The following is a 144,179-nucleotide window of genomic DNA, read 5'->3' on the forward strand; positions in this document are numbered from 1 at the left end:
TTGACACGATAAGTATTGATTAATTTACCTATGAATAATTATTACATAATGTATAGTGTATCATAATATCAAACATAAATATAATAATGATAATTAAAAAAAAAAAAACATTTCTTCGTAATGTTGAACAAAATGAACAGATGTGTACTTAATTATAATCAGTTTGAATTAATAACTACATAGTATTTGTCAATTTTTAACATTTCAATTGATTTTAATAGAAGAAAAAAATATACATAATGAAATGGATAGAAATAGTTATACTGCGGGATGAGAGGAATTTTCAAACGAACAGTATTTATCATTTTTCCACCGTACCGACGGTCTACGGTCTACAAAGAGCTAAATACAATACTATTTAACAAACAGCATTAGAAATAATAATCAAACGAACGTGTCTTTGAAAATTACAAGGATATAGAAAAGGAGAATAATGATTATAATATTTGGTCGACCTTTGCCTCACATCGGTCCTAAGTAACACGCTAATACGTAGTCCATGTACGTTTTTACTAACTGTCGGAACGCATTTTTATTCTCATAACTGCGATAACATGTGCCCGCGCGCTCAATCACGACGAGCTTCAGGACGGCCCTCGTCCTTGTCATCGTTGCTAGTGCTGCGCTGTTCCCGAGCATCGGCATCGTCGCCGCCGGTTGACGACGGGACGGTCATCTCTACGATCTGCTCTCCGGTGCGTACCACGTCCTGATCCTGCTCCTGCTCTTGCTGTTGCCCATCGCCCAGTTCCTCTTCGACCGTACATAGACGGGCGCCCTCCTCGTCGCTCTGTCCGTCCGCGTCCATACGCCGGTCCCGTAAGATGCTACTCAATATTGTCACAATCACCGTGATGGGCTGCAGCAGAGCGTCGGCCAAGTTCAATGGTCGATGGTCGATCGGTCTGAACTCTGGTTCATGGTCGAACGCGTTCTCCGGATCATAAAACTCATCCGACATCAAACTGTGGCGCTCCATCAGGTAGCTTAACATCACATCGACCATCCCATCGTTCGGCTGATTCGGCCGCGCGCTGAATGGGTGCGGCGATAAGCTTCTGGTCCGGTTTTCATTCCTCAAAGCTATGCTTGCGTAGCCCGTCTCGGCGTGCTGTTGCATCGACGGCGACGGCTCCGATCGAGACTCTGGTCTGTTGTCGTCGCAGCTGTCGCTGTCGTCCATTTCGCTGCCGTCTCCCGAGTACCGATTGGTCTCAGTCCACGGTCCTTCCTCGTCCGAGCTGTCCGACGATTGGTCCGCTTCGCGAGTCGGTACGTCCATGCAATTGTATTTCATTCTGAAACAAACATCATTGATACCGTCGTAAGTAGTGTGATCATTTACGATTTTAAGATTTCGGCCTAAAAGTACAACTAGAGTAACCGAGTTGCAAGTTTTGGACTGTTATATATATCTGTAACAGTTATTACGTTCGAAAAACGTATAAACTGTGCACCGGTGGTCGCGTCGATTAAATTACGGAAATGAAAAAAAAAAACAATAAAATTGAAACACATATACAGTAGAAGTTATTAAAACATTTATCCGTGTAATGTGATCACCTCAAGACAAACGAAAGTTATTAAAAATCCCAACTATATAAATTAACAATTACCGAGAAATGTGATTAGAATTTTTTTTTTTTTTTGAATAGTTGTTCAAAATTATGACCATTATTATTTTGTTGAACTGAAGAAGGCGGACGGACCGGACTGGGCTGATTTTTTTTGTTTTAGACAAGGGAACCGTACCGGACCACATTAAATTGAAAAACACGTTGTCCCGCTCAGCCACTACGCACCCTTGAAATGTTGATTTACTTAATATTACTTAGTACTAGGGTTAGCAATAAGCGTACAAACTGACTACTGTGTCACTAAATTTTTTTCAAATTACGTTAAATCGATTGAACTACGTATTATTGTTGCGATATAGTTAAGTGATGAGCGGAGCGTATACTGAGGGCCGATGCCGTGAACGGGATAAGAAATAATGTATTTAATCGCGCCGTAACTTCGTATGCACCACGTAAACCAGGCATGTCAAACACGTGGCTACCAATATCAATTGACAAAATAAAAAATGAAAAGTAAAAAAATTGTATAAAATGTTAATGTCACGTCGCAACTATCATAAACCCTTAGACACTTTTACATTTGGTATACGTTATTATGTCTTATATTCTGAAAAACTGTAGTACTGAGTAAGTTTTATTGATGGTTTTATATGTATACATATATAATGTACATACATAATATAAACATTTTTATTCGTTCAATTTTTATGTACGGGCCCGCGTAGTAAACTATTCAATATATTTGACACAATTGATACTTTAAGTTTGACGTGTTTGACGTAAACGTACGTAGAAACGGATTAGCATAGTGGCCACCATCACCTATCGGTACCGTGCGGTCGCCGGGATGATGGAGAACTGCTGCGTGACAGCGGCCGCGGTCACTGGCGGAACGTGAACGGAACCCGGACGCTTTCAAGCAAACCGTCGCACTAGTCGCGGAAGATCAGACCACCGGGACGAAATTAGGGAGCAACCGAATTGGTTCCCGTTTGTGTACAGGTAAAATAGTGACAATTTTAATTTTTAACCCAATTTACTTACACTATTAAAAATTAAAATCCAGCAGGCCAGTGCATAGAGAACAAAAAACAAAATTTTAAAACTATATGAATGACATATAAACATAATTATTATATCGATAAGATAGATTATAGAAATATAATAAACCATAAATTACTAGAGACAAGCAAATTACTAGCAAACAGGAAAGAAATAACAAATACTTAGACAATTTTATGACTAAGTACGGTAATGAGGAGATTACGAGAATTGAATATTTAAAGAAAGTTAGCTTCAAATTTTCAAATCAGTGGTTTTAAATTGTATTTATTATATTTTATTATTTGTATTTCAAGTATGTTATTTCTTACACCCAGGGACATAATTTGGAATAAAACCATAGGGTAGCAACATTGGCAACCCAGAGGAAGGAGGGCAAATGAACTTTAGCCCACTCCCACCCCTTCCTACATTAACTGTGTAAATTCTAAAAAAAATAAAACTAGTCAACATTTAACACTTTGAACGTTAAATACATAATACACAATAACATATTATGAAATATTGAACATAATTTACACAACTGACCTCTAGAAAACGTGTCCTTAGAAGGATAAGGCCTAGTGAATTATTCACAAAAGTTGATAAAAATACAACAATCAACGATCATTGACCAAGTGGTATTTTGATTTTATATGTATGGATAGATTAAGATTATATTTGATTTATTTCTGAAAAAACAATAAAATATTACATAAATTTCTCAAGGGGTGTCATAGCTATTAATTTGCTACCCCAATAAAAATAGTTGGGTAGCAATGACTATCCCTCGCTACCCCGTAATGACACCTATGCATACATCTATGTGATGACTAATTGACTTCCAAATCAACGATTTAAAATTGTAAACATTTTATCATTTTTTTTTACACACATTGTTAACTAAACCAATTATAAATTTGACAGACCTAAGCCTGTAAAATTTAGAAGGGAAATGTGCGTAATTAAACGGAACTAATTCATTTAACCTAATAAAATAACTTTTTCAGACGGGAACCATTTCGGCACGTGAGGTTGGATCTCGGGAACCAATTCGGTACCAGCCCGAAATTAGGCCATCCCAGATGAACTAACGTTAACGTGCGCGCCGACGGTGTTCGGCAAGTCTTGGAGTAGCGAATAATTCGTCAACTTCACGACACGTTCACGTTCACGCACGGAGCTTACCGGTAATTCACTGACATGACCCGGTCGTGTTCGGCGGTGTGACATGGTACAACGGGCCGTATCATCTAGCGATGGCGGTGCAACCGTGTGGGAGTTAAAAGAAATTTATGAACCTATCGCAATTCGGATTTTATGCGGACAGTTCGGTGACGGAAACTGTCGATCTCCGCGTCCGTCGAAATCGCAATAAATGTCGCTATGGAAAGCAAACAATGCGTTTTAAATGCCGATCGAAATCGTCGAACACGGATCGAACATCGACTTACACGCAAACATAAAACTTTATTATAAAGCGTTTATGATTAACCGCGTCCACCTGGTAGGCCCAGTTTACATTGCAGTGTTGATTAATAACAATGACCCACTGGGGTTCGTATAGAGTTTCAGGTAAGCCAACGATGTTCGTCCGGACCACATGCCACCAGTAAAGCAACTGGTCTGTGCACTATTTTAGCAGAATAGTTTAATCACGACGTGAAACATTTACCAAGGCGATTTCCGTTCACGTTGGAATCGCAACAAGTGTATCTACGGGAAATAAACAACACGACTTAAATGCTAAAAAAAATTCTTAGTTACCTGTGCGTCCGAGATGGCTCGCTCGGGCGCCGCATAATATAGAAGACGTGTCGAATATATAAACTTGGCCTGAAGAGTCCATAGGTAAGGTTTAAACGGACAACAGCGACGTGGCTGAGTTAGAATAAGAGACGCGTCTTCTTTTTCACCCTTGGTTTACACTTGTATAATAGCGGTGTTAGTATTTTACTACGATTATTGTATAATAAATATATAATATAAATACAATTCCGGAATACACGGTTCGATTCTTAATTAATTATAACAAATTTTTGACATTTTTTTATTTTGTGTAGTCTTCGACTAAAACGATTTGGTAATCGTTTAAAGTGTTTTGACCACGGCGATTTATAAAACACTAATACGATTTTTTTTCGAACTTCTAACATATTGAAATGTAGACGATACACATTGTAAGTTTACGTATATAGTACTCGGCCCGAGATAATTTGAAAAGTATGAAAGGTAATGCTAAGGGTGGTTTACCTCTACCATTATTCCTGAATCATATTACTCATGCTTACAGATCGTTTACAGTCCAACACTCCAACGATTATACCCTTCTAATCCGAAACAAATCATAAAAGGGATAACGCAAAACCATAATATGAAATTAATCTCTTGCGTACGCAAAATCACTGACCCGTCGCAATAATCATAAATGCTTAGTAAAAATAAAAATGTTAAGCAAAAAGCAGCTGGGTAGACGACTAATCATACAAGGTAAACATTATAATTTAATTTTTTTTTTTGTTCCGAATAAACTTAGCGTAAAAAATACTACACAATTATTACAAAAGCAAATCTATATAAAACGAACACGCCTACCCCGTAACACATACAAAAGCGATAAACAATAACATGCGTGCAACATATGCGAACGGAACGAGACGGTACTCGATCTGATTGGCGAAATTGTTATTTTGCAAAAGAGTTCGCACGTATTCACGAGCCGTGCATGCGTACCGGATGGGAAGGAGAATAGGTTCGCCGGCACGACCGATCCTTGTGGACGCATGTGCTACGGGTTTACGCGTCCCGAGTGGCCGCTATCACTTGTCGTATAATCGCGGCCACACGGCGGAGTTGCGGCGGACCAGTGCCATAGCAACCAAACATTGCGCCCGGGACGAAACTTCAAAATGCGCCCTTACGTATTTTTAATTTAAAAATATTACGCTTATTAGATGTTATTTTCAATAATTGCTTTAATTATAACACGAAGAATGTTAAAGATTTTGTAAACAAAGTATACGATATTGACCGTCGTAATTTTTAACATTGAACGTAAGATTTTCAATTTTGTGCTCTTCCAGGAATCGCGCCCCTCGTCACCCCCTTATTACGGCTCTGGTACGGACTACCGAATTTCGATTTTCAATGACATCGTGACGTCTTACACCGTTGTCACCTCGCGGCCACGTCACACTGACGCAACGATTGTCGAATGGTCCTCGCTCGGTCACGCTCGAACAGGGGTGCTCGGTGTCGTGATCGGACGGCCCGGCCACGGGACGCAGATGGTTGAGTCGTAGATCGCGCAACGATCAGCCAACACGTGGTCGACCGTTCTGATGTGTCGTTAGTCGCGACACGACATGTTTACGCACGTAACAAGTTGGTCGCGACACGATCGACGGACGTGTCTAATGATATTGTTAATGAATACATCCGTACGGTGGATGCAACAAACGAAATTAATTCTCGTATAGCTTCTAAACGAAGTTTGGTAACCATGAAATCATATCACTACACGTACATTTAATCCGGCGATTTTCTGGTTTCGATTACCTCTGGAATGCATTGCTTATGCGTGATCTGTGCACAAAATTATCCGAATTATCGGTGTGATTTAAGCATCGTATTGAAGAACGACGAAAAATGTTTAAAACTCCTAGGTATGCAATTGACAGTGTGCCGATAAACGTAATTTTTAATGTTCGCTATTAATGAGCCGTACATTTTCAAACAATTTATCAGTCGACATGATAACATTCTTTTCGGATAATGTTTTAATGCACAGTGTTTGCAACGATTCATTAAAAACAATTTCTTGGTTTGGGCGTCAATCATATTGCCATAAATTGTGTACCGAGTAAATCATTTAAGACTCAAGAAAATTTCAACGTTTCCCGATATTATAATAATATAGTCTTATTAATGATACCGGTAGAAATTATTAAAACTGATTCATAAACATTACAAAATAATCATTATAATAATATTTGCAACAATTTTTTTTTTCATATAATAATATTAAATTTAGATTAATAAAAATACATATATAATTATAGAAATTAATATCACCAGAAGTATTACCTCTGTCGCATAAAGCACCGTAAAAATTCCATGTTTCTTGTAAAGTACCATTCTCTGTGAATCTTTATTCCTGTGCGTTGATGCTCTCGTTCTCTTCGCAACTCTCTTGAAAATGTGTTCCTGAGATTTGACCAACGTCTTTTGCAAGAGCCCGCTGATGTGTAAATTTAATTTTATTGATTGATTCATCACATATTACAATACTGTTTATTGTATAGTATATTATAATTTAATTTGTATATGTAATTATATGGAAATTGAGCAGTTTGAGATAAGATATAAAATATAAAATATCAAGTGTGAAATAATTCCCCAAAGCTGAGGGTGACTAATTTAATAGTATATTAATTAAAAATATATATAAAACAATAATAATCAAACTTTATATTGGTAGAGTTATCTTGACACTTATTTTTATTCGAAACAAGGATAATTTATAACACAATTCTTATTACTGTATGATATTATACTGTATAATTTTTTAAGAGCTTGTTATTTATTTGTTTGTGTACATAAAAAATTTAAAACATACTATCGTAACAACACTTATAAAAATGTATTTATGTTTTATAATAAATGGAAGTACAAATAGTACAAATATTCAAATTTTAATACTAAAAATATAATGAGTTGATAAATTAGGTGAAATATTAAACTCCGAAAAACTAATACTTGTTTCACTATCCAAATCTAAAATTTTAATTTTATATATATGATTAAAATAGTTAAATATAATTAGTTCAAATATCTAATTTTACTTTTAAACAACATATTCTTTCAATTATTTTTCAGCTTCAACGAATTTTTGGTAAATCATTTTACAAGGGCTTGTATAGAACAGATAAAATCTCAAACCGTTTTGTATAAAATTTATGATCAAAGAACTAACCAATTCTGTCAAAGTATTGAACTTTTTTTTATGTAAACTTAACTTTAAATATTCAACAAAGCTGATCATAAACATATTATAATTTCTAATAAATTATGTGTACTCAACCCACAATACGCTTTATAAACGCTGTGTGATGCAACATGTTATAATAAGAATTAAAATATATTTTAACAGATATTATCTTGGTAAAAAAGAAATGTGTAATATAATAAGATGCACCTTTAGTATAAAAGTGTTAGAAAGATGTTTCAATTATGTTTTTTTTATGAATAAATAATTGTTTTCTCGGTAATATTATACTTAATCTATTCCCATTATGAGCCACCGTCATCACCTACAATATCATCAACACTACGTTTTATTTCCTTATATGCGATGATTTTTGTTCGACGCGTATTCATTTGTAATAAACATTCATAATAATAATAATAATAATAGTAATATTAATAGTTAAATTAAATTGAATAAACGGACAAAAATATATTTTTATGTTGATTAATATTATTCATGCGAAGATGCGCATAATGTTTTCAGACATTGTGAAATAATTAATTAACAAACATTATTTTAAATTTGTATAATATTATGCAATTAAATAGTACATGTTACATTGAAATCGGAAGTGTCGCAGTAGAAAATTAAATATCTCGTCTGAGGTTCAACTACAGAGCACGATGGTTAAATTGTAAATACTATAAATATGTTTATAAATACAATATCCGAACGTGATCGACTTACATTTCATTAATACCCAACTGTATAGCAATATACGCGGTCCGCTAAGCTTACAACACTGCGCGCTTGGATGAAGTTATTACACCGTAAATTTGTGTACATTACTATATATGTACATGCGTTCCCGCAAACAAGATCAATTCCAGGCCAATACAATGGGGCAGGGAACATTTTTTTAAAACTCAAAGGGCACGTTACCTAGCTTAAAAAATATATTAAAACGTGGCTGGTTGCCTAAAACATCTAAAACACCATGAATTCTAAGAGGTTTTTTTTTTTTACTTTTTCGGAGAACGAAGGGAGTGATTTCTCCCCTCTAGATCCATCCCTGCCAACAGATAACATTTACATCGTTCTTAGTACAGTACAAAAATATATCAGCTATAGCACGCAATCAGTAAAACGTAAAACAAATAATACATAAAAAACTATATTATAATTGTTTTTCAATCGAACACTATTGTATTGCGAATTGCCGATGAATATAGAAAACAGATTTTGGTCTTTTTTCGTCTCCATGCAATATAATACAAATATGATACGTATTTCATTCAATGTTAATAAATCCTTTTTATTTACAATACACTCGTGTACATCTTTTAAGTTATAATAATAATTAATAATAAATAATGAAAAACATTTATTATACGACTCATTAAGCGTAATGCAAATTCATATACATACAATATGAATACAATTAAGTAATTTTCTGTTTTATTTTCATATTATTAATCATATTATTATCGTTTATACGTTGATAGTAACAATACGATTATAGAGTACCTACTCAATTTTAACTGCGTTTATTGCCACCCCTACGAATATTGACGTTAGGATCCTGAAAGGCGTAATTACCTAGCTCATTGATATAATAATAATATATTTTTTGATTACATTTTAAATTTCTAGCCGTATATGGTGTGAAAAATTCGATACCCGTGGAAACATGTGGTCGAATATGAAATTATACGACAAAAATAATTTCCGTATAACTAACTATTTTAGCGGCCTGCGTAGTAATGTAAAATTGATATGGCCTCGATTTTACACGTTTTCATATTATATTCTTACCGGTGAAAACGAATATATACACTTTTATATGGCATTCTCATCACCAGAACGAAATAAATAGAATATAGTAACTTTAAAAATGAAAAACGTATTCATATTGCATATTTACAATACATTGTATTTTATCGAACAATGTTTGTATCGTAAATACAGGCGGATATATATTATATTTATTAATATTATGTTTATTAGTTATTCTGTAGGAGAAAATAGTATTGTTTACGAATCTGAACTTTAGGATATCACTATTGATAGTATATATTATTATTTGTACAATGCTTACGGATAATGTATTCTTTATTTACGGAAGACGTGAAGAGATCTGCAGTAAATTTATGCAACAAACATGAAAATGATCTAAACAAATTTGAATTCATTTCAGAATCACAAAGACCATATTTACGACTTAGATGAAAATTCAAAAAAAAAGCATGATTTTTTTCTAATGTTTAATTTTATTTATAAAAATAAACATCAATATGCATATCCAAATACACTAGTTGTCTAATAAATATATCATACAATGCCAGTTACTTCAGCTTCATGTCAACAAAGCTACAGCAAACTCAATTTAATAAAAACATATCTATAATCTACAACAGAGCAAACAAGAATTAACTAATAGACACTTATCTAGTATATCCATAGAAAATACAGTTGCAAAACAAATAAGAGATGAAGATATAATTAATGATTTTGCTACAGAAAGACTAGAATAATACATTTTTAAATTTACAATTTTTCAAGAATTAAAGTATAAAATATGCTTATGTATAACTATATAAAAATATTTTATTTTTAGGTTAAAGTAAGTATAGTAAAAATATGTAATATTATATATTTCATGTACTTTAAAACTAATATGTTATTTATTGTACATGTAACTTTAAATTTTAATAAGTACTAACCTAACTCATCACAAAAATTGGGTTAAAATCAAACCGTATTCAAAATATCAAATTATTAAATATTATTATTTATTATTAAAAGTAACAGACGAGAGCAAAATTGAACTAAAAAAAAATAACGTTTTAAAATTCATTTGTTAAAATTATTAAAAATAAGCCTTACACATTTTTTTAAATTTTATTTAAAACTAAAAACTTAATTCCGACTAAATATTTTCATATTTCAAATTAAATCATGATTTTAATTTACCTATTTATTTATTTAGTGGACATTATTCTGTGACATAATATCAAATTACATATTATTATTATTATTATATTAAACAACTATAGTAAAAGTTTATTAAATGAACTTTGATATCACCGGCTAGCAAAAAAAACTACACGGCTGTAATGGTTAAAGAGAGAATGAATTAAAGGAAGGGAGAGCAAAAGTGAAAATAAAAATGTTTAATGTCCATCAAATTTCCCTCATCGTACATTACATTGTTAAGTCTTTGCTATAACACGTAATGACATTATTTTTCTGATTAATTTTCGAGGATTAAATTTTATAAAATGCCAAGTGCAGAAGTTTAATCAACTTGAATTATTATTTAGAACAATCAAATATAGACTGAGTTGTGATTATTGAATATAATCAAATCAAATTATGAACATCAAATAAGAAAACGGATTTTAAGAGGAAAATATTGACAAATTATTATATTATATTACAGATAACAAAAACGAAAAGTTTTTTTTTTTTTTTTAACTAAGCTTTGGTTTAATTAAAAATAGTATTCTGATTTATTGTGCGTCTGAACTCATTTTTCAAATACCAATTTATTGATCTCAACATGTATATTTAACATTTAATAACGTAACAACATTCAATGAGGTTTATGGTTATTATGTTAACATTAATAATAAACACAATTTGTTAATTTAAATTTAAAAAACCAGCATTTTTCATAAAACAGAAATATAATATTTTTTATTACGTAAACAAATTTTTTTTGCATTATTGGTCGCCTAAAATATTAACGTAAATTTTCATGTAATTACGTGCATTTATAATTGTATTTACTCGTATTAATTACAAAAATTATAACCATATGGTAAAATTGAATAAGTAATATAATTTCAACATTAATATTAACAATACCATAAATTACATCAATTTATAATTATAGCGTTTAGTATTATGTCAGTATTTTAAATTATTTAACTTGTAGTAGTTAATGCTTATTATATTTTTTTCTTAAAACTATTAAAAAATTTTTAAAATCAGGAATTATTACATTAACCGGAACATTTAATTATATGCATTATGTATGTAATTTTTAATTTTTAGAATATATTTGAAAAATTATGGCTTGTTAAATATGTAAAAAGCGTGAATTATTAATACGCACCCTATTCAAATTTCTTATATATATTTTAACACTGTTGTTTATAAAGCAATTGTTTTCACATTAAATTAAATAAGTAATGATTATGTAGAATAAACATACAATTCAGATATGAAAATATAATGTATACAGTAACATTTTATTTATTTCAAACGAAATCAAAATGGAAAATATGAATGTATATAAAATAAATTCAATATCAATCCAAATAATAGGAATAATAGGGATAAAATATTTTTATTAAATTATAAACATATGAAAACTGTTAACGAGAAAATGTATTTTTTATAGCTAGTGTAAGAACTAGATATTTTTAGCAGAGCAGAATTAATAGTATGACGTAAATACAAAATGTAATCTCAATCCAAATAACTAATATATATTTATTAAATTGATAATATGAAATCTTCTACCTATATAGTAAACAGTGATCAGTTAACCGTTTGAAAAATTAATAAAATAATATTTAATTAAAATAACCTTTTGTCTTTTTAACATATCACTGTCATATTAAAAAAAAACATCCATAACCCAAGAAATAAACAGCAAGAAGTTTTTTGTGATCTGCAAGTCAATAAAAAAAAAAAAAAAAATGATAAAGAAAAAATAATTGCTTTCATGAAACCCATCTGGAAATACTTAACAGTCTAATCTTTTTTCAACTTATATATTAATTGTATTTTAAAACATTAATTAGAATTTAGAGAAATTGTTTCTTGTTATCTTAGATCTTTTTTTCCAAAAAAATCTTTTCGGTTGTTTTTTTTTAACGATTCTCTTTTACTTTACATCATATCTATAACAATAAATTAATAAATTTAAATACTTTTTTATTTTATTGCTTTATTAATAAAATAAAATATACAAGTTTCAGCTACTGCTAGTTTATAGAACACCGAATTTTATTATATATTGAAATGCGGATATCACTACTGCTGATAAGTATTTAATATTATAATATACTCCCATATTTATATTCATATTTTAGAAATACTTTTCATATTGTATTTTATTTAAAAAAATATTTGTGGTCTGTTCACTAATGAACACAGCCTTTACAAAATAATATGAGCGAACCGGGGGTGGATTCAGAAATTTTTCTCGGAGATGGGCGCATTCTATGTAAATACAAATAGGATATATGTATTGTAAGTTGTAAATTTTAGAACAAATTATTAAGTATTTTACATATACCTATTGAAAAAAAATAAATAAATTCTAAAACAAATAAAGGAATAAAATAAAATAATATTATGTTATTAAAAATCAATAGTGTACTTTATTTTTTATACAAGTCAAGTTTTCGTTCTTTTTCTTTAGAATAACTGTTAATTATATTTCACAGGTTATTTTCACTGTCAATATTTATATCCTTATGGATATATATTAGATCCAACCCTGTCAATCTTTCTTCTTTCATTCTTGTCTTCAACCAAGTTTTAAGTAGCCTAAAGAGGAAAAACTTTTTTTCCGCTGTTGCAACAGAAATTGACAACCCAATTTAAATTTTTCAGAAATTATGTATGTATAGCATAGATATTCTGATCAAAAAGATTTAATGTCTCACGAGCAAGCTTTTTATTAATAAACTCAGGATTTACTCAAAAATAACTATTGTTTTTTTTTTTTACGGAAATGACTAAGATGACATAAATGACGCGCGATGGTCAACAATTTCCTGGAATAATTGAGATAACGTTTCAATTATTTTTATTACAGTACAGTACAATATACAGTGTATATTATCGGCTGTCATAACATAATAAGAAAGATTTAACACAATTATTGGTGTACAGTTTGTTTGTACAGGAAATTATGACCCATTCTATACAATGTAAATTGTTTATATTATTATATTGGTAGATGGAAAGTTTATGGTTCTTAAATTATCAATATAGAGTAATAAAATAATTAATTTTTGCCATGTAGGAAAAAACTTTTTTGGAAGATTTGGAAAGGGGTGCCTTACATTCGTGCCTGAACGGGGACCCTACTATGTTGAACAAATGTCATTATAGTTTATTATAGAATGCTAAATATGTCAATATTGACTAAGACAGATACGTATTTGTATATATTAAAATAAGAACTTAACTATAGAGTTCAGTAAATTATATTTATTTTAAACTTATTATACATAAAATACATCTTTAAGAATGATTTATATAGTGAGTGGTCGATTTGATGCAATATTCATTTAAAACCTTCTGTTTTGGGAAATCATCATAAATGTTCGGTGGAGGGGGCTAGGGGGTATGAGGTATGTGTTATGTCATAGGCGTAAATAGTGAAAAAAATGAATATATGTTTTCGGAGGATGTACATTTTTCCTCGGTAGGGGATAATACCACCCCTTGGTCACCCATGAATTAAACTTTGAAATGATAATTTATGTTTATTTCAAGTTTGAATAAAATTTCAAATCAGCATATACGTCGCGTTATGCGACTGTCGCAGTCGTTGTGTAGTTGTAATATTCTTAAAAGAACGCTACACATACATGAATTACAAATTAAAAATATAGCAAATTAGCCTTTAGAAGAATCAATGTCATGTTCTTAAATCAAACATTAAAATAAGCTGTCATATTATCAAAATAAAAGAGAAGAACAATATCTGTAATTTTACTGTAACTATTTTACGATATTTTAAATTTTAAGCGAGTTATATACATTTTTTTAAATTGTATGTTGCTAAATACTTATATTTTTTTAAATAAATATATGGGCTGAAACTCTTATTACAATGTATAGCATTATAATTCGGTTAAGAATTAAAAAATCGTAACAAAACCAACGTCACTGATGGATGTCCTAACTGATGTTGTTGCCTATGTAAGACCCTCAAGATGTTATAATAATAAAAATAATATGATAATCTGCCGCACATAAATGTGAATAATACCTGAGTGTGTGTGTGTGTGTGTGTGTGTGTGTGTGTGTATGTGTGTATACGTGTACGCGTGTGTGCTTGTGTATATGCGTTAGCGCAACAAGTGAAAAAAAAAACAAAATATTAAGTATTTTCGTGGGATGCCGGTTGGGGTGTAGGGGTATCGCGCGTTGATGCCTGTTGACTGTAGCAATAGCACTGTACGTCTGATAACCAATTGAACGAATCGTCGCAGATACCTTTGGCCGGGAGGGGGGGGGAATGTAAACAAAATATGCGTACGTGCAACAATATGTGATCAATAATAATAAAAACGGCGACGATGCGAAAAACTACACCCATTACGGTGAAATTACCACGAACGGGCGGACGCGGATAGAATCTTAGACGATTATTTTTTCCCTAAATCAAACAAAACAGTGCACGTGGTCGCGGAGGAGTCTGCGTGCAGAGTGAAAAACGCGAAACACATCTTCTTACATATAATTCTTTACCTGAACGTGTCCGGGTTGCGTGCCGTCGTGGACCGTACGAGTGACGTTGCCGAGGTGGAAAAATGTTGTCGGACGCGGCGTTGGTGTCTGTCGCTCGAGCGATGCGTTCTGCGCGTCGCGCCGGGAAAACTGCGTTGGGGCGCGCGCGTCCGCCGTTCGTGCCTGGCCGGTGGTGCGGTGCGGGGACGGGGCGGACCGAGTTGACGCCGTAGCCGCGCGTTATCCGTACCGAGCGTCGTTCCCGTGTTTTCGTGCTCGACCGGCAGCGTCCCGTGATTGCATGTGCAAGCGTCAGCTATAGCGGTGAGGTCCTCGGGGGTGTGGAGGAGGGTCAGCTGCGGCCACGAAATGGCGGGTTCACGCGTGCGCACCGGGTCCTGATAAGCGATGCGCCCTCCGTGCGTTGGACACGACAGTCGGCGGTACGACCGAAAGAAACCGATTTTTTCGTCTTTTTGTTTTACGCGTAAATGCTTTGCGAAACAACAATTTGGTGGTCTGAAATCTTTCGAAGGACTATCGGGGACTCTTTTGACTATTTGACTACAAGTCATGTTTTACGCGTGACGTCATGAAATCATATCGTCCGACGGGCCGCGGCCAAAATGCACGCGTGTGATATTTTCTTCGAACGATTTAAATAATTGTTGGGGAAAATCGATTTGATGTAGTTTTTGTACATTTATATTAACGTTGTGTATTATTTCTTCGGATGACAGTATTTTTTTCTATAGTAATGGCCAACTATGTGTTAGTATAATTTGTATAATTGGTTAGTTAGTATGTACAGTTTGATGTATTGTATAGTTTGTATTACTTTATTTGCACAAAACGTGTTGAGAATCTAATAAACTTACTATATATTTTATACTGACTTACTATATACTGACATTTATTCCGGGATAGTTAGGCAGGAACGACAAAAAAAATACATAATACAGTATTGAAATTGAACAAGTTATTTTTATTTGAAAAAAATTGCTTTATAACACATGATCTACCTAAACCTGTTTTATAGATATTTTAATCAACATTCTGTTTAATCCGGATTTTCGGTAATCCGGATAGTGTCCGGTATCATCAATTCCGTATCATCTAGACTACCGTACAATATTATTATTAATTATATTTATCATTACTATTGTTATTATTATATGTATAATATTGTTTGCTCTTTTACGTGTATTTTATTTTTTGTCATTCCTATAAACTACCCTGAAACAAATTTTAATACTGTAGAAAAAAAAAACAGTAATCTGAAGAAATACATAACCTTTATAAAAATGTACTTTAATATCACTTTTATAACAAATACCTTAAATCAATTTTTCTATAGTTATTTTATTCGTGCTAAATACATATCACGCTTATATCTTAGATAGGTGCAGCTTATCTGACGGTATGATTTTACGAAGTTATGCTTAAAACACGACTAATATTTAAACACTGTAGTTATTGTCCGATAACAATTTTTAGACATTATATTTTTATAAAATATGGTAAAACAAAAATGCTTTTTTTTTTTTTTGGTTATGTAGTCCCTTAACACTCCGTTGTATACAAGGATTATAACCATGGTTGTTCTTTATAATTATACGTCACCCCCTACCCCATAAATCTGCCACTGACTACGTATCCTGTATCATCGTAAGTAATTTTTAATCACCCGTTCCATAATCTGCCACTGATTGTTGTTCCTATTATACTACTAATTTCATTATTACTCTTATTACTGTTATTATATATTTATCTATTTACTTTTGTTGATTTTATTGAGAGCTACCTATTATGTATTTACAACCAATGTGTATTACCCCTAAGTATAACACGTGTTTATATAGAACTACCAGGGGTGTATACGATGTGAAAAAACGTATCTTTGATCGGTAATAACTATAATAATTATTGTTACAATTAAAAATGTTTCCGTCATTATCATAATTTATCATTAATTTTTACTGTTAATATTATAATATATAACCACTTTTATATTATGCGAAACCCCGTAGACGGTTGCGATAGATTATGGTGCATCTTATTTCAACACAGCATTACCGGTCGGATTGAGTTTCCATGTTGGGGCTTCAACCCTCTGGTTATATGCATGGTAGCTAAATACGATTATACATAGCAAGATACTATATAAGAGTCCAAATATCAAGTAAACGTTTTCTTGTGATATTTTTGGTTTTTTTTATTTTATTATTTTTACTGTAATATTAGCTATTGATTCCTAAACTTTATATGTATAAAGGTATAATTAAGTAGAACGCTGCAAAATGTACGGCCAAAGTTCCTACAAGCATTAATTGAAACTTTTTTCATCTTTATAAACATAAATAATTTAAATTATAAAAACGTGATATAGAAATTAGAAAAAAAGTTGCAGGATATTTGATTTAAAAACCAACTTGATTATCACTAATAAATAACTTTTTAAAATACCTTAAGACCTTTTTACCACTTAATTTTTGTGATTGCAAAGGAAATTATATTAAGTATACCAACGAGAAAAAGGCATTTTCTTAAATATAATATTATACAGTAGGTGTTCGTAATGTTTCCAATCCGTCAATCTATACCCACAAATTGGAAAAATATAAAACAAACACACTTACCACTTTTGTTTAACTCTTTTGCTATTTTGATCCACAATGTTTTTTTTAACTCGCAAGTTTTTATATAACCAGTGATTATGGTTATAAAGACAATAGTATCTGCTGACCAATCTTATCAGCAATTTGTCTTCTGTGAGAGAAAACTTGAAAATAGGTGCCATTTTCACATTACCAATTGTGTGTGAATATAGTCCCGCGGCTTTGGCGTTTTGACTACTGGCCGATCGGCCGCGGATACCGAGCTAAAGCCTTACACCCATGAGTGCGACCGCCACGCGCCAGTGAAATTGTGTTGAATATTAGGCGGATACTTCAAAAAGTAATCAAACCAATTCTTGTGATTGTAATGAGGATTTCAGATCACAGAAAAAAATAAATAAATAAGAACACTACATTTTTTGAAGACTTTTGGGATTCTTCGAAAATTTTCGTAATATATATTTTGAGTGGTGCATAAAATTACTTCAGTGAGATTTGAAAGTGAACATACTAACATACTAACACTACATATATACCAATCCCTTAAATTTTTTTAAGCTTGAAATATTTTTATTTTATTTTAGCTAAAATACCAATGTCATATTATGAGAATTTATGGCCCAATAAAAAATAATAATAGTTAACTGAAAAATGATTTAATTTTATACTTATAAATAACCACACAAGCATTACTGTTGCGTATTGTAATACCTGCTGACAATATGTCGTAGTATAGCATATTAATAAGTATATAGTAAGTTTATACGATTTTTAACACGTTTTGTGCAAATAAAGTAATACAAACTATACAATACATCAAACTGTATATACTAACTAACCATTTATACAAATTATACTAAAACATAGTTGGCCATTTTGTTATGTTCGCTTAATAGTAATAATTATTTTGTGCTTAGTCACGGATCGCGTACAAATGTTTGATATAGTTTATCTAATGTATACATTCCGAGCACCTCATCATAGAAATTATATTTGTATACTACACGTGACGTCTAACAATGTAAATGGCGTTTTTACGGTTACTTTAAGTCTATCACTTGTTTGTTTTTAGATGAATTGACTTAAATATTGAATAAAATATTGTACACTATGGGGTGGAACATCTTAAGATGATAAAGATCAATCACGTGCACATTGCCAATTAATATAATATTATGATCTCAACATGAATACTTTAACATTTAAACAATATCGAGTCCAATCGTGTGTTATATTCTTTTGATAATGAACATCATTTTATGCTCCTTTGATAATTATATACTTTATAAGATTGACGTAATAATCATGGAGTCTCACATTAGGACAATAAAGATTAGCGTAGGTAAGGGGAGTTTTTGGGGTTCAACTCCCCCCCTTTTGTCAAGATCCTTGCAATAAATTGTTGCAATAAATCGGTTATAATAGTTATAATTATTATGACCTAAATAAATCAAATCCCCCCCACAGTAAATAATTTTTATCTACGACCTTGACTATACTTATTAATCAGGGAACTTTAGAATATCTAGTGCAGAAAGAGTCTAGAGAGTCCCTATATTATGGATCCCATTAAATAACTCTATTAATGGTCATTCATCGCCATTATACGAACAATTAATTGTCACATTACAATGTAATACTAAAACAAATCAAAAAAATGCTTTAATTTTACACCGTTAACTCACAACCACAGACACGTCAATAACACGTCACTAATGACGAGCAATGTTAAAATGAATAACTAAATATTCAGAGTCTATATTTATTCTCTAATCCTATATTAATAAATAAAACGCATAGATGTGCCATATTATGTCGTTGTACTAGACTTGGCATAAAATAACTTTAAATCGGAATTTATAAAAATTTAACAATGGAAAACAATTAAATTTGAATTATAGTAAGTAGTAAAAAAAATACAGAACTATTTAGAAAATAATAACACTAATATTTGTATTTTTGTAACAGTTGTTGAGAAAGGAATTATTATTATAATTATTCATGAATTTTTTTCAGTGATGAAATTATATCGATTGTCTTTTTCATATATAATCTATATTATTTTTAACTTTTACAATATACCTACATTCCGTGAATCCATAAAAGTAATTTCTTAAAGTGTCGTATAATATGTGTGTAGAGTGACTTTTAAAAGCGTTTAAACTATTAACTCGTAGGTATATAATTAAATAGTGCAAACAATTTTGATTAGTTTTTGAAAATTGTTCGTTAGTAATTAGTAATTTTAAATTACATTAGTATAACTATATATTTTACATGTCAAATTGTCATAATGTGACACAAATGTCAAAAAACACTGTTAATCTTAAAATGTTCAACATTTTTTATTGTATATTGTGTCTATATTGTAATAGAACCTATGAAAAGATGAAATACGTGTTTGAGTTTTACGATCGGAGAAAATGGACGAAAACGATTAGACATCAACACATGTACAAATATAAAATTTCATTAAAATATTTTTATGATTAATCCCGTTCATCTGCTAGGACGTGTACGAGTATATCTTGCAATGTCAATTAATGATAATAATATAATGGCACACTGAGGTTTTTATAGAGTTTCGGTAAGGCGAATGATATTCGTCCGGGCCACATGCTACCGATAAAGCAACTGAGCACTATTTTAGCCGAATAGTTTAATCACGTGAAACATTTACCAAGGCGATTTCCGTCCACGTTGGAATCGCAACAAGTGTATCTACGGGAAATAAACAACACGACTTAAATGCTAAAAAAAATTCTTAGTTACCTGTGCGTCCGAGATGGCTCGCTCGGGCGCCGCATAATATAGAAGACGTGTCGAATATATAAACTTGGCCTGAAGAGTCCATAGGTAAGGTTTAAACGGACAACAGCGACGTGGCTGAGTTAGAATAAGAGACGCGTCTTCTTTTTCACCCTTGGTTTACACTTATATAATAGCGGTGTTAGTATTTTACTACGATTATTGTATAATAAATATATAATATAAATACAATTCCGGAATACACGGTTCGATTCTTAATTAATTATAACAAATTTTTGACATTTTTTTATTTTGTTCAGTCTTCGATTAAAGCGATTTGGTCATCGTTTAAAGTGTTACGACCACGGCGATTTTATAAAACGCTAATTCGATTTTTTTTCGAACTTCTGACATATTATAATGCAGTCGATAAAAATTGCAAATGTACATACATATTACCCAGTTCGAGATAATTTTAATAGTATGAAAGCTAAAGATAAGTGTGGTTTACCTTTACCATTATTCCCGAATCATATTACTCGTGCTTACAAGTTGTTTACAGTTCAACACTCCAACGATTATGCCCTTCTATTCCGAAACAAATTGAAAAGGGATAACGATATACTGGTATTAATCTCTTGTGTACGTCTTGAGAACATAAGCCTTACTGCAGGATGTAGTGAATTTTCAAAAAAATCATTGGCCAATCGCAGAAATCATAAATACTTTATAAAAATAAAAATGTTGGACAAAAAGCAGATTGGTAAAAGCTAATGTAGCTAATCATACATGGTAAATATTATTTTATTTGTTATGATTAAACTTAGCATAAAATACTACATTAGGTCGCATGTATTAGTATGGCCTGCAATCATTACGAACACGAAAAAGTAACTATAATTTATATAAAACGAACACGCCTAACATAGAACACTGTCATTTCAATAAATCATAACATGCATGTAACATATGTAAGCGGAATAAGACGATTCAAGGCGTTTCATTATGCAGTTGGTTTTTAGCTAGTTTTTTTGTGGAATATAATTTATCTTATGAACTTATGCATTCGTTAAAGCGAATTTCGCTCAACAGTACAAGTCGAGTTTTATCAAAATTAGATATTTTGAACTAAATAATATACAAATATTATTATTATTCTATAATAATAATATATAAGAGAAAGCTATCCCAACTAAAAACCATCCTGTTCGAAAATTACTAATTTATGAAATTATATAGCTGCACGTATTTTAATTTCGTAAAATAAAAATAGATTTAAAAACGTATTTGCCCTATATAAAATAAGTTATAAGAACAAATATTCACTTCTTACAGTAGTTATAATTTTGACCGTTAATGAACTAAGTGTATTAGCTTAATACTATGATACAATGAATCCACCAAGTAATCTTTAATGAATATCACACAATATAAATTAAAATTATGCACAATATATGTAAAATAAATTATGCAGAATTGCTTACATTTATGCAGTTCTTTATAGTACATTGTAAACAATCCATTAAAAACAATTTAAAACAATTTTTTTTTTTCGCAGTCTTTAGTGAGTTTTGGTGTCTATAACCAAGCGGATTTTGATAAAACAATTGATTTGTGTATTATTGTTGTTACCATTGTACTGAGTTCACGCTGATCACCAATGCCGACATATGGGGTGTTAAATGAGTAAAATAATATTTAATCGTCCTGCGAACCTGCGTGACCCTGCAGACAAAAAACCGTTTTCTGCGATGCTACGGTACACATAGCTACACCTACGGGATGTATTGAACTACCCCAAAATTATGCAGTATTGTACTCGAACTTTAATATGAAACTTAAAGTGTAAATCGATTACATCGGGTGATCGACTATTATTGTACAGTACATTATACGAAAAATATAATCGAATTCAGATTCATAAGTGTAAAATACTAAAATGGGAATGAGGACAGTGGAGTGTCGACACGAATGACGAACGCGTTTGGCATTGACGAGCCGTACCGCAGCCGAGTGCTATACATCGTGGCTCGAGTGGCCGCCAACGATCAACCGCCGTTGTCGCCATCGGCGACCGCGGTCACATGGCTACAATTGTATGGAAACTAGGACGATCGAACGGCGCGCTACACTTACCCCATGGGGTCGTTGTGCCACACGACAATCGGATAGGTACCGTATTCGGTATCACACAGGTTGGAATATATATATTGTTACAATATACGTTTTATCGAGTCGCATCGGAAGAGTCCGAATCGAAAATATTATAACATCGGTTTGAACACCAAAAAGGACGATGTTCAAAATGTAACCGCGTGTGGATATTTATTATTAATTGCAATTGTCCCTTGCCGAATCGCTGTCCCTGTGTGACTTATTCTTTTCGAGTAATCATAAAAAAAACTATTTTTTATGCAAACATGGATGTTTATAGTTCACTTTCTTCGTCATTATTATACACATTGTTCTATAATTGTACAGATTGTACTCTTAATCGGTAAAATAAAAATTACATCGGAAATAAAATAAATGAATATTATCATTAATACATAAATATTAATTTATAAAACTAATTCAAACGCACAAACTATATTAAATTTAATTATTTTTTTTTTTTTTAATTTATTTGAATAGTTTTGTTATTTTATAATTAATTTCAATACAAGCTTAATAAAATATAATGCACAAAGTTAGGTACAGTAAGAAGTTCAAATTACTTCGTGCTATAGATTACACGAAGACAAATTACTTACAACAAAGACCGCGATTATAATACTCAAGATCTGTAAAATATGTTTACCTTTACCATAATCATAATTCCTTAATTATCCTAAGAATAACTAATACATTTTAGTACAGTATTATTTTTACGGAATAATATAATTTAATCTGCAAAGTTTTTTTCTTATACTAATTTCGATAATTCAATATGACTAGAAGGAATTATTACAAAATATCATTACGAACAAATAATGGCCTATATTATAAGATTATTTATTTGACACGTGATGTACTAGTAAATGTTACTTACTATATTTTATGGTACGATTGTTTAATTTTTATTTTATCAACTATTTACTTTAAATCTGGTTTCTGATAACCTATCGCGTTCAATATTAAATATTTCCAGAGGTCACTCACAAACCAGTATGTAGATTAGCTTTCGAAAATATTCATGTGGCCGTTCCATTAATATTTATTGTATTTTTTATAATTTTTACTAGAGACATTATCATAAATAATCATAAGAAAAAAAGCGTTTCCCTTAAGCCTATGTTGAATATATCAAAATAGTTTATTTTTTAAAATATTAACTTACTAACAATCCGTATTCATTTTTATAATTTTGTTTATTCTTTAACAACCTTCATATTTTATAGTTTATACATACATCTATATATATATTCAAATTCATAATATTTTATAACTTCGTTATACAAATTAAATATGTTAACATTTTTCGTGTCTTATTCTGATTAATCTTTCAGTAATTGTGACCATTTTTAAACATAAAATTAATAATATTGATGTATTCATTAGTTTCCATATTTCATACCACGTGTTAGTAAGCTATAATTTTTATGGAATATAATTTAATAATCATATTGAATTAATTTGTAAAATAATCAAAACCTTTGTAAATAAAACATTTACAATTTATTTAGAGCAATAAAAATGTATTTGGAATTTAAATTAGAACTGTGTTTTTTTAAAAAATATAATAAATTTGATTTATTACTTTATAGCTATACATGTGTACATATAACTAAAAGCTTATAATATTATAATTTTTAAATAAACAAAGTGGAGTTATACTTTATTAAGTATAACTCCTATATACTATTGTATTTACCATTAATTTATTTGATGAAATATGTTAATGTTGCTTATGAATAATCAACTATGTGTTTTTTATTCGATTTTTTACAAAACAATACTTGCAGTTGAGTATTTTCCTTCAAAACATCAAATGGAAGAATAATCTATAGTTTTCGAATAATAAAAAGTGTACAGTTTTGTGTAAAAATATGTGTGTTTGAAAATATATCCTTATAAGGTACATAATAAAACACTCCGAGTTGTTCAAAAGCAATTTTTTTAAATCCCTGTTAGTTGATAAAGGAAATGATGGAATTTAGATAACCACCATATAGGTTGTAAAGGTTTTAGTTACGCTAGATAATAATATGTCAGTATGTATAAATATGTGCTTTATGATAACATAACATGTTAACATTTACGGAGCGATTTATTTACGATGATAGAAATTCATGACTTCGTTTTTAAATAAATATATTTATGAGACTACATCATTCATTACTAATTTTTGTCTGACGTTTGGTATTATTTTAGAATAAAATTGAATTACACATACCATAGAGGTTACATTTATTGAAATGTAGCGATGCACGCACATATTGCAACTTAGGAAAAAAATAACCAAATACTAACTATTTGAGTTTATATTGTTCTTAATAAATACTAGAAAATTAAAATGTTTATAAAATAAATGCTTATTATAAAATTTGTCTAAAAAAATAATATATGCTTTTTTTAATCATTTTTATAATCATACAATTCTTGTAATTCGAATTCTATACTCAATAGGGACTAAATAAATCTTATTTCCAAAATTTAATTCCTATATATATATATATATATATAATTCAATATAAATATAATGACATAGTTATTTAATATTAATATTCACGTTCATAAAAAGGATGATAACAGTTAAATGTATCACTTACGTCACTAATTTAACGTTAGAAAACTAATAGATGGAGGTAAAACTTGTTTTAAAAGGAATAACATTTATTATGCATTAGTATATAGTGGCAGGCGTAGATTGTTCGTGAAGCAGGCAACCTTGATAGGCCTGGAAAGTCATAAACCCGAATTTAAATGCAGCGTTCAACGATTTCTCTTCGGTGACCAGTATTCCGTTCTTACGTTCACAACCGGCTTAATAAACAACTTTTTATGCCTACTACTAATCTTGTATAGTAATCAGTTATATTTTTTTTAATTTTTTTATATGAATTCTTTTAAAGAAAAATATGCATGTAAAATGTTAATATACTTTCATCGTTTTCAATATTATTTTACATAAATGTTTTCCCACAATCTAAATTTAAAACTAAATAATACAAACGAATAATATTATGTTAATAACATGAAATTCCAAGTTAAAACGAACACCAATTTCGTCAATTAACAATGCCTCGTCAAGAAAAAATACTGATGACATATAATGTTAGTAGTGTAGAGACCAAAACGATAACTTAACTTATGCACGACATATTTGTTGTGTGAAATACGTCACCGTTTCTCTTTCCGTAGAAGGTGTAAGGTCGTAGGGCATACATCAGTATACATATTAATCGTATTATGAATCTATAATGTTGGTCACGAAGAAAAAAATGCCATTAGTCGTATTTCTGTTTATACATTTAAAAGTAAAGATGAATTGTCATATACGAAATATAATTAGAACGATTAATTTGTATTATTATTACATGCTCCACAATATGTCTATAGTTCCATCTTGAGTGTTATCCGATAATTATTAAAAAATGGACCTAATACATCTTATATTATTTTATTATAATAAACAAACACGTTTACATAAAACTTTAAAATATAAACAATTCGATTACAAGCACTTCTGATCAATGAACTATAAACTATAATAACTCTGTTTCAGTTATTTTTATAATCATATGAAATCATTTGTTTTGAAATTGTAATCAACAACAATACAATTTCTTTTAACTGGAAACTCAATTATATAATTAAAATTCATAATTAACTATTCAGACGTCTGTAGTACATTATTTTTTTTATCTATGCATATTCAATGAAATGCTATACTGTAAAATTTAATTATACCATAATATTGGAGTGTTAATATTTTCTAGAAATAATTGAAAATGTTAAAGAAAATTAAAATTAATATTCTACATATAAATGACAACAATTTGGGGATATATCTTGAAAGGCATTAGTTACCAGAACTTTTATGAAATGTGTAAAAAGATAAAAGTGTAGGTATTGATTAAAAGTTTTTTTTACTGTCACGTATACATAATTTAATTTCATCGTTTCTGTGATTTCTTGATTTTTACACTGCAAATAATTTCATAAAAAAAAAATAAATAAAATAAAATAAAATTATAATTTAATTTATGACTGAATTTTAAAAATCCTTTATAATATTATTATTTTAATCAAAGTTTCAATTGGTTTACTTTCATTTTGATCATAGCAAAAACTGCACTCGATTTGATTATAACTGTGTACGTTTTAAAAGTTTTTTGATGTAAAATCAAATAAAAAATAATTGTATATTTATTATTATGTAAAATATAATTATAATAGGAAATTGAATGAAGTCAGTGAAAATTGTTATAATATTATTTTAAATGCTTTCTATTATATTCTATTATATCAGCTCAAAGAGTCAGAAAATTGCTCAGTCTGTAGACTAATTAGAACCAATCTGATTTCATTAAGTTGCAGTATTGTATACCTAAATTCAAAAAAAAAAACAAAAAACAAAAAAAAAACTACCCATAAGTTCTAATCATCTTTGTTCATAAAAATAATTGCTCTTCTTTTGTACTAGTAACACTGTATATGTACTATATAATTATTTATAGTTACAACTAAATATCATAGAAACTTTAATATTGATGTACCTGTACATAAATGTATAAAATAAAAAATGATTATTTCTAATTGATGTTTCATGTTACTGCACGAAAAATGATCACCCGTCAAAATTGTCCAATATTATCTAAACTAAATGAGTACCTAAATATAATATATGTACGTTAACAGTAATTATTCGAAATCCTTTCAAATGACTCAGCCAGAGGGTCACAAAATTACAAAATGTAAAGTTTAATATTGATGTTATGTACAGTTCAAGAGTTTCAAATTAAGCCGTCCACCACGAATACTACTTTCAAACTGTTTTGGTTTTCCATTTTCTATGTTGATTTAACCTTTAACGTCTCTCTAACGGTAGTACATATTGATCGTCGAACAAATCCACTTTTTTACTGCATGACAATTTTGCGCTGTGTTGCTATACGCTATCACAGTGTTAGAAGGGGTGGTGAATAGTGCTTATGATGGTGGTGGATATTTTCGACGGGTTTTGTTTTTTTGTTTTTTCGATTTCCAATACAGGCTTATATTTGAGGGGTCATTTTATTTTTGTTATTTTCGACGCAATTTGATGCAACCGAAAAGAGAACATTTATCGACACTGTCAGTTATTTCCACTTCAACGAAAATAGTTTTCGGTCTATGTTACCTTACGAACGCTTGCATTAGGAATCGTAAAATATATATATATACATACACAAAATATATTTCACTTTTCGGAATTTCATCGGGTTCACAAAGTCTTATTAACGTTATCCGAGTGTTCGTATATATTTTTATTCTTTCGATAAAAAAAAAATATATAAATGTTTTTTTCTGATTTTCAGTTTCTAGTTCCCGTTGTTTTTCTCTGTATAAGTCGGTATAATATTTGTTGCTCTTCATATTTTCATACTTATTTACTATTGTACAAACAATATATTAGACATTATAATGCATTCTAGGTTGATTTTAAAAATTTAAAATTTAATTGTATTAATTACTTCTCTACTTATTTCTGGATGTACCGTGTACCTATTATGAGCGTAAACTAGTTTTGGAATAAGATTATGAACACAAATAAATTATTGTGTACCAGTGTTAATCAAATATAAAAAACTAAGAATCATTAATAGATAATGGATAGATAATGGAATTCTCTAAAAGTTATTTGTATCACATTTCAAAATTATTAAAACTGCTGACAAAATAATTAATAATAATTTATATATTGAGATTAACAGAGAAAATTTAAATCGTTGTAATTGAATAACTATATAAATACAATTAAACAGTAAATCAAACCGATTTATACATATTTTTTATATGATTTTATATATTTCCTTACAAATGTAATATATAGAATTATAATAGGCAATACTTTTGATATTTTAAATTTGCATTAATTAAAATTCGTTTTATAGCATAAGAACTTTCTGATAATACTCTTATATACTCGTATATACATATTTATATAGTTGATGATATAGAAAATATTTCAATAATGTAAATACCAATACACATAGATTTAAAATAATTATAGAATACTTTTTCTGCTAAAAATAACTATAAACTATACTAATATAGTTCAATAGATTTAAAGTATTTCTATAGGAATATTATTATTATAATATATTAGTATAGATAATATAATTGTAAATAAATAATAATATATATAAAATATATTGAGTATCCATTTATAAATACGAGATTTTATATGAACACTGGTCCAATATATTCTAAAATTTTTTACTATACGAATATATATATTTATATGTAGCACCATTTTACAACTTCATATTATAAACTATGAATAATCTAGTTTTCAATAATCAAGTATAAATTATTAAAAATTAAAAGTATCATGAACCTCTTACAAAAAAGAAAGTTACAGATTTTCAGGATTTTTGGTGAATTAAAATTGTTTTACGTAAAAAAACCAGTAACATTTTAAATATTTATGAATATGACAAAAAAAAAAAAGTAAAATTCTTTTGAAAATAATATCACGTAAATATCAGAGAACGTTGATATAAGAATTCGGTAAAAACTTTAAATATTTTTGATATTTATTTTTTGAGGAACAACAAATTTTAATTTTCGAAAACCAAAATCCCGTACACTGAATGTTGACGTGTTTTTTTCTCGTCAGTCTTAAATATTAGGAAAGCTGTTAAGAAATTTAAAAACTGACATCCTAAAAGTTCCAATTAGACCAAATTTAAATAATAATAAAAAAAAATTCACCGCCGTAAAAACGATATAATTCTCGCTTCACTCAGAATCTAAAATAAAACTACATAGTTATACCAAGAAACTCAACTGAGAATCATGTCAAATATAACAAAATTGAAAATCTATGACTTTGAAAAAAGTGTTGCTAAAAAAATTGTGATATAATACATCGTGTTGAATACGAATATTGCAGCAAGAATTTATTTTATCCCGTAAAGAAATACTTTTACTATTTTTAAAAGGATTTCTAAAAGATCAACATAATATATTATTTTTTTCTTGATTCAGTCAGTGAAGTCTAGACCTTCATGATGAAGTGTAAATATTGGTACAAAAGGATATTGGCCCCGTTGACCCTAAATAATTTTATTGAACGCGACACTCGATCAATTGATCGATTACCGTTTGTGACATCAATACAACTTTATATAAAACCGAAATGGAAATTTAAAAAAAAAATGTATCCAAAATTATGTTACCGTCCGAGAATATTCAATTCATGAAGGTCATTATGAAACTTAAGTTATTATAGTGTCCATTAAACCTAAAAAACTCGAATTGTTTAGTTAGAAAGTAACAAATGTATTGACGAAGTTTTGAATACTACTGTAAGATTAAATTTGAATGACCTTGACCATATCTGTCTAAACCGCACCTAAAATATCGAACATATGGTATGTTAATTTAACAGGTAATTAATAGGATTTTAATATCGAATATTTTGGTCTTTTAAATAAATGTAAAATAAATTATTCTTTATCTTATTTGATGAATTCCTAAACTCAATGTTATAGTTGAACAATTATTAACTAATGACAAGATAACCTTTTGATATTGAAAATATGTTTGTGTATAATTATATATGTACATTAAATAAATAATGATTTGATTTTATCTCTAGATAAATGAATAATAGTTTTCGGTACAATGACTAGTTTTATAGACTTTTAATGTATTTTTACATATACAATATAAAATTTACTATATATAATTAATTGGTCTTATTTTAAGAGTTTTGGGTGCAGTCATTGAAATGGAATGCGTATTCGAGATATTATAATATAACTATACAATAAATATGGCGTGTGATTGAATTTTGTTATAGTTTATAAGCTACTAAAAATGTAAAACGTAAGCTACCATCTGACACTGTAAACAAGTTATTTGCATGTTGATATTATTTGATTTCAAGATCAATTATTTCCTGTATTGGCTGTATCATAATCGTTTTAAACGTCCTAAACCATCATAATTGAAAATGACAAATAATTTATACGCATACCGTGTTGTACTGTACGTGATAGTTACCTTGTTCGCCAAAAAAAATAATAATTCATAAAATTAGTCGGATTACTATATAAACCATAATATAACCGATCATTTAAGATGTTATTCATTTTTCGCGTATAATACGTGTCCTTTCTTTTTTTTAAAAAAAAAAAAAAAAATCGTATACTAATTGTTTAAATATGACGTGTACGTCGAAAGCATCGAGACGCGCGGCGTAGGAAAACTATAATAATTGTACGAAGATACTCGTATTCGAATAGCACATAAATGAAAAACTAAATCCGGAGCGTATTTTAATGAAAATGGAATCGTAACGGGCAAATCAAATAAGGGGGAAAAAATAAACTTCCATGGAAGCTGGAAAACGTCGTGGGTACCCGTTCCGAACCGTCGAGAAGCTTTTGAATATTGTTTGCACTCGGTGCTAATAATAACAATAATAACGGCCCACGCAGGACGACCTGTTTACCGAGGGAAACTCAACCGGTCGCCAACGTGTATCCAACAGCGTTTCTAACGGTACGTGTTTTCAAACGTTATATTTGCACGCGTTGGCGGACTGCAAACGTAATGTTTTCTTTTTTCCGCTAAACGGAAAAAGCTTCGACCGGGCGGCGTAGGGTCGGAGAAGAGGGTAGAAGGAAAACAATCATTGCGCAATCATCGCGTTAGATCCCGCGCGCGTCCGGCCCGGAACACGGATGATAGAAATACGATCCGCATCCGCTCGTGTTCCGAACGGCACGTTATTGCGCGCGGCTGCGGGTCCCGTGGTGCATACCACGTTCGGACGTTATTGGCTCACCGAAAACGGTAAGACGAGCACATGACGACGCGACCAGCGTAGAAACGATGAAGTAACCGAAACGCTAACGTTCGGAACGATGCGCACCGCGTGACCCCTTCGCAGCCGGATACCGTGAACACGTGTGCTCCGCGCGCGCAACTCTCCCCGTCGGGCCGTCGTCCTTGGCCCGAGACCGAACCATCGCGTTCCCCTTTCCACCTGTCATCCGATCCGCCAGCACCACCGACGGCCGTCCGTCCGGCGCCGCTCGAAAATTCTCTCCCCCGGCCATCCGCCACACACCCCACGACGTGGTAACCGGTTTTCGACGGGTCGTCGGCCGCAGTCGGACCGCAGCGAACGATGCGCAGCTGCTCTCTCTCGTCGCGCACATACCGTCGTCAATCGTTTCGTTTGAACGTCGCGTGATATTCGTTTCTCGTCACCATCTGTGTCCTTTTAAAACGAAAACACGACAGCATTTCGATGATGACGTTAAAAAAATACTTTACATCAACCGATTGGTCGATCAACAACGTTCACGACGCCCCTGCTTTCTAATAATTCCTTGTTCCGCGTTCTAATGGTACGCGCGACGTGTAATCCTGCGAAAGTCCGTCCCACGGTAGTGGATTATTTTCAACAAACCGGTCGAATACGAATCTGTTGAATATTTTTAATCCGTTCAGGAATCGCATTTTTTTTAAATTTTTTTTTTTTTTACCTTTTTTTCACGTTTTAAAACGCTTTTTTCGTCGACCGCGTTGTCTTCGGATCCGAATCCCACTGATATGGTTACGTTTCGCGTCGCATATCCGGCGAAATGCGGTGTCCCCCGAAACCGGTGATCTTCGAAACGCGTCGAATCCCTGCTACGTAAAATGTTGTCATCTGAACCGTGACAGATTAACGATTAATTAGTGTGCACGTACGAGTACACCGTTATTACGCATCATATGGATGTTCCTCGAGAACCGCACGTCCTTAAAATAATCTTCGGTAAATTAAAAAAAAAAGAAACGCTGCCGGTGCACGCGTTTTTCCTAACTACCGCGTCATCTGGTGCCCGCGGGCGGTGGCGACCGACCGCGACTGACGCTGACACGCGTACCGTCATCAACAGGTCGCGCTAGCCATTCCGCGCGGCGTTCGATCGCGCACGTATTATTGCGATGCTCTGATTTCTCGGACCAACCCTTTGCCGGGTAGAATACGATTGCGTACGCTGCTTATCGGCAATACCTTTTTCAACCATTTTCATAACACGATTACATACGTTATTTCTATGCAACGTTGTCACTTGTCACGCCAGGAAATTTCCCGATAAACCTGGAAACGATATCAAATGATCATCATGAAATGAAAGTTTACACTACTTATAACCGCTGTAGATGTTATTAGTTGACCGACCACCGTTCACATCGAGTGTAGTAAAATAATAGAAAAAATATGGAAAATTTGGAAAATCAAGAAATTAAAATAATTACGTTAGAACGCGGAAAAGACTTGGCATTAACTGGCTCAAACAAATATCGTTTTATACGCCAACGAAAAAACGGGCTAATTAAATGGTTGTGCACACAAAGTACATGTTACGCCAGTATATTAACGGACAGTGGACGTTCAAAAATTAAATCAATGTTGGGTGAGCACAACCACATTTTAAATACAAAGGAGAAAATTGAACACCAAATTTTACGAGAAAATTGTAAACGTAAAGCAGATGATTCGATTTCAATTTGGCCATCAAAAATAATCAGATCTGAGCTCATGGCAACTAATTTTGAAGTGCCACACTCAGCTAATGAAAATATTACAATGTATTTATCTAAAATTGGTTCTATTTATCAAGGAGAAAAAGTATTTTAATTTTATTTTAATAACGTTTATGTGATTTATTATACATAATAATATGTTTGTTTATGTTTTATGACAAGATGTCGCTCGAACGACTGTCACAGTGTAATGTACTTACTTTTGACATATAGTTCTGCGTGAAAAGCTATTAGCTATTATTGTTTTTTTTTTAAGAATAAACACAACTTTATACTATGTAGTTAGAATTTTTAAAAATTTTCAAAACGAATGAACTTTTGAAAACAAAATAAATGTATAATTATAAATTTGGCAACGTGGCATACGCAATCGTGTCGTTTTACGGGATTTTACGGGGTTCCCTTTATTATACAGGAAACATACGCAATCGGGTTCTACCCAACTTTGCCAACCGTCATAGAAAACACTGATAAAAATAACAGAGCGAACCGTACGATGGTTTCTTGTAACAAGAATTTCGAATATACCGATTGCGTACGAGCATTTTTAAATTTTTTTTTAGTTTTGCAGCGCTAATTATTTGTTTTCGATGCTAGTTTTTGCTTTTACTCGTTGAACGCGATTTGTTTCGTGCCGTCCGTTAATTTTGTAAAGTCGATTACAATGACGGAGAAAAAATGTTCAACGGAAAACCACCGTGTTTTAAAAATTAACGTTAATTCAAAAATGATTATTTGATAAACATTAATCGTTGTATACAGTCCAATGTTAACTGAAGAAAAAAGTTTAATACAAAAATAGATTTAATTTATTCTTTTTAGTTTTTTCTTATATTTTTTAGGTATATTTTAACACTTTTTTACGTATTTTAAGCCTTAAAATAACGGATATTTCAGTACTTTTTAATGATCAGTCAAAAATCTTTACATCAGAATTTTCCAATCTTTCCAATTCATTAGTTTTCGTCTCATCTGTAATGCACCACAATACATAAGTAACCGTCCGCTACATTACAATCTATAAATACCAACAATAACTACCCTAGCCTATATATAAAACACATATATAAAAATTATCACAGTTACCCTTAGTCACACAAACTACTAATATCCAAACTCTCATCCATTACTCTCCCGAGAGTAGATCTTTGTCGTCTTATTATCCAGTCTAGTAGAAATCAGTATTTTTGCTCAATGTTTATTCTATTACAGATCATAAATATTTCATATAATATTTCATAAAATATAATAAAAATTTTTTAAAAAAATTGCATTTAAAAAAAATAAAACATATTTTACCTAAATCAGAATATTTATATTTATATTTTGATAATGTGCTGACTTTGTAAAGACTAAACCATAAACTGTGGAAAATTCATGAATTGCTCCTCCCCCCCCCCCCAATGATTTACTAAATGGTAATCTTAAAAATCAATGAACTAATTAAATACTTTGTGAACAGGTATATAAGGAATTGTTCTATAATAAGTTATAGTCGAAGATGTTATATTAGTGAGAGCATTATATTTTTCGGGAATGGACCAATTATGACTAAAAAATAATTTTTTTTTAAGGTTAATGTAACAATGGCGCTCCATATATTTTACGGTTAATATTCTAATTGCGCTATTCAAATTTACCTACCTTCATATATGAAAATATTGTTAATAAAATTGATTTATTAGCGTAAAATGTTTAAATGCGAGTGATAATGTAACTGGTATAACTTTAAAATTGAATTTATTTATTTATATTATATTATATATTAACAGTCGCAAAAAAAAATCGATCAAAAAATAGCTTGTTAAATGTGAAGAAAAAAAATTATTCATTTATTTATACTATATCAATTATTTTTAACCGAACAAAAATCGGTTAGTGTATTAATTTATTATAACTAACTAATAAGTTTTCCTTGGGTATTGTAAAATATTTTGAGCACAATTGGTATATGAAAAGGTAATTTTAAGCACAATTGGTAAACTCCCCATTTTTTTTTTTTTAAATATTAAAACTTAATGTTTTAAAAGAAATTTGAAAAAGAAAATCGACTATCACTGAATAACGAATTGATGAACAATACTGCGAAAATATGACCATTGAGTACAAAGTTATATTTATATGAAACATATTATATAATAGTTATTGCCCAATATTATAGATTAAGTCGATCACGAAATTATAAATATAATTGTACTGTAATAATAAAATTTGTACTAATTTATAGAACTTACCACCCTAAATTTCGAATAAATATAATAGTTCAACAATAACATATTGTTGAGTAGGTAAATATTTTTATAGAAATTAAATTGACAATGTGCATAATATTATTATAATATGAGCGAGAATTCAAGGACCTATTAGAGCACGTTGCTTTCTTGAAATTATGAGAATATAGCGGGAAATATATTCACAAACAACTTTCAAGTGTGAAAAACTCTCTAAAACAAACACTTTGGAATGTATGTCCCATCAAAATAACATTTATTGCTTTTGGCGGCGCATTTTATTTCCACGTTGGACTTCCATGTATTATTTCTAGTTAACTGTCCGTTTATAAGTGATAAAGGTTCGAGTGGTTCGACTATAGTAGTGACATTTTATAACACGACGTACTATTTATTTAAACCACGAGAACATTTCACACATTCGTCATTTTATATTATTATTACAATTTAAATACAGTTAGGCTAAATAAGAGTGAACTATATTTGCGGACTGAACATTTTTCATTTTATAACGTATAATAATTACAAAATTACTGATGGTACTAGTAATTTAGTATTAATTATATATTAAAATTATACTAGTAGTACATATAATCTTTAAACATAGTAGTACTTATGACGTGTTTTCAACCATGAAACTAATTTATTAAGTCGGTAATAAAAATAATTTAAAATATTTGAAAATTATTTTTTATAATTAACATCGTAATTAAGCAACAAATTATAAACACGTTTTGAGACACAGAACATTAACCATCAATATACGTTCCAAGGAGCTTATGTAATCTTGTACATAATTATTATTTTATTTTTATTATTATTATATCTAATTGTTGTTTCGATTTTTTTTAAAAATAAATTCTTCATATATTCCGAAAATATGTTAAAATATCAATAAAAGTGTAAACGAGAGTTTTAGTATAAAATTGTGATATATCAATTTTTTACCATATCATTTTTGAGTTAAATAATATTCATCCAATGAGAGTTTATAATAATGAAAAACATATTTTTCTATATGATTTTTCTACAAATGTCTATAATTTAATAATTAATAATTTGTAAGTAATAATATAATATTTTAACTGTAGGTTTATTCCAAAATTTTTAAAAACTAAACGGGATAGTTTTTTAAATCAATTCAATTATAGAAATTTAATAAAATTGTTCATTAATGGTTATATCTTTTATTCCTGTCATTAATTTTAAATAATAAGCGTTAGACGAGTACTGGCAGTAAAAATAATTAATAATTCTAAATATTGTAATAAAAACATTTTTTTAAGCGTTTAAACTTTGAATTACATAATCATCAAATCTGAGATAATTGTATTGAAGAACGATAACGATATTTCGATAAAGTAAAACATTAAGTGACATACGATTATGATAATACAATGAAAATACAATAACAGTACAATTTATTTACAATTCAGCAAAAGATTTATCGAATTTTGGTGACAATTAAAAATATAGACTTTTATCGCGTGATTCGTTCGAAAAAACGAATCAGAATTCTACGTTGTATATTATATACATATATGTATACAGTTTGAATTCATCGAAGCGAATGTGTGTGTGTGTGTGTGTGTGTGTGTGTGTGTGTGTGTGCGTGTTCGTTTCACTATTTCTTCTATAAATAATTTTGTAAAAGAAAAAATAAATACGTCCAAGAAGAAATGCTTAATGAAGAGCGTGAATTGTAATCCCAAACACTGCAGCGAATGATACAATCACATGAGCAGCTGTTTGGATTTTTTCGTCGATTCGTATGTACACTGAAAACATGAAGTGACAATCGAATCAAAACCGCTTGTGGGTATACTGCGCGAGACGCACCCAAATGCATGTGTACTTGAGCGTTGAGACTATTGTGTACAAGTAGAGACTACATAATATTAAATTTAGTGACAATGAAGCTCAAACATATTTCTGTAGTATGTGTGACTCGAGGAGTATCAAATGTCACTAAACCGTACATGACGGGTGAAATTAAAAAAATTACACTTATCATACAATTATAACACTCGACAATGACAACAATACCAACAATAACTAACAATACCAACGGCGACAACAATACTATAGTGGATTAGTAATAATAATAATAATTTTCATAATAAAAAATAAAAAATTAGGTACATCACGTATTTAATATTACTTGGCGATATTGTTAGTATGATTATATCAACAATAATCATTCGTTAATATATTTCAAAGGGTTGAATTGAAAATGAGCGGGTCATCTTCACGATCTGTGAACGCTACTGAGCACTAAGAGCCGTTAACAACGATAAAATAACAAATGTTTCTGTCCGTGTATAATAGGCTCGTAAAAATTAAAGTACTGAGTTTAATTTGAAATGGTTTTCACTAATGAGTAGACTATTACCATTTTGTTATTATCATAATTTCCGTAAAGCAAATTATGTTATATAATGTATTTACATATGCTAATTTTATATAATCTTATAACATGCAATATATATTTTTAATGAAACATATTATTACTTATAAAACTTTATAGGTACGTATGATGCCATTATGTTTTTTCTTATTGATGAATGCAAATTAATTTTTATTATAATTAAACTTTATCACATATAATATTGTGAGTAATTCAGTATAGATAGAAACGTCAAACGTATTTTATCATAAAAAAATGTATACAAAATAGTGTACCTGTAAAAATAATAAACGTTTTTTTGAAAAAAGATACTATAGGTAAATTTTTCTAAATATGACACGAAAAGCTAAAACTAAATTTAACTACTTACGAGTGTCTCGTAAGGCATTTCAATGAACTACTTGAATGTTTTCGGTTGTAAAATTGACTGGTTTTTGGAATATCATAGTGTATTTTACAGCTTGAAATACTTTAAATTATGCTAAATATTAAATTTATTTAAAGATGATTATTCTTTACTCGTTTAATTTAACAACCTCAAAATATTATTATAAAACTGTAATAATAGAACACAAACGTTTTAAAAAAAATTAAGTTTTTTAAATTTGGTATTTTTCGTTACAGAATATCAAGCGGGTTATAATTTATTTATTTAATTCAGTTTTAAAATTCAGTTTTACTGTTGATACATATACATATACCAATATACTTGTTTACACAAAAAAATAATATTTTCTGTTAAATAATAGTTGGCACAATAAAATGTAATATTCAGTTTGTATTTATAAATACATTATGGGGATTAAAAATTAACATCGTTTTTATTATATTAACAACTTTCCAAGATGATTGTTAATAACTTTGCTTATTAATTTTAGTCGATTTTTTTGCTGTTAGTATTTTTGCTATATTGGTGTACATCGATGAAATATGTCATACCTATGATCCGAGCTCCAAACGTTTCTTTTTCTGTTTTCTTCCCCTTGTCTGACGAGTAACATTTTTGACGACATTACTGTGATTTACTTGTTGTCAATTGATAGAAACAACAATTGTTCGTTATACAGACAAGTCGGTCGGGAAAAAAAGTCTAGCATTATAATTTTGGAAAATGTGATTACCAAAATTTGCGAAATTTATGTTTGTTCTGAGCATTATAAATATATAACATTAAATCTAAATCGATCGAATAACATTTTTTTTTTTTTTACTGTCATTTTCTTATCCGCATTCAATAACCCCTCACTTATTCTGGCGTAAAACCACACAAAAATATTAAATACGTCTAATTACTATCGAAAACAGTCTGAAAACGAAAGTTATGCAGTGTGTATACAGTCATGTTTATAGTATAAACGCGAAAATGGCTTCTATATACATGAGAATTAATATTTTTCCTCAATTCTGTTTATATATATATCATTCAATAGAGTCGTAAAGTGGATCTGGGCTCGGCGTACGCCCCGGACTTGTATCATTAAAACGACTACGCCCTCGCACCGACCCGAATACTGTCAACTTAAGTTCAGTACTCAGTAAATTTAAAATAATTGGAACCCTCGACGAAGAAAAAATAAATAAATAAACACATCGTGTTGGCAGTATATTTCGTAAAATTAGCTCTATGTATACCGCAGCGTCGTCTGCGTTACAATACATGTGCGTGATTTTATTCAATTAAATATCGTTCGAACTGCCTAATTTACACAGGGATGGGGGGAAGGGGAATTAAATAATACACTTTGTATTATTATTAACCTAACCAAAATAATAGGCAATCGGTTGATCTGTAGAAATGTTCTTTTTGCAGTAGTTATCGTCTTAAAAACGGAACAAAAAAACTATCGGATTTACCTACATTTTAAGTATTATTTTTTGCTCGAAGATACTTCATGCGATGTATCATTATGTACAATTATTTCGTTACAGCTCGTTGAATCGCCTTGAGTTATACATTAAACGTATGCAAAAAATTTTTTTCACTCGTCTATTATTTGGATTCATCACTAATGGCTGTTAGTATATGAAATAATAAAATAAAAAATTATAACAACCCGTAACTCTTTACTTGTCTTGCACGTTGTTCACGGCACTACACGGTACATTTATATCAACTTACAGCTGCTGCTGAATAAATTAGACTATCACTCGGCCACCCTTTCAGTTGTAGGGATATAATGTAGTCAGCTTTGTCGTTTTATATTATAGAATTGTATAATACATATTATAAATAGAATCGCCAACGGCAGTGTACATTACTCTTACGTTTATAATTTATAGAAATATTTTATTACCGCACACATCCTCCTCCCCCGTTATCGCTACCGTCGCCACCATTGCCATCACCCGATACAAACGAATGCGCAATCTTGCAAATAGATTCGCCAATTCTGAAACAAACAAACTAACCCCTCCAGCAGAGATAGGTACGTAATATTCTAATCCGTGGCAAGTACAAATACTCGAAGGAACGCAGAAAATGTTTCAAAAGTTTCGGTTGGGAAAAAGTTGTTGCACGCCTATAAGACAAATGACTGGAAGTTTTGTTAAACAAGGCAAATTTATCCCGGGGGAAACCAAAAAAATGTTTAGCGTATAAAGAAAGATGAGCTTATTAAAAATTTACCGTGGTGTACAACCGATGGGGGAAATTGTTCAAACAAAAGCGAATGCTCATCGCGGATTTTCTAAGCGATAATAATTATACAAGTTAAAAAGAAACGATAGATATAATGTACAAGACATGTTTTTCATATTAAATCAAAAATTTTCATGTATTGCCCTATAAAATCGTAGGTAAATGATACACACTACATATGTAATACATCACATTATGAGCAATGTTCTGTACCTTAACCCTTTGTAGACCAACATTAAATGGTGATAGAAATTTGATTTTTTTTTTGCACCTTTATAAATTATTATTTTTTTGATGAATTTAGAAATTAAGAAATTTGAAATTGGAGGTTTTTTAATATTTTTTTAAGGAGTGGGACAAATAAGTCCCATTGGTCATTTAAGGACTATACTTAAAAGTCCCTATGGTCCGTTACGACACTACTATTTTCTTATTCCCTATGATAAATAAGTAATAATTAGTTAAAATTTAATTAATTAATTAATTAAAAATATAATGACCATTTAAATATGTATATAATTCATGTTTCAAATTAACAACAATATAAACTTAAAGAAAATAGTTATAGTATCAAAAACTAAATGGTCAATTTTTTTATATAGCAGACTAATATTAAGAACATTGAGTGGTTACTATGTTTAATATTATAAATGTTCAATTCATAATTTATCATATAATAAGACTTTTATTAAAAACGTATAAACATAATAGTAATGTACAAAAAAAATAAAAAAAATAATATCATAATTATAATATTAAAAATGAACACATTATTTTGAATGATATTCATTAAAACATGGTTTCTTTTCATTTAAACATAAAAAAATATTACAAGTAGAAAATTTAGTATATGGTTTAGATTCTATATTATTTTTGCTGCACACTTCACATCTACCTCTCGTTTTACTAAATTGTAACCAGTGGGCCCCTAAGTTCCATAACCTCACATCTGAAGTTGTTGAAAACAACTGTTTGCCCCTTCTTGGTTGTAGACATGGTCTACCTATTGAAGTCCCTGGAGATATATCCGTTGTTCTTTTTAGGCCACATTTACCTTGTGTTATTAGTCCTTGGGCAACTGCTCTTCGAAACTGAAGAACAGTTAATTTTGATTCACTAAGCTTGTTATTAATAACAAATGAATTGACAAATATAATATCAATAACACCCCAAAACAATCTATGCCACCATTTTTTTGATTTATATCTTCGATCTCACGATCGTTTAATTTTGTAAATTTATTCATTTCACCAATTAAATAAATTAAAAAAATTAACGAGTAAATAATAATTAATAAATGAACAAACAACACTCAAGAGCGAAAAAAATAGCATGCGTAAAAACAATATACTTGGCGCGCGAGTGCTTGACTAAGAATATTCGTCAAAACTATAAAAATGTCGCAACAGACCATAGGGACTTCAAAGTCCGTTGTGATTATTGTCAATAAACACATATTTATACACAATAATAATGATATTCAATGGTACGTTCTGTTTCTCGGGATTATAACGAAAAGAATAATAATAAAACCCATTGCTTATCTATACTGGTTCGCGCTGTGGCTATTTATATAAATATCGATATTTATTTTATGGGCTAAACTATATTTATTTTATTATGTGATATATTTTACGCCATCTATTGATTTCACAGAAAATTTTCGGGAACATTATTGATTAAAAATGGAGTGACTTATAAGTCACTATGGTCAGATAGTACTTAATTTATTTTACCTATGTTTAAATGGATAAAATACACAGCGGACTCAAAAGTCCCGTTGGTCGGCAAAGGGTTAAATTGTATGCGAAATATTTTTATAATGTAACAATACCAATTTAAATTCATTACATTGTGATAGTAAACAACTTGATACTATAAGAGATTAAATCTTTTTTAAGATTATTTTCAATAAAATATTATTAGCCAATGACATGTAATTTTAATTAATTATCGCAAGTAAACAGATTTATACATTATAATTATAATAGAAATTCAACATTTGGTACTTGCAAAAGGAGTGTTGTCTGCATTGAGCAAATCTTCCAGTTCAAGTCTTCAATGTCAAGAATAGTTTATTTATCCTTTCCGCATATTGTACTTACTTTTTATAGATTGTTTGACTCATATGAAGAATGGAAAAAATGAAACATTGTTTGCTTAAATAAACTCTAATCTTTCCAAAGATGTGTTTTTGTAATCAAGCTTTCTCTTTTCAAATTAAATCCATACCGTAAAGAAGCGACTTCAAAGTACAGTTTGATAAAATATATCAAAAACTATTCTTATGTATTTATGAATTCAATATTTCAATTTTGTATAAAATCTTCGAATACTGTTGTACAAGTACATATACATTATTTTATTTGCTGAGGTTTATATACTAAGGTTCAGTCGTAAAAGGTGTGTCAAAAATTGAATTTATCAATGTTTTACAATGCGTTTATGTAACGTTTTATTTTCCCTTCTTCGCTTATCTGACAGCACGACAAGACCTAATCAAATATTCCGAAAAAGAATAGACTTCTTGGTATTTTTTTTTTTTGTTTTTTTATTTTTGCTGTTTTTTCATTTTAATAAAAATAAAAAGTTTTTCTAGAAACGGTCGAGAAAGAACCAACTGCCTTTCTTAAAAAATGCATAGAAATTTGGACGTACAGCTGACAGTCGATTCACTTATTTATAGTACTTAGTAAATTATTTTTGACGGAAAAATGAAACTACATGAATTAAAAATTTAAGTCTCACAGCAGTGGATTTTATGGATTTTATTTTCTACCGACCACCAATTCTACGTGGCTGTCAATAACTTATGAATATATATTATATAGGGATTTGGTAAAGAATAATACATTTCTTACCACTTTTTTTTTTATCAGAAACGTTGTGTGTCCTCATAATTAATTTAACAGTGTTTGACTAGAATACATTTTAACTATCCTCATTATAATTATAGTTAGGACATTATGATTTCAATGTACGCTAATTTCCAAAATGTATTAAACATCAAAATCAGTGATTTACTAAAGTGCGGTCATTAAAACTAATATAATGTCGTAATTAATATTTTTAATAATTTCTGTACGTAAATTTGCACACTTACGTAGCATAAATTATACCCTTTTGGATGTTAACAAATTAATAAATAAATATATTAGTGCATAATTATATATTTTACAACATTTCATTTAAAGATATATTGGGAAAGTATTTACCTGTGGTTTATTTAATGAGTTAGTTTACTTATAGTTAATATATCCGCAAATTATGTTTTGCAGGTAAATATGAATCTATGAAAATAATGTTGGATCAAATTGTGCTCGCTTTTTTTTAAAAAAATATATAGTTTATTTTGTGTAATTGAAGTCTAAACAACTTATAATTATAATTATGACACTGTTATATAAATATAAAACGAAGTTGTGCCTGTAGTGTGCCATAATTTAATGCGGACGAGACACAAAATAAATCATATGGATCAGTTTTAAGATTATTTCAATTAAAAATGAACAATAGTCTCGAATATAGATGTGATTAACAACCAAGTGAAAAAAATATTATAACCGTACAACGTAGTGTAGTTTTGCAGGATCGCAGTAAAATATAAATCCAAGTTTATTGTAGACAGTAAAAATGATCATTAAAAAAAAAAAAAAAAAAAAACGTATTTTCGTTTTAACGTAGTCAAAATATACTACTTATATACGTTTAATAAAACACTATATGAAATGTGATACTTTACCAAAAAAAAAAAAAAGTTCGTGTTGTGCTGTATACATATCAAACAGGTGCTCAGCAGGAGGCTGGAAATTCAACACTAGTAATAAGGGTTAAGATTATTGTTGTTGTGGACAAAATATCCCATACCGGTACCCTCATCTAAGTCTTTTATTACTGCAATATGTTTTTACAAAACCAATCTCATCATCGCCGCATATGTAGTGTGTATTATGTGGAATTCGTTTTGTCTTCCATTCAAAACGTGGTTGTAAATTGCCATGTGACGTAATATGTTTTGCCGTGTACACAATGCTTACTATTTTTAGCCTTTAAGTGCAAAAAAAAAAAAATAAGAAAAAGTGACACTGAGCCATACAAATTGACCTTTAAGTCCATAACTGGATCATATAATACCTAGAGGAGTTGAGCAATATTATTTGTCCGTTTCTTCGCGTACAAGATTAAATAGGTCTTTGAATATTATTTGCATGCGACGTAGATTATAATATTATTTAGATTTCTTATAGATTGCATGGGATTTTTCGATTTTATAAAGTTAAATTTACAGTTCGGTGTTTATTACCAATAAATACGTTTTTAGTGCTATAAATTAAAAGTACAACACTGTGATATTAATAATTGATAGAAATAATTGTAAATGTATATGTACGTACACTATTTATATTATATGTACTACTTCTTGACTGAACGGAAGTCGAAACTATATAATATGGATATTATTGTAAAAGTATTTACTAACAAGTATATAAATAAAGTATAATTATAAATTACTACATGCATAATGACTTTTTTAATATAATTTAAAATACTTGAGTGTTTGACACGGCGAATGAATTATTATGAGACTATATTTAAATCACAATTAAATACTGCCTATATAAAACGCATATTATTATTATTGTTATTATAATTATTTCTTAGTGGTATACATTCGTTTGAAATTAATAATAAATAATTAATTTAAAAATAAATAGCTTGTTGTAAGTTTATTCCATTAATTGTTGAGACAAAAAATATTTAAAATAATTGTTTTTTCAATTAATTTAACGCATATATGTGATAAATATTAAATACGAAAAAAAAGTCTACTACTATATACTCTTTAATAATAGCTAACCTAAATACTTGATTCTTATTTGAATTTGAAAAATAAAAATATTTTATCTTTTCGTTTAAACGTAACGTAATCATATATGAGTGGCATAATTTACCAACATTTTTAGGTCAATAGAAATATAGAATTGAATCTTGTTTAAAAAAAAAAATTATGTAAAATAATAATAACATAATTCGATACATTTAGAGACTAAGTATCTATAGAAATGGTAGTCTTGCAAATCCAACATATGTCATTTTAATTAATTTAAATTTAAATTAATCTTATTTACGAATAAAGTTTATTTTTTATTATTAAAAAATATCATTAATATTATAGCCGGTTTTTTTCCTTTTGAATGTTAAATTGTGTTTTATTTTATGAACTGATGTACGTATAAAAACTGGTTCAAAATACATATATGTATATATCGATTTGACTTGCACTGTAAACACGAAACATAACCATTTGGCAGTCTTACATTATAATTTTTCTTATTAGAGACAGTTTTGAGTAAATTATTCGAATCGGTTTACAATTATAAATTTAAAAGTTGTTGTGTTTAATGCTAAATATTACCAATTCAAAAAAAAAAAAATTAAAAAATATTAAATATAATATAATTATTATATTATAATCCTATTTCATTAAATTACATTGTATTTTTGATGTATTTACTTGTTAAATGTTGAATTTACTCATTATACTTACTTATTACTTTACTCATTCATCATCAGCTTATAATACACATATGCAGTGGCGTAAACTGGGTGATGCAAAGATATGTTTTTGCACCACCAAAAATCAGCATATTAAAAACAAAATTTGATTGTTTTTTTTTTATCAATATTATAATAATAAAGGTTTTAATGCTAAAATAATTCAAAATGTATTTGTTATTTAAAGAAATATATGGGAAAATACTTAGTTTATTAGTTTATATTTAGCTTATGTAAGATAACAATTTATATCTGTACATTTTTCCAGTAAATATAATAATTTATTTATACAGGTGATTGCTCAATTACAATATATATTATTATTAGTACACAATTATTTCATATGATTATAGTTGCTAACAGTTTTTTATTAAGTAAGAATTTTAATAAGTATTGAACATTAATAGTTAACTACACATTTATTACATCATTTACGTTATTTTGACACAATAGTCGCTTGGAATTTTTAGGCCAGAAGGGTAATGCTATTGCTGTAAAATATGCAATATGTGTAGTGGAGACTATTCTGAATTTCATAATAACTAACACAACTTACCAAACTCATCGGAACATTTTTTATTCAGTTTCATTACAATGTATACTTTTCTACGACGTTTCCGCGGAGTGTAAAATATATGTTTAATAATCTCCGATATCCAATTTCTTTGTACATAATGATAATTTATTGACAGCAATAAGAATCTAGTTACAAAATAATTATGACCGTATAAGATAACATTTAATACAGCTTAAATATTAATAATATACTTATTAAGTACGAATAATTGTTTTTAATGGTATTAAGAAAACACAAAATACTACAACGGGTACGCAATTAGTGGTGTTTAAAATACTTTGATAACTTAGATTACGTTAGTATTGAAGAGACCATTCTGAGTATCCACTACCAATCGAATAGCCTGTAATTAAGGGTTGGCAGGAGAAATCATCGTAAAACGAGTACTATCACGAGGGAATATGAAAAATATCTTTGAACCTGTGGGTCACCCAGCTCCTGCCCGGTATTCGGTTATCCCTTCAGTTTTACACGTTGCACAAACTGGCGTGCGTCTTTGCGATACAATTAGTAGTCGTCCATACACGAACCACCATTGTATCATATGCACACGTGTTCCAAAGGTCGTCAGTATTACTAGAAAAATCATTGCGTATAGCCTCTACTCGATGAACGTGCCGGGTGAAGTCTCTGCAGCTCGCGTACCGCACAACAACGACAACGACGGTAATAATATTCGTACGGTTGCGATGAGTTGCGGAAATCGAGGGATTGCACTGCACAGTAGCGCAGCGGTTCCCAACCCGTGGGCCGAGAGCAGGGTGGTACAGGGTCGTGAACTGGCATATTACATTAACATTACTTACATATATTTTTAAAATATTAAATATCAGCAAGCGAAGAAGATTCGTTGATTGAACTTTTATGTGAGATCAGACTCTAAAATCGTTTTTTAAAACTACATCATTATTACCATCCCAGTTAAATGTTCAACAAGACTTTCCGGCAATCTCTAAGATTACACTTAGAAACTTGATGGGCTATATTTCGTGGCAATCTGTGTGTCTGTGTGAACGAGCTTTTTCTACTTTAACGTTTTTAAAAATATATATACAGGAATAAACTGAATTTCGAAAATGATTTAAGGTTAAAACCTTTCAGTTTTAATCCAGATATTGATTCTCTCGTGGGAGATGATCAAAAACCACATTAAATTGTTTAACTCTTGAATATTCTAGTTCAATGAAGTTTTTTTTTTTTTGATAAAAAATTATTTTTTAATAAATAAATTGTAATAATTGACGTATGTGCACATTATACATACATAACTATTGGTGGGCGTTAAAGATTTTCTACGAAATTTGTGTGATCCGCACTACTAAAAAGGTTGGAAATCACTGCCATAGCGTAGTGAATAAGACGGATATGACGCAGGGCACACTAGAGGATAGAGAGTGGGAAAAATGAGATATAGGAGTATGCAGCATTTTGCGCACCCTTCAGCTATATTGTAATGTGTGCATGTCCGATTTCGGATAAGAGTTTTTCCGACCGCTAGGTTTCCGCCGTCCGATGGGAATTCACGCGCCTCGAATGCATTTTTATATTTATAAATAAGACGCGCGTACCACGTACGAGAGGGATTATTCACTTTTTATTCTCGTTCAGCCGGCGGTTCTCGACATGCGCGGATCCGACACGGGTCAACCTCGTCGACGAAATGAATTATTATGCGTCCGTACGATTTCCACAATCTTATGCCCCACGTTAACGACGGTTCGTGCAAGATTTTTACACGCGGCAGGTGGAAAATTGGCTCGGAAAATCAAAACGAATGGTATTTTTCCCTCTCAAAATTAAGTAGAGCGATTTCTCGCGTCATCGTACCGAGAGAGGAAAACAGATCTAAAAAGTCGCGGCGGGAAGTATATCTATTTGCATTGCACGTGTCTCACGAATACTTTACTGCGGTCGGAACATTTCATGTGAACATGTTTCGTATTATTGTAATTTTACAAGTGTTTACTAGTATATGTTGTGTAATACGTATCGCGGAATGCTGTTCGTTTGAAAAATTACAACGAAAAACCCGGTCGTGTCGGCACGCAGTCATACGGACAAGAAATCTATGTGGAATAGGAAAAAATTATTTCGTTTATGCGTATTTGTATAGTAATAATAATAATAGTAAATAATTAAGAGTTGCAGTACTAATAGTTATGTCCGTATAATGCAATAATGTATGCAGTTGATACATTATTTTTAACTGCTTCTGAATTAGTGTTTAATGGATATATAGATCATCAAACACGAATAATGATTTAGAGATTAAAAAAGTATCTAAAACTATTAATTCGACCTTGGAATATTTGATGGACGATTAATTTCATTAATATCAAAATTATGTTCGTGTGCAGGAAACGGCTATCGAATGATTGAGAACGTTATACCTTTTTGGCCGAACGACTGAGAATACTTAAAATTAACAAATAACTTACCGCTGACCCAAAAAAACCCATAAAACAATACGATTGAGAACAAATTTATGTACAACGTTACCATAGTTAGCTATCATTTATAATATCATTTATTTGGCTTTTGAAAAATTCAGTATACCTACATACAATAAATATTCTTGAAAATGTAATATGTAATATTAGTATTTTAAATAATTAAAATATCAAGCATTAAGATAACCCTAAAAATTGTTTGTGATAATCTTGAACAACCTGAAAAAGTTTAATATGTTTTAATAATCATTAATCATACGAGTAGATATCATGCAATTATTTCATACTTGTAGTGAAAATTGTTTTTGATCTTCATTTTTAGTTAATTTATCATTGTATTCTTTCATTAGTCTAACCCTACGTCCTGCACTATCGTTAACGATTTTTAAAGAAGCTAAGGTTTCTTTAGCTTGGTTAAATTCGTCTAAAGAATGCCCTGTGTTTGGGTCTTTCCGTAAAAATTAAAATGATATGTTAAACCCATGATTTATTAGTAAATAGATCAAACGGGAAGGTATTTATTTAGAAAATGTAGTAAATTGTTATGTTGAAGGTATAACTTTTTCATTGAACTTATTTCTTGTTCTTCTTCATTAGTATTTTCTTCATAATGTTTTAAATTTTTTTTGCCATTCGAAACTTCGTATTGTTGTCAACTCGATCATCAAACAAAGATTACACAACACATTTCTATATTTCATTTATATATATATATATGCTTGTATATATGCATGTGTATGTAAATATTTTTATCGCGACGACCAGCAGTCGGTTTCAAGTAATGTGTTAAATATTTAATGCGATTTATATGACTTGCGGCTACGACGACGAAGACGCGGATTTGTATAAGGTCATTTCAAAAAGTCATCATCGTTAGCTTTCTGTCAGCTTTCACGCGATAGTGGTAGGCAGACTGTACAGTCTATTACGCTTTCCGCGCTTTATGAATTATTTATACGGTTTATACCACTGTCGCGGTGGCCATCCGCTCTCTCCCGATCGCGCCCGCTCGCACCCCGGACCTCGATTATTATTTGTTTTCGATCGATAAAAACGTGGGGGAAAAAGGAAAACACCTTTTCTTGCCATGTACTACGCGGTCTCGGGAATTCGGGGGAGGGCAGGAATTGTGCCGAGCCCGCGTGTAACGGTCGCACACACCGTTGAACGTGTTATTGCACGTGGTTCCGTTCGAACACGTATTGTTTTCTCGCGGCACTAACCGCACGCGTGCGTTGGCGCGAGAGGATAAGGCGGTGCGAGAAACACTTAAATATTCAGAAAACGTACCATCCCGATACCCGTAGACGGAAATGTAACTCGTCGTCGAACTGGGAAACGGCTTGTTTGTATTTGTACGTTCCGAGCTGTATCGCGTCGTGCGCCCGTACGCATCTATTTCTAAAATACATAATATTATGTATGCGTATCGAGTGTATCTGGTGCGCGGTAATCACGAAATTACACGCTATTGTTTTCACGATTTCGAGAAGCGATTGGTTAGCATGAACGTGAACTCGTACGCGTGTAATACGCATATTTGTATACGTATTTAAAAATGTATATTTATTCGTGTACAATAAAACCGAAGCCCGCGTTTATCCGTTTCCGTCCGTTCCGTTTACTGTTAGCCATTCGGTACGGCTTTGGAAAACTGTTGGTTCGTGTGCACCATGTTGTGCGGATGTTAAACGCACCGTTCCGCGCAAGATGAGTTACGTATAATAAATTATATCGAACACGGAAAATGTTAACCTAGCCGATGAATACTTAATGATATCGTTTCGTGTTGTGTGTTTTTCGTAGTAACCGCAGATATAATCTCGGATTTATTCTCAATACCTAACGAGGCTTACGTAATTATTCTGCTTTAAACGTTCGACTGAAGAAAAAAAAAAAAAAACAAATTTTTAGTATTGCTCAAACAGTTTCGTACGAGATTCGCTTACGATTCAATTTCCGAACATGTAATGCGTGCACAACTATACTAGTATGCGTGCATCGCGATAATCGTTCAACTTCTGTAATAATCACGGTTATTGAATTAAATCATAAAAAAATGTAATCAAAATCGCAGACCTAACGAATCGTTAAAAGATTCTCTACATTTTGTTTCGCGTATTATATTCTCTCAAATTATTGAACTACATGAAATATATCATGTTTTACATTTGTATTCAGATAGACGCAAATCATACGTGTCAATGACATTTAATAGAATCATATATAATGAACGCCTTCATGTATTTTTCGAAAAACAGTTGGACTTGACTATTAACTATTTTCGATATCAAAGATACTACTTAAGTGTAGCGTTTAAATTCCATGATACTATCTGCAGCGGTACAAAATAATAATTTATTACATTCTAATGGAATAATGGATCGGTGTAATAACAGTGGGTATACGAATGTCGAATAATACATTTCGTATCGTGTTGGTCACAGTTTAAACACAACAACTTGTATAGTAATTCCACACGTTTTTGTCATGCCCTTATTGATATGCGTGAGTCGTGATTATGATAAGATGCCCTCGTGATCGCCCGATTTACGTTCAAAGTTAAACAATATATTTTTTTTCTCTTTAATTTACATTTTAAAAACTAAATACACATATTTTAAACCTACTTTATTGTAGTTAGCTATTTATGTAACAAGGGTACTAGACCATATATATGTATATGTGTGTTTAACGATGTGTGCGTGTGTGTGCGTGTACACGAACTCGGTTATTTGAATTAATTTCTATCGAAATACGCATGTCGTCATAACGTAGGTACATGCAGCGGTGTCAAGGTTGTGATATGCATGGGTGTGCGTGCGTGGAGTAATGCAATTCAGACGGGGAAAATCACAGCCGAGGGGTTCTAGAGGCCTTTCCGAGTGTACTTTTATGCATTTATGTTACACTGTACGCGCACGTTCGCTGTACAATGAACAGCGCGGTTAGGTGTGCAAACAATAAATTCAAAACATATCTACCGTTTACGAAACCCCTGCAGCCCTGCACATTTTGTGCACGCGCGTGTGCGCATATTCTTTGAGACCGCAACTGCAATATATAGCGTCTCTCCGTTGTTGCACCGTATGCAGGGTCCTTTCGTGGCTGTTTAATTACAATATGCAGCTTCACGTAACCTATTGTTATTATTATTGTTATGCGTGCACGAACGGGATGGTCGGACGTTTGTTTTTCGTCCAATCGTGTTTAATTGTAGTAGGCGAACTCGTGGTACAATAATAAGGGTCCGTACATAATGGGGCGGATTAAGAAAGCGCATCGAACGGGTCGGGTTATTAGAAATTCTAATAAATCGCGTACGTATTTATATATTTTCTACCGAAACGAGTCGGTGTCGTACAATTTCAATATTTACACAACTCTTCGATGTGAAATATGTGACCCGAACGCGTTCCGACGAACTGTTTTTATTGATATTGTCATGCTGATTATTTTTACGATTTCAGATTTTAATGATGCCATAACGTGTGAAATATCTTTCAGTACAATCGAAACAAATGATAAATATGGTTATAAATTGACTATACATTGACAACTAATAAAATGGGTAGTAAAATCACAGTGTGCTCGGTTGGTGCTTCAATATTTTTATCGTCGAATAGAAAGAATAGTTGGTAAGATTTTTAAACTATATCATGTGTTTATGATATTCCGTATTATCATAAACATCTATTGAAAAAAAAAATTGTTAGATTCTCGTCATTATCGAGTTATTATAATTTTTAACTGAATATCAACCATGGCACATAATTATGACGCAAAACAATAATAAATCGTTGGGTGGAATTTTTATTCATTATTTTTTATTTTATTTAAACAAGTATAACATTATTGATATCTCAAATTCTTTATATTTCGCATTTTAAAAGTTTCTACTCCCATCGATCATAAAATAAATAATTTCAAAAGTAAGTTATATCATATAAGCTGTTTATTGCTATTAATAATACTATTGAAATACACAAGTAACTATTTTGTTCAACGACTATAGTTAATAATTAATAAATATAAATCGTACGAATATTTTTTTCTTCTTTTTTTAGGAAACAGATGTGATGAATATTTAAAATACCAATAAGACTTCGATAATTTATCAATTTAAATCAATAAGCGTATGCGTGTATAATATAATAAATAATTCATTTTTAGAAACTATATCGTAGTATAATTAACAAAAATGTACGAATTAATATTTCTGGTTTCTGTACAAAATTATTCACACGTTAACTAGTATAATAATTAATATAATACATGCACCATATGTTTTTTCATCTTGATCAATAAAATGGTAGACATATTTCAATAATACCTATATTTTTATTAGGAAATTTTGTTTTATCCTAATACAAGTCGCATAAGCTACAGGCATTGCCTTGAATATCATGGTTATAATGATGACTTATATGTTTTGGTCTAGGTGTATACATGTTATAATCAGGTAAAACCATTACCATGCTTATTTCATCTCAGTCAACGGCAGACAAACAGCTATATTATTAAATTACTAATATTAATAGGTACACGCCTGCGTGGGAGCCAAAAACCGTTTAAATAATTAAATGTTCTTAAAATTATTTTATGTGTATATATTTTTTTTTTTTTTTGTATAATTTATTATGATAAAATTCGAGACTTAATAATAACTTTAAAGTTGTAATAATCTTCCTTGTGGCTATTAAAATAATTGTAATATTCAATTATACCAAATGTAATATTCAATAAGGATTACAAACATTTTATTTTATTATTTAATGACAAAATGCAACATATCGCCACGAGTTATATTGTAATTATTATTGTACACAAATACACGTGTATTGTAAATATTATGTTTCTTGAAAGAAAATGGTTTACATTTTGCTCCATAGAAATGTATAGTGCATATATTGCTTATTTTGAATTTGATTTCCATTCTAACAAAAGCAATAACTTAAGTATTTTCAACCCGCAAGCATTATGGATAATGCTACATCTTATAAGCTAAAGATCACCGACCGTTAGAGGAATATTGATCGATCATATAAAAAATAAATTATGCTATTCATATTACTATACATCTGATGCTATTTTCATTATAATAAAAATGTAATATTACTATCCAATTTTATATGTATTTTTTTCATAAATAAGGTCTAACCAAAAATATAAATAAATAAATCTTGATTGCCATAAACTTGGAATTTTGAAAATAGTTTGCTTGTGAGAGAATGTTGACGACTTCACGCAATATAAAATTACGAAAAACAAAATACGAATTGCAATCGAAAATATGAAAATTCGATTAAACGTTTAAAATATGTTTAGAAAAAATTGAAGTTTGTACGCAAGTCTATGTATTTATACTTCATGGTGAAAGACGAATATACAATAGTTGATACTTATTAAGATAGATGGTCAAATTTAAAGAACTATCAGTCGTCATCCAATGCGTTTAATATCCATATTGATTTATCGATACGAAATATTATTTATATGTTTTTGCGTATCGAATAATAGGCGAACGTGTTTGGTGTTTGGCGATCCAAATTTTTAAATCATTCCCTTGGGTGTCGTTTACCCGGTAAATGTTCAATGCCAAACTTTACGACGACTTATTATTGCATATTGGACTATGGACTTTTTCAAACCTATAGTACAGGATGATGCAGACGGTCATGTAGACATATATATATATATATATATAGCGTGTCGTTATTGCACCATATATTAGTTCGATGGTACCCGACATCGCGTTCTACAGATTGTGTTATATCTACGTGCGTCCCTACGGAAACCGTCGGAACGACTTACGAAATGGATATTTTAAAAATGTTATCGGGCCATTTTGAAAATATTTTTAACACATTTATATTTTTCCGGATAAATTAAAGTTATGGCGTACGTACACACATAGCAAGTTCTACAACATATAGTTCTAAATGTTTCGTATTTTATACCCACGTATCACTAAAATAGTTCACATTCATACGTGAATGACTATTATAATATATTTGATACATCTATCTTATAATGTTAGTATAATCTTATTGGTTATTAATGGTTTCGATTATTTTTTAAATATAATTAATCAAGCGTTGGTAAAGTGGCATCTCCATCGCCTAATACCCTTCATTGGGTACTGAAATAATCATCCTTCTAGTGGGAAGGATCTGGTCCTCCAGGTTGAGAGTTATTGCGATTGGTCAACTTCCCGTCCGATGTAAAAAAAAAACTTATGGTTAAGAAACTATCACAAAACATGCCTCGGAATTGGATGAAAAATATATATAACGACTGAAACTCGGAAATGTAATCAAACTAGGATCATAGAATATCAGAACTTTTAACAAATCAGAAGCATTATAGTGTGTTCTGAAAGTGGTTAAATCATACAAAATACATATAGTAGTACTTCAAGAAATTGGGTGGCTAAATAGGAAGACTCTAAAAAAGGAAAACATGACCTTTTTTTTTTTTTATAGTGGCTCAGAAAATGAAAAACATAAAAACAATAACAGGTTTATGATACATGATAGTAAACAACCGCATGTAAAAAACTTTAAAGCAATTAATTAAATACTACGTTATATTATTTTAAAAGGAAGAATATTCTACATGGGAATTATATACTGCTTTGGACCAACTGAAAACAAACAGGATGAAAAGAAAGAAGAATTTTTAGATGAACTTGATAGAGTATACGAAAATATCCCAAGACACTGCATAAAGATATTATTAGGTAACTTTAATGCCAAAATAGGAAGAGAAGACACACACAAGTATAAACCTACAATAGGCTCTAAAAGTTTCCTCTAAATCAGTAATGACAATAAAATTAGGTTAATAAATATGGAGAATATCAATGTGGTTTCAGAATAGGTAAACCGACCATGGACCATATACACAATTCGACAAGTAGCAGAAAAACATTATATACTATTGACATATGCTGATGGCATAGTCATAATGGGAAACTTTTGAGATGATGTTATACAAAGCACTCGAAAATTGCTGAAGTCGAGCGAGACGATGCATCGTGATGGGACTAGAGAGGAATCAACAGAAAACCAAATATTTTTGTATATCACAAACAGAGCCAAAACTCAGATCTAAAAGTAGTTAATCTTAATTTCGATAAAGTTAATAAATTCAAGTACCTCGGAATAAACATAAATAGTGAAAATATCATGCATGATAAAATAAAAAACAGATTAACAAGTGCTAACAAATACTATTTCAGCTTATGAAATTTATTTAAATCAAAAAATCTATCTTACGAGTCAAAGAAAAGGCAATAAACTCCTACATGAATGTCCTTTTTTCCTGAATTTAAAACATAGTATAATCTCCTACACAGACCCTTTTTACTTGCTAATAAAATGTGGTGTAAAGTCCTAAACAGACCTTTTTTAAATAGGGTTTAAAGCTACATGACATAAACACCAAATACTTAAAAATAGTCTGTCACATAATATTATTATACTATATTATATTATTATATTATTATACTGTCGATAACGACAGTCTATCGTTATCGAGCTGGTGTAATGTGTATTGTACTCATATCTCATAATATTAATTTTATCTTTTAACGATCGTTTCATGGTCATTAGTCTATACATATAATATGCATATTGCTGAGTAGACAATACGTTCTAACTAGGGTATATATCATATATCACTATTGTAAATACCACGGCTATTGCCGAATATGTAAGACGCTACAGTTCGGCCACAACGACCATCCGGTGTAGATGTGCTGAACTCCAAGTTCCTTTGATGTAGAAATCCATCCCCGTAAGTTATATTATATATTAAACCTTAATAATTATCTGAACCAATCTGTATTTGTTTGTAATATTAAGATCATTTCCTTTTATGCACCCGAGCTGCGGTAGAATATATTCAAAAGGACTGGAAAACCTTCCCTGAATATCTTATATTTAATTGATCACCCCCGACCACGTTATTATCTGTTTCATTGTTCATTATATACATTATACTGTGTATTCACAATAAACATTTAATCCACTGCAGTACACATTTATACTTGTACTAATACCTGAGATTTTGATGTGTTATATATGTTTCTGAGATCATGTCAATTATTCTTGAACATACGATATATACGTTATAACGTACAAAAATACGCCATATAAACAATGTGTTTTCTGCGTCCATCGTTCGAGTTATTAGTATTCTTGTAAAATAATAAAACAATAATCATAATGAATTTTATGTACAATCAAAATGGTAAAACGTTTTTAGTATTAAATAACTTTAAATTTTTTTTGTATAAAAAAAAATGTTCTTGTATTATAACATGATTTATTTATACTAATTGAGCTTTTTCCTATTTTTGTAATAATAAGACTATCTTTTTTCTTATTTAGATCATAAAAAAATGTGTTATAACCAAATTTATTTATTATTATTTTAGTAATTAGATTTTTTTTTAGCCTTAGTGTAGGAGTAAACACTATCTTGTGTATATTCGCACTATATTGTGTAGAAGTTAACATTATGTCCATATAGGAAATTACCTAGTTTTGTAGTACTTTACTTTTTCCCAAAGAAAATCCTATTCACCAATAACCTTAGATCGAATATAACATATGGGTGTGAAAGCAAATTACTTGAATGGTTAAGGCATGTATGGAGGGCAGATGGCCAAATTATTAAACAAACATTAGTGGCGGAAATTATAGGCAAAAGACCTCTAGGCAGACCCAGATCAAGATGGAAGGACTATGTCTTGAAAGATCTAAAAATACAAGAAATAAAATACGAAATACTCGGACTTTAAGAAAGGGCTCAGATAGACATGGCATACAATAAAGAAGAGTGGAGGTGAATAAGTTTGTGATAGCAGCGTTGGATCTCAATGGTCCCTTAAGCTATGATGATAATTCATATTTTTTTAAACCTTATCATGACGTTAAAATGTTAAAACAAATATAAAACTGTGGAAATACCTTAATCATAAATATATATAGATATTTTTTTAAAATTGTATTTTTTACAATCATACAATTTGTAATTATTTTTATAACAATAACCATATAAGAAGACAAATACACCGATGCAGTCTCACGCATGATAAAGTTAGCCACCAAATTATATTTTTTTTTTTTGCAAAATTTGTTTTTGATTTTTTTTTAAGGAGGATACAATTTCAAATTTGACATTTTATACGTTCTACGAATAACATATAATTCGTACATGAATAATTTCATCTAAATGCTTAAGACGTATATAATAAGCTCTTTTTGTCGTTATGTATTAAAAACTTATGATGTACCTACAAATATAATAATGCTATTAAGTTATATTACTTAGTTCACAAATTGCACAAAAATATAATAATAATAAGGGGAGTGTATCTTAATGGACGATTTATACCAGGTCATTGGTAGCATCGCTTTTCGGACAGGACAATCGCCCAGAGAGACGAAACCACGAACGGCGTCCTCTTCCCCATCTTATATGTATTATATAAAAAAAAATATAATACATTAAAAAAAAAATTATTATAAACTATATAAAAACCACGATTGAAAAAACATACCTAACAAAAAAACTCACATGAGGAGCTAACGGCCTCAATTTTCAGGATCTCCTTATAAAAATAGATCAATGATAAGAAAAGAAAAAAAGTAAAAACATTGGGCAGTAAAATTATGTTATCACTTTTGTTAAACAACATTTTAACCGTAACATGCATTCTGTTAAAATAATACTTTTCGAAACGTTTTTTGAATTTTAAACGAGCACGCATTTCGTCTTCGGTATGTATTCTAAGAATTATATTGTGTGCAACAGAATTAATAGCTTGAGGTACTATTTTAACTGGTCCGGATATTTACGTGGCCTATAATTTATCAACACGGTTGCATGTGTTATCTATTCACCGCAAAGATCATACGATGCGGACCATAACGAGCTTATTTAAGATGTTGTCAGCGATTATAATAAACATAAATGTATATGTGTATTTATTTTTTCTGAAAGAGGATGCCATATATATATACATATAGTATATATTATGTAGTCCATTAAAAATGAACGTAAAAAAATCCATTTGAGGGAAGTAATAATACTTGTACAACCCTCATACTTAAAAAGATCTGAAAAGGGAACATCGTTGATTAGCAAACGTTTTCGAGCTCGACGAGTTGAATACGCGTATATACTTGTTTCATGGGGGAAGAACATAGGAAAAAAATTAAAAAAGGGGTAACTATTACGTGTGTAGATATAATATATATACGGTGGTTCGGTTTTGTTTGTGTGTATACCAATCCATATATACAAAGAACTGGTGCTTGTTTCGAACATTTTACGTTTCTAAAACGATACCGTTCTTTAAGGATTTAAGTTTTTAATAAGAACTAGAAAAAAATAAAAAACAAAACGGAGAGTTTTGCATTTATGTCTTTGACTCATTACCGAACCACGATGTATGAGTAATGTGTAGGTATATTAAAACTCATTTATACACTTGTACTTATTATATATACATAATTAAATCGGTTTCGTATGACTGTTTAGTGAATAATAAATGGACCTTGAACGGTAAAGATCGATATTCATATCATTTTTACACACAGTTTCCAAGACACAATACACATGTGTAATACCTATGCGGACACATGAGTTTGTTTTTATTGTACACACACACACACACACACACACACATATATATATATATATATACAAATCATGCATTATTGATTTATTTTATTACTACAATGTCTTACGAACTAACAATTTATCAATTAGACACTGCACGTGTATGCACTACTTTTAATGTACACCATTGTTGCACCGACCGTATAGTAAACTCCCTTAATGATATCCATTTGAGTATGTAACAGACTTATACATACTTTCACCGAGCAGTAAAAAACTGGATGGGTACTTAACATTTTCGTTATATACTTAACTGCAAGAAAATTGGCTCAACTGTGTGCAGTGTACCTGATACCTAATCGACGACCGATTTTATGCTTTCTGTTATAGCTACTGCAGCTTACTTTTCAGTGAAGAAAGTAATCAAATAATCGAAATTTATCACGAATCATATAAGTCGGTATTTTTGTATTCTCAACAAATGCAAAAACAGTTCTTTTTATTATACACACAAATATATCATATATCATAATACATCATTATTGAAAAGTCCATTGTTTTCGTGTACATATAATATTGTATTTTGTCATACACATTCTGCGAATGCCAATCGTGCCGTGAAAATATGATAACCGAGACAAAAAGAATCAATTCAAAAGATTTTTTTTTCTTTTTGTCAAAAGAGACCGGGAGCAGAGTATAATATATAGTTCGTCTATACATTTGGGCTTTATAATCTATTACGTCGTATAGCAATGAATGGTCAAAAAAGAAACGATCCGTCTGCAGGAGACTCCCCGTTTTAACAGCTGAGTGATTCTTTTAAAGCACATTTATAAGGTATTACGATGAAAACAAACCGCTCTTTCTTCGAAATTTTTTAATATTGTAGTTGGATGAAATTTTATCATTAAGTCAAAGAATATACTTTTTTCATGTTATATAATACTAAATTAAAGAATATAAATATATATATATATATATATTTTCTAAAACGAAAATGTTGGTACCAAATATTTTGAATTGATTAATAAGTAGTAGTTTTGTTTTTATTCTTTTTTTAACTACAGAGTTTGAATACAATGGACTGGAAATTGAATGCATTACAACAATGATTAATAATGCTTTCAAGAAGTTCTACAAAGCGTACTTTTTTAAAACTTATTTAAACTACTTGCTATTAGAAGTTAATTTTAAAATAATTTTGAACTTAAAGAGTGCAATTTCTCGTACTCGTAAAAATGACTTTGTTTTTGTATGATATACTGGTATTTAATAGGCTAATTTAAAAGTTAGACCCTGTTTATCCATCTTACCTTCTTTAAAATATTTTCCAGATAAAAATCGTCGAACTTTTATAAATTTTGTTGTAAAATGTTTTTATAACATCAAAATATTGTTATTATCCATTAGAAGAATTTTCACAATAAATCAAAGATAACTTTTCTACTCGGAAACGTTCTAAAATAATTCGTTTTGGGTATCTAAATGTTTCTGATTAATGGTTAAGACTTCAAACCAAGGTTTACTTACTTCCTTTTATTGTGTACGAAAACTGAAATTGTTCACTCGCCAAAAACAATTGAAACGAGAATAAGCAGTTGCTTCGCATACATAAATACATACAATACAATACGCATAGAATTTTGTGTATTTTGCCGTTTCGTACGTCTGCAATGACGTGTTGTTCCAACGAATCCAATACCTAACGTTTTATGTAATAATATTACATTTGTGACGCATGCATAGATCTTTAGATATTATGTGCGATTGTTAAACATTATACACGTAGTACATATTTTGTAAAATATAATTTAATTTTACTGGTAACAACCGTTTTTATTGTCAATAGGTACACTTACTCGTCGATGCGTCAAATCATCGGAGAAAGGAATGCCGAACGAGACCAGACCGTACACTATAATACATATATATTATTAGCTTTTGTAGATTTCCTCTTGACGTTCTACTCGAAACGCAGCACTGCGGATCATACAATTATGTACATACACATATATATAAACTTCCGTGGAATAGCGATCCAGATAGTTTTGCTTCAACATCGCGAGTACATGCTCCGATGCACTTTTGTTTAAACCGTTTTTCTTTAACGAAATTAAAACGCACACACCCTCGTCGTCGCGTTAGCTGTAAACACATCCACTCGTATTATACATATATTATAATATGTGCGGGAGGGTCGTTCTTTTGCGAACTTTTCACTAACACTCCCGGCTCCATGTATCGCGTACATCTCATTTTTTCCTCCCGTACACATTGTAACCCTTATCTCACCCTCTCCGACAATCTGGCCTCTTTCTCTCCCCTCTCCCTTTCCCTCTCGCCCATTCTTTAGACACTCGCGCACCAAGGGACCGCGGTAATGGCCCCGTTTCGAGTGCCCGCGTTTTTACGATTATCCGCCGCACGCGTGTATTATATTTTAAACTTTTGATTAAAAATGAAACTCTCATTCTCACAAACGCGGAAGACCGCATTCAAATTGAAAGTTTTCACACGTCACCCTGAATATTTTAGCAAATAAATATGCGCTTATATTTTACTCTACATTATTACATTATACCATAATATCGTATATGAGTTGTAATTACTCATGGCTTTGGCCCGAGAACAATTATTATTATCATACGAAACTTTGTATTACTCACGAATATTATTGTATTTCACGTACTCATAATAATTATGAGTATTATTATATCGCGCTAACTTAACCGCGTACATATCATATTATAAAGCACTTCACTCTGTTCGAGCTCAACATTATTGCTAACACTTGGCAGAATCTATTCTCGACAATAATAATCACAACGTAATGTCTATATAGATATTATATCAAGTATGCATACACAAATTGATAGTGTTTGCCGATTCCGATCTGAAGTACTTAGAACCAAATTTACATTTAAAGTTTCTCAATGCGCGTATTTATTACAAATAGATAGATCTCAGTAATACATGTATTCTGTCTATCTCCCTTCGCACACAATCATTAGTTATGTGCAAATCTCTTTGAATAATACTATATTTAAATGATTTTAATGAAACTTAATACCTATGTACTATGTACAATACTGCGTGCATTGAATGATATATTCCTGATCACATTGATTATTATGAATAATCTAAATATATTTTTATAAACATTATTTTCTGATTCAATAATCGAATAATGTTATTCGTAGTTTCTTAAGTTTAGTTCAATCAGAATCTTCAACGGTTATCACAGTATTCTTTCGACTGATTGCGGTTAGTCGTAGTATGGAAACCAAATCTGTAAGATATTGAATTTCAAACAAAAGCATTCAAACATTGTATAAATGCAATTTATTCAGGTATTATAAGCTTCTGAGTTACGTCTCGTTCACTTGAATAATGCCGCCGTAACGGTTATTTGGTAGTGTGGGGTTCGAGGAAGAATTGTTATCCAACCTGTGTATGTTAAATACACAATTAAATACTATTTCGTTTATTGAGTCGGTTTATTAATTAATGACAATGAATAACTTAACACTATTTAACTTAATAATTTTACACTGTTTTGTAGCTAGATCGAAACACGACTGACTGCGCATTACTCCGGTCGGTCGTACGATGACTGTCATGAATGCGTAGTCAGCATTTAACTGTACAGGAGTTCATAACACAGTATTCGCTTCACAGGAAAAATTATTGAGTGTATAATGATGAAAGTACTGCAAGTTTTTTAAAGTTATTGAAAGAAGTTTTTATCCACATTTTTAAACTATTTAGACTGACTGTTTAGACGAATGTTTAGAAAATGAGATGATTTTCTCGATAAAACTAGATTTTATGAGTAGAAATGTTATTTCTTATTATTTACCTCTTATTTGACTTGTAATATTATCAGTTAACTGTTTCGTATTCTACAACCAGCCTGCAATGCATTACGAAATAGTTTTTATATTTTAATTCCTTAAAACTAATTATTTTTAGTGGAAACACAAGTCAATATGACAAATAATGTACGCTGTAACATTTAAAAGAATAATATATATTTAGTAAATAATTTAAATAATAATTATATTTTTAATTAAAAATTGTGAGCAACTTGTTTAAATATAGATAGCCTTGTGTTAAATTATCATTTGCCATCAATTAGTTGCGATGAGCCATCACTGGCCATAATATATATAAATGCTCGCTATTAATTATTGTCACGAGATCAAGTATCCATTATCATCTATCAAACTATTACTATATGGTGGTTATAAATAAGAACTGAAATCTAAAATTTGAACGATATATTGTACAGTTACATTAGTTTTGTTAAGTTTTGATATTCATAATATTAATGTTAAAATAAAACTTAGTATTTTAATAATTTGTTTACAAACTTTTGTAGACTTATTAAATAAATCAAGTTATTAGTGTTTAAAATCAGAAATATTAAAAATTAAAAATAAATAAACAAATTTATTCTCTTCGGATGATAAAAGTCTTATTGTATTATGTATTTTTAAAATTCTACATTAAAAAAAAAAAAAAAAAAAAATTGTAAAATTAAATAAAATCAAATCAGTAATTAATTAATGCAACATTAATATTTTCTTTTAAAGAAAAAATCGATGATAACTTATTTTGAATCGTTATTTAAAAAATAAATTGAATTTATTATTTATTATTTTTATTAATTTATTAATTTAAATCACATTTAGTTTAGACCTTGGGTGGTTTTCATTTTTAAAAGATTGGAAATAAAAAAAGGCTTATAATTTTTGATAACTTTTTATATAATGAGCAAAAAAAAAACCAACCGCTCGGTAAACGAATGCGTTTCAAAATTTAAAAGTAAAATAATGGAATCTTGTTTCCTTCAAAAATTTGAAATATTATAATATCTATGAAAAAATTTATTTCTAAATGTGAGAAAAAAATTAAAAGGTTTTTAAAGTTCTGGATGATAACTAAAATTATAGCGTTTTTTGTGTTCGGTTAAAAGTTATTTACCTACATATAAAGATAATTTCACTCCAATGATAATTTAATCAGAAAACGTTTGACTTTTTTGTTATAATTGTATTCTTTCGTTTTTCGCAGTGGGAAAAATCAATCATCTTTTCGAGTTTCTGTAGGTACACATTTAAATAATAATAATAATAATAATAATAATACAAAATATTTTAGAATGTCATTAAAAGCTTTTAAGATCTGTCATACTATAAAACTATATTTTCTTATTTCTTGATAATTTTGTCTAACACTCAATTTTAGTATCTGTGTATTGTATTTGAAAATATTTATATATTTAACCAAATGAACAATAATAGTTAAAAATAATATATTTATCATCTTTATACAGTTTAAGTCTATTATTTGTTTCACATTTTTATTATAATTTGAACACGGTTATATTTACTTTTTCAATAGTTTATATTCTGTAGTTTGAATCAACCAATTATTGTTATAGATTTCTTAATTTTTTATTTACTAAAGGCATGTATTGATTAATTATGAACAATAATAATTAATAATTCAATACACACCTTTAGTAAATAAAACATTAAGAAATCTATAATAGTAATTTTTTGATTTAAAGTGCAGAATAAAAAATTATTGAAAAAATAAATATAAACTTGTTCAAATTATAAAAAAAATGTGAAACAAATAATAGACTGAAACTGTAAAAATATGATAAATATATTATTTATAACGCCTTATTTATGTCTCATGACTTCAAATAAATAACACAGACAATGTAATTTATTTGTGTAAAATACCATAATAATGGTGTATGAATTGATTGATGTTATTTTTGAATTATTTCTACTAAAATGTATTTGCCTCTCCAGCTATCGCTTAAATCGAATAAAATTCTATCATAATTCATAGTCAAGCCAAATTTAAATAAATTTGGCCAGTTTTGGATTTATAATCAATTTCAGACTACAGAAAAGTTTGATGGAGATATCGAAAATAAAAATGTTAAGCATTCATTGATGATTTAACTATTCAAAACACAAACCATATTGGTTACATTAAACGTTATTTTACTTTTGTAATTTATAATTTAAATTGATATTTTAAGTTAGAAAACAAATACAATCGAAACTTCCACAATGTTTCATCCAAGTGTTATGAAACTATAACTATAAGAATGATGAGTAAAACGTGCGAACTGTATAAAATAGACCACATTATTCTAAACGAGAAATTTTTTATTTAAATGCACGTAGGTTTATAATTAACAGTTAATGGTTTTGTCATCGAAATTGAAAATCATTTAATATTTTATTCAATATTTTGATTAATTTTAGATCCTAAAGATTTTATGTGTCTTAATAATCTTCCTCGCGCTGTTGAGTAAAAAAACTAATACTGCCGATAATATCGCGAGTGTTCTTTTCCCCCGAGGAAAACAAGGTTTGTACGAGTATCCGTATAGAACGGTTATTATAATATTTAAAAGGGTTTATTTTTTTTTTAATTACTTTTTTTATGGTTAATTTAAAAACGTTTTTGAGAAACAATGATACGAAAAACGAAAGTTGTTGAATTTAAAAAATAAAAAAAAAATTAAAAACCATTTCGTCGGTAGGGATGTCTGGAGGGACCTACTAGATGTTATATTATTATAGGGTACGCGCGCGTAGAGAAATATCGTTGACTCCAAGCAGCCGCACCACCGCGCCGAGGAAAGTAACGGGTTGGGTCGGAAACCGATTTAGTCGAAATAATAATTTACAACAGCAGTCGAGACGCGCACGCACACGCGCGTTGTACATCGTACCGCAGTATTATTTACAAGCTATCGTCCGAATGTTTGATAACTTATCGTGGGATGGAGAACACGTTGTACGGAGCCGTGGCCCGAGTCGTTAGCATAATTGAGCTACAACATGGGTCGCGGTGCGCGTTCACAAACGCACCAGAAGGGAAAAATTATATTATCCTTTCCTCCCGTCGCCACCCCCTCCCCCCCACAAAAAAAAAAAAAAATAAATAAATAAAATATAATACCGTCATCGTCGTAGAACTCTGTATACGAACTCCGTACGTATGTTGTATTATTATAAGCTGTACACACTACGTGTCCGGCGGATGTACCGAGTTTTTGACTGTTCATGCGTGTAAATGTATAATAGACGTGAACGGCATTCATTCGGGTAATGTCCAACAACAACAACAACGCGCTGATACGTATCTGTTGAGAAGAAACCTGTGGGAGTTTTGTACGTACACCGCGACGGGTTAATGTCTTTTCTTCTTCTTCTTCTTCGTTTTTTTTTTTTTTTTTTTTACGACTCCAATGACTCGAGTAAATATATTATACATATATGCGTGTACATGTTAACGTGCGTCGTGTCGTCCGACCCGGCGTTTGATATAACGCGTACGACATCAAGATTATTCCACGACGTCTCGCAGCGTCTCTACTTTTAACAACCTACCATTATTACGGTTTTTTTTTTTTTTTTTTTTTTTTTTTATCGTTTCGCGATGAAAATATGTTGGAAATTAGTGGGCCGTATCGCTCGCGCGGACCAATTGGTTCGTTAAAGTTCCGACTCGTCGTTCGTCGTGTTATTATTGTTATAATTCAGTGTTGATAACGGAAACGTGCTCCGAAAACGAAATGCTCAGTGTTCTGCTAGTACGTTATAATAACATTTGAATATTAGATTAAAAACAAAAAAAAAAAAAAATTAAACCACCGAAAACAGTGAAACCGTGTTCTGAAACGTAGATAAAAGTTCGGGAGAATACATCAAGTCCTTATCGTGTGACCACCATCCAATGGCCCGCCGCGCGGACGATGGTCACGTAAATATATTTTCTCGTCGTTTGTGTCCGTATCCGCCGCTACGGAGATGCGAACGAAATCGTTCGGAGATTGTTTTCTTTCGTCTCGCGGTTGCTTTTCGTTTGTACAAAAACAACTCAAATAACACTTTCGGTTCACCAAAATTTTACCAGTTCGATGCGGTCCACGACACTGACTAAATCTTATTAGATACGTACCGCGGTATTGCGCGTAAATACTGCTCAACGCGTTCATCATCTAAACGTCGTCACATATTAAATGCTGCAGTTTGCTTTTCGATTCGCACGTTGATCGTCGTCTGTTGGTACGAAAATATTTACCATCGTGTTATTATTAGGTCGTACAAAAGCGTTATTGTTTGCAACTTTGCACATATTAAGTTCAATGTTAAGTTGTAAATATTATTTTATTATAAACCCGTATATAAAACGTATTATATTATTCGACACGTTATGGAATGGAATGATTTCGTCCTCGCGTTAAATTTTACAGCACGTAAAACATAAATAAATAATAACAATATGTTTGTTTTTGTTTTATTATATTTTTCGAGTGAATATGATAGTATCATTTTATTGACGTAACAGCGGACATTGACAATAGTAATGATAATATAATAATACTGTCTTGCATGTTATTAGTTAAAGTTTTGCTGGCTAATAATACTCGCGCACATTATTTGAACGTAATAATTGTATTTAAAAAGTTCATCGGAAACCGTTTCCCAATGACAATAATGGGTGTCTAGTTAAACCGATAGACAAATACTGACTATACAAGTATGAGTCAGCAAACTTTTAGATAAATTACTTGTTATCAGAATAGTGCGAGTTGAACAGTAATTAGGTCATCGTACGTATAATACCACATACTATTATTTTTATTATTATTATTATTATTATTAATAATGCTATACGACTTTGGATTTCATCGCACACCGTTTTTAACGGTAAGAGAGTTGGGCGTAAATTATTTAACAACCTTATTCGTCGTCGTGTGTTCGTAAATATTGTATATATGTATATGTGTGTATGTGTGTGTGTGTGTGTGTATTATGTACTATACATTTTACAATAACATGTTATACAAACTATACTCGAGGAACGAGTTCACGATTTTTTTTTACACTATCGTAAAACCAATGCGGATTGAAAACGTTCACCTCGTATTCGATCGAACGAATCTCCGATCGGATATTATTATTTTTAACACATCTATATCGTACGTTTAGCTTCGATTGTACGAAGTTTGTGTACGCGTAGCGCTCGTCGTGTAGGTTTCACAGTACGCATAACGTCGATGGTGTAATTACGGGAGTACACGATGGTCGCACAACAACTTTGGGATAGAAACTTGTTATTTAAAATTATAACGACGACCGATAACATGCGATAGGCATTCTCGAACCTTCTCGAATGATTAAACTCATCGAGAACATTCGAGCATCAATACCAAAGTAATCACCTACATTTCGTTTCAGAGCATATTTTAACACACAAAGTACGTAGAACTAGTGTCCCCTCCCCCAGTGATAATTGAATGCTAACACCAGTGGTGGGCGATCGTGCCACTAACCGACACATTCTCATAATGACCGTAGTGACAGGAGTTAGTATCCCTGTATGTTCCTCTGTAGAAGAACACCACATCTATGTGAACGTTATGTATCACCGTATGTACCGGTGACCAGTTGTTGTCCTCACTCAGTCAGTCGCGTATCTATGCCGTTGCCGTGTTATCGTTTTGTACCCTTAATCTAGTGTGTGTTGGGTACCTTATATCTTTGTTACACATTATTATTCTCATAATTCATTTGTATTTAATATCAGAATATAAAAATAAGTTTCTTAAGATAATTATCGTGTGTTGATCAATACTCCTCTAACAACCCATAAAGTTAATGCAAAGCATATTATTGCGATCGGTACGTTATCAGATTTAAAGAGACGAATCCCATGCGACCAAAGTCAGCGGATTTGATTACGTCTCGATTGATCTTCATAATACTGTACCCGTTGAAATTGCATAGAAACCGTATATTAAGGGTTCCGACAATATCATCTGTTTCAAATATTGTCGACGTCCGTACTAAAGTCTATGTAATCAATTATCTTCGTACGGAAATTGGATGTTCCAAAACGTTACTTTAAACCGTTGATGCTCGATGTGTACACCACAACACCGTACATATTTAGCAGCCCAAATAATATTCATACGAGCAGTTGCGAACGCGAAATATTATCGTTATGATCAAATCATCATTATATTACTATGATTGTTCGTATGCGAATGGCGATAATAAAATCGTATTAAGTGCATTCTGATGATGTAACATCAGTATGATTATTAATAATTATCTCGTTTTTTACATTATTATAATCATCGAAAAACATCATAGGTCTCTTTTTCGGTGGTATTGAAAGTCGAATATGTAATCGAAATATAATGCCTAATTAAACGGCAAGTATACGGAATTATTATCTGCATAGAAATTACTTATAGTATCGATACAATATCGTCATTTGTTTAAATTTAAAGACATGAATTTAATTTGATGTTTTACCTTTACAACAAACTCATGACACGTTAAGGTTTTATGCTCCCTTATTACGTTTATATTATACTGAGTTTTGAACTTGATACCTGAAATCGGTGCAATTTTTCATCACATACAAAACTATTTTAAAAATACAATAAGTTCGGTAAATATGTATATTGGTCTTTTAAAAATGTTCATTTTCACAGCCATTTTCTAATTAAAATTCGAATGTGCCGTAATGTCCAGAATAAATAATCGTTGAATATCGAAATTTAATCATTCATTAATTCCCAAGTACACATCTTGCCGGATTAATTGCATTCAATTCGTTCTATCGAATATTAAAATTTAATTTATAATTCTATAGTGCGTAAGTGTATACGATTATGTATATTATTTATTCAATCAATACATTTTGAAATGCAAAACTTTTTTTTAAGTGCTCGATGACAAAATTACATATATTTGTTTTTTAAAACGAATAAAAATTATAGTAATGAACGTTGAAATTAAAAAATCCTAAAATAATGAAAATATTTTCACTTTTATGATTTCTACACTGTATGATTAATTGCGCTATCCTTAAAATTTCAGAGTGTTATTAATACAATTTATTGCAGTTGAAATAGTTAATGTATTATTTACTTATTAAAAATATGCATTTAACTCTTGTCCGAAATAAGCTCGTATACAGTCGCAGGACGATAAATTGTATTTATAATACATAAAATTTATGTTGTAAATCTATAAATATATAAATATACTCATAGCACGAAAACACGGTAAATACAATATTTTACTAAGATGTAGAGCAATACCGTACTTCAAATACTAATTTCATTCATTTTATCCGCAATATTCTATGCGATATAAGTGAGACATTTTATGCATTCACGTATTAATAATTGTTATTGCTTATCGCGTTGTTATTAGCTACTTATATAGTTATTGTTTTTCGTGTTTAAAATACATTTAATAAATGTAAATCAAGTAGTTAGAGCTGTACATTCATAAATATCAAATATCTATATCTCTCACGCGAAGAACATCTTGTTGTAAATAAAAAATAAAAACACAATTGTAGCGTATATAACTCGCGTGGCGTGTAAATATTAACAATCGAATTAATTATATTAAAACGTTACGTCGGCTTATGGTTAAGCTGTGATAAATAACAGGTTTTAATGTGCTTATTAAGTGTTTTAGCCGAGTACATTAATATGTATATACCGATAAATTATGATTTCGCGTGTCCCGCTCTTCGATGTAAACACATGGCAGTTAAAAATAGAAAGGGAAAAAATCGCGCGCACACCGCTAGGATTTAAACTTTACATCGCCGTATCAAAAACTTTGTGATATTTTTATTTAACATTTTCAATTACAAATACGGTTACGTGTGCATAATAAATCCGTAGAAAAGACGCGAAAGTCTGCACGTGTGACTATGATATACGAAGCGCGTAATTATAAATTGTAATTTAGTATTTGCGACGGGAAGGTCGCACCGAGCCCGTCTCACGGGTAATTACATTTTTTTATTTTGTGACAAAAGTCGTCGTATCAACGACGGAATTATACAACAATTCACCGACCTTCGATCTCCGATCACGCGCTCTACGAAATTATGCGGTAGAAAAAATTAAAATAAAAAAAACAGTGGGTACTCGAACGAATAAAATATATACGGGCGCCGTTCCCTTATCCGGCCGCATTCAACATGTCTACCGTGTACAATTTGTGTTATGATAAATTTCATACGTTGAGGATAATATGTATACGTGATTATATACAACACACCATGTATAATAATATTTATGATATTATAGCTGCGCGATAACCGTTCATGTGCTCGTTAATCGGTCAATACAAACTTAAATTGACAGATTTAATAAAACACATCACCTATACTGCGATGGTAAAAATGTTATTATTATTATTATTATTAACAATGAGCCAAAAATGCTATCGTTAACTGTCGAATAAGTTACTCGCATTTTCCCATCTCAATTTACACGATATTTACTACTCGAATGAAATCTAAAATCTTACTGCCTCATGACAGTATTACGCACGTAATTATATAGTTATCTGAATTTAAAATGTTATGGAACTCTGAATCTTATCACCATACAAGATGATTATTTTCAAAATGAATTAATACCACGGTAACGTTCATTCGAGTTGAACATATTCGTTTTCCCCGTGTTCGAAGATTTCGCCTCTGCTCCACGTATGACAGTGAACGGACTATTGTACTCTCGGATCGTCCCTTGCATACGGCTCTGTGTAGGGGATGCATTCCGAGAACGTGAAAGTGCGCCTCGTCCGGTCTTCAGGAAATCGTGTTTATTGCCATGACTTTGACGACGACAAATTTTTGAAATCCATTCGCCCGCCAATATAATATAATGTTTTACATTTTTTTTTTCTTTTTTATATACATATTTAATGCCCTCGCGCTTTAAACGGTCTGCAAGAAATCTAATATGGGCGAAAAATACCGCCTCCCGTTTACGTGCCGATGCGTGCAAACAATCCTGCTTGTATACGCGCGACTATTGTCGTTTTAATAATACGTATACACGAGTCCGTCATCCGACCGGTTACGACGATATTGTTGTGTATAACAGTGCCGCGCGTTTTATTTAAAAAACATGTTTTACGGCGTAGGGAAATCGTTGGTACAACCAGCTCGGACTCAGCCGGTGAATAAAATAATATCTGAAACGATTTCTGAGTAAGAGGAATATACCTTATGAGTTGTGGTAATAAACTTTTAGATATTTACATAGTTCAAAAGAACGAAAATCAATAAGAATCACTGTCGCGTTAAATCGCCGCAACAATACGTGCGCTACGGGCATGGGCGCAACTAGAGCCCAAATATTGGGGGTGCTGAAATTGTTATTACTATAGGTTATATAGATCTGAAAAAAAAATAAAACAGGAGCACTAAATTTGAACTCAGAAGTACTAAAACTCCTATTGCGCCCCCCTAGTTGCGCCTATGACTACGGGACAGTAATGCTTAACAGTTTTTCGCGCGTTAACTGTGCGCCTACCGCGTGCGCATTATAATTTTACGCTAACGAGAACAACGCGTTCGCGCTAAGCACACGCGTGCACGTATAAATTACCCAATCGTGTTATACATCTGTCGGATAAATCAGGGCCGCGTCTAGAGGGAGCAATGAGATCATTTTGCCCGGGCCCCCACCTAGGGAAATGTAAATGGGGTCCCTTTAAATTCCAGATTTATTAGAAATGCTCAGCATTGCCCATAAGAGATTATTGTTGAGATGTTCTTAAAAATGTAATTCATTCCATCGATACGCCCGTGCACATCAACGCGTTGACAACGCAATGCGTTGAGTCAGGGCTTCTTTTAACGTGCGTTTGAACACATTTTGCGTAACTCTAAATGAAAAATGCGCACTTAATGCGTAAAACAGCGTAATGTGTAATGCGAAAGTGTAAACTTAATGCGCACTTTTAAAAAAAACCTTAAAATAAGCCCCGTGTTAAGTAGTTTTTCGTCCGTTGACCGCACACCGACGTTTTACGTCATTTATGCTGTAGAGACAGTTTCCTCCGTTGCGTTGCTCGTACCATGCACTGTTATTATTATTGTTTTGTACCCGCATAATATGCGTCGATAACTCGTCAAATACCAGATATTATTAATATATGTTATACGGATGATTGTATGTAACGCACCTGTCCAAGACGGAACCCAAAAAAAACAAAAAACACGCGTTTCAGACGGAATATTTTCGTTCGGTCCTGTTTACAATACTCTACTTGCAGCGATTCTCAAACTGGGAGGCGTGAGGCAAATATTTATATTATAAATTGTACTGCCATATATTTATTATTCGATTGAAAATATACTACAATTAAAATATTAGAAAATGTTTTATTGGGAGGCACGATTAATTTTTTTTTTTTTAGAGGTTGCATGTCCAAAAATGAGAATCACTTCTTATTGATATTGTAGGTACCAGATTAGCGGAAAACTCGTCTAGAACGTAGTCTTTTTATTTTTATTCTCTCCGAAGTGATGTTAAGTCTCGAAAAGTATTCTAACCTCAACTGATCACATGATGTTTTTTGATTACGCCGTTGATATAAAAGCGTTTTTCCCACGCGATTAACTCAATAAAATAAATAAACTGTTATGGACGAATTGTTCGATATTTCGTAAAACGAACGGAAAACCATTAAAAGTGACGATCGGCGAGCGATTTATGAATAAAGTTGTTTATCGATTTTTCTTGTGCTCGATAACGATAATATAGTATGAACAGTGTTGTATGTGTACATTGTACACATACAACACGAGTCCGTTAATAATTAGTTTAATGGCTAATTCACGCGCGCCAAATGTTATATTTACATTAATCGCATCACGACTTCCCGATCACATATAATGTAATGTCCATCGCGCGTTACCGTAATAATTAAATAATACAATTTTATCGTGATGGATTGTGTGATATTAAGACAATTATTTCGGTTTGCTTATGCGAAGAATATTAATACCTATATAATAATATATTATAATAATATGTATTGTTCTACGCGTATGAGCATAACAACAATCTAAGAATGAAGGTCATTAATCATTCATAATACCCCAATCCTCTCGGAAGACGGTAAAAAAAAAAAAATAAATATAATCCTATTAAATTATGGATATGATGACGTTGTAATTATCTAACATGCAATATGCATGTATACGGATAGTTGCCGTTCGATTATAAATATTGTATCACGATTGTCGTTTGCCAAAAGCCAGTTTGTGCAATCGAAACAACGGTGGAAATCCATTAAAAATATGCATTTTTACTACTAAAGATTTAAACGTGCACTTAGTGAATTATCTTTTGCGTATTTTGTAAGTTATTGAGGTATAAAACATTTATCGTTCAGACAAATTTTTTCAATCATTAGTTATTGTACGAGTGCGCATGCGTTCGTTAATCTGCATAAAAATATACAACTTTGTCGACTACTATTAACGATATGCTGCTCATGGTTTTCTAAGAACCTATTGTTTCTGTTAATTACGTTTTTATGAACAGAGAAATTTATCACGAGTACCTGCACAGTTCTTTCACAAAGACGCAGAAACGTGTTCGTTTTTATCAATTTCACAACCTATTTAATAATTAATAAACTTTGAACAGTGATTCAGATGTATATATATACGTACATATTCAAGTATTATATTATGATTATCGCACTACATATCGTTCCAATTATTATTTTTTCACGTTTATGCGGTGAAAGTTCTAATCACAATCAAAAGCTTATCGAACGTACACAAATAATTATTTTAATTAATCAACTCGTATTAAAAAAAAAAGAAAGAACGTTCTTATTACATTGCTCAACAACGAATAATTGTGTTTATCAGCATTGAGCAATATCGCATAATATTGTAATACATCAGTAGCGATTTAAAATTGTTTGATAGCCAGTAATTCGCTAGCGATGTTTAACGCCTGAATAATTTATGATGTAAAGAGGAACCTATACATAACGAGCATATTCCGTCGATCCGATTGAATCTGCACTGCATTCAAAGTACCAAACCTAATAATTTTATGTAAAATAAATATATTCAACGATGAACTTCTACAAGATTATATTACTTCATAAATATATAAATATACAATGGTAATACGATTTTAATATGATATTATGTACTTATTACGTTATACGTCATATCCACGATCTATGTACCGATTTCAAACGACATGATCGTCCCTTCTGTATTTTTATCGTGAAAATTAATACATTTTATGCATTGAAAATTGTGCTATTTGCAACTTGAAGTGGTGGGAAAAAAACGCTTGTTCACGCAGGCACGGATGTGGAACTACGATCGGAGGAATCATTTTTACGAATTGACAAAAAGATAATAAGCAATAAAATAATAATACAAGTAGATTATTAATTAAAATTTCAACTCTATTGATCAGTGTTAATTTTTAAAATCAAACGACAAAGTTTCTACTTAGTTATATCGCATATTTAAATTTTTGAAACATCACGAATGACCTAAAATTAATGGTTATTTTTTGAAGGATCATATGGCTCATATAACCACTTTCCACGTGTTCACGAACGGTGCATTGATTGTGGCTCTTCGATGTTGATGCAATTATGGTGTAATCGCAATATCGGCGGTTCTTGCGGTGTTCGTAGCGAACTGACGCGTTTGCAACGCGAAATCGAAAACATTAACAACGATTGTCGAACGGTCGAAAACGTGCTGGAAAATGTCGAGGACTTTTCTGGGCGCTTGTGCAATTCGGTTCACAGTCGTCGCGTAACGCACAGGTGGTGCTCGATAAGCGATAAACGGTATATTGCAGGTACATAATTTACAACTGACAACGCGTCGGAACGATATAAGGTGACAACGAATCGCGGGCGCAACTTAATACATAATTCGCTCTATTATTATTTTTATTGTCCAGGACTTTATTCTGTAGTGGGCTCCAGGGTTAGGTATACCTACGTATGTATACATGTAGAGCTTCTGCGTCAACGTGTTTCGGATGTGTTTACGGTACGTGCAGGGATGGAACTAGAGAGTGGAAGACGGGGATTCATCCCCGGGCGTGACATTTTAAAGGATGTAATTTTTGTAATTATTAACGACTAATTTGATATTTTTAACTTTGTTGAATACTGATATTAGGTTAAAACTCAACAAGTATGATTATGTATTAATAATGAGGAAAAAATTCTCGAGAAGAGTATTTGATTATTGGTCTACGACAAAGCGTAATTTTAACGTTTTCCACGGGCGTAAAAATTCCTAGTTCCACCTCTGGGTACGTGTGACGACGAACCGCGCGCGATGCGACGACAATAATAATAACAATTATTACACGGTTGTGCTCAACGTTGTACGGGTGAGGTGTGCGCACAAGCGATTCGCGTGCTCGATTTTACGATTCCCATATCTGCCGAACGAAACGGCTAACGACACCGTATTTTACAACAACGCGAGTACACACCTACGTGCGTCACGTCGACGTGGTCCTCGGACACCGTGTGTAAGCGCAGTACCGTGACGGCGTGCGGCAGGGACAGGGAAAACACTTCCGGGGGCGGAGGAAGGTTTGAAAAACGTAAAACGTTGATGAATAGCGATATATACTTAGCATAAACGTATACTTGCATATTATATACATCAGACATGCATAGTTTTATTATCCAATGTATGATATACACGTACGTTTATGTATTTTATTCGCAAGTCTCGCGGGTAACTTTGAAATAACTGTTAATTATTGTAGGTCATGTGGTTTTTTTCATAAATTTTTTTTCTGATATTTCGGGAGGATTTAGGAATCTCTGCGCTCCATTGCGTCCTGGTCTGACAAAAAAAAAAGGGCCTAAAGGGCCATCTCGTTCTACAATGTACGACGTATGCGTCCTGCAACTCTGCTTTCGGCGTTCCAATGAAAACATTTTTTTTTTTTAAATCTGCGCAAACAGTACAAAAATTACACTGATGATCCGATCGGATTCTGTCTTTTGGGAATTGGAATACTAATGCGACGATCGAATTATAATTATCTAGCGTTGTAGTCGTTATTACGTTACTTTGATATTAATGTTATACCGGTAGAGCGGTGTAACACATAGGTATTTTTCGGTCCTTAGCGGGGGTTAAACCGTAGCCTAAAACCACATTTTCCAATTTCAAACCAAATATATTTAACATTATTCCAAATTTCCACACGGATGCCTTTTTTGCTTATGATTGAACTTCACACTCTGCGGTTTTACATAATGTTATACATACAATTTTTTCGCATTTACAGATCCCAAAATAAAAATATATTTCGAAAGTATTTCTCAGTTTTGGGCACAATAATTTTTAACATTTTACCCGTAGATAATATAATTTAGAGATACTCTATACATAACATCACTATATGATCTAATGACAGCTAATGAAAGAGAAGTCGAGGACTTAATCCCCTGAAATCTGAACACTGTTCCAGTGGTGTACAGTTTATAGTTTTTCTATTTTAGTAAAAACCATCTGGGACTAACGCACTACTGTACTGTATTTAACTTGATTGTTTAGATAGATGTATAACGATTTAAAAAAAAAAAGAAAATAATGTGAGGGATTAGTTTTATTGAGACAAAAGAATGATATTATTATCATGAATGTGTTATCGATTTGAAATTAATGATAATCTCATTAATGGTTTCCATAAATGTTCAATATTAGAGGAGTTTTTAGAATACGTAAGGCTCCAGTGCCTAAAATATATTGGATGACTTTAAATACATAAATCATGATACAAACAATATTTTAATACACAAATTATTATTATTAGGTATTAATATATTTAATAACTCAATTAAGTAAAAAGTCAATTTTTATTTGATTCTGTGATAATATGATTAAAAATATTGAAAAGTCTAGATAAGCAACTCAGAATTAAGAACGAACAACATAATGCGGATAATGACATAATTTGTTCGAGAAAAGAGTATGTGTTGAATTTTTAGGAAAATGTTGAGAGTGAAAAGGATCGTAAGCGCTATGAAAGTAAGAAGGAGCAGCCAAAAATTATATAGTTAATGTTGCATATAGCAGGAATTGTATGAAGAGTGCAGAGAGATAATTTAAAGTAATTCAAGGGAAGTTAACTGTGACCAAAACGGAGACGGCAGAAATAACTGATTGTTTTTACGTTATAGATTTAGTTCATAAGACCAAGAAGTGGTTGTTATAATAATAATAATTATAATAATTGTGGACCAAGTTGAGAAATGACGTATATTTCGGTAAGATTTTTCCATAAGTCATTTAATGGTAGTTTTATGATAATATATTAATGTTACATTTTGTACTACGGTGCGTCGTGATATTTGGTCGTACGATGAGAGGTCGAAAATGATTATTGTTCGATGTTACCTTTTCTAGAAGTACGCAAGGAACTCGGATTAAAATCATAATCGTTATAAATAATATTTCGTCGAAATCGTTGGATATGACGTGTCAGTGCGGGAGCAATACACGATAGAACATGTTATTATAATTATAATTATAGGTATTAATATAATCATTATTGAATACGGTGTAATTCGTAGGTAGAAACGATCGTAGGTTATCGTGATAAATCCGGAATATCGATAACGGCGTCACGGCCGAACACGGTGTGCGAAGAAACGTTCGAAAAACGAATAACCGCGGCAACGAGTGATTGCATTGCCGCGTACAACAGCCGCGACGTTTCCAGACGACCGCGAGTCGATTATTATCATCGACTCGCCCACTGCTCCTCGCGAACGATAACAATATTGCAACGCATTGCCGAACGGATCAGGAAGTGTTGGCAAAGAGGAGCGACCGAGTGGGACGGTGGAGCGGTGTCGGAACGTCGCGCCAAGGTTACGGCCAATAGGTGACCGCGTCGCGTTATCACCGTGTTATTATTTTTACCGTGCCGCAGTAATCGACGACTGGTTTTTACTATTTCGGAGTTCGACGACGGCGGTGGAGACCCGAAACCTTGGACGAGAACGTATTGTACAGCCTCGTGCCCGCCAAACGCGACCGGCGACGGATCTGTCCAAAATTTTTATTTTATCTGATAATGGGAAATTAAAATACACTATATACTATTATTATACTATTTACTATTAAATCGTTGAGTATGTAGACATTTCAACGGGGGGGGGGTCCGGACCCGAAACCCCTTCCCCATTGGTTACGCTCTTGATCGCGTCGAACCCAAGACCCGAAGAGAGGAGGTGTCGGCCCGGGCAGGGAGAACTTTGTCGTTTTATCATAATTATTTTATTATTATTACACGCATATGCGGCCGACACGAAACGACACACACGGTAATAACGACGATATTTAAATCATAATATCTTTCGTTTCACGAGACATATTTACATAACAATACGTACACGCGTAAGTATACCTGTGTATCGTATACACGGGTCGCTTACGTTAACGTTGTAATAAATCGTACGTATGGGGTAGTAATAATAACACGAACAGTGTCCGTAACGATACCGCAGTAATAACGTCTGTCCGCGTACAACGGGTATTACGTACTCCAAGTCCTGCGCGAGTTCGTACACGTTGTCTCCGCGACGCACGTTTCTTTTGCGCGGACCGGTCGGAGACGATACGAACAGGGCCGGCGTTAGGGGGAGCCAAAACGAGGCATTTGTCCAGGGCTTCGCGCGAAACGCGTGGATCGCCTGGCTAGTGCGATTTCTTGAGAAATCCGTTGGCGTATTTACCCCGAGACGATCGTTGACCGTGCGACGATTCGCAAGCCCGTTCCCGCGGCCACGGTCTCGGCGGCGTCCTCTATTTTGATTTTTCGATTTTGATTTTGAATTGCAATGACACTAGGGGGCGTATTTTAGGAGGGGCGAAGGGAGCGATCACCTCCCCCTGAATCCGTATTTAAGGAATCGATTATATGTGAGAAGCACATTTCAAATATTTTTCAATGTGTATCGTTTTATAACGAAATCGAATTAATTAACAATTTTGATTTTCTATAAAAATGAGTGATAAGAAAAATTACAAAAAAACATATTGAAATATAATAATTAAAGGTGAACGGACGCAGTGCCCATACTCAGTGAAAAATCAAATAAAACACAAGCGTAACTTTCAAAACAGAGACAGGTGTTAAAAAAGAATTACACAAAAGTCAATTATAAGTGGATCCGGCATAAGGTTAAAAAAAAAAAAAACCATAAATATTAAGGATTCATTTGATTTAAATATTAACAAAAATTTTACTTGTAAATTTTGAGCATGAATTAAAGAAAATATTTGAGTCGCCTCCCCCACCTAGAAGTAAGTCTAAATACGCCCCTGAGTGACACAGTGCAAATCGTAATCTATGATCGACGGGAGGACAACATAACGGTGCGATCGTCGATGCCCGTTTTCCGTCGACACACCAAATGATTTCATCACACGTCGTTTTCGACACCATTTCCATACATACTCGTTTGTTTATCTCCACGCGAATCGATACCGAATATGCGTTCGAGTTAATCGCGATCATGACGCGTGTACTACGTACACTTATCCGATTTTAATACCGAACACGCCTCGTCGTTCGTTTCGTCGATTATTATTATTATCGTATAATGCGTGGTTAATTTTTCATCGTTTATACTTGCGAAGTTGTTATTGGTACCCCCACATTTGTGTAATATACGTATATAGTAATGCACAAGAGTTCTAATTAATATGCAGTCCGAACGCATGTTTATTTATTTTTTTTTTCATTACCATTTTATTATTAGCATTATTTTGGGGTTTTTTTTTTTTTTTGAGCCATTAAATAAACTGTTTTCGTTGTAAAAAATTATGTACGTTGTATAAAAAAAAAAAAAAAATGAATAAAATTAACGCGAATACTATGTAAAATGCATTATAACATACGGTTATGTTTAACTATCATCTATAAAAGTTAACAACTTTTTACAGAACTGAACACCTATAACGATAATGTATCCTCGGGTTGTTACTTAGCGAACGCGGTCGATTACGAATAAATATATTTTTAACAATCATTCATTTTTTTTTTTTTAATTAGAAAATATATTACGAACTATACATATAATTAATATGATTAATGGTTAGGTTAGTTTGATTAATGTCAAAACCGAATCTACGTAGTAAGTTTTATTGGTTTAACAGCATTTTACTGAAAATCACATGATAAGAAAACTAAAAAATTATCGATTGAATTTCAATTTCTTTCCCTCTTGCGTTTTACCATTATTTTTGTAGTAATTTTCTAAAATGGAGATGTGATTAAAATTTAAATTAAATACGACGGAGAGGGACTTTTTTCGAATATTGTTTTCATTGGAAAATCGAACAAATATTAATATTAATAATACATTTTTTTGTTTTTGTGCTCTCATGTAGTCCGTTTGAATTATTACCTCCTACTTGTAAATACAATTGGTTCTTGTAACAAACGTATACGCATTGGCTGTTAATTATTATCAAAATTGATTGAATTATGCAAATGTCACTGTGTCGTTACTCCACTGAACTAAAGCTGTTGAATTAAACGCCACGACCTTAAATGAAATTTATGTTAAAAAAATACAATAATAATTATTACGTTACACTATGAATATTTAAGTAATAATGAATTCCATCAATAATAAAACTGTCCAATAGACAAACCGTAGGATATAATGTAAAACTTCGATATAGTTTATGCTATTATAATAAATATTGCCGCATGCCGGAAGAAACTAACTCTCAAGCATACGTCGGGTGCATATTAACGTCAATAGTCGTATAATTTATAACAATATATTTTATGGTAATTTGTAATATGAAGTAATGGAATTATACAGCCGTTACATTATACAATTGACTTTACACCATAAAAATAATAATAATTTGACCCATCTAACGTATTAATTAATGGAAAATAACACATCGTTTTTAGAATATAATCAAATTATTCATACATATCCTAGCGGATGTTGGTTTTTAAATAATCTAATATGTTTTTATTTTTAAATCTGCATCACACTAACACAAACTATATATGTCATTAGTTAACCGACAGCAAAATTCTCACAATTTCATAAAAAATGATTTCCAATATGTGAATAAATGAATAATGTTGATTACTTTACGACATCCTTTAATTTTACATTCTATTACAATATCAACTTGTGAAATTGATTTTTAATTGAAGAAATATTGCTGAAAAAAATGAGAAATAAATAAATAATTTGTTTATATAAATTATATTTGGTTCATTTAACACGGTAAGATTTATTGTAACTTTTTGTAATTGAACTATCGATTATTACAGACGACTATGTAATTATAATATAAACATGAAAATTTAGAGTTAAATTATTGTACAGTTATTTAAAAAAATGAAATAAATAAAAATAATACAAGGAAAACAAATATAAATATGATTTACAAATTAAACTATAAACAAAAATGTTATTATAAAATAAACTTTTTGAGTGAATTGAATGAAATACCTTTAAACATAGTTGAAATTTTAGTTTTTATTATTTTCACGTTATTAAACCACCACTGCATTGTTGTACAGTTCAAACTCGGTGGACCGGATTTTTTTAATAAATTTGCCATCGGAATTTTGTCATTTAGAAAATTTTGTATGCAAGATAAAAAAAAAAAATCTTTGGATCTGACAAGTGTAAAGCAATTTCAAATAAAAATAATAGGAAATTGGAATAACGATGAAGATTAAAAATAAAAACACAATAAGTGTCTGTATAAAGGTGATTATTTTATGTTTTCGATATACCTACATTTGACACGATTTTATAAAATATGTGCATATTAAATAAAATGTACTGAACACGGCGTTTTATATAGGTGAGTACGATGTAAATGATAAATACTTGTTTGAAAATGGAGTAGTGTCTTTGAGAGTTTAGTTTTTCTGAAATCGTTAATCGTCTCTCGAAGAAATCATAGAAAAAGTTTGTTTGGAATAAATCAAAACCGAACTGCAGTGCAGAAATAAATTAACAAACCAAATATACGAATTATTTTTTTAGAGTATTGACCACGGCGAACGTAAATCATTTAGGTAAGACTTGGTTTTTTTTCTTTTCAAAATCAAAGTTCTCTGCCATCACTCGTGCTCCGTGCTCGGCGAATGCCCGAATGTGTTCGGGTTTTTTGTGTGGACTATAAAATAATATTTCGAAAAACAATATTGGATAGCGCTATAAGATAACGCATCGGTGAATTCGGTTAATTGCGATAAAAAGTCTGTGAGTATTTTTTGCTTTGAGATAATCGCGTCTGCCAGTAGTTATCACGGTGCCCGGGATGTATTTTTGCTAAACGATCACCAGAAAAAAAACATTATATTAAAATTTTACTCTCCGAATGTTTTAATGAAAATTTACGCGACTGTTATTAAATATTTTATGCGATTATTCTGTGTGCGGCGATTCATTGAGTTGATGTGACCTGTAAAACGAATAAAATTTCGAAAGATGCACGTACAGCAGTGCTTTTGATCCGTGACCGGAAGGTTAAGTAAAGATATTATTCCGAAACATCTTTAATTATTACTAGACGACCGTTTAAGAACACCAAAATGATTTAATTTACACGCGGTTTTTCCATATTAAAGTAGGAAAATAATTAATCTTATGACCCACGCCTAACACCCCCACCAAAAAAAAAAAAAAAAAAAACACTCATACTTACATACAATAATAATATTTTAATATCTATGATCTAGATCTAGAACTTCGAAGAACTTATAAATATGTATAATGTATATTAACTCACGTTAAATAGTTATAAAAATACGCAGTAGTAGTAATAGTACGCAAATATATTACACATCGAAGTAATTGCATTTTATTTTTATGAGCCGTGGTAAGTTTTATCTTCGTAGTTTTCATAATGAACACTTTGTACACATTAACCTTATTTTGAAAAAAAAGAAAAAAAGACTTTGTTTATATATTCATTGCTTTTAAATAATGAAATTTAATTAATAAATAATTGCTACTATTTTTAAATGGTGATAACTAAAAACGATATTATATGTTATAACAACTAACATTTTTCACGGAATTGAACTTTGTTTCTATAAATTGTGTATAGCAGGGGTCTCCAAACTTTTTTATTGAAGGGCCACAAAAAATATCAAATGCTCTTAGCGGGCCAAAAGTTTATTAACACATATAATTTTTAATTTTATGAAAATATAGGTATACAAATATAAGTTAACTTTAAATCTTTTTATAAAATATTGTCTACAATATACTTAAATATAATTGGTATAAATTTAAATGATAATAATATATACATTGTAATTTTAATAATTCTACAGGTAACTGTGTTAGCAGAAAGGCTAATATTTTTAAAAGTATCAATTCTTTCTGGACAAATTTCTTCAACTGCTTGAATTATACATTCTTTTATTAAACGCTTTTCCTCTTTTTGCCAATAGATGTGAAATACGAAAACTAGCCTTTGTAGCAGCTTCATTAATATTTTTTTGTTTTTTAAATAATATTATTAAAAAATTATTTTGAAGTGACTGCAATTTATCTAACCGTAATTTCTCAGTAAATTCTGAAAAAGTTGTCTTATGTTTCGTTTCATAATGCCTTCGAATATTGTACTCCTTAAGTATAGAAATACTTTCTTTACATATTAAACAAATTATTTTGTCACCTGAATAAATTACGAAATAATCAAACGACCACTTTTCATTGAAAACACGACATTCTGAATCTATTTTTCTTTTCAATCCTCTTCCTGACATGCCGAATTGGTGAATTAATAGGTTTAATTAAGAATAATATTTATAATAAAGGCACTGCAAACTTAGACATGTAACTGTACAAACGTTAAGAAATGATTTCGTCGTACCGCTCGTCTATGTGACTAATCTCTCCATTATCGACGTTAAAACTAAAAATATAAAAGGAAATTGCAATGTTTGTCGTCATAAATTATGATACGTGCCCGCGATAACGACTTTTTAAATTACACATATATTTAGATATCTATATTTTATTTACCGTCTTATGGATGCTGCGGGCCGTAGTTTGGAGACCCCTGGTGTATAGTATGATATACGTTATATTTTATCATAGTTACTAGAAAACCGTTTCTGTAGCACATTTCATAGATACGATTATTAAATCGTTATAAAGTGCGTTTATAATACGATTTTTTAGTAAATTTGACTACTTGAACTGGAGAAGTTCTCAAACCTTTTCGTACCTTTAGACCAAGTAGCGGTTTTTTCGATATTCAAAGATTTACTCGGTTTTTCACTAAATCAAAATCAAATTCAGTTCGGTTGCTATTTATAATCGAATTCATAAACTTATAGTGAGTAATAACTGTTTAACCAAAGCTTAATTATAATTAAAAGTCATTTGAGTCGAATATCACAAGCTATTATAATGCGAAATCAAATGGTTTTAAGATTAAATTATAGTTACTGTAAATATATGGAGAAAAAATGGCATAAGCGTGACTCCAAAGTAATAATATCGGACAAAATAATAGAAATAATAATATTATATTGTATAATACATTAAATAATATGCAAACGTGCAGTGGAGAGAAACGGTTTCATTAGAAAGGGTCTTGAATGACAAACGGAAGTATTAATAAATTTTTATATACTATTGTAAAGGTAGATCACGGTTCGGAGTAAAATACAAATAAATTCAAAATAAAACATAACTATGAAAAGTTACTGAGAAAACAATGATGATTTATTTACCCATCTATTTTCATTGATGATATTCACAGTGGTTTTTATTCAATTCCTTAGCGATAAAATAATTTTGTAATGTTTATACTTACTGCAATACTTAGTCGAGTTTTTGTTATTTTTATTTTTATATTTTTTTTTATCTTGTAAGCTACGGAAATTAACATTTATATGGTATAGCGATAATAATTTACATCTTGTCAAATTATTTGTTTTTCGTATATTTCACAGAAGTAAAACAACGAGTATAATACAAACTTTGATAGTGATATTATAGTTTTATATACATCCAAGGAATATAAACATTTTTATCGCATAACAATATTTAGTTATGAACATTATGATAATAATATTATACTATGTACTTAAAAAAAAATGATTTTTAATTTTATGTAGAACAACTGTACACAATGACGTGAGAGTAAAAAAAAAAAAAAAACAAATGATCATTAAAACAAAAATCATATTTTTATGCGCACTAAAAGTATACATTTCGTATAAGTACTTTGTTTGTAAGTTTCTAATGTTCAAGAAAAGCGTCAATTTCCTCATAACGGAAATTTATCTGAATTTACTTGATTAGTTCATAGTTTCATCCATTGATAGACTATATTTTTATTACTATCTGATTTGAGAAGTTTATGAAAGCTTTAAATTACTATCCAATATACAATTTTTCTCGAAAAATCGATCTTATACGCTACGATGAGTACCTAAAATATTCTTAAATATAGATGCATGAATGTATACCTGATATATTAATATCAATGCATTGACATTTTATGTTTTCTTTTATTGTTTTTATTTGATGCTAATAAAGTATAATATAGCTTCAGTCCAGTCAATCATATTATTCCCTCGGATATTAATTCCATTAGGTTACCGAAGTAACGCATTAAAAGACTCTAACTGATAAAATTATATGTAAATAGTATACATGACATTCCGAGTAATGTTATAACAATATTAGTCAATGATCAATCGTAGGTACGTGCATTGGTTTTAGATAATATTTTCAAAGATCAATGGTGTTATTTTATCGATAGGATTTTACAACTAGAGAGCGCTATAAATACAATTTGTGATTTAATTTAAAAATATATTTATTAAGATATTCGATCGACACACTAAATGCTCGAATGTGAATTTTTTTTTTTTTGCTTGATTACGGTTTATTCAAACGTACACATGGTTTTTCATTAAGACTGGATGAGGACAAAATAACGCGTTTATATTATATTATTACAATATTTATAATGATTTCATACGTTATAAAACGTAGAATGATATATATTAAAAAATTATTATCCTTGATAATAGTTTTATTTTTCTATTTCCAATAAAGATATTATTAGTAATTAGCGAGTTTTAGTTACAATTGTTTTCAAAGAAATAGATGCGTAACACTTCTCTAAATTATAATTTTCTAACGTTACATATCATGTATTAGTACATATACTTAATAAACGTGATTCATCGGGTGCGTTGAGTCACATATGTTATATTGTGTCAAAACATGTTATGTTAAAAATTAAAACTAATAATAATGTAAATGAGTGTATCATAACTAAATAAATACTGTAATTGTTTATTTCGTGTGAATAATTTTAATTTTCACAATATATGTCAATCGTTTTTACTTCAGTAGTTTGAAATAAAATTATACCATTTAGTCATTTTGTCCCATACATTAGGGAACGCTTTCATACTGTACCAAACATTTTACGTATTTATACTTTAAAATACTTATATTTAAATGTATACACTTTATATGTAAATCACCAAGAAATGATATAATATATATAAATAAAATATATAGAAAATAATTTTTTTCTCTTTATATTTCTAGGTATCGCGAAAACGTAAACCAGCTCTAATAACATAAATGTATTATTATATCATTCAAAATAGTTCAATAGTATAACTCGTTATTAAATTGTTTTTTTTTAATTTTAACGGAAAAATCTTAGACGTCTAAAATTTAATTTTTGACAAAATTACTTAAGTATTAAGTACTTAAGTAGTTTTATCATTTGGGGAAAAAAACGTAACAAATTTAACTTATATTTTATTTTTCTGTTCTGTTGAGTACATAACCTATTCATTTTTTTTTTCATAAAGATTTATCTCCTAAAATCATATTTCTTCTTTAAATAAAAAAAAAAACCTTTTTTAATAAAAACCTACACGTTCTTTGATTCAGTCATGCGAGTGCACTCATTGGGATCGATGGCTGGGGACTATGACAATACAATTGTACGTATAATAGCAAATATATTATAAATATCGTTTAAACAGGTATAGGCTTAATGGAACTGCATTGTATATAAATCCTTTTTTTTTTTTTTTTAATAATCCTAGTTGTCAGGGTAAAATAAATTGACAATTGCTTACACTAAATTGAAAAAACACTTTTTTTGCTCCTGTCACTTACTGATTCGCGTATAAATAATATCAACGTAAGCGCATTTATTGTTGTTTCGTTACACACTTGTGGAAATTTAATATGATAGTATATTAATAATCGTTGAATATAATAAAATACATGTTGCGCCCATATCGTCTAAAGCGTTTATTTTTTCGCCTAATGCGTTAATATAAATTTTATATATTCATGAGAAAATTAAAAATGTAGTAGTGTTATTTGTACTAAAAGATGATTGTCAATTAATAATGATGTACGAAAAAGAGATAAAATGATAAAGGAAAAAATTACGTTTATCGGTTCGTTCGGCACGAGAAAATGAAAAAATGAAAATAAAAATCATCCTACCTAAAATTTGACCGACCTAACAAAGTCTACGAAAAGTGAATGGGATAATAATAATTTTAGTGATACATTATCGCTGTAAAATGGTACCACACAGACTATCTACAGAACCTAGAATCGTGTATATTTTTTTATTCTCGTATCGTCCGAATTCCTGACCGTTTCCTGATATTGTTTTCCTCGTATTATAACACGTCGCGTTGTCAATCGGACGCTTCGGAATAACACGCACGTGTCCATAGTTTATGAAGATGGTTGCATAATCGCTGCGATCGAACAGATGTTGGAAACGATTACAATTATTTATAACACATTTTCTTCGTTATTATTTTTATTTTAAGCTTAATTATTATTATTTTTACGATTATCGACCATCACATAGCATTGTACCCGTCAACGATACATATATGTATGTGTATACAATCTATCGGTAAATAATAATTAATCACCGGCACGACAAGTTTACATTTATTTCTTGGAGACCCATTGAATTTGTGTCAGAAGTGGACGTTCGGTCCGTAGTGATTAGAAACGGTCCGAGTTCGGTCTTCGGAAACTCGCGACGCTCATTAATAAAGACCGCGGCGGACACCGACCGACCGGGGCCGGTAACTAATGGACTGCGATGTACGGTTAAAATTAATATCCGTTCGCAGTCTGCGAATCGACCTGTTCATACTTTTAACGCACCGCGCGCATTATTCCTCAGGTCCAAGGTCCACGAAACCAATCGCCGACATCGATCATTGGAATATAAATAACGACACTTAACAAACTCATCTGTGCACGAGCTATATTGCAAAACGGTTAATGCACTTTGGATCCCGAACGAAACGCTACTCGTGAGGGGTGATTTCACCATCAAGGGGTGTTTTTCTGCAAACACTCTACGAATGGTAGGCCTGCGATAATTATTTTTAATTAAAAATGACTCTCGCGTAGATGGCAATTTAAACTGATCGTTTTTCAATTGTCTCGACGGTTTTCAACGGTTTTGACGAACGATGAACTGAAAACGGTTCGGAAATAATGTTAACATTTTTCCGTGTACAATATTTGTGTGTAGTAAAATAAATAATTTTGTGTCTTACGGCTTTAATGCCGAATTCAAGAATAGCCCATTATATTCAATGATTAAAATTGAAAACATTTCAATCTGTAATTTTATTTTTTAGTTTTAATTTACATTTACAGTTTGAAAATTTAATCCTGTAAATTCGAGTATTTTATTTGGTTTCATTGTACCGTTTTCAAACAATACAATGAGCCCACACTTTGATAATTTCAATCGCTACAATATATTATAGTCTCAAGGAGTAAGTGGTTTATTAAAAATATTGAAACAAAATCATCATAGTTAATCAAACAGATGATTATGGTTGGTAACCAATCCGCAAAATTGAATCGAACTAATAGATTTACGGAGCATTTGTTGTAGGTACGTGACGTCTATTTGTATACAATACAATACAAACCGCATCAATATTTTAGCTAAAACTTTAAAATATATATGGCATGTTTAAATTTCATTATGTTTGCTATAATACCCAGTTGAGAAACACGTAGAGTCATTAAAAAATATTTAAAAAAAATACGTTGTCCACGAGAGGTTTACTTTACTTCCTCATGTACCAAAAGGTTTATATTGGAAGAAAACAGAAACACGCTTTTTTTTTTTACGCTAATGAGTATTTTCTGATCGGATCGGAAGTAATACGCGTGCATATAAATAATAAACGTTGAATAACATAGTTGTAATACTTGTTTAAATATCTCACACGATCATTCCGGATAATATTTCGATTTATTTCGCATCCTTATGGAGTTACAGTTCCAAGAAAGGTTGTAGTAACTCGTACCGACCAGCAGCGCTTACGTATGGTATTATACAATATCGGAACTAGTATATTATTTCGTAGATATTACATGTGTTTTATGGTATTCTTAACTGATTCAGTGTAAAATATAAACTGTAATAGCTAAGTGAACCGTAGTATACTATTCACTTAGCTCACATTCGTGGTTCAGGGAAACATAACCGTAGGATTTTGATTTTATTAAAAATAAAATAAACAGAATAGTAATTCCTATTTTTAAAGAATATTTGCATGTTATATAATCAATTACATTTTTAAACGATGTTAAGGTGACTAGAACATTGTACTTGGGAATTCAAAAGTTTTATTTAAAATTGTAGAGCTTCATTGATACTCCTTAATATCGAATTGCATATGAAAGTAACACTTAAGCCAATACTTATGTACTTTATCGTATGAATTAGTATACGTAAATGTATACTGCATCGTTACTGACTTATAATTAAGGAAATAAATTGCTATATGCATTGCATAATGTTTGTTTTTTATGTTATATTCACATTTTTTACGTCCATACTTTAATTTATCATCAAAACTATTATTGTTTTATATTTTTGGAAAAAAACATATTTACATAAACCTTGCGCTTCACAAGCTCATGAGTTTTCTGATTTATGACTTTTAGACCTGAATATTATATTTGGTACATTCCAACTGACAACCCATCGTCCGGAGAATCCCAGAGAAGTTCAAACTTGCATTCGAGAAACCATTTTATTTGTGCCCAATCATTTCATCTTCGTATACAAACGTTGCTGCAGTGAACGTTCTGCCAACTCCATAACAGACGTATTATGTACTTCGACAATATTTTTTTTTTTTATTGAAATAAAACATTTTTCCGTTAGTGTAAATTTGATTGTGTAGTACAAAAAATGTTAATAAAAGTAATTATTCAAATTGTTAAATGAATTATATTCGTAACCATAATAGTGGCTCTACGGACCATGCAGCAACTCTAAGGTTAAAATATAGTTTCGCACGCTTCGACGACATATTGAGAAATCAATGTATTATTTTAATTAATAATTTTGTAGCTAATTGATTAAAAAGACATATTATTAATATTTTTTTGTTTTGATATTTTGTATTATTATAACAATATTATTTATAACATTACATGAGAGTGTTATTATTTTTTTATTTTTATTGTTATTATTTTATATTAATGTTTTATATTATTGCAAAAAAAAAATCACTAAACCCTAAAGTGCTTGAGAAAGAAAATACTTGGTTTATTATCATAACTGTAATAAAAATAACATTTTTTTTTCTCAGCAGGACTCTTTGTACAACATTCATGAATAACTGTCACGTCTGTGATTATCGACGAGTGCATTCAATACGAGTGCATCACATGTACACGTGCAATGCATTTTGACTCGAATTGAGATGATGCACAGAATTACAGTGACATAGATTTTCACAACGCTGTTTTTGCCGAACGAGTTAAAGTGTACGCGGCGGGAATTACAATATGGATAATCCGTTTAATCAACTCGAATACAATACTTGAATATTTCGGTAGGCAACAAGCTACGACGAAAAAGTTGGAGACTTTGTCGACGTCGTCAACTTCCTATATTTGAATTACAAAATAAATTTGAATTTAAGATAATTGATAGGTAGAAAAATATCACTATCTAACAAACAACAAACTTATCAGTATTGGCAAAATATTGGAATCTGACATAAAATTAAATATATTTTTAATTTATGTATTATATTGCTGATATAGAATAATGCTTCACAATTATTGTGAATATCTTTCAGATGTAATTTCGGAACAAAAAAATTAAAAAGCAAACGATTGGATCTGTTGTATGTGTATATTAACCGGGATAGTACTAGGTAAGCTGTTGTACTTGAAATTAAATGTTGGTAAACCTCGTAGCCACGAGAAAACAAAACCGAAAACCCGACTCAAATGTGCGTTATGATTCCATAAAGAACATGAAATTTATGATTTATATCATAAATTTGTATTTGATTGGCATCAGAGCTATGGGTCCTCATTGAATTTTAAACGGTGACGAAGTAAGATGATATGAATATTATGAACGTATGAGGGTTTTTTTTTCTGAATAAATTTAAAAATTATCGAACAGATAAAAAAAAAGACGTGCTGGAAAAAAATTTGTATACGTCCAGTTTGTAAGTATTTGAACTCGGAACACGGAATGTGGCTGGCGATTGTTGGACGATAGCTCGCGTGCCGCATATTTAGTGCATGAATTGCAATTTATTCGTAAATTTTCTCTCTCGCTCGAACCGCAGAAAGACCACGGGTAAGCGAACATTTTTCGAACCGATTACGACGAATTTGAATGGAAGACGGTAGTGCACGGTCGCGGATTTACATATCCTCGGCGGCGGCGCAGCAACGCACGTGTCTGCGCGCCTAGACGCGAAACTAGGTCGCATAAATTGTTCAATAAACCTATACGAATTATATTTTTTACGTTGTTTTTGTAGGGGGTACAGCGTACAATATGTCGACAAATTATTTCGAAACGCACGCGGTGTACGGCGGTTGTCGGGTCCCTCTGCAGCTGCAGGGTACCCGCAGGCCATACCGCGTGCGTAAAACGAATATAATAATAATAATAAAAATAATAATAATATGCACTGCAATTATTATTTATTTAATATATTTCTGTTACTATTATTTTTTTTTTTCGTCCCGACGACACGCGTTTATATCGTAATTATATTGTACTCTCCTGCGCGTGTATGTATTAATAATATTATATATTTACGGATGAATTCGGAGTACACATGACGGAGGCGGCGACGATGAGGGGGGGTCGTTATTGGATTACACGTACACCAACGCCGCCACTAGATCCCCTTTTTAGCATGATAAGTATGTTTGTTTAGTCAGCTGTATTTATTCTGCAGACGATGGAAATTAAGTTTTCCATTAATCCCGTCCAATAAAACCCGGTGTACAAACATCACCACCGGCGACGTCCTTGTACAGGCAGAAACGGCTCCGGTCGGCCGATGCGGCGCGACGATGTATTTATTTTTTTGAAAGTATCGTCGTCATTTGGAGAAATAAAAAAAAGAAGGAGAGATTGTGTTTGAAGTGTAACGACTGTCAGAGTTTTTATTTGTTTATATAAATAACGAATACGTGTTTTTTTTTTTTTTTTTATATTGACAATGGAAAATCATCGGAATATATATTTTCGTTTTTTTTTTCACCATTGGCATTATGTGTTCGACATGATAATATTTACAATACTAATAACATTGAACTGTGTCCAACGGAAAGTATCTCACGAAATAAGGGCGAGATCGGACAAGGATGGCGGGGAAAAATAAATAAACTGAACAAATATTAACGTTCCAGACTTAAAGTGAAGATATAATATTATTTATACGTATAATATTTTAACATAAAATATATGATTGTATTATAGTTGTTCGATCGTTCGGACGGGAAGAACCGGAGGTGACGTTTGTTAGTAGTGAAAAGTAACGGATAAAACATACGCTGTAAGTTGTGTACCTATGTACAGTTCGTTGATGTAGTCGGCGTTTCATAAATCCGGGACAAAACGGAAATAATTAAGGTTGTACCGAACCACTTAATTTGATTTGGAAACGAATCGTGATTTAACATGAAACAAACCGCACGATATAGCACGCATTGCACAGATCACAATATGTATCTAGTGGAAGACATGTATATTTATTATTGTTCGTGAACGGTTAAAGCTCCGCCGTATTCGAACAACACAAAATCATAGTCTCATCGATCAATTATGCATGGGTTTCGCGTTCGTGAATAATTTATTCGCGACTTCATTGATGAATTTAACTTCTATCCGATATTAATTATTTTCATTTCGACGCACATATTTAATACATAGACTATAGCGGTTCGACGGTACATATTGTTTTATGCGAACTATAAGAATTCATAATGACATTGCCAACCGGGTCGCGTACGCCTTCCGCACGTACGTACGTGAAGTTGGCCTACCCTTTTCCACGGATTACCCTGAGACCTATACCAATATTTTGCGAGTTATTTGCGAGTTCATTTTCAAAATTTGCGAGGAAGCCGTTTGCGAATTATAATTAAAAAAACAGAAGGGTGGGCCAACTTCACGTAGCCCCTCCAAGTCACCTTAGAATTTCAAAACTGATACCAAACGATGCGTCTTTATTTGTGAGAATTTGCGAGTAAGCCGTAATAAGTCATGAGTTACATACTTATAAGTCGTAAATCATAATTTTTAGGTAGGTAAATTTATTATATAATAACTGTGGAGAATGTGAAAATGACCGTTCAAACATATTTAAAATAGCTTAATACTTGTATGATAATTTATTCTCTAAATAAATAAAGGATAATATTATTTTATTAAAAAAGTAAAATAACAGGTAGGTACAATGGTTTTTTGTATTTTTTTTAGAGCTATTTAAAAATCATGGTATCTATATAAAATCAATTTTCATTCGACCATAGTATTATAATTAAAATTGTATATATAAAACTGCAGTAGATCACATTGTCAGAAAAATGTAGATACCATAGATTCTGTATAAGGCCTATGGGAGATACGAATATTTTTAAATTTTCGGTTTTTATATCAGCTATTCAATATTTAGGTTTAGTTATTAGTTGTTAGTTGACCAATGTATCATCATTTTTTATTAGTCGATACTTTTTATACAAAATTGTTTTAAATTTAATCTGTTGTTTAGTGATTGAATATTAAATAGTTATAAAAACAATATGTTTCACCTGTACTGTACTTTGACTAAAAATCTGAGAGTAATAATCTCATGTTTTATTATGATGGAAAAATTTTTTGGCAAATAATTGTGTAAAAATTCTCATAGTGACGTATTATATTGAAAATATTAAAAAAAACCAGCTGCTGTCTGGTGGCAAATCAAACAAACTGGCAAGGTCCCAAAGCAGTCTGGTTAAATAAAACAATATAATTCCGCTTGCTAAGGCAAAAACTATCCGTTTTCAATTTCAAATTTTCATCTATTCTTATCTATAATCAAATACAAGATAAATACGATTATAAATTAAAACGAAGCAAATAACAACGTAATAATAACATTGATAAATATACTATTTAATCAACGATAATACAACGGGAATAAAGCCAACGAGGGCCAGCGGTAATTGACGGTACATTTCGTAGATGGTTACCTATTCAAACTTTAAGATAGGCTGGGCAACTATTATAATATCCGCTTCCGCCGGTAATAAACAATACATTTTATTATTGATTTTTACTTTTTTTCCTTGCCTGCGGGCCGAATAAAATTTGTCCGTGGGCATTGGTGATCGCTGCTATAGGCTATAATATAGAGCAGAGGTCTCCAAAATTTTTTTAAGACTGGTCAAATCTAAAATACCCGGTCAAAATTATTTAAAGGAATAGAGAAGTAATGAAATTGAAGAATATATTAGAACAAGTAAGATTTATTTAGATTTTAGAAAAATGTATACTTATTTTTTATTTTTTATAATTCAGCATTTGTTTTATTGTGATACGAGTAGATTATTTAATGAGAAGTTTGGAATTAATTGTAATTTTAAAATTTTAAAATACTACATTAGTAAAATACTCATTGAAAATAGAAGAATAATTTGTAATGTAAAGAATTAAATAATTTGAAAAGCTAATTTTTAGTGAGTTCGCCCCCCCCCAACCCTTCGATAGTGATAAGGGGAGAGACAAATGCCCACCCTGTCCCGCCCACAATTTAGGCCACCGAGAACTGGCCAAAAAGGTTAGAACGATAAGTTTTGTCAGAAAAGGGACACCGGCCGAAAATGGAGAGTGACATTTGGGCCCCAAAAAAAGACCACCCGGTATCCCAAACCGAAAGGCGGAACACGTAAAACGTGTGACGTACGCCGTACCGGTGAAGAAAAGTCTTCGCGCGTCGTGCGCGTCAAGTCGCCGGGCAATAACGCCAACGGTTAGGGTTAGTTGTGCGTTGTTTTGTGATTAAAATATCGTTCGTTAAGCGCACGCAGGGTTGGGTAGTAATATTAATCGCGCGGCAACGACGTTCTTATGGTTATTACAATAATAACACGCGTCGAAAGCGAAAACCACGCGATGAACGGCCAGGAAAAAGATTCCTATCGAACGCGGGTGTAACGCAATAGCGTTGCGCTATCCTATAAAGGTGTGCCGGTACCGTATGCGGTTATGACCGCGCGCACATCGCGATAATAATAACAATAATAGTTCCGATGATAATACACGTTCCGTGGCATTGCGAGCGCGAAAAAACGTCTACGGCACTCGAAGGGAACGGGGAAAACCTTACCGCCCCCATAACCGATTCGTTTTTATTTCATTACGGTTTCGTTACTTACGAACGCATTATTATAAGCGTGTAACACGGACGGTTCTACGAAACGTTTTGTGCGGTTACCGTCGCGTACGAGTCACGTTTTCGACCGACGGCCTCTGACTACAGTAACAACAATAATTACGGTGATATCTGCGCTAATAATTTCGCTTGCACGTTATCCGGGTTAGGCGCTCTGTAGCGTTTCACGGCGAAACGATGTCGTTCTCGCGTCCCCGGACGCGCTGTTGTACTGCGCGCGCGGGACGTTTTATTTGTATTTTTCCATATTCGCTCTGTTGACGGTCCGTTACGACCGCGTGCACGACGCGCGCAATGTTTGGAACGCGATCGCGCGTAGGCGGTGTACCAAAGCCGTCGGAACACGGTGAAACGTAAGCGTTACTTCGCGAGGCGAAAGGCACTGCCACAGGACACGGGACGAAAGAATTATGAAACCCGTTGGAAAAGTGCAGCCGGTCGTTGTTCTACGCCGATAACGCGCCAGTAGGAGTCGCATAGGTCGATTATACACCGGCGGCGTACACGCGTAATAGCGACCGCGAGACGCGTGTTCCACGTAAAAGTTCGCAAACTTTAACGCTGCGACCGATGTGTGTTTCAGTATTTTTATCGTTTTTTTTTTTTTTTTCTTTCTCGTACTGTTCTCGCCAAGGTCATAAAATCGCGTCGAATTAAAATCCGTAACAACGTGCCACGCAACTGCAACATTAGGTTGTTTTACTACCATCGGTTCACGTGTTATCTGTACGGCCATGGACTGCGAAGAGCTGACCTCGATCGCGCGTTAACGCTGTAATCAACGAGGAAGAGCGTTCTTATTATTACGACGACAACGACGACGGTTTCGACGCAGATTTCATGCGATAAAGGTCACACCACGTACAGGCGTTGGAAAATCACAAATATGGCGAGATGAATGTAACACCGCCGTCGTCGGCCAACAACAATAATGTGCGTATTAACCGGCATTACGGTTCATTCGAGTCAAGACAAATAAATATTTTAATACTCTGAACAGACCTGGAATATACCAAGTGGGATTATCAAATATTTCGAACTATCGAGGTTCAAGTTACCGAGACTTGACTGTATTATTTGTATTCAAACGCAAGTATACGTCTCGGATAACGTGTAATAATATCCAGGAATAGGATTGATAATAATTGGCGATCCGAAATAAGACACACTAGGTAATCGATTATTAATGCCGTATACAAATTAGAATGATCAGTTCCGAATGACCAATCTCGTAATACTTGGCTGAAGTTTATGTCTCGAACAACCAATAAAACGGATAAGGCTGGAGGATTTCAGAGAACATATAACGAATCGATCAAGAAAAAATTTGAAAACTAAGTGCGCGTTAGCGTCAATTTTAAAAACTAAAGGTAAACAGAGCAAAGGATGGACGAACTCTTTTTGATCAGGATGAAAACGAAACGTCATGCATTCGGTCAGGAAGGACATGGATGAATTGGCATATCGAGGAATTTTCCTATGAGTTGGTCTTAGTGTGGGCCACTTTGGTTAATATTTTAAGCTTATTATTATAAGAACGTTCTGGTGGGCCCCTATTATTTGCATTTCTCGGGCCGAAGAATCCACCTCGGGATTTAGATTATATATATTATTTAAAAAAACCATGAAACGTGTACCCTAGAACCGATTTAAAGATTAATAACATACCGTAATACGTCTATTCCACGTCAAATCTACGAATGGTAATCATCAGTCCCATGCTCTCCACCGCATCGGATCTTGGAGATATGCGGAAACTGCACAGTAGCAACGTTTGCATAATACTATATCAAATAGATTTTTTTTTTATATTGTATAGATATTATCTATACAATATAAAAAAAAAAATCTATATAATATATTCGCATTCGTTGCTTTCGAAAAGTTAAAATAACTACGTATTTGTTACACCCTCGTGGGCAAACTGCGTCGACCCTTGTGCGATGTCCACCCCAACGGTTTATAAAAATAATTGCGGTTATATACAAAGTGTTCGCCCTTTACGACGTATGACTATGTAGGCGAATACTAATATTCGCATGACTCGTTTGTTAAATTCTGTATTTTTCTTTTTCTGGTATTATATTATTGCCATACGTTTAAAGCGTATAGTAACAAATTATGTACAGGACGGCATTACTGCTACGCGACTTCGCTGATAGGATACGCGTAACGTTTTTGTTTTTATCAAATCCAAAGTCTCGTAGTAGTTATATATTTAATTTATACTACTATGTAACGGCAAACATAATAATAATCATAATAATGACAAAACATCATATTATAATAGTCGGCACAGTGGTCAGAATCGTAAAATAGCTTACATAAATTAATATCTCCTGAATTATATTGGATAAGTTTGTGCTGTATACCAAATCTATACATTTTTGTGATGCTAAATTCAAATTTACATCCATTTTAAATTCAACCCTTATAATGAGGGATGACACAGAGGTATTTTTATAGCAATTACTATAAACTGTTCCGATTGATATATAAAGAGTATATTTTAATAACATTTTTTTGTTCCATTTTAAATCAAACATCAGAATTAGACACACAGCCGAGGTGAGTGTATTATACACTATAATACCTAGACACGATTTTCGATCGAATTTAATTTGTAATTCATTTCGATGTAAACAATAATCGTACAACATCGAAGTGTACACGAGTACAACAGGCCACGATTTTCAAAACCGTAGTTTTTTCTTTAGGTGAAGTATGGTGTGAGTCAATTTAAAAAAGCCGCATAGGTATCAATATGCATTAAACCCGATTATGTCTAAATGGCAAATAGTTACCAATATGATGATATAAATGTGATCGGTAGGTCGCATATTATAATAATTATGCATCTTGGTAACAATATAATATAGCTATTATACAATGCATTATTAGTATAATATACCTAGTTTGTTCGTGTCATTATTGATTGCATTATTTTAATTTCGAATATATTCCATGAAAGCTGGTTAGCTGTTTTTCTTAGAACCTAACGTTACGAAACCTAAAATAAAATTACATTATCCTCTTGCGTAATTATTTAAATTTATCACAGCACGCCGAGTCACGAATCGATCAAAGTTATATGATACGGATAAGCATGTTTTTCTATTAGCACTTTTCGAGGATCGGTTTGTGAAAGAAAAAAATTAATAGAAAAAAAAAAACTACGGAAGAAACGTTATACTCTGAAGCGGTTGTATATTAAGCGTGCGATATTCGTCGGACAATTGATTTTCAGCGCGTACAGAACTGTTCGTATTATTGGTAAAAGGAAAAAAAAATATTATGCTATTTATGCGATGATAATTTATACCCATTGAACACGCCACGTTCTCGGTCGTACGCACACGTTTACCGGTTGTTATTCGTTTAGGGTCTTAAAAACGCGTGTAACGAGATAACTCGCGCATAAAAGGACGAGCTTACGTTTCCCGTCGTCCGTCGCCTGAAAATAAATAACACGAAGCGGACGTGCGCGATTTTACGATCTAGTGAAAAGTTACTCGTATATCACCAGGTGACCTGAATAGAAAACAACACTTGTATTACTTGTACACACACATACATACACACACACACACACACACACACACACTCATGTATATATATATATATATATATATATACGTATACGCCGTACGTATTATTGCGATCCGCCTACCCCTTCCACGGCGTGGTCATCGATAACCGGAACCGAATTATTAAAAAATAAAAACAAAAGCACGCCGACGGCGCGTTAAAAACAATCCACTTAGGATCATCGAGCGCTTATACCGTCTGCTCGTTTCCGTGCGTGCGTACTCGTGACCGAGTGCGTGCAACGTATTTGCACGTGTTTTGGACGTTATACGTGTACGTGGTACGCGTGCGTGTGCGCGTGTAAGTAATATACCACGAGTATTTACGATCTTTAGGTAATTCCATCCGTCTGCGGAACGGCCTCACGAAGTACACCTACAACAGGTCGTGCGTGAAACAACGATGGCGTCACCCCTGCCCCCGACTCCCATTTGCCCTGGCCGTGTTTCCTATTACTTCTACGCCGCGGCCTAAAAGAAGCCCCGGCCAACACAATGATCACACCATCCGAACCGATGAAACATTGCTCGGCGCGTTGCGAGGGGAAGACCCATAACGACTGGAGGTCGTGATCCGCCCCATCGTGGTTTCGGTTGTCCCGAGGCGAGATTTCAGACTGCGGTCGAAACACCGTCAACCGCTCCAAGTTAGTTCCTAACCAACACAAGGTTACGAACGAAGCCGCTGGCTGTCGACCACGGGATATCGAATTCTTCGGTGCGACAAGGATTACGAACGCAAATCGCGACCCTCAGGGCCGGTGCTACGCGTACGGGTCGCGACGAAGCCTATCCGAAACGGTACGGCGTCGTGGGGACGTTGATTTCTGTTTGCATTGCCATCTTGGGTTAGACGTTTTTCCGAAACGCGCCCACACCGCGTTTGAGCCCATTGTTTTATGGCCCCGATTGTTTTTAGCCCTTCAATAACGCACGCGTACGGCGACGACGAGCGTTTATCTCGTACGATTCAGTCGAATCTGTCCGATGTCAAGTCCGTATTCGCGCCCAATGACTAATGGTTCGCTGTTCATACAACACGGGTATAAAAATACACCGTCTTCCGACCCCGACGCGCAAAGCCGTTTATCAGAAAATATCGTGAATCGACCCTCCCGACTATCAGAAAGTTTATATTATATTATTATAATACGTAGGTATTACGCGCGTATTGTGCTTGTACCCATATATATATACATTTAACAACAATGCACACCTTAGTACGTCGAACAATTATCGGAGACAGAAATATTCTTAGAATCTTTAAGGGTCGTAAAGATTTGAAACGAGGGTACAAAAGGAATTCTTTGAAAGTCGAGGGACATTGTAAAATCTGTATTCCAAAAGGTTTTACGGCCGTCCGTATATGTGCGATGACAATGATGATAATACCGAGGATAACTGTATAGAAATCTCCGTGAACACAGCAAAGGAATATCCAAGATAATATATATATGCATGTGTATACGAACCCTGCGTATATTTATATACTTTATATTTATATACTTGTTTACTAACCTTGGGGCATAACTATTATATTATAAGAAAATGCTATATCCAGTGTTCAACGGTGTTTGGCATTATTATGGTATTTTCGTTTAGGTACATGAAGATGAATGATCGATTGGTAAAAAGGAACATGTCATTTTTAAGAAATCATTCACCGTCGAATGAACACCGAGAATACAAAAATCTAATATAGGTAGTGTAAAATATTCGAATACATTTATTTTTGACAAAATTATATAACGTATTTTATTGTTCTATAAATCGATATAATAATTTTAACCAAATGAAACGCTTATATTGTATTATTAAATTATTTAATAAAGTAGAACTGGTTAAAATGTAAGTGAATCAATGCATATCATTATAATATTTATTTCGCCTTGTGATAAATAACGAGATAAAATATAGTTAAGTATTTTTTTTTTCTGGACGATACATTCATTAAAAAAGTACGACTTGTAACAAACCTGTATCATTGTATATAATTACTTTTTAATGTTATTTACAAACATAACGTGACCTGCGTTTTTGAATTTTTTTTTTTTTGTTGATTACGTTATACGTCTATATAGCATGTTAATGGTAGTTTGCTTTATGACAGTATAGAAAACGAATATTTTCGTTCCCAAACCTGTTTCCATTTATATTTCGCCCTTCTTGCGAAAAATGAAAACAAAATAAATCAGGTAACACGATACTCGCTCAATATAAATATAGGCACCTAAAAAATGCCTTAAATCTTTATAGTATTATATGCACAAACAGTACGATAGAATGTTAAAAATTATCTATGATGTAATGTACTTAATTTTTATAAAAATAGGTGTTTTATTAATAAAATATATTCATAGTAACGTGAAATAATAAAAACTGATGATTGCACACGAGTAACTAGTCAACTGTTGATACGGTGACGGTTGAATAACGTGGAATCTAACGACTTCGGGGTGAACGGCGGAAAAGTCCGAAAAAGGACGTCCAGTGTGTTTGAAATCGCAGGGGTGCGGTCGCGCTTCGGGAAACTTATCAGGTTCAATGTAGTGAACACGTTTTATCGAAAACGAGCCGTACGCGTTAAACAATAAAGACGCGATATAGTTGCACCGCTACTATTATGTAGACGCGTATACCGCAGCTGCAGTTGACCGAGCGCTTTTCGGACACCGTCGTAACAGTACAATATCGTCTCGCCGGACATTGAAGCAACGGACGGAATGCGAAAAAAAAAAAAAAGGGACGAAAATTACGAGCTCCACGTTCACGCAGCGGCCAAACGCAATCGCAGTGTCGGGGAGTGGAAAAGTAGTGAAGGGCCATCGGGACAGGGACGATGGGAACGTTTCGGGCGGAAAGGTGTTTTTATTTTTTTTTTCGGGGGAAAGAGACAAACAAAAATACGTTTAGCGTCGGTCACACGCACGCTCTCGCCCTCACTGCGCAGTGTAATATACGGTACCGTGGACGTTGCGGCGGTGGCACATCAAAAGGAACGTATTGAATACGAAAACCGTGAAACGGACGACAATAATATGCACCGGTGAACGCGATTTTCCCAGTGCCGCGTTGATCCGCGGGGCGAAACGAGTATACACGCGCGCGAATAAATCCCATCGAAATCTGACGGACCGAATTCAATGGCAAAGTTTTGACGACCGCATCAAACATTTAATTCGTTCTGCACTGCGTCTCGACGTTCGTCTCTCTCTTTCTCATCGCCGTCGCCTCCCACACGACCGTTCTCCTCGCGGTTTCCCGTCAGCAGTTTTACGGTCCGATTTGCAGTCCGAACTTTTGACGACCACCGTCCGTCCGATACTCGTGTGGGGAGGGTGAAAGGTTCTAACCAGACAGCAGTGACGTGTACGTGTACAATGTAACAATCGCGTGACCGAGGGGGGGGGGGGGGGGGGGGGCTGCCCCGCCCCCGCGGCGCGGGGCCCCCCCCCCCCCCCCCACCCCCCCCCGCCCGCCCCCCCCCCCCCCCCCCGCCGGTCCCTCGCGCAGGGGGGAACCGGGTTCGTTCGCGGATCGTTTTCCGACGGCGAATACACGGTGCAGATCACGGCCGATGAACCGCCGGGGGTCGTAGGTCGCAACCGACCGTACGGTATCGAAAAACGCGGCGACCAAATTGTGACCATGTTGTTTAGTCGGTTCAGTAGATCTTGGTACTAGAGAGGAAAATCCTAAGAAAAATCTTTGGCCCAGTCAAATACGAGAAATTTGAAGGATAGAGAATAAGAAAAAACAAAGTACTAGAGGAACTTTTTCAGAAGCCAAACATATTAATTATAATCCAGAGCAGGAGGCTACAGTGGGCGGATCACGCATGGCGTAGTCATAACCCACCACTGCACATGGTATTGGCAGAGAACCCAAAAGAGGGAAGAAACTTCTTGGATGACCCCGTTCAAGATGGGAAGATGTAGTGGATAGAGACGTGGAGTCGTTGAACGGTGGCCCAGATCGGAAATAAAAAGCAGCTGACAGAGAGACATGGAGGATTGATTGTTCAACAGGATGGTCTTAGTGGCCGATAAGAAGATGAAAAAAATACCTGAGTGAAATCGTCGTTGAACGTGCACACTGTTTAGTTTCGAATACGCACGAACATGTGAAGAGCACACGTAAACATGATTCGAAGATTTATTTTATCAAACGGATCATTCTGCGCGTAACATTATCTTAATTTTTTCTTCAAAAATTCGCGTTTATGTGCCATTTAAACGAGTGTTTTAAAGATGTAACGCGAATCATCTATACTCGACATTAGATCAATGATGTTTTACTGTCCTTTTGTCCGGATAATATTATACGAGTCGTACTTTTGCCTCACGAGTTCCAATGTTATTCGTAAGGCTAGGAAGTTGATGATCTTAAAAACATTAAAAAATGACTTAAAAAAATATTCAAATATGATATAAAAATTACAACTAATGTCCTTAAAATATGAAATAAAAAAATTACAAATATCTGTTTTATAAATTTAAAAAAGCTTACAAATTACTCAAAAATCAAAGCCATTACACTGAAACCATCAAAAACATGGGTTATAAATGATTTGAAGCTGATGTAGTATATTTAATAAAATAAAATAATTTTACATTTAAAGTACACTTAAAGTACAAGAAATAAACTTGTTCTCCAAGATTAAAACGATTAAACGATTAAATCGAGATTATGCCTTAAAACCTTCATAGTCCTTGATATAATTAAACAAATTAAATTTCCTAACCCTAAAATGTACCTTTGGGTATATTAGCCGGCTACAATGAGTAATTACTCTATGACCGGCTCGAATGTTTGTATCCAATACGGATCACACTTTCGTTGTATACAACAAATAGATACAACACTCTCCTGCATTGAATACGGATATTGTTAGTTTACAGCCATCCGAATTCATTAAAAAATAGTATTGTCGTTTATCGAATCCGTCTTTGATAATATTAGACTTGTATTTTGTGATCACGATCAAAATAATGTATGCGTGAACATACGATTTTGTAAAGTTATTAGTTATTTAATTAACTACTACGTATAGCTATATGGCTTACGGTCAATGAAGAAATCATTTTTGGGTTCAACAATACTTGGTGTATCCATTTTATTGTTCAGTGATCCTCGCCAACAATTGATTTGATCATTTTTGTAGATATGTTGCATCTTATAAACCAGGGGCGGCCAAACGGTCGATCACGGAAATTTTAGAATAGATTATGTTATAATTTATTTTTAGGCCACGTGCACGAAAATTAATCGTGGTGGTTATGAACAAATTGTCGATAAGTTTTTTCTGTATAGTTTTTATTTTTTATTCTGGTTTATAAAAAAATTTTCCAAGAAAGTTGATCTTCAAAAGTGAAGTATATTTTTAGTAGATCGTGGCCGAAAAAAGTTTGACCGCCTCTGTTATAAACCATTACTTTCATTAACGATAATTTAATCTCGTTCTACAAAAGACTGTCAAGTACAGATTACAGTTGAAAGGTATTATTTAATTTATTTCATTGTTTCCTAGTAAAGTATATATTTTTTTTAAATGGTTTTAACGACAACTTTGATTAAGGTCTATAGTTGTGCATAATGTTGTTTTAAAACTGGATATTTTACTGCACGTATGAAGTAATTTTATTAAAACAGTTAGTTTTACTCTAAGATTTGTTTAATTTATTTAATAGTAAAGTTTTGCCTCAAGAGTCGTTTTATATTCATCCGTTTACTGTTAAATTAAATTACACAGAATTTAATTTATAAATAATTATATTAAGGTTACCAAATAATATTTCTTTGCGAGACTATAATTATATAATTAAATTAATTATAAGTAAATACCAAATTATTTTTAAACCAACATTTTTGCCTCTCAAATGTTGGTCTTACCTCCCCTTAATTTTGTGGCTATTAAATAGTAATCATACGTATATATTAAAAATTCATAGCAAAAAAGTAAGTTACTGCAACCCTCACAAATTACAACGATTATACGCGCCAATTTTAGTTCCGTTTCTTTGGACTCAGTTTTTTTAACTGCGGTTAACTAAGATCCTAAATAATTTGAATTATTGATGTTGGTGTACCACTCAAAAAAATTAATAAATAATTTAGCCGCAATTAGTGCAGATGTCAGTTACTGCAGGTAACGTTGAAAATAATAAAAGAATCATCATTTACCGCTGAAACACTCGATGAAACAATGGACAGTTTATTAAAAAAAATTCAAAGAATTCACCGGTAAATTGTAATTTGCAAAGTTTAATCTTACGCAAAATCCGAAAAACAAACATGATCATCTGCACTGATATCGCGTCTCAGCTAATATATCACTTTTGTAATTTCTGTGCAATGTCAATAAAAACATAAACACATACACAATTTTCAACCATACATTAAAAACGGTAAATAGTTGTTTATTCGAAAAGTACATTTCGCTTGATTTATTTTGTTTGCCCTGGCCAACTTCTGTACATGCTTTTTGACAAAATAATTGTTCTGCTTTCAGTTTTAAAAAATGTTTCGGGAATACAAACGTTGATAAAAATTAACGAAGACATATTTTTTTCAAACAGCTCAAGCACGATGATTTTTTAAATATAGTTTAAGAGTTAATTATTCGTACTTTGTCGTCGTGCGCGAAAGTAACAGTGCACCGTAATTTGTAGCACTAAAATATTTGAAGGAAGAAAACAGAAACATGGACATTAAGAAAAACTGAGAAAAATAAATTGATTGTTTTAAAAGAACGATGACTTATACCCTTTACCGATATTCATGCGTGTACCTCATTCTTATAAAAAGTTATCGCAAGCTGACCATATAATGAACGTTTATGGTTAATTAAAATAATTATTCCACCCTTTGCATCGATCTCTAATTTATTCAGCGTTGAACATCGGTTTTAATTTAAAAGCGTATTAATGTGTAAATATACATACTCACTTCCATGCACATATATTTATATATATTTATCGTGGACGCGCGCGTTCAAATCAATAACAACTCGAACGTTACGTTGGTTTCAAAATCGATTTTCTTTACACATTGAACTCCGGAAGTAATTTGAAAACTTTCGCACGTTCTCCGTACGAGATTAAGGGTTTATTAGGATTGCGCGATTTTTCTTCTTTAATTTCCGCATGGAAATATGCTTTTTACGAGTTCGGAATATGTGATGGCTCCATTTTTCTGTTTTCTTCGGCCGCCGTGGCGGAAATTTGATGGGAATTTGTTTCTAACAACTTCATTCGCCACACTGCTGACGTTTTAAAAACAATTTCAGACTTTTACGAGTCAAGCGCTTTTACGAGTGTTTCATGTACATAATAATAATGTATAATACTCCGTCCGTATTCCGTAAAACTTTTTAATTACATTGAACATAAAAAAGTATGCGTATGTATATCAAGGTACGTACTTACCTACGTGCATACATATATATATATATATATATATATATGCTTTCTAAATGGGATCTAGTCGAAAAACAATGGTGCCACGTAAAGTAAGCCGTACCAGATTGAGGGCAGATGGATTTTTTTAAAAATCGTATTATTGTTCGCCGTGCGTTTCATACGACCGCTCAGGCTCGTATATTCACGTATTACGCGTTCGGATCGCGGGCTGAGGTGCGTTTTTGTATTAGAACAATAAAATTGAATATTATACGAAAATTGCACGAGTGACGGAGCGATACGATGTGGAAAGGGCCGACGTGTATTGAAAAAAAATAATACAAAACACCATGTACGTGTTATGCCGTACACGATATGGCGGCAATGCATGCAATACCAAACAGATTAGTTGTTTACGATCTATCGCTGTACAATATCGTTCGTGTTATCATCAGTGGAGTACCGTTCGATGTTCGCACGCGGATTAAACTGTAAACGTATCTCGTATTTCAACGTATGCACGAGTACGTTTAAGTGAAACGTTTCGCGGGGAACGGTCGATCTCGTCGAAACGAAAACGCAGTTGGACGGGCCCGGAGGAGACGCCGCACAGCGATGCGATCCGTTTCGGGCTCGGGCGTCGGCGTTAAGGTACGAGTCGTCTTTGGGGTTTTACGCCCTTCACCCCGTACTAAGGTCGATGAGATTTCTCTCCTCGCCCGTGTACGGGGGCACCCACGTGTTTGACCCAGTATCCACACGGGCATCGTTTCGTGAGGTGTCCATAGGCAAGCTACCGCCGATGTCGGTCAGTTTTTCACTCGGCCACCAGTTCGATAAGATACGGTGTCCAAGGCGCTACTAGGGTGGTCAGTCGGTCGATGTCTGCCTGTCGTTCTACACCGGCGACTGACCGTAGTGCGGTTTTCGTGCTCGCACTGTAGACACCTATTTGTTCCGTGCGTGTACTGGTATTCAACGGTTGTTGCGTACTTCAGTTAACAACTCGATCGGGTAAAAATATAACTTTGGTAAGGTTTTGCGATTCGGCCGTGGTGTCTAAAACACGCAGCATAGTATAAAATAGAAATAGCAAAAGCTGGTGGCGACTGTCGCCCGCTGAACACTGCCTACGACCGAGTAGAGCCGCGGGTCACACGTTCATAGTCGCAATCGCTCGTCGGACATCAGCCCGCAGGAATCCGCGTAAAAACGGTCGCGCCTCGGACCTTTGGCGTGTGCGGGTGCGATTTTCACTCTCAAAATCACTTCCGCCGGGAGCGGTCGGCCGTTGCGCGCACGTTATTGCATGCGTAATTTCCATCGATTCCTATTAACGGCCGGCGACCGTTTACGGACCTCGCGACGTGCACACCGTATATAATAATGATATTACGCGACGTGCGTCGTTGTTGTGCCACACACTCGAAAACACGTGTTGTACACGATCGCCGTCTGGTTTTTTTAACTTTTTTTTTTTTTTTCATTTTTTCTTCCCGATCGTATCGCATTTAAAATCGATGCGGCGCGGGACAGCGGATATCGCGCGAGCCCATCACACCGTCCGACGAAAAATAAAATAAAAATCGAACAAATACATCATCTAGATACTGCCCCACCCGGCCGCGCATGGAAGTGTACGTATTATTGGTACGAAGACGACGACGTTGTAGTTATAGTAATTATCTACGAGCGGGTAAGATCGAAAAAAATAAAAAACCGGATAAAATGAGTCACGTGGATACATGTATAACGTTATACCATTTACATATACATATTACGTGTACAGTTTGCGATCGTTTGGTCGTGCGAATTTGTAAATATATTTAGTTGTATTCGTAGGGCGTAGTATATATTGTTGTGAACGTATGATATATTTATGCATTTCTAAATGCTCGACGAAATTAATCACCGACACTTTTTTCCGGACGACCTATTGTTTGTATACTGTAAATGACATTAAATATACAGCGTCTAGGTCCTTAAACAGCTGCTGTCCGCCGAGGACCTGGCGAATGCTATTTTATCCGACTTTTTGTACGGTTTTTTTTTTCCGCGTAGACTCTGGATTTTTTCATGTCCCGCACTTTCAAAGAACGTTCCGCTTCACTCTTTCAAATCGCATGTATATTTATACACGGCATGTATAATATTAAATATAACACGTATTAATATATTGTTATAATCTAACGTTTAAATTTTTGTTGATAAAATATTGTGCACAGGATGTAAGAGACGGAATAAAACGTTCCAAAACGTGGATAAAACGTTTTACTCCGTGAAATCCGCCGACCGACATCGAAATACATTTAAACCGAAATAAAATCTCTATTGAAATAATAATAATAGACGTTTTTTTCCTATATATTTAGATGGAAATATTTTATCGTACAACCATTGATCGGTTGGTAAAAGGCAAAAGAGTTTAAACGACAATTTTGTTTTTCGGAAGAGCAAAAACAAGATTTAATACTGTTCTTATATCAATTGGTAAAAGGCAAAATGAGCTAAGTGATATTTTGGAGGCTAAGCGACACGGTATATACGGACAACTGACAGTTAAAGTATTCAATCACACAAAGTTCCTCAAACCATTTACTAATGAAATATTTAATTTATAAAACGTAGGAATAAGAGACATTAACGAAAATTATGTTTATCAAGCGACAAACAAAATTCGGTACTTGATCCCTACTTTTATCGCTCATCATCTTAAATTGAATTAATACTATGATATACATTTGATGAGATAATAATCGTTACATGTAATTACAACAATGTAATACTTATACGAAAATTGTTCTTATCTTGCAGGTTCGTAGTTAGCTTTATTTTACTCGTTGTAGACGTATATTTTAACATACAATCATACAATCATATGTGCCGTGCTGGGACTTAACGTTTTGCTTGTTGTAAGCAGTATTTCGTTCTAAGCGATGCTCACTATAGTGATTTATAGTTTATACTGTATTAATAATAATTTTATGTATTAATAATATTTTAATTATGATATTCGAGTATTTTGCACAATTTTTAATTGTATATTTTAATTGCCATGTCAAATAGTAAATGTCACTGGCTTCGAATCCATTTCTCGCAGACCTTTATGCACCATAAGCCATGTAATATTATTATTAAAACGTTTTGTGTTGCACGAAAACTTAAATTAATAATTTTCATTACATACGAGTATTGTATTGTAGCATCGAATACTGATATTCGAACGGTCGGATATTCGAATACACGAATAATTCCCATCACTGCTATTTATTAAATGTAATCGATCAAATTTAATTATTGTTAAAAATAACATAAAAACAATTATATTTGATCGAAGAACCCAAGAATATTATAATATTGAGACAAAAGTAAAATTCTAATCATATATAGCGGTAATTATCACATAATTTTTTTCTCATATTATCAATATCATTAAAGTGATGATACGTAATAAAAGTAGGGATCAAGCACCCTATGTGTCTTTCATGTAGTGAATACAATTGTCATTAGTGACGTTCGATTAAAAACATATGTTGTATGATTAATACAGCGGATTTTCAGTATATGAATACATATTATATTTGAAGTGGTATTTTTGTGTCTCACTTTTCTCGTTCGGTGAAAATTATTAAGTAACATGTGGTAAAAAAATTGGAAATCCAACGACCTATAGAAATAATAAAAAAAAAAAAAAATAGAGAAAAACTCTTACCTCGGGTGAGATATAAGAATGGATGAACGGTATTTCTGTATTGGTCTTTTAAACTAGAAATCAATATATTTATGTCGGAAAAAACGTTTCTGAGTAAAAAAAGATCGGGTGTATCAGTTTGTATTTCTAAAGATGGTTATTATGGTATAAAAACGCAATTTCTTATAGCGGTAGGTTAATGTTTTTACTGATCTTTGCTTTTTTATTTTTTTTATTTTGAAAATATCGATAGAATAATTTTGGTTCAACAAAAAAGTCTTGAAAATGTAATACAAAGGTTCTCGAATATTCCTTTTACCTATTAAAGATAAAAAAAAAAAAAAAATTGATAGTAAAATTATAAATTTTCGTCAGTTTTTCGTAATTATTGATAAAATTGCTGTAATGTGTGAAGAAAGGCAAACTAAAAAAACTGATGGAAAATTCATAAAATTATCTACATTCAGGTATCAAGTAGAATCCATTTTTTATCTTCATTTCTCGTTTTTTTGCGTGATGGTCGGGAGCAATCGTTTCACTTGTAATAAAATAAAAAATAAAAAACTCAACACTTAAACCCGAAAGCCAAGATCAAAGTCCAACCGAAATATCAATTGGTATCAACGTTAATTATGGATACGATTTATAAAAGAGCACTGCTTTCCTCGCTGATTTCCTCCAATTTATATCATCACTACGATGACTCAAAACATGAATGAGGTCCACAACATCAGAGAAACGATTAAAAGGACTGACATTATTACATGTTAATCAATTATAAACTACGATGAAGCTGTTTAAAAATTCGCTCAATCCAACAGAAGATTAGATTTTTTTTTTGATTCATACCTAATAAATATTTTGACTTTTTCGTTTAAAATAACGTTTACGTTTTCTTGTACGCACGAACGCATATGTTTAGCGACGCCCGTGCATGACAATACTTACACAAGAGGGCCATTCAGCAATTTAGCACCCGGATACCTAATTCCCTTCCCTTCCCTCCCTAATCCTGCATAAAAATATATATTACACTAAATAATTTTTTTTTTTTTTTTTAGTAAGAACACTGTACCAGTGCAAGAAAATTAATTTAATAGGAAAATCATTTATTCAGATTTAAATAACTGTACGTTAACCGACCGATATTAATTGTTTAGTTAAAGACATTTTAAAGTTTCGAAGTATTTAAATAAATTTTGTGCACTTGAAGTTTTTGATTTTTCCAAATGTTTTTATGCGAAATTTAGTACATTGAGAATTCAATCTACCTTACTAAAAAATTTGGTGCTTCTACTGCATCAATCATTTTTAGAAATACAAACCAACCCACCCCACATTTTTCACTGAGAATTGTTTTTTCGTAAGCCATGGTTGGTTCATGTTTAAAAATCCACTATAGGAATAGCATTTACTCATTTACTCATGAATCATTTCCGACCGTGAGGTGTCTCACTCGATTTCGGGGTCAAGTCCTTTTTTTTAACTTTGTTTCTTATTACAAATAATGAAGAAAAATATTTATAATTATAGTCAGATTATATTTCTATAGTACGATAAAGATTGAACAATAATTATAACAGCTATTGCATAAAAGTAAGTTATAACACTTGTAACAAATAATTATTTATTAGTCAAAGTACGATATTGAACTTTTGAACTTTTATGTACAGTAGTATATATACTACTAGTATATATACTGCATTTATCGGTGCGATTCACGATGCTTTTCAGCTTAACACTCCCGCAGTGTTTTATACACCAAGTGATCTATGAAAAACTTGTTTTATGTGATCGCGATAAAATTATTTTATAATTCAAAGTTATTAACTGCACAAACATTGTAGAATGCGGAATTCAACAAGGATTATTTGGGTTGTGTACGACATACTGCATGTATCGACACAATATTGTCTTCAATAACACATTCATTTACGGAGAATAAATACATGTAGCGCAAAAAATCTAAATGAGTGCTTGCGTGAGGACGGAAACGTTGAAAATCTTTATCAAAAACAGTTTTTAGCACTTTTTACACAATTTCAACTTTTATTCGTTTTTTTTTATCACACTTGGTTTCGATATTGTTTTAGACCGTTGATTGTGTAATACTATTTTTGGAATCATATCAATTATTAACAAAAACAACCAATGAATAACGATGACGACTTTATCACCGTAAAGTTTAAGTATGGTACATGATTTTTTTCATTTTCATCAACTGCCCCATTCACATAGCACAACGATTTGAATACACAATCTACCAACCTCGTCCCAGCTACGAAAATTATCGATCGAATTTTCATATTATGATATTAAGAGTTGGGATTTAAACCATCTAAAAAAACAAAAAAAAAAATAGAAAATGCTTTAAATAAATACTGTTTAATTCACTAAAAATTCTAAAAAACTGAAAAACGAACAATAAATGTTTTGAAAAAGAATTACAAAAATAAAAATAAAAATCGATACGTCTATTTAATTTAAATAATGTACTTTGAATGTTTTTTTAGCGCTCTGTAGCCCAACAATTATTTTAAAAGTGTAATTTAGCTAAATCAAATAAATTAAGAGACTACAAAATAAACAATCAAAATTAATTATATTTGATCTGTTTGTAAATGGTTATGTATTCGAAAAACATTATATCATGGAGTGTAGTAAAAAAGCGTTTAAATCCGCTTACTATGTGATTGATGATAAATATTCATAACACAAAACTAGATCAGTAATGATAAAATAAGGGCAAACAATAAATTGAAATGCCTAACTCGCATACGACATCAAAATTCACCTGGAAACCGACAAGCATTTTATTTTTTCTCGTAACTTTACCTCTCGTCAAATTCACGTCATTTTTAAACTAAATCCTCAATCGATAACAACAATGATGATTATTAACGTTATTGAACATGAACTTCTACTACATTCCGAACGTTGGGCACATTGTTGCCCACTGAAGTTAAATGACCCTCAAAAGCTCTGCGCAGTTTTCTCCGTCTTCCTCGTCGCCCGTGCTACTATTTGGTACGGTGGATTTAGGAACACTTATTTCACTAATTATTTCAAAGTGCTCATTATTCTACCACGTCAGCGAAAGAAGCTTAACACGGATGAAATACTTTTCGGTCCAATTGAACTTTTCCCTTTTGTGCCTGCGCTTATTTTTCGGCCAACGAAATCGTAAGACGTTTCGAAAGGTACAACTATGTAATACAATGTTTGAAAAGTACCAGAGCTAACCATAAACGAAATGTTGTATAGGGTTATTTTTCTTTTAGCGATAAACCGGAAGAGAAGAAAATAATAGCGTTTATTAAAACGTAATTTTCCGCTGTTGTACGCGACGAACGGAGGAGGTGTGTACCGATTTGTTCGAAACGGAAAATTAAAAATATATAATTGCCCTTTTAAATCGAGTAAATGTGTAACAATCTTGTCGGTAGTAAAAAACACGAACGGACGTGGGGACAGTGGACGGTTATGGTACACGATCGTACAGGGTGTTCGACGGGAAACGATTCGTTCCTTATCGATCTCAACTCCTTTGGTTAATGAAATGTGAAAATAAAAATAACAAGTCGAAACGCACGCCGGTTCCGATCACACAAGTCGATTACGATACACGTCACGTCGCACGCGTGAAACGATTTTTCGGCACCGCATTATAATAATTATTCCGCGGCTGTGTGTATTCTCCGAGCCCCGGACCGATTGTTATCTGCTGCGCTCGTGCATTATAAATACACCCACACGTCGTCGTACTACGTGTACGCATTGTGTTGCGCTGTTAAATAAAGTATTCCTGTTCGTTTACGATTACAACGCGAGCGAGCGCAGTTCACTTTTTTTTTATCATCTACGATTATAAATAATAATTAAAAAATATTACATCGCTCGTGGTGTACATCTCCGCACCGTCCCGCGACGGCCTTGTAAACACTAAACAGTGCGTTTCGTTTAATTACGATGATTTTTTTTTTTTTTAATTTTAATTTTTCTTTTATTATTTTATTACTTTATTTCCTCTCCGAAGACCGTCGTGGCATTACGGTATAGCCGCTTGGTATTTACCCACTGTAAGTGCTTGGTGCGTCGTCGTAAATCACCATAACCCCCCCCCCCCCCCCATCTTTACATATCTAATTTTTTTGTACCCGATTTGAATCCATTTGTACCCAACTTAAACAAATTTGTACCCCTCCCCATTTTATGCGAAACCGAATTCTCCATCCGGATGCTGTAACGATGTCGTCTCAACACCCGAAACGACTCAAAAGTCGACCGATCGATTTCGGACCTATTTCATATTTTTGTACCCGATTTGTATCCATTTGTATCCTCCTTAAATAAATGTCTACTTCTCTCCCTTTTACACGAAACCGAATTCCTTGTCCGGGTGCTGCAATGACGTCGTAAGTTCTTTTGAGTGGTTTTGGATGCTGGGACGACGTTGTTACAGCACCCGGACGAAGAATTCGGTTTCGCGTAAGCTGGGGAAGAGTAAAAGTCAATTTAAAGAGGGTACAAATGGATACAAATCGGCCTCAAAAAAATGAGGTAGATAAAGAAGGGCAAAGGGGTTATGATGATTTACGGGTACTACAACGACACACCTGTTCGTGCTGCACTGTGAAAACCGCAGAAGTTTACCGCACTAAAGTTCGGATAATAGATCACCAAATCGGCTTTAGTGCGAGCCAGTGGTTCTGTTCCCAACGAATGTCAATTATCTAGTCGAATCGAACAACCTGAGGCATATCTAGGATTTTTCTTAGGGGGAGAGGTACTTGTATTAATACTAGTATAAAAATAAAATATATATTACGTTTGTATTTACATATTATAAATGAAATAAATTCTTTTTTTTTAATTATTATACAACGTCCAATTTCCTTGAGAAAAGCTAAAAGATTTGTTGATTACTCCATCAAGCATGACAGTTAAATTTATGTACTCGTATACGGTAAGTATCTAAATGTTTTTAAACAAACATGGAAGAGTACAATATAAATTACAATAAAAGTTAAGGTAACATTTAAATTCATCCGATTAATTGTGTTCCTGAAAAAATTTTCCACTCGTTTGAGCAGGGATGAAAATGTATTGAAAATAAAGTGTTGACTCGGAATCACGAGACAAATCAACACGCGATTCATATTTAATACGGACAAGAGCCTACCGAAAATTGGAAAACGTTCATTTTATTTTAGGAACTCTTTCGGATAGAACATTTTTATTATTACACGGGTTGCGCTTTTATTTTAAAAATCTCCCCGAGAAGGGATGGTGTAGTAGTTCCTATACCGTGTACCGTAGATCAATCACTGCGAATGATATTATTGCAACATACTCCGTATGGTGTTATTGATCCTCGAAATTCGAGTCAGGTCGAGGTTCTTGATAATGGTTAGCGCCAAAATATAATCGCACACCTGTTTGGTCGCACAACGTTTACGGATATGACAGTCACACACATATTTTATTATTCATTTTTCAATCAACAACTAGTGCCGTAAATCGTAAGTTATTGTCATTTCACTGCCTGTTTACTGTGTTTTCACATATTTAATACATATCTAACGCGGTGCGACGGCAGGCCTACGAGTTCTTTCGCTACACGAGCCGTTCAGTCCGACGCACTCGCATTCTACTCCTCGAGTTCTTTTGTGAGAACATGCGTTCGGGTTGTTTGTCTCGTTCGTCATCACGAGCCGCCGCGGACGACATCTTCAAGAGAGAGCATAATAATAATATTATCTATAAGAGGGTCCAATCGAGACCTGTTTCATTCTGTCCATCAATACATCAAATATACTTCACCGACTTCCACCAGCTGAGAAATTCGTAGCTGTCCACGTACACATCAAACGCGTCGAATAAACACCATCAACAAGCATCGGATTGTTGTTGCGATAACACGTTGACAAAACACATGCTGATAATTTGTACTTAACTGGTGTACGCGTTTTTACAAATTATCATGCACGAATAATGGTAAGGATCGCTGACGCTTTTGTACGCTTTTGCTCTTGACGAATCTCTCGCGTTTCCGTCACACTCTGTGTAGTGTATAAATAATTTACTCGCCATATCTTACATGAAAATAATATTTGGAATTTTGTAAAAAGCCTGTCATTAAAAAAACATTTAGAGATTGTTAAAATTAGTTACATTTTTAATTTTTAAAGCTGACCGTCGTAACGAGATCTAATTTCCGTAGAAGCTGTAGTTAAATATTACACTACAATAATTAAATAAAATGATTATTAGGAATGTGTTTTATTTCACTAATTGTTTTTGTTCAAATTAAAAAACGTACGTTATTATAACTCTGGAAATTACACAATATCACGTTTATCTAAAACAAATCAACATGAATTATTTATATCACGCCTTTGTACAAAATAAAATGTGTACAATTTCATAGTGCTTGAAGATAAAGACAATTTATTATATCATTGCAATTGTACATTAGAAAATAATGATCCAACAATTACAGACGCTCATTTATCATTAGAAAAAAAAAATCCTATATCATTAAAAATTAAATCTTTGCACGTTATTAAGGGTTATGCTTAATATCATTAAATTATATTGGCTAGTAATAATACACACATTTTATAATACGAATTCACCGAAAATTTAGCATAATTAATATAATTTAATAAATATTATCTATATATATATAAATCACGTGTCACAGTGTTTGTTACCATACTCCTCTAAAACGGCTTAACCGATTTTAATGACATTTTTTATATACAAAAATATAAAGTCTGCGAATAGGTTTTTTTATCTATTTTTATACTCCTAAGTGCTATTGTTTAATAAATCGTAGTTTAATTTAATAGTTTTTGACCTGGTCGATAATTGCGCAATTGAAAATTAATTATCAAATTATACTATTAAAAACTATTAATTTTATTTTTGGTATTAAATGACGAGAATTTTATAAATATTAAACAACAATATCCCGCAACAGGTGCCAAAACAAACAAGTTAGTTCGAAGGATCATTATGCATATCGGTTGATGATTAGATGCGATCAGGATAACGTTATTCTACGATGTCGTGAGCTTTGTCAAAAATTTATGGTCGAAATGTATTTAAAGATAGAGAGCAAATGATTACGATAGTTACGATTCTATCAAAAAAAGCTGCGTGAGGAAGATTCTCAAAACAATTGTTAGATATCGGTGATGGGAAAGTTACTACAGATGAAACGGGATGCATACAATTACCGACCTATTTCTGCACAATATTTGATTCGCAAGATGCTCTCATTGACCAGATATTTCCCTATGTACACAGACAATACACAAATCACGAGTGGCTGGCGGAAAGAACAATTTTAGCAACAAAAAATGAGGACGTCAACGAATTGAATCTCAAGATACAATATTTGTTGCCAGGAGACTTGGTGTCGTACAAATCTATTGATACAGTTTGCGATGCTACTGAAGTTTTAAATTATCCAACAGAGTTTTCAAACTCATTGGATTTATCAGGCATGCCACCGCATAATTTACAACTGAAGGTTGGATCTCCGGTTATCTTGCTTCATAATTTGAACCCACCTCGGTCGTGCAACGGCGCGCGATTAGTCAATAAAAAATGAATGAAAAATGTTATCAAAGCTATAATTTTAAATGGCAAATTCCGAGGTGAAAATATATTCTTACCGTGAATCCCTATTATACCCATAAATGTGCCAATACAATTTAAACGTCTTTAATTTCCAATCAGATTGGCGTTTGCAATGACTATCAAGTCTCAAAGCCAAACGATGTCTGTCTGTGGCTTACATTTGAGCACATTATATTTTTCTTACACGGAAAATTATACGTGGCGTGCTCTCAAACCATCCAGTTTGCTTGTGTTGGCAAAAGATATGATGATAAAAAATATTTTACACTGTTACATTAAGGGATTGATTTTGTTTTTTACTGATATTGTCATAATTAGCGATGTATATAATTTTAAAGGATCAATTTTAATAAATTATTAAAAAAATAAATGTTTGATGTTTTTTTCATTTTTATATTTCGTCGCCGTTCACAGCACTAACCTAACCATACCTCTTCCACTTATATACCACATCCTTACACACCTATATTAAATAGTTATTTTTTTCTAGCAAAATATTCTCTAGAAATAATTTATATGACAAAACAACGTTTGTTGGGTCAGCTAGTTGTTAAATAATAATAGAATTGTAATTAAATGTTCTAAAATGTATTTTCATACTATATCAAAACTAATAATAATAATAATACTCATAAAATAATACTCATGGTATTCTTGTTAGGAAAAAGCGTAAAATATAAATTATATTAAAAACGCTTTTTTTCCCAACTATTTTTGTATGGTTAATTTTCTTGGCACTCATACATAATATAACTATCAACACAATGAAATACTTTGTTTCATGGTTTTTCGATAAATGTGAGTTAGGACAAAATATTACGTTTTCATTTATTCATTTTCACCGTAATAACACTACTCAAATGACCTTAAAAAGTCGAATAAAAATTGTTATTTTGTTCGACGTTTTGCCATCATATGTAAATAATATTCAAAATAATGTTTTTTGTGTCACTTAACATTAATTTAGGTTCAGATTTGTTCGAAATGAAGTTAAAAATAAATTGAATCACTTTATTGCAATATTAAATTCAATGTCGCGTGTAGATAAGTTATGTGTAAAAATAATGAGGCCAAAATTGTCGTTATGATCATGAACAAACCTGACTATAAAATATTCGTATAATAAACCGTCCGAGTCAAGACATTGGAGTGGAATGAGAACAGTCAGATGTTTATGTTCCGAGTCCACTTAAGGATATTCAATCAGAAAAAAATCAAACATTTTGCCCTTAAGCAATTTAGGTATGTAGAGATGATTTTGCTATAACAAGTGATTGTTAAAAGTGGATGTCTGATGTGTTTGAGAGGTTTTTGAAACGATTCAATTCGCATCCGTTGTTGTCACATGTTCAGTAATAAATTCAAAATTTTTAATGTTACAGGGGACGTTACGACAGATCGTATAAAACCGTTTTTCATCGATATTTCCGCAACCGTTTATTCATATCATATTTTCACCATATTTTCCCAATGGAAAATGATAGACTAAAGCACTCGAACCAGTCAAATTTCTATAAACGTTGTCGGAATAAATACGTTTTTTGGACCTTGAATTCGTATAATACATAAATTCGAAATGCAAATGACACGCATAGTACAAAACAGTACCATTCATTAACTATGAGCATAACGCAGCGTATATTGTACACGATTAAAGAAAAATTGCATTTTTTGTACATAATATTTTATATTCAATCAATCATTATTATCGGCTCGGAATTTTCATATGTAAATTATACGCCTACTCAAATGTCCTACACTCGTAACTCAATTTAGACGAATTATGATCCGAACGCACATAACGAAACGAGTATTTGACGCCGACGGATATCTATATGCGTATACTGTTACAGCGGCTACCAAACCGTAGTAATTAATACGCATATCAATATGTTACAAATGCCTATAGGTACCGGCGGTGTAATAAGACTTAGTTATACACTATCGATTACGACGCATTCGAAAATGGAAAAATGCAATGTTATCATGTATTTTCAATATTATCATTATCCGACGTACCCTATAATATGCATCGGTATGATTGCAGTACATTATATCCGATAATAATTTATTTGAAATTATACTTGCACGCGCGATACCTTTTTTTTGCCCGTTTACGACCTCGTCCATTCGAAAACGGAGTTCTATCATTGTGCGAGCTACAATCCGTATGGTTAAGAATAATGACCCGTTCGTAATTATTTAACAATCAACCGGAATCGTGTGTACGTTTGCGTATAATTATGATGTAAAACTATTGGACCCGAATGAATACAGCAGACTATTAGTATACATATTAGTGATAAATTAGTGTAATTTGTAGTACATATATATTGTCTTATCTTGCGGACGCAATCATTTTGGTTTTTAAGACCTATTCTGTGTTGATGACCATCGCAGTAGTTTTCTCACGTATAATTATAATATTCCAACGTCCGCATATTTTGCAGTTCCAGTACTCGAGGGGTATCTATCGAGGGGTGATTTTTAATTTGCGAGCGTGTGATTTTATGCCCCTCGCAGTCCTTTGAAGTAATAAATAATGAGCGTATCTAAGTTTAAACTGTGTGTAAATCATTTTTTTTTTTTTTTTATAGCCCCTTACCCCCATTCTTCCGATACATTTGATTACGCCCATTAGATTCTGTAGACATTTGATGTAGATAAAGCATCAGATGTGTAGTGTGTAGCATTAATCGCACGTTCCGTAAATGCGTAATACGACTTTTTGGTTTTACCGAAGTCGATTCAAACCGTTATTGAAGTCGCTCTTATAAACAATACAATGTACTCAATGATCGCAATCATATCGGTTCGAATGTCGCAATAAAATTATTTACGGCTTCGAGAAATCCGCAGAAACGTAAACGTGCGAGGTCCTCGCAGCAATGAATTATGCTTTTCCACGTCTGTTATTACCATTCAATCGCTAGAGATTATTCACGTGAATAATACATTTGGCTTTGCAAAGCACATGCCTATGATAATAGTGTAACAGGGAGTAGAATATTATTCGGATAATCACACGGGATCATCTGCGCTTTCTACGTCGTCGATGTTTTAAGTTTGTTCCGGCCGCGTGCTTCAGAATAAAATTTAATATTTTTCTGGAATACGTATATAACGTATACAATTATAGTGTCATATAGAACAATACATCAACTCCATAGTGTGGTTTATTGTTTTTTTCGAATCAACTCGAACACGCGAATTCAATAAGACAATAGGTTTTTCTCGGTCGTAATTTTATCGTACATTAAACCATCGACGAAAACCGTGAACATATACATATATTCGAGTAATATTACGACCGAGAAAAATCTATTGTCTCATTGAATTTGCGTGCACAAACGCGTGTTCGAAAAAACTCGAATTGACTGGAAAAACAATGAACTAGCTACGAAGCCGATGTAAAATCATATTATATATTATATCGTATATACATACGAGTAAGTGTGTGTGTGTGTATGTGTGTGTACGAAATATAAGCCTACCAAGCGTAAAAGGGTGCTAAGTAATTATAATGATATGATATTATTCGTGAAAAAAATGGAGTTTTATTTTTTTTTAAGAATTTTTTGTACGAAAAATAAAAGGGGTGATAACAATATTTTTCCGCACCGTGTACTGCAGCGAGTCTATTAGCGAACGTCACGACACGTATTACATATTTATATAATTTACGCAAACAAGTAAACGTACACATATTATATTAATCGTTGCATTCGTTACCGATACACGAGAGCCGACGCGCTGACGTGACGATCGCGCACCGTTAACCGATCGGTTGTACGACCTACGATGTTACGCATACGGTTCAAGTGTTGCAGTTTCGCGTATTACGTATTGCGCGTGCATCGGAGACGAGTTTTGGATTATTTTACCAAGATGGTCGGAGGAGGAGGCGCGTACCCGATAAAATCACTGTGATAACGAGATTTACATGGTTTTAGCAACGCAGCACAATTATGGTTCGATCGAGTTGAATGAAATTAATGCGTTTACTCCGGCGTGAACCTTATACGTCTTTGGAACGTTGAAGAAGTAGAATTTCGATTGAAAAATACTCGTAGGGAAAAAAATAATCGTCCGTGAGCAAATCCCCTCCCCTTTACCCCTCGATAAATTTGATTTTTTTTTTTTTTATTTAAACGTTTTCCGTTACTTTCGTTACCCACGATTCGGTAAAGGCTCTCAAAACGTATACCTATCCTGCGCGATCGCGGTATAGAAAAACGGCAACGACCCGTGACGACGGACCGACAAGTCTTCGCGCGTCGACGCGCACACGGTTCGCCGTTTTGTTTGCCGGACGCATTATTATTACTATTGTTATCGCGCGCGGACGTACGTGTGCAGGAAGAGAACGAAAAAAAAAAATGAACAACTAGTGGTTTTTGTACGCGCGCGCAGTGTCCAACATAAGAATTGTTTTCGCAGAAGGCCGCGGTTATTTGCGCAAAAGTTAACGTGACGAAACGGGAGGAAAAACAGAACACGTTAGTAGATACGGTATCGATTCACGTGTGTGATACGTGTTTTCTCAAATATTCCTACCGCGACGGTAACAATTCATTATTTTTTCTTTTTCGTTTTGTCAGCCACGAGGTGTAATATTCAAAGGGCTGTTTGCCGTAGGGCTTACTTTTTCACCAGAAATTTTACGACGACGGCTCTCCGCCCTCTGCGCGCGCTGTTGTACGTCCCGTACGCGTTAACGGTATTTGTTCGTAAACCGTGCGACTCCGCGTCGCCGCTGCGAGCCACACAATGTGTCGTATATTGTTGCGTTACACGTGTATTGTGCAACGCCGTGCGGTGGACTTACCGTGTCGGTCGTAAAGTTAAAAATTCGAAAATCTACCGAAATCGAATGCCGTCGTTCGGGCGTGTACGTCACACGCGACATAATAGAATATTATATTCGCGATACGCCGAACGGTGGTCGCACACTCGTCATCACACACACACGTGCAAGAGGCAGCGCACACAGTATCCGTCACCGGTTTTTATTTACGGTACACGCATAGGTGTGTATATTATACGATGTTATTATGATGCTCAGGTGTGCTTTGTAATTTTTACAAACGCGCGTGAACGTGCTGCACATCACCTGGGACTTCTTCTTAGCGCGCGCGCGCGCGCACAGCTGCGTATTATTGCGACGGGCGCGCGAGTGCGCGGCTGCTAGGCCACAGGGGAAAAACGTATTATTATTATTTTCGAGCGTGCGTTGATAATGGCAGCGCCCCGTCGACGACGACGACGACGAACGTCCCCCCGCCCCCGTCCACGTGGTAAATGAATAGAAAACGATCGGGGGGAAAGAAAAAAAAACCTACCCCTTTCAAATCGCTCGCTGGGATTTTAACACGACTGCAGAGACCCAACGGACCGGTGCGTCCGCGCCGAACCGATCCACCGAAAAAACATAATAATAATGATATACTCGTGTACACATGTATTGATATAAAGGCTAAACGTCACGTCGCACTACATACGTGTCGTAGTAATTAGGATATTGTGCAAGATTTCTATAGAACATCAAATTTATGGACTGCGTACGTCGGTTTTGTTGTGTTTTTAAGATCGAAAAAAATGGTACACTCCATACAGCTCTGTGTATTCAAAAATAATTGATTTAACGTAGGTAACATAAAAGTATATTTTTTCACCGTTTAGTCGTGTTTTTTGACGAATAGTTCGAAATATAACTCAAAAAATCTAACGTTTTATAACATTATCAACATTTGAAAATACTCGTTTTCCATAATTTTTTTTTTTTATTTAACATAATACAGATAACCGTATACTTATGACTAGAGCGCGGATTTGTATACATTTGTATATTTATTCTGGTTGATCATATGATATGCTAAGTGAACACACAATTTGTTTCATAACATAACAAGTTAAAAAATGAAACTTTTTTAGAGTATATTTTTGCATATTTTGACATTCTTCTATTTTAAGGGCTTATTTTACAATTTTAATAGCATATTTCACATTTTCGCGCATATTTCGACGTTTTTTGTTTTTTTTTAGACATTTTTGAAATATATAGTATTAAGATATAAGAAAAAAAATATAATATTTTTATAGTTTCCACTTATATCAAAATAAATTAATAAGTATACTTACAGTTTCCCTAAATATAACCTTAAATCAATAATCGGGAAAATAAAATACGTATACTAAGGTAAGATATAAGATTTTTTTTGCTAATTTTTTTTATGTATATTTTTTTTATTTTTCATGCATATAAATCCGTGCTCTACTTATAACTTATTCAATATTATTTCATGTAAAATTATTAAATATATATTCCATTCAATTATAATTGATAAATTATCGTGAACGACCAATGATCAGACTATTTCAAGGCATAAAATTGAAATTGGAAACATTGTAAACACGCATAAATGTATTATAATAAAAATAAATACATATTATATATTATTATTATAAGTGTAGGTATATTATACTTTTGTAGACTGCACGCAAAGTAAAAATTAATTTACATTTCATGTCCGGTCGCGTTCATATCGAAACATTTTACTCGAAATGCATTCACGAAATCTATTCGCATAACGTACATACATAATACATTATTACATATAGAAGCGAATCAGGACGGTTAAATATAGTATTATAATATGAAATTGTAAATATATCAGTCGAAGATAATACGCAAAATTCGTTTAATTGGTATCTTGAATTACCATAAGGGAGTATCGTGGCAAAGTGCTATTATGAGGCGGCTGTGCTTCATTACCGTTCGTTCGTTACACGACGGATTCGCTTTCCGAGCTGAACAACCATACTGAGAGAAGAAACTACTACCCCTCTTCCCAACTAACCAACCAAGAGTTACAAACAGGAGTAATAACCAACTGCTCCGGGCTCCCTAATACGCAATACAATACGCACTAATGGCCCTAGTTACTGAGACTTTTTTAAAAATTATAATACATAAAAAATAAAATTACCGTAAATAATTAGTTTTTAAATCAGTGCGATATAGGTAAGTCCGTACTGTTGCGGTAACGTGAACTATTGTACTTCAATATTTTTCATTGATAGCGGATTGTTTTGTGCACGTCGTCACAGGGTAAATACTTATAATGTTGAGCATTTTGTAAACAATATGAAATTATTATTAATGTAATCGAGTGTTTTCGGTTGCAAAGAGTTTTGATGAGACTTCGTGGATTAAGAAAACAATAATGACTTCGTTTGCACGTAATATTACTATGTTGTGTTTCTACGGGGGAAAAAATATTAACAAACAATTTTAATGGTTAACGGGTTAACCGATAAGTATTTGCTGGAACTCAAAAACTTTGCTGAAGTATAATATGTATATGTATATGCACGCGCGATAATGTCATTATTATTCCAAGGTCTGCTGTAAAATCATATAGTGATTGTTAAATATGATAATAATGTTTGATTTGCTCGGGATAACGCGGCAGTCAGATTTTTTTTTCAACTGTATACTCGCCCGCGTTTCGAAGTTTCCTGGGGGAGAGATTTTAATTTGTTTTTGCACAAACCCTAATGGGAAGTTCCCCGGTGCAGCGTTCAACGGGGACTGAAAGGGAGTTCAGTTGGAAGAGGGTCCTCGACGTGAATAACAATACATATTTCGCTCTCTTTCTCTCTCTCTCTCTCACACTCTATCTCTCTTTATTTTCGTCTCTGTCTAAACTCTCCACGATAATAATACGATTAATTAAAAACGAGAAAATAAGTCGAACACATTTTTTTTTCGTCGTTCGCAATTAAATTTTTATCTCGGCAATATCGACTGCGCACATACGTTGTATCTATGTAATGTGTACGCATGATTTTTATTTTGAAAATACTTTTCCTGTGCACGCACTGTACGTAAAATAAACTGTTTGAAGCACAATCAAAGTGCGAATTCATAGCGTAAGATAATTTATGATTTATTTAAACTTTCGATTAAAGTGTGCATAACGAAAGACTGGAGATACTCGTACAATTGATCGTATGAATATAATTCCATATAGAATGATTTGTTTTGACATAAAATCACAATTTTTATTTCCGTATTAAAATACATGTAAACCGGTACTGTTACATTATATATGAGCATATTGAAAATAAATGAAAATTGATATTTAATATTTAGGTACACGGTATTATCAATATGTTTAATTATTTTAATAAATTATGTTTACTGTTATTTATTCCAACTGTAATAACATATATTTGTGTTCCATTACGGTCGACAAAAAAAACCGAATTGAACACGTGGACGTACGTGACGTTCGACTGCGAGGAACGATTACGAAAATGTTGACTTTTAAAATTGCGATTTCGAGTGTACAAGTTATGTACAACCGACAAACGCTCATAAACCAAGTGATAGACATTATACGTCGGACATTGATTTCAATTACACGATTTAACACATGTGCGGTGTGAACATACGAAAGTGTGCGGCTATAGGTTTTCGTTGTTTCGCAAGGCAACGAACCAATCGATTCGGCTGCGGTAACACGCCTACTTCGGTACCAGAGTTGTTGCGGAACGTTGTGACTCCGGGCTTATGGGTCGCGCGTGCGGAACAGTCGAAGTGAAATTGATCACCGCATTTCTAACTCGGAAATCCTATATCGCGTCGACATAACGTTCACTGTACGTATTATCATCATCGGTTTATTATTCCGACGGGCAATAATCTTCGTCGGCGGAACACGTAACGAATTCGATCCGAACGTCACTGATCAACAATAATGCTTTGGAAAATACGATGTCTCGAAACGTGTTAGCCAGGTACATCGTTTTATTTGATCTCGGCAGCCAGAATAATCTTCGCGATGCGAAAAAGCAGCTCATCTCTTGACGATATCGGGAGTTATGGCACAGTCGTGCGCTCATGACAATTGATATTTATCCGAAAACGTAGTGGCGTTTTCAGGTGATCGTTACAAATTGTAATTTTCACGTCTAACCGAACCTATTGACACGTGTGCGCGCACGGTGGATCGTTAATAAATATTTTCGTGTCGTCTGCGGTAACATCAAACCGACGGCAAACGCTGTTGAAAATAGCAGTAAACGTATTCTATTATGATAATGTTGCTGTTACTTGTTGTACGCTAACGAATTTCTCTCGCTGCATAAAATTATCATCGGACGCAGGATAGTTCGCATTTCTAATGCAACGCAGTTATCGCGAGACCGGTTTGTATATAAGTGACGCAACAACCGGGATAGATGGTGATGTCAAACATCGGGACCTCAAGACTCAAAAGAGGGTACGCCATCGTAGGCGTAGACTTGGAGGGTGTTTTTAGCGTGAAAGGAATCGAGTAGCGCGTTTAATGATAAATTAACAGTAAGTAGTCAGTATTAAAAAAAAAATAATTTTCTGTGAATAATTGTTGAACTTCAAACTCACTTTATCATCGGGGTCTCAAGATCTTAGTTGCGTCACTGGTTTACATGCGATTAATGACTCGTAGAGATTTTATACAAAAATGTTAAAAACTATCAGCGTTCATAACGACGAATTCCTTTGGGTAGTACATATGCTCTTGTCGAAAAAATCGAAATCGATTCGCTTTTATTAATCATGTAATATCGTGTCAAGTATACACCCAAAGTGTCAGTAAAAAAAAAAAAAAATATTAAGTTTTTTACATTTCTAAGACAATAGTTCGTTTTTGTAAATAATATACGAAACGTTCATCATAAGTCTCAGTACAGTTTTTGATTACATGTTCAATTGTGTTTATTAGCGACGCATTATTTTAGTTGCTACATAATGAAGATATCTATTCAGGTATCACTCAACTGGAGTAAGATAATACGTGTTCTTCATACATTTACATGATAACAATGATTGTGGCGATCAACCCGCTTCGTAGTCGATTACGAATCATGTTTTCTGTTTTTAGTTTCACGTAATAATACGTAATAACGCTTCTCGACGGTTACGATGTGTCTATAATTATCATGACGTGCACTGCGACTTACACTGTGGGAAAAAACGAAACTATTATAGTATTTAATTTGTCTCGTGAACGGTATGTGCGTTATTTTAATGCAGTGCGAGTTATGCGTGAATGTAAATAAATTATTCGCGAAAATCAAACGTGCAACATGGTGTTTAACTTGAAAGGGTATACTATTATAACATATATTATAATAAAATATAATAAAATTCTGTTCGGTGAGTAATAGATATAAACGGACATGCCGTGCGTTGTGTGTGTGTACATTACATGATTATTGTACGTGCATGTATTATATTTATACACATAAATAATATACTTAAGCGTTTTCGATGGTTTTGATAATAATAATCATTAATAATGTTAATAACACGGTCGAACACGAAATTTAATACATGTTTCGTCCTTCAAGCCGAAATCCGCATCGGTGTTAAATTATAAATGTCCTAAGGTTAAACAACGAGATACCATCAAATGTTTTTTCCTGTTATACATTTTAATATTATCTTGTGCCACGCACGGTACGTACGTATATACCTAAATATTATACAATATATATATATATATATTGTAATATAACGCGTACGAGTGTACAAACAAATATAAGTTTTACTTAAGTTTGAGCTACACGATTCCCTTAAATTGGTTCGGGTAAGTTTATAATTGGTTCTCCTCTATGACGGACCTCTTCGAATTTAAACATGCCGGAGGGGGTGGAAGTACTGGTGCTCGATGTTGATATAGTACTTGTAGTATCCTCGTCAATCACGAAGTCATTTTAACGGAGGCAGCATAGATTACTGTAAAATAGCAGACAAAACGAGAATTCCGCTATGCTCAAAAATGTGCTAGAACACTGTTTTTACTAAATGTCGGGAAGGAATGCAAACTTATATAAATATGTCTAAATCTAAAAAATCGAAGACCTGATAAAAACTTCATCAAAAAATTTCTATGGTTCACTGATATATTCATCTGGCTCACTTTATTATAATCTTCCCGTAAATCCGCCTTAACGTTAAATTAAAACCTGGAAACCCACACAACCTCCTAAATTTAAACTAACTTATCTTAACTTAACAGTCATCCTATTAAAAGAAGCAAAAAAAAAAAAATTGTTCACATTATCATTAGATGAAGATGGACTATTTGGCTAGGAATGTTTTATAATAAAAAAAAAAACTTAATATTGGGCGGAAATAGTGAATAAAATAAGTGATATAAAGCTCACTGACTTATCCCTGGAAATCTTATAAGGTCGCCATGAAAAGCTTGGCTGCTGGCAAAGACGTAGTTGGAAAGGCCAGCCATCCTCGACATTATTGCAGACCATCCAAGACATTGCTGTTCCGAAGAACCACTAGATATCATGGAGTTTTCTCAATTGTTTTTTTTTCATTTTCTTACGGATTTAACCAATTTACTTTAGTAAAATGTTCTAAAATAGATAAAATTACGATAATTTTTATTTGATTTTATTATAACTATTGTCAGATTATAAAATTCGAGTAAATTCAATAGTACACTCTAAATTTATAATGTAAATGTTATATAATAATTTGTATACATACAATTAAGCGTATATAAAACATAAATACAATTTTAAAATCAAATTTAGACAAAAGAATTTAAAAAAATGACATACAAATCATAGAAAGTACTATAAATTGACAAAAATAAGCTCTTGATTTCAATATCATTCAACCATATGTGTATTACGCGTCGTTTATTTGTCAATCTTAATTTCACTGCGTCGCACCCCAGCATTCGGTTCTTGTTCATTTGTTCAAGAAAACGTATTATGTTAATTTCAGTTTTTCTCAACATGGTAATTTCAAATGACTTTTTTAATTTGTACAGTTAATGTACATTAAAAAACAGTACAACTAAAATACTAAATAATACGTTGGAAATATCAAATGATTATTCCCTTGCAATTTCGAAGACAAATAACAAATAACTCGTTATACTTCAACCTCCTCTCTCTATCATCATACATTTAAATAAATATAAAATTCGAATGATTTAACGTTTTTTTTCACGTATTCATTTTTTTAGATAGCTCAAATGATTTTTATTTAAATGCAACGAATCGCAATAACAAGAATAAATTTTAATTTCTTTTTTCCAATTCAACTGTTCGTTACATTGTGCTGTGGGTTTGTGAATATAGTAACAAAAAAAAAAAAAAACAACTTACCGTCATAATCGATTTAGAGGATGAGTTTTTCGTCACAATAATACCACAAGTATATAATACTAATTATTTAAAACTAAACATAACTTTTAAACTTTTAGCTGATTAAAATAAATGTTATGTATGTACACAGTTTTAAATATTTTTTATAGTAGTTAATGCGTTGTAGGTATGCATTTATTTAATTTCGCACATATCACGTTGCTGTTTTAAAAGAGGGTATAAAATTCCATCTTTATTTTGTTCAGTGGTATGTGAGTTTATATATATATGAAAAACCTGAAATAGTATAAATATTATACATAAATAATTTTTATTTCAAAAAGAACGTATAAATTAAAAAAAAAAAAAACCAGATGAGACATGTATATGAGATGGTCGGACAACATACAGGGACGTGTGGTTATCAGTATTAGTAATTTATACTTTATGTACAATTGTTCTCAAAAAATAGTAGTAAATTCAAATTTCTTTAAAATATTTCGAAAATTATGCCTGTAAATTCTTATATAAGTAGTCTATAGATATAATGGAATTGTGTATGACAAAATAGCAACCGATGCAGGGTTCAAAACAATTTAATTTGAATACATTTAATATTTTTTTTCTATTTTTTGCATTTTTTTGGAAAACTGTTGAGAAAATCCCCCTAAAGAACCAAATATTTCTAATTAAAAATTCTTTTATAATTTCGACGATTGAAGCAATCTTTCTGCTTGAATTCGTATACACAAACACGAAAAATAAAAAAAATTATATTTACACATATTATAAACCACAGCTTGGAGGACCATTACGATTATAACAGTTTCGGTTTCAGTTCGTAAAAATATAATATCTCTGTTTGGGTTCTGGTATTTGAAAATATAAAATTAAGATTTCGGTCAGTGTTTCGATCAAGTACAGTTTTCACCGATTCCACGTTATCTTATGTTTTTTATTTTTTATAAGTTAGTTTTGAGTCTCAATTTTATTGACATTGCACCTGACGATTAATTTTTAATTCAAAACACAGTACACTATAAAAATATAATAATATTCCAGGCTAAGCTTTTATTTATTTGTCTGATTCATATCTTTGAAAAAGTATATAATGTGCATTTTAAGGTTAAAATATTACTCTTTCTTATTATTTTAATTACAAAACAAAATTAGAAATCAAGGGTTGTGAACGAGTTGTGTCCCAAATACGGAGTTGTATCCGGTGTATTTTTTCGGGTTACACGAGTTGTGTCCGGTTGATTATTTCAGGTTACACGATTATATACGAAAGAATAAAATGTACAAGTACCTATATAACTTGTATATACAAATTGATACATTTTTCAATTATAATGTAACATTTATATTCTGTATAAAATATTTTACATATTAATAAAAGTTGTTCCGTCACATTAATTTATAATAATAATAATAATGTATTTTCCGAATATATAATGTACACCATAAAACATAACTAATTTAAAATATAATAATTAAGTTAATAATACTATCAAAAATTAAAATCAAGACATTTTTTCATTACAAATTCAAAAAAAAAAAAATTAAATAAAACGTCATATATCATAATTAAAATTATAAGAAATAAAATGTTAAAATTACTAGGTACATAATAGCCAAAAATTTAAATTATAATGTTTTTAAATTCAAATCGAGAAATTTGTCCATTTTCATATGCGTTTAATTATAGACTAATAAATAAATTTTTTTTCGTGCATCATTTTTGACATTGTTAGCACTAGAGCTGTCGAAAATTGAGGAAATCATTCAATTTCAAATTGGCAGACGATAGTCAAAACCCATAATAATATTATTTGAAAAAATATTTATAATTATAGTCTTATAAAATAGGGTAGGAGTACAAGAAAATAATACAGAAATAATAAAATACTTCAAACGAGATTGCGTTTTGAACTTGGCGTCAGTAAGTATTATGTCATACACTAACTTTATACTACATAAAATACTTACATAAGCATTTACAAAAAATTCATGTAAACTAATTTATGAGTATTATCCATTTACTAATTTTTATTTTATTTCTTATTATTTTATACTTGTTATTGTTTAAATAATATATTTTCTTGTATATTGTTATTGCTTAGTGGGGAATTGAAGGAAAACCACGTTATACCATATGTGTGTATCATAATATAGGATACATATGACCGGTAGGTATTCCGGATATTAGTGTTGTGCTTCTTAGTAAGTAGTGTAAATACTTATTTTTGATTTTATTTTATATGTAATTTTTATAATCTCAGTGATTATGATTTACTTCGTTAGAACAAGGTAAATAGGATTTTATAGAAAGTTTACAAATAGTGCATATTATATTAACAACCAAAAAAATGTATTTTTAACTGTACAACATAATTATTCTTCATTCAGAACTTGAAAAAACCAAAGAATTTTTTTTATCAAAGTTATGGTTTTGGTTTGGGTTCTTTAAAATTTGATTTCAAGGTTCCTGGCATTGCTAGGCGTTGACTAGTTACTTTTGGATTTTCATTAAATTAATTTTTTAACTAACGTGAAATTTACGAATTCAGTTTTCATTTTAAGAAATAAGTTAAAATGATTTATTCTATTCTTAATTTTTTTTTTTTCATTTCACTCTTTTAGTATATTTCATTTTCAAATCAAAAAATATATAAGGAATCGTAAATTGATTGAAGTAAAAATATTAATTTTTTCTAAATACTCTGTAATCTAAAAAAACATTCTGTATATATCAGAAAATATTTTATGATAAATATGTTTTATGTTGTTAATGTTATTTAACTATAACAAATATCGAGTAACAATAATAATAAAGACGTATAATAGTACTTACATAGTATATATATATATATATACGAATGGGTTATATCTCAGTTTATTGTTTTTCTTTTGTACTTGCGTCACAAAATTTATAACATAAATTTTCTACTTTATTGGTATAATCATTAACGCTTTCATAATATCGCATTCTAACTGAATTTAATTTTAATTGCAGCAATAATGCTGTATGTTGAGATTAAAAGGAATCTGTTCAATATTTTTTTATATTTGCCCATTTACTTGTATCTTTATATTTGATTAATTCCAAAGCTTTAATTAAATTCGTAATAAATATTATCAAAAATTACAAGTTTTTTTAATCTACTATGTTCACTGCTAAATCACATGCATTTATAAATACAAAGTATCTTCCTCTTTTTTACGTTTAGGTATTAATTTTGATTATTCCTCTAATGAGATGTTTGATTTTTTAATTATTTCTTTCAAATCTGTTATTATTTCTCTAGGTTTTCTTTCAAAAATGAATTCTCTGAGGTCGACTAAAAAATAACTTTTCTTAACTTAATAAGAAATTTAAAAAAAAAGAAAACGTGTATTAACTTTCAACCTGAGATTAATTTTTAACTAATAATTTTTTCTTATTTATACCTATTAACTGAGTTAAAAAAAAAATTGTCAACTTGCCCAGCTTTGGTTCTTGGAAGTTTAGGGTACTATAAATTGATCCTAAGATCCCCATTCCAAAACCATTTATTTTAGATTCGATTCCAGTTCCTGCGATAAACCAAATACTCCTTGTTCGATGAATCTAAAAGAAAAATCAATTCCGCTGCGCGTAAAACGTATTTTACACATTCTTGTAATGGTATCGCGTTAAATATGCTACCGATAGTGTACGGTTACATATACGTTCACACTACGGATTTACATAGGTTCTGAAGAATTCGATTTCCATTTCAAAATCAACCCGAGAAGTTCGGCCAACCAAACGAAGGTTTTAATTGTGCTAACGTATAATGCTATGCCACTGTTTGGGCACATTAAACCGACAGTAATGAAATCGGACTATAACGTTCGCAATACAAACATATAGCAATAATAAAAATATACGTTTGACGACTGCCGGGAAACAATATAATATTTTACTCACGCGAGTGTCACATGGTTAGAAATCCACATGTGTATATTATCAATCAATATAGGAGGGCTACGCTTAAACCATTTCGAATGTTTGACGTTGAAATTCAATTATTACTATCGCACAAGCGTTATTTTGAAAACAATACTGCAGTGCATATACATGCGCGTACAATCACACGAGTTCGTGTTAATAACGTTGTATTACAGCATGTATTATTTTATTGTAAACAAAACGAGTGCACACTTGATCGACAACATTGACGGGATGGCTGCTGGGTTATATTTACTCTTGGGCAGGATAGGCAACTGCCTACTGCCTATGGCTTCCATTATTAGGGGACCATCGGATTTTTTTGAACTTTTTTTTTTATAAATATATAACTTTCATCGTATAAAATTAATATAAGCAAAGCATAATATAAAAAATAAAAAACAGCTCAAAATTTCATATTTTTTTATTTTGCCTGCGGACATCGAAATACCTCAATCATACTGTGGATGACTGCGGTATTCACTTATCAACTGCGGGCATTTGCTCGTTTATAATGTATGTTGTACTGGGGAAAAAAGTCGAGGAATTCAACTGTGTGCAATGTTTCTGTCCACCTAGGAATTTAGTTGAATTATTTTGCTAAATTCCATTGACGAGAAAGTAATAGATAATGGAATGTTTTCATAATATTTGGAACTATTTTTATTTAACGATCACATTATTACTCGGCACGTGTGTACATCACGGCGACGGAAAAGGTTTCCAGACTGGTCTCACAAAAGTCGGAAGCGTAGCGCTTTATTATTATTATAATAATTGTTACCCCATATTAATGCGATCGGGCCTTCGAACACGTCGCCGAAGTCAAAATATGCCTACAGTCGAAAATTAAACCTATTATCAATATATTATTCGTCCGCGACCAATGTGCGTTGACACAAGTACAAACCGTCCGTTCGGTATGCGTTCGTCATAAGTATAGTGTACATAATATTATTGTACATAAGTATATATAATTTTCTTTTCATTCATGACGGGCAACACGCAACGCTCAAGTTCAAACCGTTGTCCTTACTATTCACGTTCCAGAGAATATTACATGTTGTATTGGACGTACGATTTACGTAAGTACTGCAGCGAACGTCTGAAAGTATTAGGTTCGAACTGGGTTTTTTTTAATTTTATTTTTTTGTTCCGAAATGTATACAGATATCACCGTCGCTTATAAATGGGGGTAGAAATATTGTAAAACTCGATGAAAAACGTTAGTCCTTGCATAAAATATGCGTTTGAAAAAATGATAAGGAAATCAAATCCATTCGAAAACAGCATTTATACTTTACCGCCCCAGTACTTCCATTTGCAGGTACCTCGAAAAGTATGTTTTTTACATCATATTTTTTTTTTTTAAAGAGTCCATTCATTCCCAATTATACGTGGGTAAAAAAAATAATTTGATTTCACTTGTAAAAAAAAAAAAACTAATTATGACGCATTCTGTTTGTGACAGTGCTGCAAGACTTACATAGTACAGTAATACAATGTGCGGTTGCCGTTTGAATACACAGGCTTTGAGAATTATATGGATAATTAATTCTGTATGTACAAAAATGGGATAGATTTTAATAAAAAAAAAATAAATAATAATAATAATAATAATTTAAAAAAAGCCCAACGACACGTTCATAATATAAGAATTAAAACAATAAAAACTTAAAGAAACTTAACATTCCAAAAACAATTGCTGGTTCCTATTATAGCCGGGCAGTAAATAACACTGTTTATTTACACATATACATATATCATAGTTGACGTAATAAAAGGTTAACTTTATTTTATGTCTGTCTATAGTTTCATTTTTATTATATATGAGTACGGGTTATTTCGAGTTACTTTTTACCACCCACTCTTTGTATTGTAAGACTTATCCGTATTTAACATAGTCATCCCTATGACCCGTCCAAAACAGTCGCATACCCGACGTGCGAAAAATGTCTGCTTTTTCTGACTTTCTATTATTTTATGAAAAACAAAGTTTAAAAAATTGTTTGAGATTTTATATGTTATTCATCAAACACATTTTAAGGATGAAAATAAAAATGAAAAGGGATAACTTAAGTATCTACCCTTATCAAATGTTTGTGCTCACCAGCTGTATGTATAATTTAATAATAGTCTAGAAAACAAATAAATTTTTGAGGAGTAGGTATAAGTAGGGCTTGAAATCGATTTCAAATATCGAAAAAAAATCGTTAAAAATCTTTTAGAAAATCAATATCAAAATCATTAATGGTTGGTAATGATTTTCAAAATTTTTATTGAAATTGAACAAAGTTAAAATCGATATTTTATATCAAAATCAAAATAATTTAAAATTCAATAGCCAATAGGTCTATTTATATTGTCAATTCGTAGACATTGCCATATTTGGTAATATTATTGATTATACATAATAATATTTAACTAGTACCTATTTTGTTTTCTTAGAATATTTACGATAAGGAATCAGCGTTCTATGAGAAATTGTTGTTTTTATACACACGACTTATTCCGTATAATATACTAAACTCGTATATAGACATTTTGTAGTGTATGATTATGGATAAGACATTAATTTATAATACTTCATTGGCTGTCATCCATGTGTTATACTTTAAACCAATAATATACAATCAAATAACCTGAAATAGTTTTATTTTGTACTTTTCCAGTTTTGCTAGGCTTCGTCATATTTGTCCCATTTATAATTTAAACATTGTTCTCATATTTAGTTAAATTATGTCTGAGTCTATGAATAAAAAACTTTATTTTATATTTTAATCATTCCACATAGATGTATCCCTAGTTTACTTCATTTTAGCTTCACTTTCATACTATGTTTTTTTCATTTTTGAAACACTTTAATAATAATTGTAGTTTGTACGAAATATTTTATAACATAAGTAATAAAAAAATGGATTTAAATATGTACTACCTCCTACATCAGTTGCTTGTTGCTACAGCCTACAACACTATTATACTAATGATGTACCTACTAAAATTTGAGAAATTATTATAAATCATGGATAACATTTTGTTGTGAACCCAAAATCGAAAAAAAATAAATACCGATTTCTGAAACCGAAATTGAAAAAAATGAATATCGATATTCAAAATTAAAAACTAAATTTCAAAAAATAAATTACAATATTTGAAACCAAAATCGAAATTAAAAAAAACTAATATCAATAATTAAAATCGAATTTTTTTATTTTGATTTCAAGCCCTGGGTAAATGTTTGATACTCGTTTATATATAATTTTGAAAAAAAAATAAAATGTTTAGTCTTAAATTTTTCTATTAACTATACTTATTGAGTAAAAATAATTTACCAACAAATGTGTATCTATAACTTTTACTCATTATCATATTTTTCGAAAGATATTTTACTTGAAAATTATTTACTATACACACATTGTACGTTTATTAAACGTAATACCACCTAATTGTTTATTTTACAAATAAAATGAAAATGAAGAAAATGTTTTAATAACGTGACTAGTGAATAGTTGATTCGATGTTTTAATATGTTTGTTTGAATTAAATGTTTGTGAAACAAATAAATCGATAAGTTTATGTAATTAAAATTACTATTTCTTTCTTCTAATCAAGCTGGTTATATAATTTACGTTTAACGTTTTTTTTAACTGTAGAAATTACATTTCTAGTTTAGTTGTAATAAGAGTTTTTTTTTTTTTTGTTTTTATTTTTGTAAAATCTAAAAATATTCTCTACATATAATTTATACAAAAATAATACCTATAAGGAAAAAATTAGAAATTAGTAAAGAAAAATCATTGGAAAGAACAATATTATAAGAGCATAATAAATCGTTTTTTTTATTAAATAATACAAAATGTTACCAAATATTTAATGGATTTTTAAGATTAAAGTTATGCGCTAACTACAATAACATGAGTACAGAAAATTGTTTCAATATATTCTTTATTTTTAATATTACATACACACGCATAAGCATAATAACTATATGATTTATTACATTTTGAATTTTGATAAAACTCGTTAGTATAATAATATTTTCTCCATTAATAAAAATTTGTTTTTTATCCTGATTTCAAATATTAAATAATATTTGTAATTTTTTTATATTACTATTCAATTAATTTAACTATTCTATAAAATTATTTTTAAATACAGTTTTTTTAATGATTTTTGATGCATAAAATTAACATATATGTATTATGTCATTATTATACATAAAGTGCAGAGTGAAATAACATTATCAATTAAAATACGAAAACAATATATATAAATGCACAATTGATTCTACTTTTAATAATAATAGTAAATAATATTAATGATGATTATGATTCAGAATTAAATGAGAAAACATAAATTGCGCCCAATAGAAATATTATTTTTATAATAGTCATTTAGAATTATCTAGACACCACAAGGAGGCAACTATCACTGTCCTCCAAAAAAGTTTTTTTTTGATTTACTTTAAATGAATAAATTAATTAATAAAAATAGGAAAATTAATTTTTTTTTTTAAATATTATAGTATTAACTATAGTTTTTTAAATATTTTTTATTAAGTTAAAAATGTTAATAATAAAAAATACAGTTATAAGTTATCTGCATAGTAATGAGACATCATTTTCACATATTCAGCCCTCGTAATAGTGTTTTCATTGTATTGTTGAATAATTTTTTCCATTTTTTTAAAATGTTGATTTAGTGTTTTGAAGTACATGAACAAATGAAATGTATGAACCTATAAGGTTCATTTATGCTGTTAATATTTGTATAAATTTCAGATTGTAACTCTAATATTTTATCCATAAAATTATAAATTTGAGATTACTTAAATAGTAGATACTATAGGCGCAATTTACTATTCCTAGTATTTTTACTACCTATTTAACGGGGGGCGCAATTTACAAGCACCCAATTAAATAAGATATTTAGAAATCATGATTATTATTATCAATCAAATTATTGATACAAACATTTTTTTTTATATAATAGCATATTTTCACCAACTAATTAAATTGCTTCAGCTTGATTAAAATTTAAATTACTACTCTCTCAAAGAACCTTAGTTAAATGCTTGTTGCGCGGCACACGCTAAAAATTTAATTTTTCTTACTATGAAGTATCGACCTTTTATACATTACTCTTATATTGACATATTCATAGCTTAACAGTATTATTTTTTTTTTTTTTTTTTTACTTTATAATTTAATTAAATAATGCAATACAGTGCAACCAATACAATCTAAATGTATTAAAGAGAAAAATATAGTTAAGCTCGAAAATAATATTTCAGTCATAAGTTGTCAGAACTTCATTATAAAAAACCATTTTCTAGATAAAAAAATCAATGTATCCGATCCTTTATCATATGATGAATTGTGAGAAGTGAAATTATTAATAATCAGATTTATCAAAGACGGTCTAGATACTGACTGAGAATCAAAATCCATTGTTGAATTAAAATTATTGTTATTGTATATAGTAAAATTGTAATTATAATTTTTACTATCAATATTAGTTGATTTAGGTACTTTAACTATATAATTAAAAACTGAAAAAACTAAATATGTTGTAATATTATAACTACTGAAAATAATAGTGATTATTTTATTATTTATAAACTTATTGTTTATTTTAATAGTAAAATTTACTATTTTCAACAGTAATTTTCTGAGATTTAGTATGAAATTAAATTACTTCCATTACTTATGCACAACACAACAAGCTTTTTAATACGGTTCTTCATCTTATATCATTGTATTAAACTATAAAGTATGACTAACTGAGTTTTGTTTCATACAGGTTCAATCTAAATATTGATCAAACAAAAATAATTAAATAAGGTGATAAAAATACATTATATAATTTATCAAAATATTTATGTCCTTAATTTGATTGATAATTATACTCATTCTAAAATTAGTTAACTGTCAATGCCATGTTTTTTACTGCGGTCTTGTTGTGTTTAATTAATATCTATGATTTCCTACTTTGATACTAAATTCTTTACAGTTATTAATACTAATATTTTTAAATGAATTAATAAAAGCACGATCAGTCGTATATATCATTTTTTCATGGTCATGTAATATATGACTAAATTACTTGATATGTATTTGTTAGAACAACAATTTAGTTTAATGCACATTGCAAATAGTTAAAACATTTTTCCTATTCGACGAAATTTCGTAGAATATGTATCATAGAAGTTGGTTACTAAGTGCACATTATCACTTTTTGCACGACAGCGACGATATATAGAATTATACGTATAAAAATCACACAATTTTTGAGATATTTCATTATTTATTCATAATAATATCATAGAATGTTTCTAGATTTGTTTTGGCACATTCTTATTGAAAACGTACACAATTACATGGTTAAATCATTAAACGTGAAGGACGACCATCATCATAAATCCAGTGGGGCAAACATGTGATCGGTGTCTCTGCCTCTCGGCGATCGTTATCGATAGGTTTATAATTATTATCTATTATCACCAGAATTCATTCTTCCGTGGTAAAGTTTCGTCCGTGAGAGGTAGGATAAGCTAACAAAATACATTTAATAGGCTACGGACGGTCCCGAAAATTTTTTTTTATAAGTGCGTACACGAATCACGTCTATCTTCTATCTAAATGACCACGTGAATTGCGTGCGGTTTTATTTAAACGACTACACGAAATTATTCTTTTGGCCTCTCATTTTTAAAACCAGATGAAGTAGAGGATTATTCCACTGACAATATTGTATCAATTTTACCCGAAGATGAAAACCTTTTAACACATTATTATGTATTGTGAACAGCGAAAATTTAATTATAATTGTACAGATTTTTTAATCTCGTAATTTTCGATTTCAGTGTATTATTATTAGAGCGCGGATTTTTATGCACTTAAAAGTATCGAAATATGCCATATACTAAGCAGTAAAAATCATGAAAATATGCAAAAAATATGCAAGAACTTTTTATTTATTTAAAATTTATAATTCAACTTATAAAAATTAATTACTTAAATACTTAATACAAAAAAATTTAGGGAATTTTCTGAACTTAATTTATTTTTAAAATTTTATTTATTATTAAAATAAATAATCATATGCATTTCAAGTTAATCATCTGTGAAGCTGTGTCGTTTATCGGTTAACATATTTTTGATGACTGAAAACGAACCCTCGATGTCAACCGAAGTTATTGGGGCATATTTGAAGCAAGTGGTATGTCGATAATCGACTGACACAGTAAGAGCGATTAAGTTTACGTCGTTATTGATTATTTATTTTATAACTAAATATATATATATATAAATTATTATTTAGTGACTATGAAATTTATTTTTAATTTTTCTATTAGATAAAATATTATTTTATACATTTTTTTTAAATGTTCACTTCAATATGCAATAAATTTTGAATTTTGCCAAAATATGCAAAAATATGCAATAACCTCTAAATATGCAGAAATATGCAAAAAAAAATTCACTACTAGCTTCAAATTATGATGATTCGTGGAGATAACTAACAAAAATCCAAAAATATTGAATGGAAAAAAATATGCGATTGCATAGAAATCCACGCTCTAATTATTATATTTTACTTATAGTTACTTGATTGATCATCCAACACTTTACCACATACGTGATTAAGGTCACGTTGGTGAAATCATTCTATGGTATCGCTGTTGTTGTTTTTGTTTAACAAAAGGGTTTTTTTTTTTTTTTATCACTTTATTATTTCTACAGTATCGAAGTCACGAATGCCTACCGGAAATAGCGTATGAACTGCGTAAACGTGAGCAACGCGAGCTGACGCATCACAGACGTTAAAAGTTAAAGCGATTCTCCACACCCGAGAACGATAATACATTCTTAGTATCAGTACCGTATTTTCAAAGTTTTTAAAAGTTTTCTTAATACCTAATGATTTTATAATATTATAAAAATTACATATCACATAATAATAGCGCAATATAACAATACATATACGAATAATTTATTATTATGCAATCATAACAACCACATGTTATAAATAATAAAATAATAAAAAAAAATTAATCAAAATTAAAAATTATTAAATGATTAATACTTGTAAGTTAATATATAAATTAATTAACGTTTTCTTTCTTTGTACCTCTCTGCGAGTTATTTATGAATTTTGATCTTTTTTTTTTCTTTTGGGGCGGTCGAACTCCCCCCACGAAAATACGTCACTACTAAACATTCTATTAACACACACACGTCAGTGTTGGTAAATAATTGCGACGGTAAAACGTGTATCCGCTTTGGACGCGTATAATAATATTATGTTAGACGGACTATGCTGAGTGTAAGTAATGAACGAAAACGGTAAACAT

At 31.7% G+C, this 144,179-nt stretch overlaps 1 protein-coding gene across 2 annotated transcripts; it reads right to left on the reverse strand.

The window, feature by feature from the left end:
* Window positions 1–205: 205 nt before the first annotated feature.
* Window positions 206–99,086, reverse strand: LOC112693479. Of its 2 annotated transcripts, none has more exons than XM_025568570.1 (2): window positions 99,023–99,086; window positions 206–1,298 (listed from the first exon to the last, which is right to left on the reverse strand). In XM_025568570.1, the coding sequence occupies exon 2, from the start codon at window positions 1,295–1,297 to the stop codon at window positions 569–571; it is 729 nt and encodes a 242-aa protein (XP_025424355.1). In that variant the 5' UTR covers window position 1,298; window positions 99,023–99,086; the 3' UTR covers window positions 206–568. The 2 variants fall into 2 exon arrangements, with proteins under 2 accessions (XP_025424355.1, XP_025424354.1); XM_025568569.1 differs by lacking the exon at window positions 99,023–99,086 and adding an exon at window positions 4,386–4,466.
* Window positions 99,087–144,179: the final 45,093 nt, after the last annotated feature.

The sequence above is a fragment of the Sipha flava genome, unplaced genomic scaffold (assembly GCF_003268045.1).
Source record: "Sipha flava isolate LNK unplaced genomic scaffold, YSA_version1 87_pilon_pilon, whole genome shotgun sequence".
In the NCBI taxonomy this organism is placed as follows: domain Eukaryota; kingdom Metazoa; phylum Arthropoda; class Insecta; order Hemiptera; family Aphididae; genus Sipha; species Sipha flava.

What these genes read in the sequence shown, in the direction of transcription:
- LOC112693479 (XM_025568569.1), bottom strand. Translation starts at nt 4,420, where the DNA reads ATGCGGCGCCCGAGCGAGCCATCTCGGACGCACAG. An exon ending in GAGCCATCTCGGACGCACAG is followed by an intron (nt 1,299 to 4,385) that starts GTAACTAAGAAT and finishes TGTTTGTTTCAG; the next exon opens with AATGAAATACAATTGCATGG.